Genomic DNA, 144,179 nt, shown 5'->3' with positions numbered 1-144,179 from the left:
CCCTGATGTGCCTAAACAGTGGAAACCCCTCAATTCTAACTTCAACACTAACCCCAACACACCCCTAATCCTAATCCCAACTGTAGCCATAACCCTAACCACAACCCTAACCCCAACACACCCCTAACCACAACCCTAACCGCAACACAACCGTAACCCTAATTCCAACCCTAATCCTAACCCTAATCCCAACCGTAACCCTAATCCCAACCCTAACCACAACTGTAACCCCAACACACCCCTAACCCTATCCGTAACCCTAACCACAAGCCTAATCTTAACCCTATTTCAAACCCTAGCCCTAATTCCAACCCTAACTCTAATTCCAACCCTAACCCTAAGGCTATGTGCCCACGTTGCGGATTCGTGTGAGATTTTTCCGCACGATTTTTGAAAAATCTGCAGGTAAAAGGCACTGCGTTTTGCCTGCGGATTTACAGCAGATTTCCAGTGTTTTTTTGTGCGGATTTCACCTGCGGATTCCTATTGAGGAACAGGTGTAAAACGCTGCGGAATCCGCACAAAGAATTGACATGCTGCGGAAAATACAATGCAGCGTTTCTGCACGGAATTTTCCGCACCATGGGCACAGCGGATTTGGTTTTCCTTAGGTGTACATGGTACTGTAAACCTGATGTAAAACTGCTACGAATTTGCAGCGGCCAATCCGCTGCGGATCCGCGGCCAATCTGCTGCCGATCCGCTGCCAATCCGCGGCCAATCCGCTGCGGATCCGCGGCCAATCCGCTGCGGATCCGCGGCCAATCCGCTGCAGATCCGCGGCCGATCCGCGGCCGATCCGCTGCCGATCCGCTGCGGATCCGCGGCCGATCCGCTGCCGATCCGCGGCCAATCCGCTCTGTGTGCACATGCCATAACCCTAACCCTACCCGTAACCCTAACCCTACCCCTAGTTCTAACCCTAGTTCTAACCCTAGTAGAAAAAGAAAAAAAAATATTTTCTTTATTTTATTATTGTCCCTACCTATGGGGGTGATAAAGGGGGGGGTTTATTTATTATTTTTTTATTTTGATCGCTGTGGTAGAACCTACCACAGCGATCAAAATGTACCTGTAATGAATCAGCCAGCCGGCAGATTCGGCGGGCGCATTGAGCATGCGCCCGCCATCTTGGAAGATGGCGGCGCCCAGGGAGAAGACGGACCGACTTCGGGAGGCTCGGTAAGTATGAGGGGGTGGTGGGGGGGTGGATCGGAGCACAGGGGGGGGATCGGAGGACGGGGGGAGCGGACAGGAGCACGGGGGAGCGAACAGGGGGACGGAGGGGGGTACCGGACAGAACGGAGGACTGGGGAGGAGATCGGGATCGGGGGCGGTGGGGGGGGCCAGAACATGATTTCCAGCCATGGCAGATGCTATTGCAGCATCGGCCATGGCTGGATTGCAATATTTCACCATTTTCATAGGTGAAATATTGCAAATTGCTCTGATTGGCTGTTGCACTTTCAACAGCCAATCAGAGCGATCGTAGCCACGTGGGGGCAAAGCCACCCCCCCTAGGCTGAAGTACAACTCCCCCTCTCCCTGCAGATCGGGTAAAATAGGAATTAACCCTTTCACCCGATCTGCAGGGATGCGATCATTCCATGATGCCACATAGGCGTCATGGGTCGGGAAGGGGTTAATAGAGAACAGTTCTAAAGTGTGAAGGGAAAGTTCACGATATGATATGTAATCACTGGAATGAATTTGGTCAAATTCTTAGCAGTCCCTCTAAAAAAATTTTGTTTAAAGGTATATCTCAATGTGGCCCAGATTTGGATATATGGGGCAGGTTAATGAGTAATCAAGCAAGCAATACATTGTTAGTTGATTTAGCTTTTTAGGGCACTTAAATGAGAAGTATGTTCTTTCAAAATAAATGGGGTTACTGCCACTTTAAGTTCCTGTAGAGGTTCAAGCAGGCAAGTTGTATTGAGCAGTCACTTGTCAAATAGGTATGCAACAGCTTCTAGTGATAAGGAGAATCCAGATTAGACTGCAGTGTATCTAGTGCTGTTATTAGACATGGCATTTTATTTTATTTTTTTTAGTTAGCAGTAAATTTAAGTTTGATATGAGGGAGTTCTAGATATAAAGAATTCCCTCTGTGCTGCTTATGCTTTGTGGGGAAGATATTTATTTGATCTGTCAGAGTTTTATCTCCCTGAGGGTGTCCCCTGTACTCATCGCTTTTAACTGCACTTAGGTAAGCAGCCGAGTTCCACAGGCGGCACTCCCCTCTCCTTACAGCCGTCGCTGCTTTGTGGTGTTGAGTGTCTACAGCGATTGTGTTACCCAGGTGAAGACACGGCAGGGAGCCAGAAGCTGCCGCTCGTTCTCCTCTGGGAATCCCCCAACGCCGTGCGCTGCAGATGGTAAGAATGGGGCTCTTCTCTCCTCTGCTTCTACTTCCTGGTTGACCGACGGCGCAACGGGTCTATCTTCACCGCAGGAATGTTGTCCCCGCTGCGTCCGGAGTCGGTATTTACTCACCCCGGGGCCAGGTATTGCTCAGTTGGTGGCGGTGCTGCTCCTATGCAGATGCACTGCAGGCTGTCTGTCTTCGTCCCTCAGGCAGAGGGAACAGCTGCACAGCTCTCTGCAGCTGCCTCGGCGTTGCTCGCAGACAGGGGTGAGGCCTCTGCTCCTGCACTTGATCTGGTGGCTGGCCTCACGATCTTTGTATAGCGGTGGTGATTTTATTACAGATAGGACCGCGGGTGTGGGCACCACTGCGATCCCCTCTCCCAGAGTCCGATGAGGCTCATGTCTAGGTCGCAGCTCCACTTGCTAGGGCGTCCCTAAGCCTCCATACTGCTGTATCTTGTCACAAAATGGCGGCTTCTTTGTGAGAGGATGACGGTGAGCAGAGTTTAAGTTTTCATAACTCTGGTTCCCCTTTGCATAGGGGTCTGGTTTCGGTCTTAAATTAGTCTTTGGGCTTTAGGTTTTCAAGTAAGACCCAGCCATAAGAAAATGAGAGTCTCAGAAGTCGCTTTTTGTTGCTTTGTTAGGGGTATTTGTGGGAGCTCTAGACTCCTGTGTCCTTACATCTCAAGAGCCAGGCCACACCCCCCGCCAGACGCACGTTGTAACACACGCCGCTCCACCATGGCACGCTCCTCTCCTTCGGCAAACAGATCTGTTGTGGTGTTGACTTTCACAACATATTTCTGGCTGGTAGTTTGAATAAAAGGGGGTCTGGTCGTGGGGTCTACAGTGAAACTCTGAAATTTGATAATAGACATAGAACTCATGGCTTTCCTAGTCAGCCCATATTTGTTTCTCTCTATTTTTTTCTTATAATTGTGGTCTGTGGTACATATTAAGGTGTCTCTAGCCTAGTTCATGTATTAAGTGGGCTTTATTTTGTCGCATGCATTAATGAGGTCTATATTGTTAGGAAGTCAAATCTGATGTCATTGTTTTTAGGGGCGTCTTGTCTGGTATTGATAAGGAGTCTGTATTTATGTAAAGGGAATCTGATAGTTTGAGATAATCCCTGTTTTATCTCCTGCAGTTACAGTGGGGAAAAAAAGTATTTAGTCAGCCACCAATTTTGCAAGTTCTCCCACTTAAAAAGATGAGAGGCCTGTAATTGACATCATAGTTAATCTCATGGTCTTTAATTATATATATATATATATATACGAGTGGTCATTTCGATACTTAGTTCAACATATTTTGCAATGGGAGATACCATGCAAAAGATGAAGTGAAAGGAGATCAAAAAGGTAAAATTCATATCTTTATTGATAACATTAACATGTAAAATTGATTTAAAAAGACAGGGTAGTGAGCCTCCAAATAGGAGGGGGTAATCCTGCAGCAGAAAATTATATTTACATAAATGCACATAAATTCAGATTAGCCTTACAAGGAATAGAACAGCCTGCCAGGGAAATACAAGACCACTTAGTGGGGACCATGAATGTGGTAATTGTTTCACAAATTGTGCAGGGGACAATAAGCGATAGGCATTGATAAATGCTGTTCAAAAAAAAAGGAGGGATGTGTATTTTGACCTGTTAGGGAATTAACCAATGTTGGTGGCACAGAGAGAATCAGTAAGTGCTACAAGGGATCCATCCAAAAGGAAATTTATGAAAGTATATGTTAGGGCTAGCGGAACGCACCAAATTATAAGAGAGATGGTATAAAGTGCGTTCGCAACCCGGGGTCCACCGTGCAGCGATGGAACCTGCTGCTGAGTAATGACGGACTATATGGCGGTACAATGTGGATACACGCACACACGGGTTAACTTCACCCTGTGTGAAGGAAGCAAACCCTGTTGCATCACAGGGCCGCGGTACCGCACCAAGAGCGCAAGCAAGGAGTCTCAGGACTCTATCCCAAGACACAGGATTAGAGTACGTTCAGACCACTTGTGCTCGACACCGCAACTGGGGTGTCAAGAGTAACAGAAAATATAACTATAGTTGTGGCCAAAAGTGTTGACACCCCTGCAATTCTGTCAGATAATACTCAGTTTCTTCCTTAAAATGTTTGCAAACACAAATTCTTTGGTATTATTATCTTCATTTAATTTGTCTTAAATGAAAAAACACAAAAAGAATTGTCCTAAAGCCAAATTGGATATAATTCCACACCAAACATAAAAAAGGGGGTGGACAAAAGTATTGGCACTGTTCGAAAAATCATGTGATGCTTCTCAAATTTGTGTAATTAACAGCACCTGTAACTTTCCTGTGGCACCTAACAGGTGTTGGCAATAACTAAATCACACTTGCAGCCGGTTGACATGGATTGAAGTTGACTCAACCTGTGTCCTTGTGTGTACCACATTGAGCATGGAGAAAAGAAAGAAGACCAAAGAACTGTCTGAGGACTTGAGAAACCAAATTGTGAGGAAGCATGAGCAATCTCAAGGCTACAAGTCCATCTCCAAAGACCTGAATGTTCCTGTGTCTACCGTGCGCAGTGTCATCAAGAAGTTTAAAGCCCATGGCACTGTGGCTAACCTCCCTAGTTGTGGACGGAAAAGAAAAATTGACAAGAGATTTCAACGCAAGATTGTGCGGATGTTGGATAAGGAACCTCGACTAACATCCAAACAAGTTCAAGCTGCCCTGCAGTCCGAGGGTACAACAGTGTCGACCCGTACTATCCGTCGGCGTCTGAATGAAAAGGGACTGTATGGTAGGAGACCCAGGAAGACCCCACTTCTTACCCCGAGACATAAAAAAGCAAGGCTGGAGTTTGCCAAAACTTACCTGAAAAAGCCTAAAACATTTTGGAAGAATGTTCTCTGGTCAGATGAGACAAAAGTAGAGCTTTTTGGGCAAAGGCATCAACATAGAGTTTACAGGAGAAGAAAACAGGCATTCAAAGAAAAGAACATGGTCCCTACAGTCAAACATGGCGGAGGTTCCCTGATGTTTTGGGGTTGCTTTGCTGCCTCTGGCACTGGACTGCTTGACCATGTGCATGGCATTATGAAGTCTGAAGACTACCAACAAATTTTGCAGCATAATGTAGGGCCCAGTGTGAGAAAGCTGGGTCTCCGTCAGAGGTCATGGGTCTTCCAGCAGGACAATGACCCAAAACACACTTCAAAAAGCACTAGAAAATGGTTTGAAAGAAAGCACTGGAGACTTCTAAGGTGGCCAGCAATGAGTCCAGACCTGAATCCCATAGAACACCTGTGCAGAGATCTCAAAATGGCAGTTTGGAGAAGGCACCCTTCAAATATCAGGGACCTGGAGCAGTTTGCCAAAGAAGAATGGTCTAAAATTCCAGCAGAGCATTGTAAGAAACTCATTGATGGTTACCGGAAGCAGTTGGTCGCAGTTATTTTGGCTAAAGGTTGTGCAACCAAGTATTAGGCTGAGGGTGCCAATACTTTTGTCTGGCCCATTTTTGGAGTTTTGTGTGAAATGATCAACGTTTTGCTTCATTCTCTTTTGTGTTTTTTTTTCATTTAAGACAAATTAAATGATAATAATAACAAGGAATTTGTGTTTGCAATCATTTTCAGGAAGAAACTGCGTATTATCTGACAGAATTGCAGGGGTGCCAATACTTTTGGCCACAACTGTAAAATGCACAAGAGTGCGTGCTGTGCAGCTTTGGCGGACGCCACTAACCACCCAGACTTGGGATAGGAAAGCGCTCTAATAGCACACAGCGCCGCACTGGGGGTCACAGCAATTAGACGCTGTTTTGTGTGTTAATTGCTGATACCTCAGCCGGGCGCTAGATAGCAGACATCCACCTTAGGCGAGCAGTCATACACAAGGGAGGGGATGATTAAAGAACGACTTGCACTCATCAACACACACGTTTTCAAATGTATACTAGCACATGGCTGTGCGGCCATGCAAACCTTTTATAGCTGCAGCATGTTTAAGACCTTCCTAGAGGACCAATGAAAACTGCTACTGTAACTGAGCAACTTCAGGACCTTCCTAGAGGACCAATAGGAGCTACTTCAGTACCTGAGCATGTGACCCCAGACCTCCACTGAGAGGTCTTCCTTTGGGCATGCTCAGAAGGGGAAAAGCAGGACTTAGTCCCAGAAAGACCTGCTCGCTGCTGAACATTGCTGGCTACAAGGACAGAGCCTGGAAGGGCAGTAGTAACCAGTCGTCCAGTATCAGCCTGAACTAGACGCTGGGACCGACGTCTCCGCTGAGCAGACTCCACTGTGGCTGCAGAACAATGGGAGACCGCAGCGGAGATGGTTTGAGATTCCCCCTGTGCAGAGCTGGGAACTCGACACCTAACAGTATATGCGTTTATAGTGCATGTTAGTAATAAATCTACCTTGTATTGAATGGATGCTGTTATTGCAGTATAATAAATTAACTGCTGCAGGAATGTTCCCCTCGCCTGACAAGCACCATTTCACTGTATAGCTTCTTCCCGTGGCGTGGAGGTACATAGGTGTAGCATGTCTATGTGTACTAAGGTGCAGGAGACACCATAACAATTCTCCGGTGTGAAGAAATTGCCACCATTGGTCAGTGTTGTGCACGTCAGAAACAGGTCCTTCCTCCTCTAGCCAATGGGACATCCGGAGCTGCGCTCAGTGGAACGCACTGCGGTCACCTGTTGGAGCACTTCCAGATGTCAGAGGGAGAGTTGTAAGGCTAGTCTGAATTTATGTCCATTTATGCAAAAATAATTTTCTGCTGTAGGATTACCCCCTCCTATTTGGAGGCTCACTACCCTGTCTTTTTAAATGAATTTTGCATGTTAATGTTATCAATAAAGATATGATTTTTATTTTACCTTTTTGATCTCCTTTCACTTCATCTTTTGCATGGTATCTACCATTACGAAATATGTTGAACCAATTGACATTATAGGTAGACCAGAACTATGAGAGTCAAAATGAGAAAACAAATCCAGAAAATCACCTTGTCTGATTTGGCAAGATTTATTTAGCAAATTATGGTGGAAAATAAGTATTTGGTCATTAACAAAAGTTCATCTCAATATTTTGTTGGCAATGACAGTGATCAAACGTTTTCTGTAAGTCTTCACAAGGTTGGCACACAATGTTGGTGGCATGTTGGCCCATTCCTCCATGCAGATCTCCCCTAGAGTGTGATGTTTTGGGTCTGTCGCTGGGCAACAGGGACTTTCAAATCCATTGTGAGAAAGCGCTACCTGAGTGTGTTGGGGGGGCACTCGCTTGGCACGGGATTAAAGCACACTGGAGCGGTTTTCTTACATAAATCAGTCTGTTTGGTTTATTCAGGTATCATAAACCACATAACGTAAAGTTCATTTCATTACATCCACAGACATGTCATGACCACCAGTCTGTTCATGTAGCAGATAAACTTCTCTGCCATGTATTACAACCCCCGTTGTCTGGGGTTACCTTCAGGAGATCTGCTCCTCACGCTGACTCCTTGTCAGTCCTGTCTTCGCCAACACAGAAGCTGTCCCAGGCTCTGCAGGTACATGGCCTCTCCGTGCGCTCTTCAGGACGTCCGTCCCCAGCTGGGATCGTCCAACACACAGACCACTCAGTGCCAAAGCCCCACCATGTGCTCTTCAGGGAGATAGCACTCCCAACATATGGGCTTTTCCAGGACCTTGCACACGGACCATACAGATCCAAACACTCTTCACTATGTGATGACACCATGGTCACATGTACCTGTAACCCCTCCCCTGGATGGGAGGTGTGTGTGTGGTTATCCAGACCCGCCCAGCTCTCTGACTAACCCTGCAAACCTCCCTTTTAAATAAACAAACCCAAATACTTGTGGGACTACAGGTCCCAGAACAACCTTACTTCAGGTTTACAATTCAGACTCCCTCTGCGACACATACTGGCCATTTACAATCTTGCCAGTCACTGTTTCACCATTACAGATATGGCTCCATGCGTATCCTGAGTAGCACATACAGTGCCCCTGGCTGTAACATGGGTCACTCCATCACACCTTCCAAAGGTTTTCTATGGGGTTGAGATCTGGAGACTGGCCAGGCCACTGCAGGACCTTCATATGCTTCTTACGAAGCCACTCCTTTGTTGCCCTGGCGGTGTGCTTCGGATCATTATGCTGAAAGACCCATCCACATTTCATCTTCAATGCCCTTGCTGATGGAAGGCTTGCATTCAAAATCCCACAACACATGGCCCCATTCATTCTTTCATGTACACGGATCAGTTGTCCTGGTCCCTTTGCAGAGAAGCAGCCCCAAAGCATGATGTTGCCACCTCCATGCTTCACAGTAGGTATGGTGTTCTTTGGATCCAACTCATCATTCTGTCTCATCCGAACACCACGAGTTTTGTTTCTACCAAACAGTTCTACTTTGGTTTCATCAGACCATATGACATTCTCCCAATACTCTTCTGGATAATCCAAATGCTCTCTAGCAAACTTCAGACGGGCCCGGACATGTACTGGCTTAAGCAGGGGGGCACGCCTGCCTCTGCAAGATCTGAGTCCCTGGTGCCGTAGTGTGCTACTTATAGTAGCCTTTGTTATGGTGGTCTCAGCTCTATGTAGGTCATTCACTAGGTCCCTTCGTGTGGTTCTGGGATTTTTGCTCACCGTTCTTTGTGATCATTTTGACCCCACGGTTGAGATCTTGCGTGGAGCCCCAGATCGAGTGAGATTATTTGTGGTCTTGTATGTCTTCCATTTTCTTATTATTGCTCCCACAGTTGATTTCATCACACCAAGCTGCTTTCCTATTGCAGATTTAGTCTTCCCAGCCTGGTGCAGGGTTACAATTTTGTTTCTGGTGTCCTTCGACAGCTCTTTGGTCTTCCCCATAGTGGAGTTTGGAGTGTGAATGTTTGAGGTTGTGGACAGGTGTCTTTTATACTGATAACAAGTTCAAACAGGTGCCATTAGTACAGGTAATGAGTGGAGGACAGATGAGCCTCTTAAGGAAGAAGTTACAGGTCTGTGAGAGCAAGAAATCTTGCATGTTTTTAGGTGACCAAATACTTATTTTCCACCATAATTTGCAAAATAAATTTTGCCAAATCAGACAAGGTGATTTTCTGGATTTGTTTTCTCATTTTGATTCTCATAGTTGTGGTCTACCTATGATGTCAATTACAGGCCTCTCTCATCTTTTTAAATGTCAAAACTTCCACAATTGGTGGCTGACTAAATACTTTTTTTTCCTCACTGTATACCAGTTCTCTTAATGCTGAGCTCTTTACAACCCTGTTCACACCACTGATTGACAGCTTTCTGTGTACACTGTGCATGGGATGACATTTGACAGTCAATGTTGGGGTGGATTTATACAGAGTTAAAAAATATGGAGGACTACTAGCAGCAGGATTACTAGTCCTCTAGTGAAAATTTCCTGCTGATGAAACAGAGGTTTTATCAAAACTACAGCAAGCAGCCCAGTACCATAAGTGGCACACAGCTGCAATTAGGGTCTCTTTCTCTACAATATGCTATTAACAGGTTAGGCGACAAAAACAGTGACAGATTACATTTTTGTATCCAAGTTGTGTATTTGTTTGTTAGAATAGTTGTTAGTTGTGTGGACAAAGTCCTGGAATATAACCCTCACTGGATTATTATTTGGATGAGGGATGAGAAGGTTTTGGTGCTATTCTGTATTTCATCAATGGATGGTGCCAGAGGCTCTACAATGCTTGTATCAGAATGTTTTTGTTTAACAATGCCCGCTATGCTCACTTTGCAGTATAAAAAATCTCAAATACGCAGAAATTAGTTCAACAATAAAGTTAGTCAGTATAGCAGCAAATCTCTGTAAAATTTGGTGGCTTAGGGTCTGTTGCAGTTTGAGTAGTGGGTTTTTGTCACAGGGGTTTGTTTCCCCTGCAAGTGTTGGTCCCCTCAAGATGGTGGTGGTTCCCTGTGGTGGGAAAGTCCTCAAATGGTGGGTATGGCTGACGGGTGAATTTATGACTGCCAGCCTAGGTCACCTCGGTGTGTCGCGCCCCCCTACTACCAGGACTGAACGTTCACCAGGCTCGGGTGAAGATTCAACCAGCCCGGACCTTCTCTGGGTAATTCTCTGGGTAAGTGTATGGCCTGCAGTCAGTGTTGCTTGGTGGTCGTCAGGGGTCCCGGTCTCCTCCTACCTCCTGTCCGGGATCCTCCGGAGACAAATGGAGTTCTACATCCATGATCTCTTTGGTGCTGCTGCACTCCCCTCCTGGCGCCTTACTCCCAATGTCGCCGGAGTGACCAGAGACCACCCCACCAGGTCCACCTGCACTCTCCCGGGCTGTAACACGGCTTCCGGCAGGCCCAACTTTCAAAACCTGCATCGCCACTCCAGGAGTCTCTTGCTGGAGAGCCGTCCTGTCGTGAGACTTCTTTGGTATGATCCCGGCAGTAAGTGACCTATTGGTATTCACTTATTTTCCTTCAACTTTGAGGAGCACTCTACCATGCGTCCTTCTCCTTCAGTTGCCAGACACCCCCTGGTATAAGAATTTTTAATGGTATGTGAATTTTTAATAAAGGCCCTGGCCAAATAATTTCCAACCAAGTCAACTTGTCCTGTGTATTAATTAAATATTGTATGTTTGTGAATGCTAATATACCTACCGGTAACTGGATTTCCTCACATTCACATGTTGTGCTTTCTTGTTTTGGAGCAAACTAAGAGGTGTGTGTTGGCTGGTGAAGGAGACTGGTTTGTTTTTTCAGTAACACCTCATGCCTATGATAGTTATACTGTAATTGTTATTGAACACAGAGCTATCGTCTGTATATAATACATTTTAAAAACTGATCGGTAAGATGATTTACTCTTGCCCCTGATAAACCTGTCGTAGGTGCAGGAGGGCCAGTGTTAGCGGCAGGCAGACCAGGCAGCTGCCTAGGGCCCCCGCTCCCCCGTGGCCCCCAGCTAGTCGCCTGCCACCAGCACTGACTCCCCCTGCAAGCGCCATCTGCCCCCCCACCGCATTGAACTATACCACCGTCATAGACGCCGATACAGTTCAAAGCAATGATGGATTAGAGCTTCAGCTGACGCTCCCTCTCCCATCATTCCCCTCTGACACTGTGGGTGCACGCTGATGTCACTTCATCACATACCTGCTGTGTGCCGTGCAGACTGCAGCCGCTGAGACCAGAGCCGAGCCTGAAGTAGCGTGGGGCATGAGGAGAGGTGAGGATTGTGTTTTTGTTTTTTTTCTATATATCAGTGAGTGAGTACTGGAATGTTGGGCCATTCTGGGGGGGGCAGCTAGATTATATGCAATGGGGGAGGGCTGTATTAGATTCTATGGAGGGCTGTATTAGATTTTATGGGGGAGAGCTGTATTAGATTCTATGGGGCCTACATTATATTCTTTTGGGGGGGCTGTATTATATTCTGTGGGGAGGTGGGCTGTATTATATTCTCTTAGGGGGCTGTATTATGTTCTATGGGGTGGGCGGCTGTATTATATTCTTTGTGGGGCTACATTATATTCTCTGGTGGCTACATTATATTGTATGGGGGGCTGTATTATATTCTATGAGGGAGGATTGCATCATACTCTTTGATCAAGCTACATTATATTCTATGGGGAGATGGGCTGTATTATACTCTCTGGGGGGCTACATTATATTTTATGGGGGGCTGTATTCTATTCTATGAGGGAGGATTGCATCATACTCTTTTATGGAGCTACATTATATTCTATGGGGAGGTGAGCTGTATTACATTCTATGGGGGGCTACATTATATTCTATGCATTAAATTTAATCTATGTATTAAATTTATTACATTCTATGAGGGGTGATTGCATCATACTCTATGAGGGGGCTACATTGTATTTTATGGGGGCTAGATTATATTGTATAGGGGGCTTCATTATACTCTATGTGGGGGCTACATTATATTCTATGGGGGGCTGCATTATACTATGAGTAGGGCTACATTGTATTCTATGGAGGGACTACATTATATTCTATGGGGGCTGCATTATACTATGAGTAGGGCTACATTGTATTCTATGGAGGGGCTACATTATATTCTATGGGGGGCTGCATTATACTCTGAGGGGGCTACCATATATTCTATGGAAAGGCTGCATTATATTCTATCGGGAGTTACATTATATTCTATGAGGGTTACATTATATTGTATGGTGGGGCTGCATGATACTCAGGGGGCTTCATTATATTCTGTGGGGTGGCTGCATTATACTCTGTGGGGTGGCAGAATTATACTATATATAGGCTGCATTATACTGTATCGAGGACTATGGGGAATACATTATACTATATGAAGAACTATGGGGTGCATTATACTATGGGAAGTGAATTGTACTACATGGATGACTGGCGGTGCATTATACTATATGGAGCACTAGGAGGAGTGTATTATACTGTGGAGGACTGAGGAGTGTATTTTAATATATGGAGGACTGAGGAGTGTATTATACTATATGGAGGACTGAGTGCATTTAATAAATATAGGACTATGAGGAGTGTATTGTACTATATGTAGGACTATGAGGAGTGTATTATACTATATGGAGAACCAAGGAGTGTATTATACTATATGGAGGACTATGAGGAATGTATTATACTATATGGAGGACCAAGGAGTGTATTATATTATATGAAGGACCAAGGAGTGTATTATACTATATAGAGGACTGAGTGTATTTTAATATATGGAGGACTTTGAGGGGTGTATTATACTGTATGGAGGACTGAGGAGTGTATTCTACTATATGGAGGACTATGAGGAGTGTATTATACTGTATGGAGGACTGAGGAGTGTATTATACTATATGGAGGACTATGAGGAGTGTATTATACTGTATGGAGGACTGAGGAGTGTATTATACTATATGGAGGACTATGAGGAGTGTATTATACTGTATGGAGGACTGAGGAGTGTATTATACTATATGGAGGACTATGGATAGTGTATAATACTATATGGAGGACTGAGGAGTGTATTTTAACCCCTTTATCCCCACGGGTGGTTTGCACGTTAATGACCAGGCCAAATTTTACAATTCTGACCACTGTACCTTTATGAGGTTATAACTGTGGAACAGTTCAACGGATCCCAGTGATTCTGACATTCTTTTCTTGTGACATATCGTACTTCATGATAGTGGTAAGATTTATTTGATATGACTTGAGTTTATTTGTGAAAAAATTGGAAATTTGGCAAAAATTTGGAAAATTTCGCAATTTTCCAACTTTGAATTTTCATGCCCTTAAATCAGAGATATGCCACACAAAATACTTAATAAGTAACATTTCCCACATGTCTACTTTACATCAGCACAATTTTGGAACCAAATTTATTTTTGTTAGGGAGTTACAAGGGTTAAAAGTTGCCCAGCATTTCTAATTTTTACAATCCCATTTTTTTTTTAGGGACCACATCACATTTGAAGTTACTTTAAGGGGTCTATATGATAGAAAATAGCAAAAAGTGACACCATTCTAAAAACTGCACCCCTCAAGGTGCTCAAAACCACATTTAAGAAGTTTATTAACCCTTCAGGTGCTTCACAGGAATTTTGTGATTTTTTAAAAAAATGAACATTTAACATATTTTCACAAAAAAATTACTTCAGGTCCAATTTGTTTTATTTTACCAAGGGTAATAGGAGAAATTGGACACCAAAAGTTGTTGTACAATTTGTCCTGAATACGCTCATACCCAATATGTGGGGGTAAACCACTGTTTGGGCGCATGGCAGAGCTCGGAAGGGAAGGAGCGCCGTTTGAATTTTTCAAAGCAGAATTGGCTGGAATTGAGATCAGAGCCACTGATGTGCCTAAACAGTGGAAACCCCACACAAATGACCCATTTTGGAAACTAGACCACCTAAGGAACTTATCTAGATGTGTGGTGAACCCCCAATTGTTTCACTAAAGTTATATATATATATATATATAAATATAGAGCTGTGAAAATAAAAAAAAAAATTTCCCACAAAAATGATCTTTTCACTCCCAATTTTTTATTTTCCCAAGGGTATCCGGAGAAATTGGACCCCAAAAGTTGATGCGCAACTTGTCCTGAGTGCGGTAATACCCCATATGTGGGGGAGAACCACCGTTTGGGTGCATGGCAGAGCTCGGAAGGGAAGGAGATCCATTTTGGAATGCAGATTTTGATGGAATGGTCTGCGGGCATCAATTTGCTTTTCCAGAACCCCTTATGTACCTAAACAGTAGAAACCCCCAACAAGTGACCCCATATTGGAAACGAGACCCCCCAAGGAACTTTTCTAGATGTGTTGTGAGAACTTTGAACCTCCAAGTGTTTCACTAAAGTTTATAACGCAGAGCCGTGAAAATAAACTTTTCTTTTCCAACAAAATTGATTTTTTTAGTCCCCAAATTTTTATTTTCCCAAGGGTAACAGGACAAATTGGACAATAGCTTTTGGGATCCAATTTGTCCTGAGTACACTGATACCCCACATGTGGGGGTAAACCACTGTTTGGGCGCACGTCGGGGGTCAGAATGGAAGTAGTGCATTTTGGAATGCAGACTTTGATGGAATGGTCTGCATTCCAAAACGTCCCCTGATGTGCCTCCTGTCCACAAAGCTGTCACAGATGAGGGCGGAAAAGTTATGTGATAGCTGTATTTTCTTTTATTTCAGTAACAAATACCAAATGCCTGTGATATATATAATTGTTCACAAGTACATTCAAAATTTATCCTGAACGTATAGGAAAGATGGAAAAATGTATCGGTAACAGGATTTCCTCTTGTCTATGACTATGATGTAGCTGTCATAGAGGAGGGGAAAAAGTGGGCTATTAAGGGTGGAGAAAAATGCATCATGACACTTTTCAGCTGTTTTTCACCCATTGAAAGCAATGGATACAGCATACGTACCTTTTCAGAGCGTCCAGAGCATGGAGAACCCGTTCCACCTTGTGGACTGGACCCGAACAAGACGAGGTCCTCGTAACGGTGGAAGTACGATACCACCTTGGCAACAAGGGACAGATATGGCCTGAGGACAACCTTACCTTGACAGAAGGAAGGAAAAGCATCTGAAAGGACAGAGCGGCTAGTTCCGAAAAAACTCGCCAGAATGATATGACTGTCACGAAAAAAGGAGACCTTCCATGACAGTAAAGTCAGCTACATCATGAAACAGATCAAAAAGAAGTCTCCTGTAAGACCCCCAAGACCAGTTAAGGTCCCAAAGATCTAGCCATATGCGATAGGGAAGTACCACATGTGAAACTCCCTGCGTGAAAGTCCTTAGTTGCCGTTTTGTTGCAATAAGACAGATAAGGCCAAGATATGGACTTTTAGTGAGCTGAGCGCCCGGCTTGAACCCAGATTGTTTTGAAATTAAAAAAGGGGAAGGCGTCAGAGATCCCTGCCCCAAGGTAAATGCGTACTGAGGCGGGTTTACAAGCACTAGTCTCTGAAGTTGTGAGAGTCCCACCTGGGTCAGAACCCAGGATTCAATGCCCGAGCTGAGAAACACGGGACCCCTGGGATCTGGTGACAAAACGGTCTCTGGAGAGCAGATCTGGATGATCCAACAAACACCAGAGAAAGACGGCGACAAATAATACTAGCTCCGCAAACAACGCCTGACGTGGTCAGTCCGGATCGCTCGGAAACACAGGGACACTTTCCAATTCTTAAAGACTCTCGGAAATAGCGGAAGAGGGGAACCGGAGCTGGCACCACGGAAGAACCAGAGCATGCACTGCGATGGCTTTTGGATCTCGAGACCGAACTATGAACTCAAGCACTTTGGAATTCAGTCTGAATGCCATCTGATCTACATCTGGAGTTCCCTAGTGAAGGCAGATCTGTTGAAAGACTTCTGGATGAAGTTCCCACTCGCCAAAGGCAAGACCCTGGCAGCTGATGAAATCTGTCACTCAGTTTTCTTGCACCGCCGAGATTACCAAGTGATTGATCTCTGCCCATCGGAGAATGTGAGCGACCTCGGCCATGGCAGCCCGGCTGCGGGTGCCCCTTAGATGATTGATGTACGCCGTGGCCATGGCACTATCCAATTGAATTCGGATGGGGTGACCCGCCAGAAGACAGTGGAACATTGATCGGGAGTTCCAGAGTTGACCGGCGGCTTTGAGCAGTGTAACCTAGTAACATAGTTATTAAGGTTGAAGGAAGACTTTAAGTCCATCTAGTTCAACCCATAGCCTAACCTAACATGTTGATCCAGAGGAAGGCAAAAAAAAACATGTGGCAAAGAGTAAGCTCCACATTGGGGGAAAAAAATTCCTTCCCACCTCCACATACGGCAATCAGACTAATTCCCTGGATCAACACCCTATCAAGGAATCTAGTATATATAACCTGTAACATTATACTTTTCAAGAAAGGCATCCAGTCCCCTCTTAAATTTTAAGTAATGAATCACTCATTACAACATCATACGGCAAAAAGTTCCATAGTCTCACTGCTCTTACAGTAAAGAATCCGCATTTCTTATTATGCTTAAACCTTCTTTCCTCCAGATGTAGAGGATGCCCCCTTGTCCCTGTCTCGGGTCTATGATTAAAAAGATCATCAGGAAGGTCTTTGTACTGTCCCCTCATATATTCATACATTATAATAAGATCACCCCTTAGCCTTCATTTTTCCAAACTAAATAGCCCCAAATGTAATAATCTATCTTGGTATTGCAGACCCCCCAGTCCTCTAATAACCGTGGTCGGTCTTCTCTGCACCGGTTCTAGTTCAGCTATGTCTTTCTTATACACTGGAGACCAGAATTGTACACAGTATTCTAAGTGTGGTCGAACTAGTGACTTGTATAGAGGTAAAATTATGTTCTCCTCATGAGCATCTATGCCTCTTTTAATGCATCCCATTATTTTATTTGCCTTTTGTAGCAGCTGCCTGACACTGGCCACTGAATGTGAGTTTGTCATCCACCCATACTCTCAGGTCTTTTTCATTGACTGTTTTGCACAGAGTTTTAGAATTAAGCACATAGTTATACATCTTATTCCTTCTACCCAAGTGCATGACCTTACATTTATCCCCATTAAAGCTCATTTGCCATTTATCAGCCCAAGCTTCTAGTTTACATAAATCATCCTGTAATATAAAATTGTCCTCCCCTGTATTGATTACCCTGCAGAGTTTAGTGTCATCTGCAAATATTGAAATTTTACTCTGTATGCCCCCTACAAGGTCATTAATAAATGTTAAAAAGAGGGCCCAATACTGACCCCTGTGGTACCCCACTGCTAACCGCGACCCAGTCCGAGTGTGCTCCATTAATAACCACCCTTTGTTTTCTATCCCTGAGCCAGCGCTTAACCCACGTAAACATATTTTCCCCTATCCTCATTATTATCATTTTATGTATCAACCTTTTGTGTGGCACAGTATCAAAAGCTTTTGAAAAGTCCATATACACTACGTCCACTGGGTTCCCTTGGTCCATTCCAGAACTTACCTCTTCATAGAAACTGATCAGATTAGTCTGACAGGAACGGTCCCTAGTAAACCCATGTTGATACTGGGTCATGAATTTATTCCTCTTCAGATACTCCAGTATAGCATCTCTTAGAATGCCCTCCAGAATTTTACCCACAGTAGAGGTTAAGCTTACTGGCCTATAATTTCCGAGTTCAGTTTTTGTCCCCTTTTTGAAAATTGGCACCACATTTGCTAAATGCCAGTCCTGTGGTACAGACCCTGTTATTATGGAGTCTTTAAAGATTAAAAATAACGGTCTATCAATGACTGTACTTAGTTCCTGCAGTACTCGGGGGTGTATCCCATCCGGGCCCGGAGATTTGTCAATTTTAGTTATTTTTAGACTCCGCTGTACTTCCTGCTGGGTTAAGCAGGTGACATTTAATGGGGAATTTTTATCACTAGTCATTTTGTCTGCCATGGGATTTTCTTTTGTAAATACTGATGAAAAAGTCATTTAGCATATTGGCTTTTTCCCCATCCTCATCCACCATTTCACCCAGACTATTTTTAAGGGGGCCAACACTATCATTTTTTAGTTTCTTACTATTTATATAGTTAAAGAATATTTTGGGTTTTTTTTCCTCTCTCTGGCAATGAATCTCTCTGTCTGAATCTTTGCTGCCTTGATTTGCTTTTTACAGAATTTATTTAATTTTCTGTATTTATTTAATGCCTCATCACTACCTTCTTCGTTTAATTCTCTAAATGCTTTCTTTTTGTCACTTATTGCGCCCCTTACAGCTCTATTTAGCCATATTGGTTTCCTCCGGTTTCTAGTATGTTTATTCCTATTCGGTATATACTGTGCACAGGTCCTATCCAGGATGCTAATAAATGTCTCCCATTTGTGTATTTTTATATCTCAGGATATCGTCCCAGTAAATTGCACCTAGATAATCTCTCATCCGTTGGAAATTTGCCCTCCTGAAGTTTAGTGTCCTTGTAACCCCTCTACTACACATCTTATTAAAGGATACATGAAAACTTATTATTTTGTGATCACTATTCCCCAAGTGACCCCCAACCCTTATATTTGATATGCGGTCTGGCCTGTTGGTTAATACTAGGTCTAGCAGTGCCCCCTTCTTGTTGGGTCCTGAACCAGTTGTGAAAGGTAATTGTCTCTCATAGTTGTCAAAAACTGATTACCTTTGCAGGAACTGCAGGTTTCTGTTCCCCAATCTATTTCAGGGTAGTTGAAGTCCCCCATAATAATGACTTCTCCTTGAGTCGCAGCTTCATCTATTTGCTTTACGAGGCTATTCTCCATTGCTTCCATTATTTTTGGTGACTTATAACAAACCCCTATCAGTAATTTATTATTTTTTCCCCCTCCCCTTATCTCCACCCACAGGGACTCTACATTTTCATTAGATTCCCCTATATTATCACGCAGGATGGGTTTTAAGGATGATTTTACATATAGACACACCCCTCCCCCTCCCTTATCCGTTCGATTTCTGAACAGACTATAACCCTGCACGTTAACAGCCCAGTCATGGCTCTCATCCAGCCATGTCTCAGATATCCCCACCATGTCATAATTATGCTCCAACAACATTAATTCTAATGTGTCCATTTTGTTGGCGAGGCTTCTGGCATTAGTATACATACACTTTATGTATCTCTCTGTACCTCTATTCTTTCTTAAATTAAAATCTTCCCCTCCTATAAAATGAATACCCTCCCCCCCAATCCCTAGTTTAAACACTCCTCCAACCTTCCAGCCATTTTCTCCCCCAGCACAGCTGCACCTTCCCCATTGAGGTGCAGCCCGTCCCTAGCTTAGAACCTGTAGCCACCTAAGAAGTCTGCCCAGTTCTGCAGGAACCCAAACTCCTCCTTCCTACACCAATTCTTGAGCCACTTATTAACCTCCCTAATCTCCCATTGCCTCTCTGGCGTGGCACGTGGTACAGGCAATTTCGTAAAATATCACGTTGGAGGTCCTTGCTTTCAGCTTGCAGCCTAATTCCCTGAAATCGTTTTAAGGACCTTCCACCTACCTCTAACTTTGTCATTTGTGCCAATGTGCACCATGACCGCTGGGTCCTCACCAGCCCCTCCCAGTAATCTGTAAACCCAATCAGCGATGTGTCAGACTCGAGCGCCAGGTAGGCAGCACACCGTTCGACGATCCCTGTCTTTGTGACAGATTGCCCTATCTGTTCCCCTAATAATTGAATCCCCACTACCAGCACCTGTCTGGCCTGCCCTGCTCTCCGATTTCCCTCCTTATTGTAGCAGTCACACCTCCGGCTTTCAGAGGACATGCCTGGTTGCAGCAGTGCTACCACTGTACTGGCACCCCCCTCATCTGCCAACTTAGCAAACTTATTGGGGTGTGCCAGATCAGGACTAGCCTCCCTGGCACTCTTCTCTCTACCCGGCCTTCTGTCACCCAGCTTGCTGCTCCAATGTCCTACAGCTCCATCCTACCACCCCCTTTCTATCCCATAGAGCGTCTGCTCAGTGAGCAGAAGACTCCTTTCCATATTGTCAGTGGATCTCAGCGTTGCCAGCTGCACATTTAGATTCAGAATCTGGGCTTCCAAATGCACAACGTGCTCACATCTCGCACAGCAATATGGACCCTCGACCGGCTGATCAAGGATTGCAATCATGTGGCAAGATGTGCACTTGATGGCATTAACAATAGTGGAGCACATTTCCTAATGGGGATTGCACCAGACAGAAAAGTTAAATAAAAAATAAATGCAAAGTATCAATAAAATACAGACAGCAATTCAGTAATTCCTCCCTTGGAAACTCCCTGAATCCAAAGTCACTGAATCTCAAGTCACACACTTACCGCCGTTTGCACTTACGCTCAGGTCACACTCAGCTCGTTCACACTCGCTAAGCTGAAGATTTAAAGAGATTTTTTTTTCCCCTCAGCAGCAATCCACCTTGCTGTTCAATGCACTTACAAAAAGGACTTGAGCCCCAACCAGCTGACCCTTTATAAACCCTTGATTATGAGCCCCCACCCTAAATTAACCCCTTGTAAATATAGCTACTCCCACTTCAGCAACTCACACCAATTCACACAGGTATTTGTTAAAGGTTTTCCAAATAACTCTTCACTGAATCTCAAGTCACACACTTACCGCCGTTCGCACTTACGCTCAGGTCACACTCAAAAAGGATATCTGCTGGTCTGGAAATGGGGAAGACTTGCTAAAGTTTATCAGCCAGCCCAGGTGAGAAAGGGTATCGCAAGTGATAGACGGACTCAGAGCAATCCTGGAAGGTACGGTCCCTTGACTAGAAAGTCGTCCAGATAGGGCAGGACGACTATGCCTCGAGAGTGTGAGATGGACATGACAGCCGCCATGACCACTGAGAACACTCTGGGAACAGTAGCAAGGCCTAAAGGCCAAGTCGTGAACAGATAATGCTGTTCCTGAATGGCGAAACACAGGAATTTTTGTCGAGGGGAAAAATCAGAAAGTGGAGGTAAGCAGTCCGAATGTCGGTGGATGCCAGCAACTCCACCTTTTTACATAAAGGTAATAATCGAACGGAAGGACTCCCTTCGAAAATGGCGGGTCTTGACAAATTTGTTAGAAGTTTGAGATCCAGGATTGGTCTTACTTTTACTGACCTTTTATTTGGAACCTAGATCCCTGAGATCTAGCTTGTCTAGGACAACCCTTCCACTGCTGGTTGGGTCTATAGGAAACTTGCGACCCTTGTTCCTGTGTGGGGAACGCCCTGATTGGGAAGAAGTAGTGGGCCCTTCTGAATTGGTTCCAGCTTCTCACCGAATAACCCACCACTCTGGTAAGAGAGTGATTTCAGACTTTTTTGGACACAGAGTCCGCTTTCCATCCTCTGAGCCATAATGCCCTTCTAAATGTAATGGCATTTGCTGCTGACAGCGCTGCGCAACTAGCCGCGTCCAAAGAGGTGTGGATCACAAAGTCTCAAGAGATTTGATTGGCCAGCTGTACTGCCTCCGGGAGGTTACTGTTCTGAATCAAAGTAGTTAAGGTCCTCAACCAGGAGCCCATTGCTTTAGGTACCAATGCGGCGGCTAAGGAAGGGTAGGGCGCTGACCCGGAGAAACTGCCGGGTAGTAGAATGCGCACCTGTATCCAGCAGGTCAGGATAAACCATCTCTTGCTGTTGCTGTCTTTGGACGGTATAGGGTTAGAGTGATGAACCCTCGATCCACCATCCCCTTAACAGGGACGTGGAGAGGGACCATCCGCCTCCTTGCATCATTCTCTAAACAGTGGTGATGCAGTGGGGGCTGCTCGGGTGCCAAAAGGGGGTGTCTGGAGATAGAATCCTCCCGCTACTGGAGCCCAGTCTGCAGAGCGCGGCCGGAAGCCTGAGAATGGACATCAGGAACAGAGAAAATGCGCTGAGTGGGCGGAGCTTCCTACTTGCGGCCTAGCACAGGCCGAAGCCGGTGAGAAAAGTTGTGTATGCCGGGAGCAGGAAGAGGAGGCGGAGCCGGCTGAGCACGCGCGAACAAGTGGACGGGATGTCCGGCTTGTGGCCTAGTACAGGCCGAAGCTGGGGAGTAAATTTCCAGTGCCGACCGGCGCATGTCCGCTGGGTAGCTGCGGTGCACCAGGAGCACTCCTACCGAACTCGACCCTGTCACTCACGGATCGGATGTCCGGGGAGCCCGCTGTGAGGAGCTGCAGAGCTCGATCACTCTGTTGCAGGTCAGATGCCGTCGATTTTTGGATGGTGCAGGAACCCTCCATCCACCATCCCTTTCATAGGGAGGTGGAGAGGGACCGTCCGCCTCCTTGTACATCCGCTTTAACAGTGGTGGTGCAGTGGAGGCTGCTCGGACGCCATGAGGTGGGCTTCTGTACATCCAAAGGGTTAATCACCTAGGATGGGACAGGGCTGAATGTCCAGCATTAGGCCTGGCTGCAGAAGAGTATACGTGGAGGCGACACTCCATGTGCTCATCCGTTGAAGGGGTGGGGAGATTGGTGCCCTTGAAGGGATCCGTCACCCCTAAGAATCTCTCCGTGCTCGCCTGTTGATGGTTCGGGGAGATTGGAGCCTTGAAAGGATCCGTCGCCCCTTCGTCCGCTGTAAAAATAAAATAAAAAATGTAAAAAATTGTAAAAATAAAATAAAGAGTTTTGCGTCTGAATAGCAGACCCGTCCGTGTGCCTCCTATGGACACTAAGCAAGAACTGGTTCTCTGGGAGCCAGCAGGAGGGTGTATACTGCAGGGGAGGAGCTAACTTTCTTTGTAATAATTAGTGTCAGCCTCCTGGTGGCAGCAGCATACACCCATGGTCTATGTCCCCCAATGAGGCGAAGGAGAAAAGTCAATAATTTGTTTATTACATTTTGGATTTCTGTTTTTGAAGTGTTCAATGTGCAGTAAAAGTTCAAGCATACGTATGAAATTTCTAGTTTTATATGGTTTTTATTATATTTTATTACTTAAAAAATGTATTGCATAACTACCGTATGTAGTGGGAAATGTACATTTCTTTATTAATTTTTTTTACATAAGTGTATCAGTATGAGGGTTTTTAGTCTGTGGCTAGCTGTAGTTTATATTCTTACCATTTTGTGGTATATATGATTTTATGATTGTTTTTTTATGTCATTTTATTGTGTTTTATGTCATTTTAGGCAGAAGCAAGGTGAGTAAAAAATAGAAATTCTGCCATTTGTTGTTTTTTATTTTATACATCGTGTAAATAATATATTTTAATAGATTTCACTTTTGGATGTGGCAATAGCTCTTAGGTTTATTTTTTATTGTGTATATTTTCTATTCAATGATCTATCCAAGAAATGGGAAGGGCAGAGAAGCTCATAGTGTGTGCACACGATCAGTAAACGCTGCGGGTTGGACGCTGCGTACTTCTGAAGCGTCCAGATGTAACCGCATAGTGGATGGGATTTCAAGAAATCGTACTGAGAAAAAAATTGCAGCATGCTGCGATTTGCTGCGAGTCTCGGATGAGACTCGGCAATGCAAGTCAATGGGTGTGAGAAAAAAAATGCACGGAATACGGATCCTCCGTTTTCTGTCCGTTTTTTACAGATACTTTACCATTCTGTGGCATAGAACACTGTAAATGGTCCTGTAAATGATTGTATAAAAATAGTTGCTGAGAAAAAAAAAGCATTGCATACGGATGTAAAACGGATGGTGCGATTAAAAATTGCATTGAACTCGCATGACAATCGCATCGTTTGCATCCAATTTTTTTGGTCCAGATTACGGACCGTTTTTTTTTTTCTCGCAAATGGGTATGAGCCCATAATGAGTGCAGAAACGATGCAGAAAATCTGGGACATGAAAAATTCACTAAAAGCTCATCGTGCAAATTTATTCTAATGGTGCAAATGACGGACACTCAACAGACTGATAACACCCACATTTGAGATATTTTACAGCTGCCTGCCATAAAAGGGACCAGAATAGTGAATGGAAACAAGTGGAGAAGGGGAAAAGGAGAGTCCGCTCACCGTTGATGCAGCCACAATCCTGCTGAGAAGCGCACAGAAAAGCCTGGGATCCGGAATAGCGAATGCTGCCATTATTGTAATACACAGATCTCAGGGGCACTAGCTCATAGGTTACGATTTGTCGGTTTGCGGTTCGTTGCACACATGGGCAGAGAACAGACTGAAAATCTGCGCAGACTGACAGCTACCAAATGCTTATATTACTTAAAATGTTTTACTACATCTAACTTAGCTTTAATAGTAATTAATTGTGTTGCTAAAGTGGGAAAACATGGCGAATCTCAGTTTTCAACCGCTTTTACATTGGAAGCGGTCACCTATCCACAGTGCGATTTTAGTCCGCCATATTTGCAGACATGGTGTAAAAAGAGGAAAGAAGAAATAGCTTTGTAAGTGTAGCACAACTTCAATTTCAAAAAAGTTGGGACGCTGTGTAAAATATAAGAAAACTGTAATACAATATGGGATGGTGAACATTTGACATTATTCCATTTGATTTAAAAAAAAAAAATTAACTCATTTTAGAAATTGATTGGCAGCGACACCTCAAAAAATTTAGGACACGGCCATGTCTATCAATGTGTAGCATCTCTTCTTTTTACAACAGTCTGTAAAAGTGTAGGTAGTTGAGGAGACCAATTACTGGAGTTTTTCGTTACTCCACATTCTGTGTCTTTGGCAGATTTTCTGTTTCATAATGCACCAAATGTTTTCTATTAGTGAAAGGTCCAGACGGCAGGCAGCCGGTTCATCGGCTGAACTCTTTTCCTGCTAGGTCATGCTGTTGTGATGGGTGCAGTATGTGAATTAGCATTGTCTTACTGAAATATGCAAGATCTTCCCTAAAATAGACATTGTCTGGATGGGAGGATGTGTTGTTGTAAAACCTCTATGTAATGATCAGCATTGATAGCGTCTTCCAAGATGTGTAAGTTGCTCATGCCATAGGCACTAGTATAACACCATACCAGGATTTTGATCTGTACACTGATAACAAGCTGGATGGTCCCTCTCCTCTTGAGTCTGCAACGCACAGCATCTGTGGTTTCCATAAAGCATTTCACATTTTGATTCCTCTGACCACAGAACAGTTTTACATTTTGCCTCAGTCTATTTTAATTGAGCTTCTGCTCAGAGAAGATGACTGCATTTTTGGATTGTTTTCTTTAAATTTTACAGTGTCTCAACTTTTTCGAAATTGGGGTTGTAAATCAGACAAACAACCCTGGTTATGAGAAAAGAATAAAGACATGCTCTTACTTTTAGTTGTACAAATCATGGGCACAACTCCATATCCATGTGACTATTTTAGAGCTGCGATTTCGATGTAAGTAAATAACTAAACTGCCGGTCCTACGTGATTTGAAATCCCACATGAATAAATTGAGGCCTATGAGGCTATAAAGTCATATTTGACTTGCATCTAAAAGTTCAACAGGGATTAATTTTTTGCTTTGGTCATATCAAGGGTCGAAACACATCATAATTAACCATCCTCCGAAGCGGTCACAATGTGACATCTCATTCTTCATGTAGCTCTAGCCTTAAAGGGGTTGAACCTTTTAAATTCTTTTCTGCTTATTAGCTTGCTCCCACTGCAGCCAATCACCGGATTCAGCAGACTCATGCTGTCTACCGTGGCTGCAACAGTCACCTGCGCTAGTCATCACAACTCTGCTCTTCATTGTCTGGCTACAGCAGAGGCAGCCGCGGAGTAGCTTTGCTGTACCTGCGGAGGCTAATTTAGCACAAACCTATGGGCTGAAAAAATGTTTAAAACAGAAAAACCCTTTCATCACCAAATAGCAATGCAGTCTCCTGCTGTGGAGCATTTCACGTCTTGCATTAGTATCTTAAAATCGGTGACGTGTTATATCGCCTGCAAACATTATCATGACATCCATAACCTTCCCCGTCATTCAATGCGTACATCCCACACCAACTAAATTACTAAAACATTTACCCTGAAAAAGACTAGAGTTGGCTTTATTTTAGTAAAATTGGTCTATATGGCTGTCATAACTATGTGCTGCGGGGTAAATCTGTGGGAATATAGGGGCCGATTCATCAAACAATTTACTTTAGAATTCTGGAGAATTGTTTTTATTTAAATGTCATTTTTTCGCAAATTTTTATTTTTTTTAAAGTGGGCAGATCGTAGAAGAAAACGGTGTGGCTGAGTACACAATTCATCAAGAGTGCCAGCATTTTGTACTGCAGTCCCTGATCGGAGTAGCATATCTAGTGCAGTGCACAGAGGCGAACGTCACTCAGAAGATGCGCTGAATTCATTACACCTCTTAATGAATTTGGTGCCTTGTACTCCAGTAGCACAAGCGTGGACTACACCAGTCTTCATGAATCAGCCCCAAAATCTTTTCCTTACATGGCAATAATATCTTTCCTTTATACATTGTAAGTAATTAGACCCTAATTGTGGCCATAATTTGTTTTGGCCACCGCATGATCGCACACATATCAAGTGAATGCATCAGTAGACTTGACGTCAGTAGATCACCACTCAAGTGGAGTCGGTATACACTTTAATATTAAACTTGTCATATTTTCTGACCATAGAGTCTAATGACAGTTTTGCAGATCTCAATAAACAAGCTCAATTAGTGGTAACCCTGAGATAAAAGATTTATTAGCGAGAGGTAATCAGGAAACACTTTATAGTACAAAAAATAAAGAAAACAAAATGTAGCTGCAAATTTTTGTCAACACTCACTGTTGGACCTCCCCGGCAGATTAGTATGACCATTTTGTGGATGCTCTACCTACACCAGCATCAAACCTTCCCTTTACACGGCTGAGCCAATTCCATATGCAGCCACTGCCATAAGCTATCTGCTGTAGCTCCCTACCTTGCTATGACACTCTGATAGTAAAGCACTGGAATTCTCAGCCATTATAGCAGCCATAGGACCAGCCCACTATATCAGCTATTAAGCTGTAGGCCATTATACCTCTTATCCGGATCATTTGTGCATTTTAGTTTCGTGTTGCAGCCGTGGACATATACTACTGCTCAACGTCAACAAGACAAAGCTGGAGTAGAGTCCAAAATTTACAAATCTGCTGGACATGTGCCGTGCCATTCGAAGGCATGAGACTAGTCATTTCATGGAGCTGGTTCTGTACGGCAGAGGTGTACTCACATTATCGCTATTATCAATATGCCCTATTTTGCTGTAGAATAAGATCTCCTTTCATTTATCCATAATGGAGAATATTACATGAACCCTTTCTTTTCTTTAATTCTCTGCAGAAACCTCACTCTCACAACAAAACAGAGCTATGAACCCCTCCATTCAAGCATGGTGGCGGAAGTGGAGACCACAGGTTTGGTGGCGAGATGCTGCACATCGACATGTTGCTTTATTCTAAAATTTACAGTCAATAAGAGGCAGCAGCAACTGTTCAGTCATTGCCAGCACTGCACATGTGCACTAGGCCGATGCTGCTGGTGAGAGGTATCTCAGTCTCCACCCTGGTCACTCTTTCTAGGGGTGTCTTTGGGGAACATTGGGTGTGAGGGCATTGTGGGGCCTCCATTAGGAGCAGCTGGGTGTTTGGGATGTTTGGAGACACAGACATCTCTGCCCCTGCATGGTGACCCCTGCATAAAAGGATCTGGCGAGAGGCGTGGGGGGTCTGTACAATATGATACAGGCAGATGAAACATAGCAAAATTTCAAGTGGGCAGTTTGGGCTCCAGCCGAAGAGAAGCTTCATAAAGACCCTCTTCATCCAGCACTCCTGTGGTGTCCAAGAGGTACTGTGTAACCTGTAAAATACCAAACACTTCATGGTTACACATGTGCAGTTACATCTCCGTTACTGAACCCTATAAAATAGTGTCCATTAGGTGATATAGAAGCTCTAACCATACGTGCCCTATGGGCTCAAATATAGTCTTCTCTCCTTCACTCTTGGTACCTTTTAGCCAGACAACTCTAGTTGCAGATTATCTTCCTTCAGTACAAAAGGATCAGTCATATTGAAATCCCACAAAATGGGACCTAATAGGCATAAGGCTCAAAACCTAGGCTTTAGAGTGAGAGACCGTTTTGTAACCACTACAAATTTTGGCTACAATAGTCATAAATCTTCCAATATCTATTTTGAATTCTTACACTGCTATTCGGAAATAAGTTTTTAAAACCAATAAACCCCACTATTTCTATCTTTTTGTCACCGGATAATAGGTCCCTATACATAATAGGTTATAGTTGGCCAAACCTATCAATATCTTAAGCATTGGATGAAAATCTAATGTGCATGGGGTCTCCTGACTCTCTGCCAACAGATGAGATCAAGGGGCAGATAAGAGTGGAGGAGTTTGAATTTGGATGGCCGACCCTTGTTTCTCTGGGAGATAAACCATCATCAAATCCGTCTGGCAGCGACGCTCTACACTTTCCTCATTAAAATCAAGGGAAAGTTCTGTTGAGACAAGCATTAATAGGTATGGCAATGTTTGGAGAAATAGCTGTCAGAGATAGATCTGTATGACTAGCTTATTGCTGGCAGGCTTACTTACCTTAGGCTGGTGCTCTATCTTGTAGGATGTCTGCTGAAATTGTCTTATCTCCCGAATTATATGTGAAATCTGGAGTCAGATACAATTCATTGAATAAATCAGAATTAAGAAAACAGCAAGATAATGGAAGCAAATACTATAATGACGACTATAATGAACAACTATAGAAAAAAAGAAAATCAAAGGAAAATATATTTTGCGCCTGTTCTGGAGATATATGTATAGAAATATCCTGCAGTGTTTAAAATAAAAATGTCCTTAAAGAAGCACTAGGATCAACGTTTTTATCCTCTTACTATATTGCAATGATCATATTTTATGGCACTGTGTACTTACAATTGCTCATTTTGTCTTTTTACCTAGTGTTCTCATAGTGTAGCAACACACTCCAGAAAATAGATAACACTCTAGTGCAGTGTTCCCCAACTCCGGTCCTCAAGAGCCACCAACAGGTCATGTTTTCAGGATTTCCTTAGTATTGCACAGGTGATGCAATTATCACCTGTGCAATACTAAGGAAATCCTGAAAACATGACAGAGCAGGCGCCGGGAAGCCTCACTGTTGTGCATGTCAGATCGCCGATCTGACCCAGTGCACAGCAAAGTGTCAGATCGGCGATCTGTCACTTTACTGTGATGTCCCCCCCCTGGGGCAAAGTAAAAATGTAAAAAAAAAATACATGTGTAAAAAAAAATAAAATAAATAAAATTCCTAAATAAATAATAATAATAAAAAATCTTGTTCCAATAAATACATTCCTTTAGCTAAATAAAAATAAAAAAACAATAAAAGTACACATATTTAGTATCGCCGCGTCCGTAACGACCCAACCTATAAAACTGTCCCACTAGTTAACCCCTTCAGTGAACACCGTAAAAAAAAAAACCGAGGCAAAAAACAACGCTTTATTATCATACCGCCGAACAAAAAGTGGAATAACATGCGATCAAAAAGATGGAAATAAATAACCATGGTACCGCTGAAAACGTCATCTTGTCCCGCAAAAAATGAACCGCCATACAGCATCATTAGCGAAAAAATAAAAAAGTTATAGTCCTCAGAATAAAGCGATTCAAAAATAATTATTTTTTCTATAAAATAGTTTTTATCGTATAAAAGCGCCAAAACATAAAAAAATGATATAAATGAGGTATCGCTGTAATCGTACTGACCCGAAGAATAAAACTGCTTTATCCATTTTACAACACGCAGAACGGTATTAACGCCCCCCCCCAAAAAAAAAAAAAAATTTAAAAAAAATAAGAAATTCATGAATGGTTTTTGGTCATTATGCCTCACAAAAATCGGAATAGAAAGTGATCAAAAATGTCACGTGCTCGAAAATGTTACCAATAAAAACGTCAACTCGTCCCGCAAAAAACAAGACCTCACATGACACTGGACCAAAATATGGAAAAATTATAGCACTCAAAATTTGGTAACGCAAAAAACATTTTTTGCAATAAAAAGAGTCTTTTAGTGTGTGACGGCTGCCAATCATAAAAATCCGCTAGAAAACCCGCTATAAATAGTAAATCAAACCCCCCCTTCATCACCCCCTTAGTTACGAAAAATTAAAAAAATGTATTTCCATTTTCCCATTAGGGTTAGGGCTAGGGTTGGGGCTAGGGTTAGGGCTACAGTTAGGGTTGGGGCTAAAGTTAGGGTTAGGGTTTGGATTACATTTACGGTTGGGAATAGGGATGGGATTAGGGTTAGGGGTGTGTCAGGGTTAGGGGTTTGGTTAGGGTTACAGTTGAGATTAGGGTTAGGGGTGTGTTTGGATTAGGGTTTCAGTTATAATTGGGGGGTTTCCACTGTTTAGGCACATCAGGGGCTCTCCAAATGCGACATTGCGTCCGATCTCAATTCCAGCCAATTCTGCGTTGAAAAAGTAAAACAGTGCTCCTTCCCTTCCGAGCTCTCCTGTGCGCACAAACAGGGGTTTACCCCAACATATGGGGTATCAGCGTCCTGTTACCCTTGGGAAAATACAAAACTGGGGGCTAAAAAATAATTTTTGTGTTTAAAAAAATAAATAAATAAAAAAAAAAAAAAAATATATATATATATATATATATATATATATATATATATATATATATATATATATATATATATATATATATATATATATATATATATATATATTTTCACGGCTCTGCGTTATAAACTGTAGTGAAACACTTGGGGGTTCAAAGTTCTCACATCACATCTAGATAAGTTCCTTGGGGGGTCTAGTTTCCAATATGGGGTCACTTACGGGGGGGTTTCTACTGTTTAGTTACATCAGGGGCTCTGCAAATGCAACGTGACGCCCAGGGCTGTGGAGTCTGAGTCAGTTTTGGTCGGAGTCGGTAGAAATGTACCGACTCCAGCTTTAAAAAAAATTTATTAATATTTCATAATTGAACTCTCATATGAATTTTATAAATGTTACTCAAATATATATGTTCTATCAAACTATGAACAAGAGTGATAAGCAGTTCTGCTGGAGATAGAGACATTTCTTAAGGTACCTTCACACTAAACGATATCGCTAGCGATCCGTGACGTTGCAGCGTCCTGGCTAGCGATATCGTTGAGTTTGACAGGCAGCAGCGATCAGGATCCTGCTGATATCGCTGGTCGTTGGTTAAAGTTCAGAACTTTATTTGGTCGTCAGATCGCCGTGTATTGTTGTGTTTGACAGCAAAAGCAACGATACCAGCGATGTTATACAATGGTAACCAGGGTAAATATCGGGTTACTAAGTGCAGGGCCGCGCTTAGTAACCCGATGTTTACCCTGGTTACCAGTGTAAAATGTAAAAAAAATAAACAGTACATACTCACCTTCGCGTCCCCCGGCGCCCGCTTCCTGCACTGACTGAGCGCCGGCCGTAAAGTGAAAGCACAGCACAGCGGTGACGTCACCGCTCTGCTGTTAGGGCCGGCACTCAGTCCGTGCAGGAAGCGGATGCCGGGTGACGCGAAGGTGAGTATGTACTGTTTGTTTTTTTACATTTTACACTGGTAACCAGGGTAAACATCAGGTTACTAAGCGCGGCCCTGCGCTTAGCAACCCGATGTTTACCCTGGTTACCCGGGGACCTCGGCATCGTTGGTCGCTGGAGAGCTGTCTGTGTGACAAAACAGCGACGCTGCAGCGATCGGCATCGTTGTCTGTATCGCTGCAGCATCGCTTAGTGTGAAGGTACCTTTACTTCTTGTGTGTCACTGTTCTCCACTGCCCTTATCTAATCTTATACTTGGTTAACCTCATGCTGCCCCAACCCCCCTACTTACAATGTATGAAACTGAAAGTGAAAATGTGTTGCACATTCTTAGTAGTAAAGCTCCTCTTCTAGACTAGATGTTTACTAGGTGTGCGTCTTCCAAGCATCTCACAGCTGCTACTCAGAAGAGGAAGACTGTAAGAAGTATTATCCTTTCAACAAACTTTGCATCAGTTAACTGTGAGTACATGATGAATAACAGTATTACTGACCACTATATTAGTTGTACGACCTGGCAATAATTTTGTACAATTGTTTTTAGGAAAAACAATTGTAATTTGGATTGTGAATGCAGAATTAAAAACCTGAGAATGTCAAAGAAGCGTCACATTAAATCAGCTGTATTTGAACATTTCACCATCACTCAAGATAGAAAACATTGTCTGTCAGTGTATGACAAATGATCCAGACGAAAACAAATGCTGTGAAGCCAAGATCAGTGCATATTCAGGCAAAGATAAAAATGCTCCTACCAGAGCTTCTAATCTAAAGAGACATTTACAGCGCTTTCATCCAGAAGTACTGAAAGCAGTGGATGGGAGACTGCATCCAAACCAATGAACCAGTGCCCAGCTCTTACAGCCAAACAAAGGAGCAGAGAACTTTGCAGCCATCAGTTGCAAGATATTTTGTCAGTGACAAAGTTACTGTGACAATGACAGTAGATACATTTAAAAAAAACAGATCATAGAGCTTGTTGTAAAGGATAGTGTGCCTATTTCATTATTTTCACGACCAGCTTTTATGTGTCTGAATGGGGAAATGGCCCGCAAGCGTGGTGTTTCTCTGGAGAGAGAGTATTAGAAAATTAGTAATCGAAGAAGCTTTTAAACAAAAGGAAGAACTTAAAAAAACTCTCAAGGGACGCTTTCTGTTTCTTAAAATTAATGCCTGCACACGTCACAGAGTGAACTATTTTGCCATCAATGTCCAATTTGTTTGTGACAAAAATGAAATAGTTACCAAGACATTGGCAGTAAAAGACACCAAAGCTCATCACACCAGTGCGTTTCTCCAAGTCTTGGTGGAAAAGGTTCTGCAAGACTATGAACTTAAAAAAGAGCAAGTTCTTTCTGTCATAACTGACAATGCTTCAAATATGATAAGTACTATTAAGCTAATGAATGAGAGTAATGATGGTGACCAGCAGCTAGAAGAACATTCTGGGTCCACAGACACAGAAATGTTTGAAATAGAGGAACACAGTATTGTAACTGAGGAGCAAACTGAAGTTGCTTCAGATGAACAGCAACATGATAGTTTAGGTGATCTTGTTGAAACTGTGTCAATACGTTCTTTCATTCATCACATGCGCTGTGTTGTGCATACGTTACAGCTGGCTATAAGAGACAGTCTGCAAGAAGGACATGATGCTGCACTGATTGGCAAGGTGAGAAAATTGGCTACTGTTGCCAGAACCCCTAAAGTTGACTCAATTTTGAAGAGACATGCTGGAAAAGGGGCAATTATTGATCAAGCCACACGATGGGGCAGTACTTACTTAATGATTCAGCGCTTGGTTGAACTGAAAACCTTTCTTGTAGACATGGCTAACCCTCAACTGACGCTAAATGAAAGTCAGTGGAATCAGGTGACTGAGCTGGAAAAATTGCTAGAGCACCCATTTACAGTGACTAAAAAATTACAAGCAGAGGACTTAACTCCAGGTATTTTCTTAAAGGAGTGGAAGGACCTGATGTTTCGCCTGTCCCAAAGAGGAGGGTTAATTGCAAGTGGCATTGCTACATCAATGAAACGGAGAGAGGAGCTACTATTACAAAATAACATTCTATTGGCAGCTGTTTATGTAGACCCAATGCATCGGTTTCTTCTAGATGATCAACAGCTAACTAAAGGAAAAGAAGCTCTGTTTGAAATAGCAGTAAGGATGAAAGGGTTGCAGAACAGTCAGGAGGAACAAGAAGAATTTGGTCCTCCTGCCACATCTTCCTTCACCCTCATCAACTGATGAAGAATTTAATTTTGAAAAATATTTGGATCACAAGGACCGTGCAAAGCGTTCCCGCATAGAAGAAGAGTCATCCCCATCAAAGAACACAGCCAGTACATTTCAGCAGAATTTTTCATGTGCACTAAAAGAAATTGAGAAATTTGACCGTTCATCAAAAATAACAGAGCAACAAGCGATTCCTCTGTATCCTGATATTGTCAGAGATGTTGCCCGAGTGGTTACTGCTTTGCCACTAATCCAAGTTAGTGTAGAGAGGTTGTTCTCTGCTCTCAAAATAATTAGATCCTCCTTCATGGATGCCCTCAAATCTGATCTGACAGAGGCAATACTTTTTCTGAGGACAAATTTATAGATTTCTTCTTATTAACTGCATAACAGTGATAATTGCATATTTACTTACAAGAGTTTAGAAAAATTTACAAAAGTTATTTGCTATATTCTAATTGTATTCTAATAAATATAGTTTTTGCTCTAAGTTGTCTGATTACTTACATGATGGTGAGAAACTGAATAAGCACGTTAATATTTTACAACAGTAAATTTATTGTTACGAATTGGCAATTTATGAAGGAGTCGGAACCTGATAAAATCCTGGAGTCGGAGTCGCAACTGTGGCTTACCGACTCCACAGCCCAGGTGACGCCTGCAGACCAATCCATCTAAGTCTGCATTCCAAATGGCGCTCCTTCCCTTCCAAGCTCTGCCATGCGCCCGAACGGTGGTTGCCCCCCACATATTGGGTATCAGCGTACTCTGTAAATTGAACCCCAAAAGTTGTTGTCCAATTTGTCCTCTGTTTCCCTTGGAAGAATACAAAACTGGGGGCTAAAAAATAATTTTTGTGGAAAAAAAAAAGGATTTTTTATTTTCACGACTCTGAACCCCCAAGTGTTTCACTACAGTTTATAACGCAAAGTCCTCACAACACATCTAGATAAGTTCCTTGCGGGGTCTAGTTTCCAATATGGGGTCACTTGTGGGGGGTTTCTATGGTTTAGGTACATTAGGGGCTCTGCAAATGCAACGTGACGCCTGCAGACCATTCCATCTAAGTCTGCGTTCCAAATGGCGCTCCTTCCCTTCCGAGCTCTCCCATGCGCCCAAACGGTGGTTTCCCCCCACGTATCGGGTATCAGCGCACTCAGGACAAATTGGACAACTTTTGGGGTCCAATTTCTCCTGTTACTCTTGGGAAAATACAAAACTGGGGGCTAAAAAATAATTTTTGTGGGGAAAAACATTAATTTTTATTTTCACGGCTCTGCGTTATAAACTGTAGTGAAACACTTGGGGGTTCAAAGCTCTCACAACACATCTAGATGAGTTCCTTAGGGGGTCTACTTTCCAAAATGGTGTCACTTGTGGGGGGTTTCAATGTTTAGGCACATCAGGGGCTCTCCAAACACAACATGGCGTCCCATCTCAATTCCAGTCAATTTTGCACTGAAAAGTCAAATGGCGCTCCTTCCCTTCCGAGCTCTCCCTTGCGCCCAAGCAGTGGTTTACCCCCACATATGGGGTATCGGCGTACTCAGGACAAATTGTACAACAACTTTTGGGGTCCATTTTCTCCTGTTACCCTTGGTAAAATAGAACAAATTGGAGCTGAAGTAAATTTTTTGTGTAAAAAAGTTAAATGTTCATTTTTATTTAAAAATTCCAAAAATTCCTGTAAAACACCTGAAGGGTTAATAAACTTCTTGAATGTGGTTTTGAGCACCTTGAGGGGTGCAGTTTTTAGAATGGTGTCACACTTGGGTATTTTCTATCATATAGACCCCTCAAAATGACTTTAAATGAGATGTGGTCCCTAAAAAAAAAATGGTGTTGTAAAAATGAGAAATTGCTGGTCAACTTTTAACCCTTATAACTCCCTAACAAAAAAAAATGTTGGTTCCAAAATTGTGCTGATGTAAAGTAGACATGTGGGAAATATTACTTATTAAGTATTTTGCGTGACATATCTCTGTGATTTAATTGTATAAAAATTCAAATTTTCAAAATTTTCGCCAAATTTCCGTTTTTTTCCGAAATAAACGCAGGTAATCAAAGAAATGTTACCACTATAATGAAGTACAATATGTCACGAGAAAACAATGTCAGAATCACCGGGATCCGTTGAAGCGTTCCAGATTTATAACCTCATAAAGGGACAGTGGTCAGAATTGTAAAAATTGGCCCGTCATTAACGTGCAAACAACCCTTGGGGGTAAAGGGGTTAAACTACAGCAGTATGGCTGGACATCCAAATGAGACTATCACCAGCAGGAAATACCAGCAGGGGCACAGTATAAAGAGCCGCATCCCAAAGGGAAAAAGGCAGACAAATGAGTTAATGAAAACACCTGTTACCCTAAAAATACTGAAGCAAGGATAACAGAAACTAAACACCCAGAGTAAAGGTAAATGTGTTTTGTCTCGGCGGACAGAGAAGCTGACCACAAAGCACAGGCTCAAGGGTTCGAACCCAGACGCATGACCATACCCCCTTCAAAGAGGGATCACTGGACCCACAGAGATCCCCAACCGCTGATAGAACTTCCTCACTACGTGATCCACATTAAAATTTTCCACATCAACCAAGGAACTATCCTCCGGACCGAAACCCTTTAATGTAAAGAGATATTGCAGTTGACGTCTGACACGTCTGTAACCCAAAATTCTTTCCACCTCATACTCCTTGTCCTCCTTCAAGTCAACCTCAATGTTGTCCCGAAGACCTGATGTCCCCTGAAACTGTTTAACCCCTTCACCCCCGGAGTTTTTTCTTTTTCGTTTTTCGCTCCCCTCCTTCCCAGAGCCATAACTTTTTTTATTTTTCTGTCAATATGGCCATGTGAGGGCTTAATTTTTGCGGGACGAGATGTACTTTTGAACGATACCATTGGTTTTACCATGCCATGTAACAGAAAACGGGGAAAAAATTCCAAGTGCGATGAAATTTTGTTTGGCTTTTTTACTAGGTTCACTAAATGCTAAAACTGACCTGCTATTATGATTCTCCAGGTCATTATGAGTTCATAGACACCTAACATGACTAGGTTTTCTTTTATCTAAGTGGTAAAAAAAAATTCCAAAATTTGCTAAAAAAAAAAAATTGCGCCATTTTCCGATACCCATAGCGTCTCCAGTTTTCGTGATATAGGGTCGGGTGAGGGCCTATCTTTTGCGTGCCGAGCTGGCGTTTTTAATGATACCATTTTGGTGCAGATACGTTCTTTTGATCGCCCGTTATTGCATTTAATGCAATGTTGCGGTGACCAAAAAAACGTAATTTTGGCGTTTTGATTTTTTTTTTCTCGCTACGCCATTTAGCGAACAGGTTAATCCTTTGTTTTTATTGATAGATCGGGCGATTCTGAACGCGGCGATACAAATATGTGTAGGTTTGATTTTTTTTTTTTTTTTATTGTTTTATTTTGATTGGGGCGAAAGGGGGGGTGATTTGAACTTTTATATATTTTTTATTTTTTTTAATATTTTTAAACACTTTTTTTTAAAAATGTTGGCATGCTTCAATAGTCTCCATAGGAGGCTAGAAGCATGCACTACACGATCGCCTCTGCTACATAGAGGTGAAGCACAGATCACCTCTATGTAGCAGAAATGCAGGGTTGCTTTGAACGCCGACCACAGGGTGGCGCTCAAAGCAATCGGCCATCAACAACCATAGAGGTCTCAAGGAGACCTGGTTGTTATGGCAATGCCCCGATGACCCCCGATCATGTGACGGGTGTCAGCGGTGCGAGCATGTCCGGCCGGGAGCGCTAGTTAAATGCCGCTGTCAGCGTTTGACAGCGGCATTTAACTAGTTAATGGACGCAAGCGGATAGTGATTCCGCTCGCGCTCATTGCACGCACATGTCAGCTGTACAAAACAGCTGACATTTCGCGGCTTTGAGGTGGGCTCACTGCTGGAGCCCACCTCAAAGCGGGGGTTCTGCCAGCTGACGTACTATTCCGTCAGCTGGCAGAAAGGGGTTAAGAGAATAATGGAAGGAATTATTCATCCTCCATGGAACTGGGAGTTGGAGCTTGATCCCCACAGGATTAATTATCCTAATACAAACCAAAAAATTTAGGAGCAAATTACCTTGATGGAAGATGAAGACATTTTGAGGATAGCTCAAAAATTTCTCCCACCTCAAAGACTGCAGTTCAGTTCTCCTGGTCTGATCACAAGTTATCAAAAGACTTTTTTCAAGTTCTCTCCAGACCTTAATCAAACGAACAGAATCTTTTTCCTCTTCTGGGACTGCAGACTGTATACCAGAAAAATGTCCAAAAACTGAATGAAAAACCAAATAACAACAAAAAAAGGCGAGGCAGCGGTAGCAGTAGAGGTGTGATTATTAAGAGCGAATTAAGCCAGAGTAAGAAAACCACCCAGTCCTCTTGATTAGCTAAAACAAAACATCTTAAATACTGTTCTAATTCTTGGTTCATTCTCTCCATCTGACCATTAGTCTCAGGATGATAACCTAAGGAAAAACATAGCTTTTGATCAGATTAGGAATTAAGCTATGCCAAAAGATAGCTATAAACTGAACCCCTGTAATGGAAATAAGGATTTTAGGAACACCATGGAACTTAACAACATGAGATAAATAATGTAGCTAAACTCTTAGCCATATGCAATTTTAGTAGAGGAACCAAGTGAAATATCTTGCTGAAATGCTCCACCACCGGCCATACCACCATAACTAGGCAAATCTGTAACAAAATCCATGGAAAAATAAGTCCAAGTTGAAACTGAACGAATGGCTTTAGACCTGGCGCAAACTCTACACTTACGGATATAATCATCAACGACCTTATGAGCACTATGCCACCAAAGTGACCTGGAAACAGCTCTCCAGGTGGCAGAGGAGCGAAGAAGTCCGGCCAACTCAGAGTCAAGCACTTCGTTAAGAAGATCAGTGCAAAGCGAGGATGGCTTTAGACCTGGCGCAAACTCTACACTTACGGATATAATCATCAACGACCTTATGAGCACTATGCCACCAAAGTGACCTGGAAACAGCTCTCCAGGTGGCAGAGGAGCGAAGAAGTCCGGCCAACTCAGAGTCAAGCACTTCGTTAAGAAGATCAGTGCAAAGCGAGGATGGCTTTAGACCTGGCGCAAACTCTACACTTACGGATATAATCATCAACGACCTTATGAGCACTATGCCACCAAAGTGACCTGGAAACAGCTCTCCAGGTGGCAGAGGAGCGAAGAAGTCCGGCCAACTCAGAGTCAAGCACTTCGTTAAGAAGATCAGTGCAAAGCGAGGATGGCACAAAAAGTGCACCAACCTGAGGTTCCACAATTCTTTGGTTGAGAACAATCTCCAGAGCCCCCACCATCACCCCTTCACTAAGAATTTTGACAGGATTTTCATCCCTCAATTCCAGAACAAAACTTAATCATCAGATCTAACATTCTTTGTACCACGGAGATATGTCCTATGCGGGGAAAGATTGTCACATTTAGTCTCAGAAAAAACTGCCTCAAAATCCTGAATAAAATCTGGAAGAAGAGATCTCTTAGATGTCAGGAATGTAGATAAACAACTAGAAAAATAAAAATTCCAAAAAGACTTAACCTTGCGAGCAGGTCTTCCAAGTTCAATTCCCTCTTTGGACTCTCTGCAAGCCCCAATTGGCATCGGTTCTCATTCGTCAATATGATGAGAGGGAAAAGTCACTGAAACACTCTCAAATATGTTCTTATCCAAAATGTGTTTGTCCAAACGCATTGCCAGTGACATGGCTACTTCTATGGACAACAAGGAGGGATTATAAACCATCATATCTTGTATCTGGCTAGAAAGACCCTGACACAATTGAGTCTTAAGGGCTGGGTCATTCCAGAAGGTCTTCACTGCCCAGCATCTGAACTGAGAGCAGTATTGCTCCACTTTACTATTTTCCTGAACCAACCTGCGGATCATTGATTCATCAACAATTTTATTGGGGTCTTTATGAAAAAAGCGTCAACTGAGGAAAACACTGGAGAATCTTCAGACAAAGAAAATGACCAAGCCTGAGGATCTCCACGGAGCAACAACAGAACAATACACACACTTTGACTCTATCTTCCAGATGGGGCAGGACAGAGACGAAAATACAACTTACATGAAGAAAGATGGAAAACTTACTTCGGTCTCCGTTGCAAGAATCCGGTAAATTTAACTTTGGCTCAGAAGACTGTTTTGAGTGGAGTACAATCTGCATAGCGCTGTAAAACGCATGCTGCTTTTTCCACTTGATGACTGCCACCTCCAAACACAACAACTGCAATTGCTTAGTCAGGGCGTTAACAGCATCCATTATGGCTTCTCAGCACACAAAAAACGAAGTAGGCTTGTGATAATGTTATGGTACTATAGCAACTCACTCGGGAAAAAAGGTAACACTAAAAACTGTAACTGACCCTGCCGGTTCCTGTACAGACTAGACATCCTGACTCCTCAGTTCCTAGCGTTTCCTGCATGAACTGAGATAGCGCTGATCACAGTCTAGACAATGGCAACTCGGATCTATCCTGACTGAAAGGCCGTCGAGCGCTACATGTTCCTCCAGAGAGGAAAACAGATTACAAGTTACCTACAGAAAGGAAAGTATGCTGAAATAGAAAGAGATCCCAGAGTGAGTAAAACAAGCCACAAAATACAAAATAACGGGTTAAGTACGTACTGTTAGAGAATGTACCCCCTACTTCCTAAAATGAGACAGAAGATAGGTGCAGGGTGGAGAACATAAACAGCAGAGTGATCGGGTTTATCTGCTCTTTCACTGACTGGCTTAAACTACAGCAGTATGGCTGGCCATCCAGATGAGACTATCACCAGCAGGAAATACCAGCAGGGGAAAAGTATATAAAGCCACATTCGAAAGGTGATAGGACAGACAAATGAATAAAAGAAAACACCTGGACAAATAATCCAACCACAAAACAAAGGCTCAAAAGTTCGATCCCAGACGCATGACACCCCGTTAATTATTTTGTTTTCTCTGATATATGTAGACACAGGAAGTATTTTGTACCTGTATCATTCCCCTCTTCAACCTTTGACCCAGCTGCTCGGCTTGAACTCCTGCCATAAACTTTTGTAGTGACTTATGGATTGGGCAGAGAAAATTGACCTCATGTTTCTACATAGAGCTTAGACGGATTCAGCTAGTCTGTTTTAATCGCGTGTTGTCCTAGACGTAATGGAAAACAGAAGAATGGATTGGCTAGAAGGGCAATTGTAAGTCTACAGTGCTATATGATATATTAAGAGGATAAAAATTTTGAAAGGGAGTGCTTCTTTAAAAGGAGACTGTCACTCCAAAATCACTATTTAAACATAGTCCATGGTCATACAGGGAACCTAACCCCTATAGAAACCCCTAACTTTGTAATAAACGCTGCTTTTGTTGTACCTAAAAAGCATTTAGCTTGATATGCAAACTGTGGTGGTCGCTCATCTCCCTTAATTAGCATAAGACACCACTTCTCTGTGTCGATTAACAGCCCTGACTTGGCCAGGGTGAGCGTTGCCTGAAAGGAGTTCTCCATCATGGGCACACACAGTGTAACAGCAGGAGCCTGCATATGTGCTCTCAGACCTCTCTTCTCCGTGCTGTGCCGTGCAATCTTCTACCCTCTCCTATCTGCAGACTGTATCAGAAAAGTGAGTGGCCGCAGCAGAAAGGTTTGTGAGAACATGCACTGACTCCTGCTGCTACACTGTGAATGAGCACGCCAGAGGATTCTTTTCATGCAGCTCTTGCTCTGGCCAAGTGAGTGCTGTCAATTAACAGAAGGAAGAAGCGTTCATGCTAAATTCAACCTTACAAGTGATATCATACACGGCTGTGACCATACAGCCAGTGGCTGATACATGCTACCCACGCTTTGGGCAGCATGTATCATGTGTCTGGTTCCCTTTAGGTAGGCTGAAAAGTGCAGCAAATCTCTTGGCCAGACCATGGGTGCAGTAATTTGCATATCAAAGGCAGCATTTACTATTACAAAGGTAGTGGTTTATAGGGGCTAAGTTCCCATGTGACTATGGGCTTGTGTCATAGTAAAAATTAAAGACATCTCTGGAGAGGGGAAATATCACCCTCACATTGATCATATGGTATTAATTATAAGTGGGGAAATGAGAGAGAGCTGCCACTTCAACTTCCATTAAAGTAGGGACCTCCTACAGTGACCATGTAATTACAACAGCAGATGGGAACCACCAAGACTGGAATTCGTTTGCGGAAAAGTACACTTCTAAGGCAAGAGCTCCCTCTGTTCAAAGGGCTTGTCTGAGACTTTGGAACCGGTAGTCAGTGATGAATATTGGGGTGTGCATTGATCCGACGTTTATGGGAGATATATTTTTGGCACTGTAGTGAAGGGACAAACCTAGGTCATTCTAACCCCTCCAACTTAATATCGGCAGATGGATGATATATGGGAGATATATTTTTGGAACCGTAGTGAAGGGACAAACCTAGGTCATTCTAACCCCTCCAACTTAATATAGGCAGATGGGTGATGCTATCCATGCCATTTTTCATCTCTATAGAAAGGTAAAAGTGAAATAGGAAACATGAAAATATCTACCGCCTGGAACCTCCAGGGGTGAAGATATCCTGAAGGTTAGGAATTTCATAAACTTCTAAAAGACCTAGATGATCCCACAACCAGCCACCATATGAGCTCACCAAGGGTAGGCACGTGGGCATAACCTTGATGTGCCATGCCTGCCTGCACTCCCCCTGGCCCCGACAGGAGCCCGCAGCTGGGCTGGGGTCCCTGGTTGCAGGTGCAGTGTGCTGGCCCATGCTGCTGGGAGCTGCAGAGTGCTGCCTGTACGGGCCCTACCTGAGGCGTCTCAACCTAATGCCCCCAGAGGGGGATTAGGGAGGGTGCTGCTGTCACCTTCAGGGTGCTTTATCCTCGCCTCGACCTCAACCCAGAAACCAAAAGGAATTGGGGAAGGAGTGGGGTCTTGACTTCGAACCAGCACCCGAGGGACTGGGGAAGGAGCGACATGGGGAATAGCCATCTCCACGTCAACCGGGCACCCTATAATAGGGGGCCGTGGAAGGAGCCATGCCAGGAGTCTCGCAGGAGACCCACTTTTCTTCATCTGTAATCCCGTCGTGGAAAAAAACGGAGTACGAAATTTTAGGTGTGCCTTCTATGCGACACTAAGCAAAAACTGGAGAAGGCTAACGCCGTCCAGGGGTGTATACTGCAGAGGAGGGGCCATGGTTAATCTTTTTCAGACTATGCATAGTGTCGCCTCCTAGTGGACAGCAGCATAACACCCATGGTCCTGTGTTCCCCAATGAGGCGACAGAGTAAATCAGAGTTTCAGTTTTTGTCATTGTTCATTCTGGGAAACCTGGTTCTCTGTGAGAGTGTTCCACTTTCCTAATCGGAGTGTTTCACTCCATAAAGATAAGTACCATTCCTGCCACATCAGGTTTAGTACTTCTCTTTTGTTATTCATTTTTATTATATGTAATTGTATATACGGGAATGTTTTGATCCCATTTTATATCATCTTTGTATATTTTTTTTATAAACACTGCCTACCTTTCTGGATTAAATATACAAAGTTTAGTAGCTCTGTTCCTCTTCCTCTGTAAACCACACTCCTGAAGCCATACACTACTTGTAACGGGTGTCTGATTGGCCTTTATAAACGATTGGTAGTGGCTGCTAGTACTTCATTTTATTATTGTGGAGTTCGCAGTGACCTTACTGGGGTGTATTAACACACATATACTGTGTGTGTATATATAGATATATATAATGAGCTGGAGTCAAAGGTGTATATAGCATATGCTACCAGTGAGTTCCCTAATAACTGGACTAGTTGTGGAAGCAGCTGAGACTTTGTCCATCATTTGTCAGTCAATTGCATAATTGTCCTGACGATTGATGGCAGCGGGGTTGCATCTTGCTACAAACTGGTGGTAGAGGTGGGATCTGCGTGACCCCCCACTGACTTCCTTGACAAATTAGTGGCAACGGTGGGATCTGCTCAATCTCTTTGCTGTTCTCCTTGACAGTATGGTTTATATAGTGATTTTGGTGTGACAAAACTCCCTTTAATTAGTAAAACAAAAATGAAGGAACATTTCCATCTTATTTCTTTCACGTCATTCATTGATTCATAAAACATTTTCTGCTGTGTTTTTGTATATAGCTTACCATCCTCATCTTTGAGAAATTGACCAGGCCGTCCTCTGTGTAATTCGGGGTTCCCTCCTCTATAAATGCCAAATCTGTAAGGTACATGCCCAGGTATGGCACACAGGGAGGGTCACAGCTGGTGACAGAAGAGAAAGCTTGTGAAATTATGGGGTGACTTTATAAACAGTTCATGTAAAGCAGGTACCTATGCCAATCACTGTTCTACAAAGAATAAATATCGAAACCAGTTAGTTTTGTCTTTGTTTCTATTATTTGAAAATTATAATAAAAAATTAGCTGATAAAAAAAAAATGTTGAAACTGGAAACGTTTGTGCTTAAAATGCAGAATTTTCAGAAAACTTATGACAGGTGACAGAGGCACCACAGACTTTCAATTGAGTCTGAGTACTTCTCCTTCTTTGTTTTAGTGATCAATGAAGATCTCAGCATTTGGATCAATCAAACCTCACGAGTCTCCATTGCATCTCATGCTTTCAGGTACACTTTACTAAAAAGTTATACTATGAAAAACCTCCTGTAATGCATGTAAAACCCAGTTTTGAAACCGATGTATCTGTCAGATGCACATGCAACAATTAAGCAAAAGGAAAAAAGTCTTACTTCTTCAAGGCCTCTCTGAGATTCTTAAATCGCCCTTCTGAAGACACCAACTTCTGAAGTCGGTCAATTAAGGTCTTTGTCTAAAAAAAATAACCATGGTTCAGAATTAAAGTAAATAAATTATTACACTTATCACAAATTCAGTACACTAAGTAAAAATATTCCAGTATCGAATCTAGAAACTTAGCGAGCTGCAATGAATTATGCAAAGCAATCTTGTCTAAGTAAAACTTCCCAAAATCCAAACCCAATGGCCTATAGTTCTTGTTAATCTGGTATTGGGGAAAAAAAAGCCTGGAATGCTGATTGCCTGATACGGCACTGGTTGGGGAGAGATCGGACGTTTACTAAGAAGAGAAATGGCAAGGTGAACCTCAAAGTTTCACTTTCTTCTACCGGGGGATAAGACGATACGTATGTTCACCAACCTAGGCCTATATTTAAATGTCCTGATAATAGTGGCTTGTTCTCTCACTCAATGCCACCTACTACTCAAAGCACGATGCCCCCTAGATGATTTTGCCCCACAGTTTTAGAGTCTAGTGACTAATTTTCAGAATTCCAATTCTGCTGGTTTTGCCTTCAGGCCCTCCACTGAAGATCAGTAGTACATGCAGGAACTATTTTTGATAATCTGACACCTTGCATTACCTGTTTAGACACCTTAATCCAGGTCCTCTTGAGACGGAAAATAGCGCTCCGATTCAGTGAAGAAGTAATCTCCAGAACAGCGTTGTAATTGTGTAGACACCGGCAAATATCGGCCACTGCTACCCACTTCTCAATGGTACACCCTCGTATGGCTGGCTCTTCACTCCGCAGGATCTCAGTGGCAATCAGGTTACTCATCTGACACATTCAAATACCTGGTTACTATGTCATTTAAACTTGGTGTTTCTCATATTAGGTATACACAACAATTTATCATGGAGAATAATTAAGTTCCAGAGAACTAGTCTGATTGCCGTATGTGGAGCCGGGGAGGAATTTTTCCCTAATATGGAGCTATTAGTGTTTGCCCTATGGGGTTTTTGCCTCCCTTTCGATCAACATGTTAGGCTATAGGTTGAACTCGATGGACTTAAGTCTACCTTCAACCCTAAAACTATGAAATTATAAGAATAGGGCTCTACATTGGGATTGCAGCATTAAGTATTCTGTGGTTTTGCCACAATCAGCCACTGAGCCTGTTATGGACCTGGTGGATAGGTGCACCTGGAATGACCTGATGGTTAAACTAGAAGACAGGACGAGCTCTGGGAAGTGGGAACTCTGCTGACCGCAAATCCTAATCCTATAACACACACACTAGAAATAGCTGTGGAGCGTACCTAACTCTCCCTAGACGCCTCTTCACAGCCTAAGAGCTAACTACCCCTAAAGATAGAAAAATAAGCCTTACCTTGCCTCAGAGAAAATTCCCCAAAGGTAAAGGCAGCCCCCCACATATATTAACTGTGAGTTAAGAGGAAAGTCACAAACACAGGGATGAAACAGGTTTCAGCAAACGAGGCCAGACTTACTAGATAGACTGAGGATAGGAAAGGGATCTATGCGGTCAGCACAAAAAACTACAAAAATCCATGCAGAGTGTGCAAAAAGACCCCCGCACCGACTCACGATGCGGAGGTGCCACTCTGCAACCCAGAGCTTCCAGCTAGCAAGGCAATATCATGTTAGCAAGCTGGACTAGAACTTAGCAAGAACTAAGAAATATATTCAGTACAAAATGAACAACAAAATGAACTAGCAGGGACTTAGCTTCGCTGGAGTAGACAGGTCATCAGAAAGATCCGAGAGAGATCTGAACCAGTGCTAATACATTGACAGCTGGCATGGAGTAACGATCTGAGTGGAGTTAAATAGAGAAGCCAGCCTAGCCGCAAACGAGGGCAGCTGAGGGAGCAACCTCAGAACCAGCAGTTCCACTCACAGCCACCAGAGGGAGTCCACGGACAGAACTCGCCGAAGTATCATTCATGACCACAGGAGGGAGTTCAAGAACGGAATTCACAACATGAGCCCCAACCCTTATGACCAATGCAGCCAGGTTACAGGAGTATATGGATGGGTATACTACTTACTCAGTATTATACCTCTACTGACTATATACATAATCTGCTTTTTATGCATATGAAATATATTACATGGTTGAAGTGTTTGCTTGTGCCCATGATATAGGGTGTCCTCTCGTTCTTGTCAGCTTTCATCCAGCCCTGGCCAAAAAATTCCCTGTAGGAAAAACACCAATAAAATGATTAGAAAACCAATACATTTAACTAGTAGAACTGATGACATAAGAATATATAGACACTTGGAACAAAGGATCATGAGTGCTTACCAATGGAATGGAAACTTGTATAACCAGCGATACCTGGAGAGACGTCTCATAGACAACCATGTATAGTGAGACATCTCCCATTCTCCAGATCCATTACTCTGATGGTGTTATTTTGTGAAACAGAAGGATCTTATAATCACAGGATGAGAAATCATCTTAGAACTTCTGAATATTAAAACTCTCCACAAGACTAAGACTACGTTCACATTAGGTTTCAGCAGTTCAAAAATGAGGTTTTATGTAGAAAACACTCTAGGGAACTCCTTTTTTGGGGGGCAGATTTTGGAGGAGTTTTTCTGTTTTCTGAAGCAGTTTTGAAGAGTTTTTGAAGATTTTTTTTGCCAGCGTTTTAATTGGACAGTTCATACTTTGGGGAGGTTTCCTTGGAGATGCTCTTTGAAAAAGTGATAGCAATTTCAGGAAAACTGCATGACCATGAACATTTCTGTGACTTCAAGACTTGCTGTAAGAGCTGTTATATGGCAACTCGCATGCACACAATTTGCTTTACAGGGTCAAACAGTCTTGGATTTTTTTGTGATAGCCACATTGTGGACACCCTAGTTCTTGGGTCACAACTAGTGTTGAGCGATACCGTCCGATACTTGAAAGTATCGGTATCGGAAAGTATCGGCCGATACCGGCAAAATATCGGATCCAATCCGATACCGATACCCGATACCAATACAAGTCAATGGGACTCAGGTATCGGACGGTATTCCTGATGGTTCCCAGGGTCTGAAGGAGAGGAAACTCTCCTTCAGGCCCTGGGAACCATATAAATGTGTAAAAGAAAGAATTAAAATAAAAAATATCGCTATACTCACCTGTCCGACGCAGCCGGGACCTCGGCGATTGTAAGCGGCAGCGTTGTTTCTTTAAAATTCGCGCTTTTACTTGCTTACGTGAATTCCCGGCTTCTGATTGGTCAGGGCGGCCATGTTGCCGGGACTCGGACCAATCACAGCAAGCCGTGACGAAATTACGTCACGGCTTGCTGTGATTGGTCCGCGTCCCGGCAATATGGCGCCGTGACCAATCACAAGCCGTGACGTCACGGGAGGCTGGACACGCGCGCTTTTCAAAATAAGCGCGTGTCCAGCCTCCCGTGACGTCACGGCTTGTGATTGGTTAATGGCGGCCATGTTCCTGGGACGCGGACCAATCACAGCAAGCCGTGACGTAATTTCGTCACGGCTTGCTGTGATTGGTCCGCATCCCGGCAATATGGCGCCGTGACCAATCACAAGCCGTGACGTCACGGGAGGCTGGACACGCGCGCTTTTCAAAATAAGCGCGTGTCCAGCCTCCCGTGACGTCACGGCTTGTGATTGGTTAATGGCGGCCATGTTGCCGGGACGCGGACCAATCACAGCAAGCCGTGACGTAATTTCGTCACGGCTTGCTGTGATTGGTCCGAGTCCCGGCAACATGGCCGCCCTGACCAATCAGAAGCCGGGAATTCACGTAAGCAAGTAAAAGCGCGAATTTTAAAGAAACAACGCTGCCGCTTACAATCGCCGAGGTCCCGGCTGCGTCGGACAGGTGAGTATAGCGATTTTTTTTATTTTAATTCTTTCTTTTACACCTTTTTACATTAATGTTGTTTCGATACCGATATCCGATATTACAAAAATATCGGATCTCGGTATCGGAAATTCCGATACAGCAAGTATCGGCCGATACCCGATACTTGCAGCATCGGAATGCTCAACACTAGTCACAACAATACAACCCCACTGACTATCATCAATACAATGCTACACCACAATCTTCATGTTGATAGAGCTGCCATGTAGCCATAGACTAAACCTTCTCTGCTTCAGATTAAACATTTCTACGGGTAAAAAAATCAATAACTAGTAAATATTTTAAAGGGCAAGCCAAGTATTTTGACTCTTCATCTAGGCTACACAACTACAGGCTGATAAGACCAAACTGTGTTTCCAGCACACTGACAGATGACATCTTGTATATATGGAGTAATCTGGGCCACATTCTGGTATTATAGGTTGGTGTTACTCACTCGTATGGGATCTTCTTGAAAATCAGGTGATCTAATAACGTGACTTGTTCTGCAATCTCCAGAGCAGAGAGAGACTCGAATGGATCCACCGGAGTGTTCAGCACCTGCAAAGTATACGCATACTGTACACTTCATAGTATTAGTGATGATGTGTGACCAGCTATGTCTTTCAAACAGCTACATGCACATTTAAATAGTTTAGGGTGTGAAATTCTGACAGATTCTCTTTAAAAGTTTTCTTTCATCTGGTTAAATAAGAATTGTCATGGGATATGGCCAATGAGAAACTATCTCTATTATCTCACAAAGTGTGAGTAGTATTGGGAAAGTAATAGGCCTTAAAATGGCTTCCAGACCCTTACATTTTGTATCAAAATCAGCAATCACCACTGGAGGCAGCATACAGAGACTGATGGGTGACTCAAGATGCAGCAGCACGTGATCTTTAGGGAATAACTAAAGTGAGTATTACTTAGCTTTTTATTATAAACACCTTAGTAATTATTATCTAAGTCACCTCAAGATACATAGCTGTAGGCAGATTAATGGTAACTAGTGATGAGCGAGTGTGCTCGTTACTCGGGTTTTCCGAGCATGCTCGGGTGTTTTCTGAGTATCTTGGGCGTGCTTGTAGATTATGTTTGTGTCTCCGCAGCTGCATGACTTGCAGCTGCTAGACAACCTGAACACGTGCAGGGATTGCCTGTTTGTTAGGGAATCCCCACATTTGCTCATCACTAATGGTAACTGTTCTTCATTGCTGTGCTGTCACACACTCTATCCATAATGTTTATTCAGTGTTTTATAGCTTTCTCTCCACATCTCTATTAGTCAGCTGTGACGTCCTCTCAAGATACAGATTCACTACAACATGGCTGCTGCACTCCCTGCCTCGGCTTTTATACAGGCTATGATAGTCCCTCCAGATGGGCTGTACTATACCATTTGATTTGATTACTGCAAAGTATTATGTGGAATCTCGCCCGACCGCCAAGTCATGAGAACCTTCTCTGATTGATAAAATCTTCTGCAATGTGTAAAATGGCAGCAGCTATTGTTCAAATTCACAATGTTCAGAGAATTAGTAAAATTTCAACATGAATTTGATTTGTGCATCTCTATTGGTTTGTACTTCTTCTCTTTTTCCCTCTCTCAGTCTATACTTTATTTTATGCCTAAAAACTCTGGGAATAGAGTGTGAAATATATAAATGATATATATCATATTAGAAAGTGAGGGCTGCTTTTTCTTCAAACACATCACCTCTTATACAACACAGCATCTCACACGGGGAGGAGACAAAGCGCAGGCCTATTTTTCTAATCTTATTTAATCTCCTTGCATGATGTAAATCCTTTCCTCATTTTTCTCCTCACTTTCACTGGCTGCTGCAGCTAATCACTGTGTCTGTCACATTAGACATGGAGCCTGATCTGCCGGCAGCAGGTTAGAGAGCAGGAGATGCTGAACAGTTCCTTCTGCTCCCTGACTGGACAGATTCATATCCCTGAAGTTTAAAGGGAACCTGTCACCAGAAATAAAGCTGTTAACCTGCAGCTAGGCGGTTAATCTTCAGGTTAACAGATTTATTATACTATTCTGCGCCTGCACGTAGCCAAATACAGCAGGAAGAAAATTTATTTTATTCCCGCCAGCATTCGGTTTCAGTCATGAAGGAGGGCGAGTATACAGAGCGGCCATTGTAACTGCGCCCCCAAACCTGACACTCGCTTTACAATGGGGCTCAGCTGTCAGTCAGGGCCGGGGGCGCAGTTACTGCGGTGACTGAACCCACGCCGCCCCAGCCTACATGACTGAAATCGAATGCTGGCGGAGAGTATAAAGATCATTTTCCCCCCTCTGCATTCGGTTGCGTGCAGGCGCCAGACAGCATTATAACACAGTTAACCGCCTCTCCTCTGAAGAAGCAGGGTGAAACGCGCGAACCGGGGCTAGGAGGCGGAAGCTTTAAACACCTTCCCTTATTGCAGCTGATTTAGGGTATACCTAGCATTCCATATTCCACTATCTTTGGATATCCTTTGCTAATATTCTGTTTCCTGGGTATAGGCTGTTAGAGACATAAGAATTCAAGCACTGAAACTATAATGTCCACTCGTGTGTGGCCCTTTTACAGGGAAGATTTTTAGGCTTTATTAAAATCTTGGGATTTTATATACCGGTACATCTCATTTTATTTTCTGTCCTAAGCATGTGCACTTTAGAATTTTAGTATGTACAGCCATCTACAGTACTTATTCTCATACAGGGAATCCTCTGAGATCAATTCTAAATAATTTTCATCTCTTTTTACATCAATGTTTGAATGAATTAGCACCTTATAACTTTTTTTGTTAATTTTGGGGGAAATTATTTGATCATGTGTCTGAAATTCATAAATATTTGTAATTAAAATTAGTATGGGATACCTTGCTGCTCCTTATAATAGTTGTTAGTATTCATGCCTTCTCGCCCCCCTGAGGAAGCGATAATAACGCGAAATGCATGTTGGGGAACGTGGCCGTGGTCTTGGCAGGATTTATACTAATCATGGGTAAATACTTTTGTCATTAAATGCACCCTGTCTTTACATGTAATGTATGCAGCATTTAGCCAGTGATATTACATGATAGACAGTGTTTCACTGTCTTTTCATTGGATGGATTTCCCTTTTAAATATATACTGTTCAACCGATGCTACCCATATCAGTTATTGCAATGGACACCTCCGGGGTCCCTCCCAACTTCATGCACCTATTCTGCTGCAAACATATTGTTACCATCTATCTTGACCAATTCTCCGACCCCCTTTTTTCACCTATGGATCAAACCACATTGTACCCAGATAAATTACACATTTTGTATTATTCATACTTTTTTTGCGTTTTTTTTTTTTTTTTTTTTTTTTGTAATATGAATCAAATTTATATACATTTTTAGCACATTTGGACTGTTTTTTTTCTACTTGGAAAGCAGATTTATTTGAGTTGCTAATCATTTGGGTATATTATTATCTTGATACTGGTATTCCTGCTTATACTTATAATAGTTGTTAGTATTCATGCCTTCTCATTCCAGTGTACATTCCTGAATTTTTTTTAAATGTTTTTATTCATCACTAAATAAACATCATGTTTTAATTGACTTTTTAGTCCCTTTTATTTTTATTCTTGATTATTACATCAAGAACCCTGTTTTTCATATATTCTCCAAAGAAGTGCAGCCCATTAATGACGGCCATATTGTAAATTGTGAACATTTGCATTTTTTATGTGCAGAATCCCAGTGTTTATACACTCAAAAACAAGTAAAAAATGTAGCAAAAATGCAGAGCAGATTGTTCATGGGAACATGGTCTTAGGGCAATTCTTGAAGGCATTGTCTGTCTGGCCTTAGGCTACAAGTCTGCGGTTACTCTAGGTTACTCTATGTGACTGCAGACTTGTGAATCCTCACACTGCGCGCACTGCGCACTGTGAGGATTCTTTGGTGTCGGCAGCGGGCGTGTGACAGCAAATATGCGATTTGCATAATTCCGGCCACATTCTGACTAGACTTATCCGGCCTCGCTCAATACACTTGCTCTGAGCAAGGCTGGGCCATCTAGTCGGCACAAGAAAGCAAATATGCAAATACATGGCCTGTGTCACATGACAGCTGCAGGCTGTCTTGACAGATTTGAGCAGGTTTTTCATAGTGGATGACAAGTTCAGGAGAAAGTAGCTGATAATTGGGGAAAGATGATGATTTTTCTGCTTATTAAGTTTCTTATTTTCACCTGTACTATGGATTTCTGCAAAGTTTATTGAAAGTACAGTTCCTTTTTAAGATTCTGCCAAGCATCCCAATATCGATGTCAATATAGAATGTAATATGTAAAAAACATTACATTTGATACAAAAACCTGATTTAAATATTAGGTAATTTTCAGATGACACATACCCTTTAAGAGTGCCTACACAAGACAAAATCCCTCCCCCCAAAAAATCTATTGATTTTTGCATTATTATCATTCATCAGACTTACCATGTGCTCGATCTCTTCGAGTGTGACCTGACTATCTCCAGGATCCTCCTGTGTCAATGTGCTGCCAATAGAACACATTGTTAGTGAAGAGGTTCCAGTGTGTGATTGTTCTGCCATTAATGTCTAGATGAAAATACAGGCAGGTGAACTGCAGCAGAGGAGATCAGCTTTTCGTAAAATGGGATAGGCAGGCTAATTAAAGGGAATTTGTCAGCAGGTTTTTATGATGTAATTGGGGAGCAACATGATTTAGATGCTGAGATCCTGATTCCAGCGACGTATCACTTCCTGTACTGTGGTTTCAATTCAACAGTATGTTATCAGCAGAAGATTATCACTGCCTGACTAGGTCTCACGTGCAGGTCAGTCCAGCTAATGTGTGTAACCCCCACCATTGATTGGCAGCCTGCTGCCAATTAGGGGTGTGGGCGGGGTTATACAGAGCTCATGCTCCTGACCACAACTACATCTACAACAGGGAAAACAAGGATTCTATCAAAACTACACCAAGCAGTCCAGTAAGTGATACATCACTGGAATCAGGCTCCTACATCATGCTGCTTTCAGAATCCATAGTAAAAACCTGCTGACAGATTTCCTTTAAAGTTAATTAAGTGCTACAGTGATGTTTATTGCTAAGATACCATCAGGCCTCATTTAGACATTCGTGTTTTTTTTCATACATAAAAACACAAGTTTCATCAGTGTTTGGTCAGTGTGTCAGTTTAACCATCAGTGAAAAAAAATTAAACTGCAACACTTCTGCTATAGATTGCAATGTTAATTAAGGACACCAAACCGAGAGCACCCCGATGCCATCCGTGTGCTGTCAGTGATTCACAGACCGTATACATGACAGCATACAGTGATACTGGCAGCAGAGGTGCTGCAAGAACGACAGTGAAGCCGCCATGATTCTGTTTCAGAATGGTGCAATACTTGGCCCGCCATGGGTGGCCAGAGCTTTGGCGAAGCTGCCATCACACCGTCTGGGGCTGTTCTGGATGCATTCGAGCTTGTGTTTTGCAATGAAACATGCCAAAAAACACACTCCATTGTTACACCCCATATAATTAAAAACACATCAAAATCCACACTGAAAAAAAATGCAGCAAAAACGGCATGTAAACAGCATAAAAACGCATGATCTTACAAAACTGTACCAATAACCATGAGTATTTTAGAAGCAGTTTTTAGACCTTGAATTTTTCAGCCAGAAAAAGATACCGTCCGGAAAAACCTCAGTGTGAATATTCCCAAATGGTGCTAAAGGCCAACGGTCGCAAGATTACGGTCCATACAGAGTTTTTTATGTGTTGTTTCTACACTGCTGTGCATTTTGTTAATTTTATGGCGTGCTTCTTCAGGTGCATAAAAGACACTGTGCGCACATTAAGAGATTTTTTGAGGCATAATGATCCAATGTGGTCTTCACGAGGCATCTACGCCAGAATCCGTGTGTTTTTATGACAAGGTTCTCAGATATGACGTTACTTCTTTTTTTTCTGTGATGAGGTTCTCATCAATAATATTAACAAATGCCTCCAATTAAAAATGTAGTATTCATTTTCTGATTCGCTTTGTCTTATTCCTCATATGCAGGCATGGAAACACCTTAGGTATCCATGGTTACGACCACTAGCAACCAGCCAACTGTCACTATAACAGTGGTCGTAACCATGGATACCTTAAGTCCTGCAATGCCTGGAAAGGGACATACGATCTTGGAGATGGGAATACCCCTTTAACCTGTGCTTTAATCATTTAAAGGGGTTGTCCAGGTTTGGCACAGAAGTTGGCAGTCAGTGCATTTTGTGAGAATTCACAAGTCTGCAGTCACACAGAGTGACTGTAGACTTTCATGCCAATCTTGGACAACCCATTTAATCCTCTACTCTTTGTGGTATTTTGGTCTTGCGGGCAGTCCTATGACATGGATCCGTCAATGAATTGAGTGAATTTTTGTCAGAAAATCCTGGTGTGACCTACAGCCTCATTCAGATGTCCATTTTTCACGTACATGTTCTATGCGTGGTTTTCACAGATAGAAAACATACCCATCATTGTAATACCACATGCACAGGACTAAAGCACACAAAATAGGCAAGGAGCATAATGTTACCAGAACATAAGGTCCACATGTCATGATCCTGACCGGGTTTTGAGTCCTGTTTTCCCTTTTTCCCGGTCTGGTCATGTCAAGAGTTAACTTTTCCCAGACTCTGTCTGGGCTCAGGTTGGCTATTTATCACCGCTGTTTCCTGCAGGCGATGTCAGTTATAGTTTTTGCCTAGTGCTGCTGTAGCTGACTCTGATTGCTCTGATTTGTCCTGCTGCGTTTGCTGTCTGAACCCCTATCTGTTTTCGCCTATTCACATCTTGTCTCAGTGTTTCCCTTTAGTGTGCTGACTCCCTGGTTTTGACTTGGCTTGTATCCTGACCTGCTTCTGTCTTTTGGCTTATCCGCTCCTGACTGTTACTGATCCCCTGACTTGTCTCTGGCCGTGTGTTTTGCTTATTCCTTTGGTACTGCGCTAGTCTAGGGTTTGACCCGGCCTGTTTGACTATTCTGCTGCCTCTTGTGGTAGCCTCACTGCTGCACTGCAGGCCAGCTCTGTTTAGGTGCAGTCCTGCTTCAGCTCTACTGCCACCTAGTGGAGCCCGCACCTACCTGCATGTATTGCAGCAACATGACACCGCAGTTAACTATTCTTTCAAGTGAAAGTCTTCATTTCAATTTATAGCACTAGTAAACTCGTATATAATATCCAACCAAAAAAATAAAAAATGGAGCACTAAACTCATTATAAAACTAATTTTATTGCAAATATAAAAATAAAGATACAGCAGAAAAATTATACTCCATTTTGAAAAGGCTATTGGGAAACGCACGACGGGGTTCTTCCTCCTGCTCATGTGCAGTACACGGCCACTATGAGTAAGCACTTTATTTAGTTTTAGACCGTTTTACTCAGTCCATTTGTGAGGCATTATATGGGGGGTGACTATATGGTACCAGTGTGGTCTGATGTGTATTTAACCCCCCAGTATTTTAAACTTGTTTGGGTAGCGAATATACCTGCTCCTTGGACCAATTATAATACAGTAACTATTATAGGTTATTTGTAAAGATGAATACTCACCCTATATTAGTTCATATAATGCTCTGCATATGACTTGGGATGTTTTTTATGGTTGTCCTGTTAACCTAGTCCTATTGTACTATTGGTAGATAGTTTTTCTGATGTATGTTTATTTTTGTAATTGCAATAAAATTCGTTTTATATTGAGTTTAGTGCTCTTTTTTTCTTTTTTGGTGGGACATACCCATTATAGTCTTTTGGGCTGTCCACATGGCTGTGGTTTTTGTAGACCATGTGTCCGTGCAAAAATCACAGAGACATGTCTGTGTTTTATCAGCATGAAAAGGATGAAAAGTAGAAATACAAGTCTATGGGTCTGATAAAATCACACAGATGGCATTAATGAGCTGTCCGTGATTAAATGGGTTGTCCACTACTCGTATAACCCCTTTTGAATCCCTGTTTTCCCCCCAGTATAATAACACTTTTACTCACCTCCGGTGCTGGCGCTGTCCCAGCAGTTTTGGCACTGGTTCTCCCAGGGATTGCCAGACATTGTTATGTTACGTGATCACTGTGGCCAATCAGCGCTGACTTCACTCTCCTCTCCTACAGATGTAATTGACATCCGGCTGTTCTCTCACTTCCCACGGATTTCTTGATTTTTCCAAAGGAGGGGAAAGCGAAGCCAGCGCTGATTGGCAGCAGGGATCGCGTGACTTAACAATGTCAAGTGATCCCCAAGAGAGCCAGCGCTAACATCGCCAGAACGGCGCCGGAGGTGTGTAGAGGTGTTATTATTTTACTGGGGGGAAACTCGGATCCAAAACACTGAGGACACTTGGACCATTTTTATGAGCTCGTGAACAATCACGGATGAGGCTTAAGTGTTGGCTGGGCACACATTTTACAATTATATTTGGCTTTCTTTTGTGTGCAGTATCCAGTGTACTGTCTCACCGAATAATATTAGCCGCAGCCTTCCTCTCCTGGGCCAGCAGCTCCGGGTTGTGGATAACTTCCTCCAGGAAGCTAATGACTTTGCTCTTCAATTGCAGGTTTGTCTCAAAATCCTAGAGAAGACAGAAACCACTTAGAAAAGAATGAGCATTAACCAGTTCATGACTTTTAAAGACATTTTTTTTTGTTCAGATATTCAATTAACTATTTACCCTTTTTTTCGCGACACATGGGGCTAATTTTTTAACTTTTTTATACAACCTTATAGGACTGGTAAAAACATTTTAAATTACTTTTCTCCAGTCGGTTAAAATTATTTTTATATATTGGACATATTTTATTTCAATTGGAGAGTGGGGGAAGGAGGGATAGGGCTAGAAACAGCAACTCAGACTGGCAGAGTTTCTTTTTTCATAGCGTTATTTTACTTATGCTTTTGTGTCTATTTTTTTTTTCATTTATTTTGGATACTGTGCCTCCCTTATGGTTTTAACAAACCTTTGGGGTAACATTTGTTTTATTACTGATTTTCCCTTTTACCGAGGCTCTTATATTAGACCCACTTAGAGGGGAATTTCATCTGCCTGCCTGTCTAGCAGAGCCTGCTAGATCTCCTAGGACCCAGAAGCTCCTGCTCCCTCCTTACTCCTGGGTCCAGAGGAGGAAGCACAGTCAGTGATTCTTAATCTATATACACAAGTGCTTGTTCAGTGCTGTGTATACAGAGATTGAGAAGGTAAACATGGTAATAAATAATGTTTTTCTTCTGTCTGGTAAGTCTAGCTGTATGTCACAGACAGCTCCCCACCCACATAGCTGCAGGATATTGTGCAAGCTGCTTAGACCATATTGACATTTTAGAATGTTAAAAGGGTGGTCCTAAGTCAAAATAAATTTTATTCTAAATCCCTATGTATTTAGCTATTTTCTAATATACTTGTATTTCATCAGAGCGAGTGGTATAGGTTGCGGTCACTGCTACAGCCCCCTCCCTGAATCAAACCATCATCAGAGCAGGGGGCAGAGGCAGCAGTCACTGCCACAGCCCCCACTCTGAAACGAACCATCATCAGAGCAGGGGGTAGAGGCAGCAGTCACTGCCACAGCCCCCTCTCTGAAACGAACCATCATCAGAGCAAGGAGCAGAGGCAGTAGTCACTGCCACAGCCCCCTCTCTGAAACGAACCATCATCAGAGCAGGGGGCAGACGTAGCAGTCACTGCCACAGCCCCCTCTCTGAAACAAACCATCATCAGAGCAGGGGGCAGAGGTAGCAGTCACTGCCACAGCCCCCTCTCTGAAACGAACCATCATCAGAGCAGGGGGCAGAGGTAGCAGTCACTGCCACAGCCCCCTCTCTGAAACGAACCATCATCAGAGCAAGGAGCAGAGGCAGCAGTCACTGCCACAGCCCCCTCTCTGAAACGAACCATCATCAGAGCAAGGAGCAGAGGCAGCAGTCACTGCCACAGCCCCCACTCTGAAACGAACCATCATCAGAGCAGGGGGCAGAGACAGCAGTCACTGCCACAGCCCCCTCTCTGAAACGAACCATCATCAGAGCAAGGAGCAGAGGCAGCAGTCATTGCCACAGCCCCCTCTATGAAACGAACCATCATCAGAGCAAGGAGCAGAGGCAGTAGTCACTGCCACAGCCCCCTCTCTGAAACAAACCATCATCAGAGCAAGGAGCAGAGGCAGCAGTCACTGCTACAGCCCCCACTCTGAAACGAACCATCATCAGAGCAGGGGGCAGAGGCAGCAGTCATTGCCACAGTACTCTCACTGAAACGAACCATCATCAGAGCACGGGGCAAAGGCAGCAGTCACTGCCACAGCCCCCTGCCTGAAACGAAGCATGCCGCTCATTTCAGGGGCTGTTCTCGTCCCTGCTGTGTCCCTTCCTGTGAACTGTGCGATCTGCAAAGTGACAGAGTCCACTCTGTCGTCGGCTCAGATCAGTAATAATCAGCCGACAACAGAGTGGTGTCTGAATACCCGGCATGCAGAAGACCAATGCAAACCCCACAAGTGACGTCACTGGTCTCCTGCATGCTAGGTATTCTGTCACCGCCCTGTTGCCAACTGATTATTACTGATTACTGATACATTTCCTAATGTGGCTTTGAAGAGTTCTTGAACAGTTTTTTTTTTTTTAACACATATTTTTTTTGCAATCTCTGAACAGCCAGTGCGTAGTTTAGAGAATTTTCAGGAGCCACTTCAAAGAAATTATATTCACTCTCAACCCCCCCTCAAGGCATGTTTCAATACCCGAATCAGGAAAAATCATCAAAACATTGAAGATATAACAGCGTTGGTTTATAAGTGGTTTTGCAATAGAAATGAAAATGAAGACTCTTTCAAACGTTTATAAAGTGATCTTTTAGGAATTCTTTGGAGTAGACCTGCTCTAAGAAACTCTGTGCGCATACCCTTACAAACTCCCCAAAAGATTGCGCTCACTGCTGGATTTTTAGTTAACTCATTCTATAGCCAGTAGTCTGCAGGGAAACAAAAAGCCTGTAACAGCCAAATGGGGCAAATTTGTTTGAATGAAATCTAATTGCAAACTTGACTTAAAAAAAAAAACCTAAAAAAAAACAAATTGTCCCTGATGGTGTCCAGAGAGGTCCAGGACAAGAGTATATACAAATGTAATATGATTACATTCTCCATACAGTACCCTGACTAGAGACGCTTTGTAATATAGGATCTTGGCACACACCTGGGCATGTTTGGAAACCCAATGTCTCAGGACATTGAGTACACGGTTTGTTGCCGCTCTTCTGATTACAAATTCTTTGTCACCGTTCCTCTGATCTGAAGGAAATCCTGCAACATAAACCACATACACAAAATGTCATATATCCTGCTTCATGTATATCTAATGTGATGCCAATGAAAACAGAGTTCTCGGACTTAAGGCCCCGTCACACATAGCGATTTACCAACGATCACGACCAGCGATACGACCTGGCCGTGATCGTTGGTAAGTCGCTGTGTGGTCGCTGGGGAGCTGTCACACAAACAGCTCTCTCCAGCGACCAACGATCAGGGGAACGACTTCGGCATCGTTGAAACTGTCTTCAACGATGCCGAAGTCCCCCTGCAGCACCCGGGTAACCAGGGTAAACATCGGGTTACTAAGCGCAGGGCCGCGCTTAGTAACCCGATGTTTACCCTGGTTACCAAAAAAAACTAACAGTACATACTCACCATCTGATGTCCGTCAGGTCCCTTGCCGTCTGCTTCCTGCTCTGACTGAGTGCCGCCGTACAGTGAGAGCAGAGCGCAGCGGTGACGTCACCGCTGTGATGTACTTTCACTTTCACTTTGCGGCGCTCAGCCAGTGCGGGAAGCAGACGGCAAGGGACCTGACGGACATCAGATGGTGAGTATGTACTGTTTGTTTTTTTTTACATTTACGCTGGTAACCAGGGTAAACATCGGGTTACTAAGCGTGGCCCTGCGCTTAGTAACCCGGTTTACCCTGGTTACCAGTGAAGACATCGCTGGATCGGTGTCACACACACCGATTCAGCGATGTCAGCGGGACCTCAACGACCAAAAAACGGCCCAGGCCATTCCGACACGACCAGCGATCTCGCAGCAGGGGCCGGGTCGCTGGTACGTGTCACACATAGCGAGATCGCTACTGAGGTCGCTGTTGCGTCACAAAACTTGTGACTCAGCAGCGATCTCGCTATGTGAGACGGGGCCTTTAGAGACATTTCAAAAGTTTACGATCTTTAAAACAACAATCAATGACACACAAAGACCACATTTTATCATTAGATACTGGAACACGATTGTGCAACTATTATGGGATATTTCAAAAAGTCACAAATGATGAATTAGGCTAAAATATTTGGCTAAGGAAATCCATGAATATTATGCCAAATATAAACAACTCCAAACCAAGTAGAGTTAACTTAAAATAAAAGCACAAATTAAATAATAAATGAGGGACAACCATAAAAGTCACTAGAACCGTTTTTACTCCACATAAAAAGCCACACAGGGAATGCTGAATGGAGGCCACGGTGTTCTCACAGTATTTAATGTATCAATTAAGCCCTTTAAAAAGGGGTATCACAAATATGTCCTAAAAGAGTGACGTTAGTGGGTGCCAAAAGCTTGTATTATATAGCTCTTAGAACTAGAGTTTAGTGGAGTCATTTCCTAAATCTGGCAATTTACTTATTTAAGAGAGCATTAAAGGACTTGTCCAAGACTTAAAATGTACTCAAAGGAGGAAATCCTGCAAAATAAAAAAAACCTTATACTGACCCATTAATTCAGTCGATAATATTACAATTGTAGTGATGACATACATAACACACACTTATATACAGTATGTCATGACTACAGGACAGGAGACCATCCGGGGGGAAACACCAGGGCAGCTGCACTGCAATGCTGGCTGAATTAATAGCTGAGCAGAAGTCATTTTTTCATTTCATCAATGTTCCCTGCAATCCATTTTATTTGAAATATATAATGATTACGTACAGGGTTATCTAAGATACATGTATGTGATATTAATATAATCAACACAGCTATTATAATTTGCCAATATGTTATATTATATATATGTCAGCTACTGTATATACCAGTTTTATAAAATTATTTCTCTAGATGAAGTAATACAAGTCTGCCATACAGATATCTCATAACAAAAATCGCCTATAGCTCGGGGAACATCAAGTATTTTACACAGAAATCTCTTTAAAAAGTATCTGTTTCATAGTTATGCATTAAAAAATCCCAATGAAAACGCAACTAACACAAAATATCCAAAATATGGGGGTTAACCCCCGGTATAAATAAAGTGTCACAGTGCAGATTCAAACGTGCCCTATACACTAAAAAGGGGTCAATCCCTCAGAGGCTAGATGTCCCTAGGATATCCTAAAAAACTAACAGCCCCATGCAGGGCTAATTATCTTTTGAGATGCCATCATTATCAGCCTCCTGAGGAAGCTGGTTACAGGGCAACGCATTGAGGCAAACATGAGGCAATGGAAATAGCATCACATAGATAAGTACCTTTCCATGTCTATTTGATCCTGTGTACTCGCCAAGAGCACCTATCTCCTAATCCCTGTGGTTTGCATTATAGCAGCTTTATTAGGGTACACTAGACATTTTTAGGGGCAGTCATTGAGGAGCAGGGCACGCCAATGTCACTTGAATCTGCACTGTGCCACTTTATTTATACTGGGAGTTAACCCCCATATTTTGGTTATTTGTGTTAGCTGTGTTCTCATTGGGATTTTTTAGTGCATAGCTATTAAACATGTACTTTTTAAAGGGATTTCGGCAAAAAATATCCTTAGAATACTCTGTAAGACGACGTTTTGTAGACAAGATATTTTCACAGAAACCTTCTTTTTGACACATAGCGATATCTTTGAAAATTAATAATTGTTTCTATTTTGCTTATACATGGTTTAACTATTACGGACGCGCTTTATTATATTGGTTTGGTTATGCCTAGCATAACAAAGGACATACCCCCCAAAGGGTGCAGTACTCAAACCAATATGCTGGCGCAAGTCACATTGATCCCGCTCTCATATTCCTAGAGACCCCCGTGTATATACTTGCTCTTCGCTACAACAGTTTTTCCACATCAATACACTGCTTAAGTGCTAAAAGTACCGGTGACTTGTCTGGTGCCATCATACCTTCTGCATGGATCCATCTCTACTGGTCAACCCTTAGGTCACCCCTCACTGTATCTGCTCTGTGGCACAGAACCGAGCACTTACCTGCTGTCGCTAAAGACATACGTCTGTACGTTTCCTTGGTGGGAGTACCCTCATTAGCTCCAGCTGTTGCTATAGCAAAAGCAGAGGCTGCGGATAGATTGCTGCGATTGCTGTCATGTTCCCGGCAGGAAGTCATCACAATGCCATTATTATATGAGAAGAGCGTAAAGTCTGTACAGAAAAGTTAGCACGGAAAGTGTGAATGACAGCATGACACGTCATGAATAATACAATCACCCTCTGCAATCTACACCAGGCTCAAATGCCTCATTTTATGACTTTCAGCAATCACTGCAAGCTGAATATTCGCAGACTGCAGTGAAGGACGCTTTAGGGCGGCCATATATGATTCATAAACAGTCATAATAAACGGTTAAAACAAACGTGCATAAACGTCTAAGTTGCAGGACTAAGATATTGGTAATTGAGTACTACAGCGGCACGAAAAAGTTTGGGAACCCCTGGTCAAAATTACTGCTATTGTGAACAGTTAAGCAAGTTGAAGATGAAATCATCTTTAAAAGGCTTAAAGTTAAAGAGGACACATTTCCTTTGTATTTTAGGGGGAAAAAAATATTCATTTTCTACATTTTAAAAATTACAAAAAGGAAAATGGAGCAGATGCAAAAGTTTGGAGATTTGTGTGCTGAGATAACTTTGACCAAGGTTTCAGACCTTAGTTAGCCTGTTAGGGTTATGGTTTGTTCACTATCGTCGTTAGGAAAGACCAGGTGATGCACATTTCCCAGTTTTATAAAAAAAAAAAAGCCTCCTCTAACCTTGTGCCAAAAAAGCAGCCATGGATGGGTTCTTCTAAGCAGCTGCCTAGCACTCTGAAAATGAAAACGGTGGAGACCCACAAAAGCAGGAAAGGCTATAAGAAGATAGCAAAGTGTTTTCAAGTTGCTGTTTCCCCAGTTCGAAATGTACTGTAATTAAAAAATGGCAGTTAACAGGAACAGTGGAGGTCAAAATAAGGCCCGGAAGACCAAGCAACATTTCAGTGAGAGCAGCTCGTAGGATTGCTACAGAGGCAAATCAGAACCCCCACTTTACTGCAAAAGACCTTCAGAAAGATTTATCAGAATCTGGAGTTGTGGTACATTGTTATACTGTTCAGAGACACCTGCACAAATATGGCTTTCATGGAAGAGTCATCAGAAAAAAACATCTTCTGCGTCCTCGCTATAAAATTTAGCATCAGAAGTATGCAAAAGAACATCAAAACAAGCTCGTTGCATTTTGAACTCTTTGGCCATTATGATCAAAGGTATGTGTGAAGAATAAAGAGCAAAGAATTTCAGGAATTATTGGCCTACCGCCTCAACGCATTAACCTAACTATCCCTGTGTGGCCTATTTGAAAAAAAACACGTAATCAGGTTCCTCGCATCATGTTCTCATACACTTTATGCAGTTAATAGCACTCTGTGTCAGTACTGCTACATACTTAGGCAGTTAACTGGTTCATGCAGCTTTACATGAACACCTGAGCCTTACACTATGGCTGGTACAAATAACTAAAGCAATTGTTACCATCCACCTCTCGTGTCTCCCCTTTTCCTCATAGTTTGTAAGCTTGCGAGCAGGGCCCTCATTCCTCCTGGTATCTATTTTGAACTGTGATTTCTGTTATGCTGTAATGTCTATTGTCTGTACAAGTCCCCTCTATAAGTTGTAAAGCGCTGCGGAATATGTTGGCGCTATATAAATAAAAATTATTATTATTATTAGGAAAAGAACATCTCGCCAACCATTAAGCATCATGCTTTGGGGTTGTGTTCAGCCAATGGCCCAGGGAACATTTCACGGGTAGAGGGAAGAATGGATTAAATGAAATTTCAACAAATTCTTGATGCAAACACAACACCATCTGTAAAAAGACTGAAGTTGAAATGATGATGGCTTCTACAAATGGATAATGATCCTAAATACACATCAAAATCCACAATAGACGACCTCAAAAGGCGCAAGCTGAAGGTTTTACAATGGCCCTCACAATCCCCTGATCTGAACATAATTGAAAATCTGTGGCTAGACCTCAAAATAGCAGTGCAAGCAAGACGACCCAGGAACCTTACAGAAATGGAATAATTTTCCAAGGAAGAATTTATGACAATCTCTCAAACAAGAATTGAAAGAATTGGCTGGCTACAAAAGGAGTTTTCAAGCTGTGATACTTTCAAAAGGGAGTGTTATTAGGTATCAACCATGCAGTGTGTCCAAACTTTTGCATTTAAAATGTAAAAGATGAAAAAAGTACACCCGTTTTTGATAAGGGAACACCAGGAAGTAAAAATCTTGGATTTTTGGGAATCTCAAGATCGATAGACATGTTAAGAAAATGATGCTCAGGTTGCTCATGCTCCAGTGAGCAGTCAGCGAAGCCTAAATGTGCTGCATTGGCCTGCAGCGTCTCTGGACTTATCTCCATCAGGAACATATGGGACATCATTGAACAGCAAATACAAAAGTGAGCTGCCAGCAGTGGATCTTGATGAAGTGCATTCAGTGTGGCAGAAGATTCCTCAGACAGCCATTAATAACTTAATTTATAGTAGCCAATCTGTGTAAGTATGTGTCTGTGTGCGGCTCTCATAGTTGATAAAATATGTAAAACATCACAATTTATTTTGTGTTTTCATTTTTTGACCATTTGCATATCATTAACATGTCTATCCAGCTTGTGATTTCCAAATTTCCGCAACTTTTTCTGTGTTGGGAAGTGTATTTACAGGAGAGGTCTTGCAGGAATTGCACCATGGAGAAATCCAAGGAAAGATGCTCCAGAATTGTAATTTATATAGAATCCATGTCTTCAGTATAGAGAATATATCTGTTGCGCGGATAGGCTTTCTTTAAGATTTATTCACCTGCAGAGTTACGGCCACGTTGCAAGACTGGCGTGGTTGGCGAGCGGGTTGGCGATGTATCGGTCTCTCCCTCATCGCTCTGGGTCTGTTCAGTATCTGAGTCTGCTCGACACACTTCCGAGTCTGGATGAGAAAGTGACATGAACAGTATGTTATCATTATAGATCAAACTAAAAGTCAAGACATACTGTCCACAACAACAGATGTACCTCCTAGTAGGACAAATGGCAGAAAAAAAAAAGAGTGTAACATATGTGCGAGTCGCGAGAATTCACCAGAGCCTAAAATAGTGCAGCAAACATTTTCTAGGGGGTTGTGGAACATAAGAAATGATGATCTGTTGAATATACACACCTGACAGCTGTGTCAATTAATGTGGGATGATGTGCTGACCATACGCACCTAACAGCTGTGGCCATTAATGTGGGATGTGCTGACCATACGCACCTGACAGCTGAGGCCATTAATGTGGGATGATGTGCTGACCATACGCACCTGACAGCTGTGTCAATTAATGTGGGATGATGTGCTGACCATACGCACCTGACAGCTGTGGCCATTAATGTGGGATGTGCTGACCATACGCACCTGACAGCTGAGGCCATTAATGTGGGATGATGTGCTGACCATACGCACCTGACAGCTGCGTCCATTAATGTGGGATGATGTACTGACCATACGCACCTGACAGCTGAGGCCATTAATGTGGGATGATGTGCTGACCATACGCACCTGACAGCTGCGTCCATCAATGTGGGATGATGTACTGACCATATGCATCTGACAGCTGAGGCCATTAATGTGGGATGATGTGCTGACCATACGCACCTGACAGCTGCGTCCATCAATGTGGGATGATGGGCTGACCATACGCACCTGACAGCTGCAGCATTAATGAGGGATGATATGCTGACCATACGCATCTTGCAGCTGCGTCAATTAATGTGGGATGATGTGCTGACCATACGCACCTGACAGGTGTGGCCATTAATGAGGGATGATGTGCTGACCATACGCACCTGACAGGTGAGGCCATTAATGTGGGATGATGTGCTGACCATACGCACCTGACAGCTGCGTCCATTAATGTGGGATGATGTACTGACCATACGCATCTGACAGCTGAGGCCATTAATGTGGGATGATGTGCTGACCATACGCACCTGACAGCTGCGTCCATCAATGTGGGATGATGGGCTGACCATACGCATCTGGCAGCTGAGACCATTAATGTGGGATGATGTGCTGACCATACGCACCTGACAGCTGCGTCCATTAATGTGGGATGATGGGCTGACCATACGCACCTGACAGCTGCAGCATTAATGAGGGATGATATGCTGACCATACACACCTGACAGCTGTGGCCATTAATGTGGAATGATGGGCTGACCATACGCACCTGACAGCTGCAGCATTAATGAGGGATGATATGCTGACCATACACACCTGACAGCTGCGTCCATTAATGTGGAATGATGGGCTGACCATACGCACCTGACAGCTGCAGCATTAATGAGGGATGATATGCTGACCATACGCATCTGGCAGCTGCGTCAATTAATGTGAGATGATGTGCTGACCATACGCACCTGACAGCTGCGTCCATTAATGTGGGATGATGGGCTGACCATACGCACCTGACAGCTGCAGCATTAATGAGGGATGATATGCTGACCATACACACCTGACAGCTGTGGCCATTAATGTGAGATGATGGGCTGACCATACGCATCTGACAGGTGTGGCCATTAATGTGGGATGATGGGCTGATCGTACGCACCTTCCAGCTGCGTCCATTATTGTGGAATGATGTGCTGACCATCTGACAGCTGTGACCATTAATGTGGGATGATGTGCTGACCGTGCTCCCATCAGCACTGAAGCCAGTGATCCGCTGCCATTCTTATTGATACTATTGTGTGGTTCATGCTACATTTTAATAGCTTTTTATTGCATTTTGTTTGGGGAAAGTGTGGTGACTTAAAAATGGCAATTCTGACATCTTAATTTTTTTTCTCCCGTTACAGAGTTTACCACACAGGGCAATTAATTTTATATTTTGACAGATCGGACACGATAATACCAAATATGCTTTTTTTTTTACATTTTTTTATTATTGGGAACAGGAGGTGATTTTACATTTTCTTTGTAATATTTTTTAAAAGACTTTTTTTAAAAATTCATGTATACCTTTATATTTTAGTTCCTCCTAAAATCTTGAACTTGATCACGTATTCTATACACTGTAATACCCAGTATCGTGCTACATAGTGAAATTACATCCTCAGATAAAGCCCAAACACAGGCTGAATTTCATCTGAGCACCAAGATGTTGTAACGGGGGCCTTTAGAAGACCACCAATTGCCATGATCACTCAGCTGGCAGGGGATTGATGAGGACTACACAAACCAGCAATTTAAATGCCACTGTCAGAGATTACAATTGGTGTTTTAATGGTTAAACATTAACAAATTTACCTAGCTCTGATCGCAGCTGGCAACTTCCCTGTATGAATCCTGTTTCATAGACCCACACCTGACATGTGATGTACATGTACTGTATGTCAATCATAAAGTTGGGGAGATACAATTTTGGCCACCAATGGAAGGACTTTAGGACCTAACTGTGTACATGTATTTATCGCAATAATAAATCATTATGCAGAAAGTTCCAGAGCTCCCCCTTGGGGTGGCTGATGGTAGCGACAATGTAGCCACAACTCTGGAGGTCTGAATAAAATAAAATAATTTATTTTTATCTATGAGACCCTTCAATGTCTGGGTCCTTTCTTTCAATTTGCAGTAAGCAGAAGAGATTAGCATTCACCAACCTTTATTGTGGCGTGGTGTAACGGGCTCCTCATCTTTCTCAGCGGGTGGCTCCTCTCCTTCTCCCACCTTGCTTGGGAAACTTCCAGATACATAGAGTTTGTTGATGTCCAGGCTCGTCTTGCTGTATGGAGGAGGAGCAGGACAGGCACTTGAATATCCATTGGAAGAGCAGCTCAAGGCGGCCAGGTCCAATGCTTTTCCACCAGTAATTATGGGAATATTAAGAGACAATTTGCGTCTACGACTTGGGGATGATGACTTGGTGATGGAGAGGGGTGGTGGGGATGAGAACTTGCGTGTAGCTCTAGGAGACTTAGGCGGCTCGCCATACAGAAGTTTATTATTCTGATTACTTGCAAACAGTAGCTCTAAAGATCTAAAGATGTGAAAATGCAAACAAAATATGATATAAATAGTGATGCCCTAATCACAATGGAACATGCAAGAAAATGGAAGAAAATTCACAATGGTTTATCTAGAAATAATAAAAAAAATGGTTAATACTGGGAAATTTAGTTGATTCTCGCTGTTCTCTAGTATTTTTTCTGCTTTCCTCCCAAAACAGCACTTCAACAGGTTGTTCAAAGTACTGCAGCTTGTGTACATTCCCTTTAATGGAGCGTGCTTCAATATCAGACACAACCCATGGATAGGTGTGAAGCGGTTTTCGGTAAAAAGGAGCCCAACCTCTTTAAGGCACATATTCCCCAAAAATGTAAAACTTAACATTTGTCAGTCTACACAGTATTTCATTATAGCAGCGGTTTGTGCTTCAGAGCCGTGTTCCTACTGTATTGAGATCCCTAGAAGCCTGATTGGTCGGAGTGGATTAATTTACCATCTCACCTCATATCTACAGTATATCCACAGGCATACAGATACCTAAAACACCTAAGCTGTGACTCCTTCCCATACTTCAGTTTGTGGATTTCTTTGAACTTGGCCTCAATTACAGGTACCCACCTGGCAGGGATGGCGCTGACCGGTTTCCTATAGATAGCTATGAGCTTATCAAGGACAATATCTGCAGTAGTGAAGACCCGGTAAGAGTGCAGAAACGTGTTGAGGAAATCAATACTTAAAAAGCGCAGGTCCGTGAGACGCTCCAGTAAACGCTCAACACTTGCGTAGCGTATCTGAAGAACCTTGCACGAGTTCATGGTTTTACTGAATCGAATGTCGATATCATCACAATACAGGCTGCTGTCTGACCTAAGGGAACATGTTTTCAGAGTGTTACATCAGGAGAAAAGTCTAAATTTATATGATAAAATATGCTAAAAAATTAAAAGGAGATTAAAAATAAAACGTCTCTCAAATTTATATTATAAGGAAAATAAAAACATTCCTTTCTAATTCAGTGATAAAAGCACTGGCCCTTAAAGGGAATCTGTCAGCAGGTTTTTGCTATCTCATCTGAGAGCAGCATAATATAGGCAAAGAGACCCTGAATCCAACGGTGTATCACTTAGTTTACTGAGTGCTGCAGTTCTGATACAATCGGAGATCTTAGATGTAACATGTAGCAGAGCTCAGAGACCTAATCCCACCCCCACCACAGCTTTCTGTGTACATTGTCTATAGACAGTGAGTAGCTAATCAGAGGAGGGGGTGTGGTCAAACTACATCTCACACGCTTCCTGTAGTCAGGGCAGTGATAATATCCTGGTGATTATTGCTTCATTATAAGTAAACAACAGCACACAGACTGATAAGTGACACATCGCTGAATTGAGTGTTTTAACCCCTGTCCTCAGATTGCATAGCAAAATCCTGCTAAAAGATTTCCTTTAAAACAAACAAACAAAACAAGCAGTCTGTAGTTGGCTCTCCACTGTAACTATTTTGACCTCTGTGTGAAACTTCCTGCTTCTGAAAAACTGAGATGGGAGATACCACTTTGAGAGGGAAGACTGCAAATAGAGGTAAATTATGTAATATTAGATTACACCTGCATAGGAGCTACAGGAGAAATGTATGGCTGGCTGCAGATTCTGCCAGTGATCAATGTTGATTATGAGGTTCTGCAGACAGACCAACAGCATCAGTTTGGACAACCCCTTTAATGCATTGAAGTTGCTTAAAGGGGTTGTATCATCGTCTTTATTAAATTAACAAACACCGCTCCTCTGCCTCTCTGCTTTCTGCTTGCTCCTGAAGATTAGAGCAGAGGAGCAGCATGATCACATTGCTGGCCTGAACTGTGCGCCCTCTGATGCCGCAAGTGGCAGCTTTGCCTCTGAAGTATAAGGGGCTCGGAAACTGGCCAGATCTTGACAGCTTCAGGGCAGCACCTGCAAGTTTTAAACCATAGAGCATGCATGTCCATATTTCTTACCTATGAAATTGGCCACCTCTGATAAAATGCAGCAGTGGCCGATAACCTAGGCAATGAGCAGTATACAAAAGAAATACAAATGATTCCTTTCTTCAGAATGGAGATGATTTTAATAAGAGGTAATTTGCAATTTTGCCAGTATATTAAGATGAGACAACCCCTTTAACACACCACTAATAAATATATGCAATGTTACCTGCGTCATTTTTATTCCTACATAGGGCTCGCTCACATTAGTGTATAAAAAATAGCTCTGATGTTCCTGAAAAACTGGACGAGTGGAATCCATATGGCTCAACTTATGTCATGCGAGTGCTATGCGACTGCGATTTTTTCCTTACCTAGCATCCATATGACATCCGTATATGCAATCTGTGTGCAATGCATTTTTAACATCATCTTTTACTACTGTAATTCTCTATGTAATTTAAAGTTAGTTTACAAACCTAATAAAGCAATCTTGCATACAGATATAGATAGAATACCTATAAAGAACAGATAGGCAATAGATGGATATTAGATATATAATAGATAGATAATAAATAGAAAGATGTCATGTAGATATATAATTTCACAAGCCCCCTACATTATTAAACTGTCATGCATTATTGCCTTTCATGTGGCACTAAAGGGTGTTTAGCCAAGTTTGAACCTATTAAATAATTATAAAAAAAAACACATGGGGTCCTCCCTATTTTTGATAACCAGCAAAGGTAAAGCAGACAGCTGTGGGCTTATGTTATCATAAGGGAAGCTCCCTAGTTTTTTGGCCCTTACCAGCTTCAAAATACCAGCCTGCAGCCACATTAGATTTTTGCCTGGCTCTTCCCGATTGACCTGGTGCAGTGGAGAACGGGGTAATGATAGCTGGGGTTGATGACAGCTGTAGTTTGTCATAAATGTTGCCACAAAGCTCTGATGTAGTCCACGTTCCTCGACTCTGGCTCCGGCGACAGTGAATAGTAAAGTTTCTGCTAGTCACAGGCGCCGGGTACTGATGACAATCCTTATCATCATTGCCGGGTCTTGCTGAGCGCAGCGACACCCGGTGGCTCTGATGAGGATTGTAGTCACTATCCAGCACCTGTGAGTAGCGGTCAGATTACTGCTATTCACAGTTGCCGGAGCCAGAGTCGAGGGACGAAGACTACATCGGAGCTTCGTGGCAACATTTTTACAAATAAATTGATGAAAAAGGGATAATGTGGGGGGCTTTATTCAAATAAAGTATTTTTTTCTGTGTGTTTTTATTTTTTATTACCAGGTTAGTAATGGGGGTGTCTGATAGGCACCTATCCATTACTAACCCCAGAGCTTGGTGCCAGCTGTGATTTATGACAAATCACAGCTGTCATCAACTCCCACTACCATTAGCCTGATTGCCACCGCACCAGGGCAATTGAGAAGAGCCGAGCAAAGACCCAGTATTGGCACATCTCATGTGACGCGACAATTTTAAGGTGGCTGCGGGCTGGCATGTTTAGGCTGGGAAGAGCCCAATAACCAGGGACCTTCCCAGCCTAAAGGTACCTTCACATTAAGCGACGCTGCAGCGATAGCGACAACGATGCCGATCGCTGCAGCGTCGCTGTTTGATCGCTGGAGAGCTGTCACACAGACCACTCTCCAGCGACCAACGATGCCGAGGTCCCCGGGTAACCAGGGTAAACATCGGGTTACTAAGCGCAGGGCCGCGCTTAGTAACCCGATCTTTACCCTGGTTACCATCGTAAAATGTAAAAAAAACAAACCGTACATACTTACATTCGCGTCCCCCGGCGTCCGCTTCCTGCACTGACTGAGCGCCGGCCCTAACAGCAGAGCGGTGACGTCACCGCTGTGCTGTACTTTCACTTTCACTTTACGGCACTCAGTCAGTGTGGGAAGCGGACGCCGGGGGACGCGAAGGTGAGTATGTACTGTTTGTTTTTTTTACATTTTACACTGGTAACCAGGGTAAACATCTGGTTACTAAGCGCGGCCCTGCGCTTAGTAACCCGATATTTACCCTGGTTACCAGTGTAAAACATCGCTGGTATCGTTGCTTTTGGTGTCAAACACAACGATACACGCCGGTCTGACGACCAAATAAAGTTCTGAACTTTTGTTCAACGACCAGCGATATCACAGCAGGATCCTGATCGCTGCTGCGTGTCAAACTAAACGATATCGCTATCCAGGACGCTGCAACGTCACGGATCGCTAGCGATATCGTTTAGTGTGAAGGTACCTTAACAATATCAGGTCACAGCTATCTGTTTTACCTTGGACGGTTATCAAACATAAAGGGTACTCCACGTCGTTTACTAAATTATATATTTATTAGGTTAAAACTAGGCTGAACACCCTTTAGTGCCACATGAAAGGCACTAAAGGAAGCAAGTTTAATAATATGTAGGGAGCTTGTGAAATTATATATAATCTCCAGGATATCTATTCTCTCTATGTATTATCTTTATATTTATTCTATCTATTCTGACGGTTCGGGCTGTGAATTTTCTGTACTTGGCTGATGAAATGTCAAGTTTTCTTTATGATGTGTGCGTAAAAATCGGGCGTCATACGCATTGGTCCGTGTGCGGTCCGATTTTTTTCTCGCACCCATTGACTTGCACTGGAGAGTCTAATCCTGATTCTCGCAGACAATCGCAGCATGCTGTGATTTTTTTCCTCAGTCCCGAGCTGAGCAAAAACTCACAGATGAGCGCTGACTCATTGTATAACCTTGGTCAGAGTGCAATGCTATGCGTCTCTCCATATAATACGCCAGTGTGAGCGAGCCCTTATAGTTAAAAGCTTTACAGTAAATTAACTCGAAATAATGTTCTGTAAGTATAGGTTAGTAATTCTTCTATATTCACTCACTTGATCATCTGGGGTACAGAGACCTTGGAATTCTCCTCAAAGGCGTTCATCATCAGTCCATTACAGCGAATGTTATCCACACACTAGAGAGCAGACTCACGGTCAGATGTAGGTAGAGAGCGACTGACACAGAACGGAACATGGAAGGGAATAATGGGGTACAGAAAAGACTGCGGTCATCACAAAGACAAATGGAGAACAACCCAATGCCAGTCTGTCACCAAATATACTCAGCACTGGCGGTTTCTTTCACATAGTACCTACAAACAAGGCATGGGATTTTTTATCTCTATACTATCAAACCAGAAAAGTTTTGAAAAAAAAATGTTCAACTACACAATTAAATAATTCATGGTTAACAAAAGCATATTCACTGTTCAGGACCCTCCACAATCAGCTACAAAGAGAGTCTGTCCTTCTGGAGGACCAACCATGCCTTTATATTTCATGGACAGTTCATTGATTTCAACTGTGCAATGCATCATTTCCCCTGCGGAGGTGCTGCAGGAACAATGAACACTTGCAGCTGGGCTCCGCTACATGTTACAGCCAAGAGAAGCAGCAATACAAAATATAACACCGCCTTCTAACAAAAAGCGATTGCCCCTTTATTCTTGCACTTTCTAATGGTCATGTAATTGAGTTGGAGTTTATAAAAGACACATGCTTCTAGAGAATGCAATACCTTTAGGGCCCGATTTATCAATTTTTTTTACGTTACGTTTCTTTTTTTTGTATTGTGGTATTGAATTTTGTGCCAAATAAGTAAAGCTGCTCTTTATTTTTGCTTTTAACCTTTTTTTGCCGCTTTTAAAGGGCATCGAGTCACTTAAAATAACTCTAGAGTAAACAAGAGTGCATTCGGAAGAGTTTTTCAACTTTTTAAAAAGTTGCAGTTGATGTATCAGCTGAAAATATCTGGAAACTCCAAACCTTGACCCAAATGGCAAGCGTAAAAAAAAAAAAAAAACAACAGGCAAATAACCATAAAATACTTAAAGCACAGATTAAAAGAAGAATAAGCCGTAAATTAATTACAGGCAAAAAAAGCAACAAAAATCCTAGACACAAAAGGAGTAACTGCAATAAAGAATTGGGCCAATGGCCCTAAAACTTTAAAACTTGCCAATGTGACTACATTTGGCCATACACGTTAGATAACTTGGTGAAACGCTCTTCCTGCTGACAGCTCCCTCGTCCAACCTCCATATACACATACACTGGACTCTGCTTGTTAGAAGGAACAGGCAGCTAAAATCCAACTGTCCAATCCTCACCCCCACTTACTGTACAACTGTCCAATCCTCACCCCCACTTACTGTACAACTGTCCAATCCTCACCCCCACTTACTGTACAACTGTCCAATCCTCACCCCCACTTACTGTACAACTGTCCAATCCTCACCCCCACTTACTGTACATCTGACAACTAGGCTGAGGTGGGTTGGATTGTCAGCCAATCTGGGCAGAATCAGTGGGCTCTGCCTATACACTTAGTATATGTATGGGCAGCTGAAGTTTGGGAAGATTTATATGTATTGTATAATGTCAAAACATACCACACCTAGAACCATTCATAGACTGGTCGAGAGAAGAAGAAACACAGAGCCAGGGTCCACAAGACTGGATAAATCGACTAATAGTAATGGGAAGAATAAATGGAAGTGGTGATGATACCATGAAGATATAAAGACATCATGTCACTTATGGTGGCTAGGAGATGACACAGTGATGACAGTGGTGACCTGGCTGATGTCACTGGTCCATGCTGCTTTCTCCTGCCTGGAAGATGCCAGCAGAATGACAACAAATGGTGCAGAATCTTTGGGTTCCACTGAGATCTTAAAGTCCAAGTGATCCCCATCCTGTGTGGGAGGTCTGTCTGCAACAGGAGACAGTGGACAAAATGGTAAGTATGCATGGAGCCTGCATGCAATGCCATAGAGCACAGTAAAAAGATGATTTAGGGGACGGCATCTTTTTGGTTTAATGCTAAGTAAATTAGGTGTCATGGGGATGAATTAGAAAAAATAAAGGTTAACTGGCAATTGGATTTCTGTACTAACTGTCATCGTCATCCTGGTCTTCCAGTAAGGTGCAGTCCATCAGAGAAATCACCCCATTCTAGGAGAGATGCAGAGAAGAATAGTGATCAAAAGACATTTCTGGGGTACAGACACATTCGGTAAATATGTTCTCAACGTGACAACCAGACACAACTCAGATACACAGGGATCCCAACCAGCAACTCCAGCACTGACCAAGCAAACACAACCGGAGAAAATCATAGCGACAGAAATCACACAGGCATTGTGCCACGGAGCTGTGCCAGCTGGCGAGACGCTGACATAACAACTGTAAAGCTTTTAATCGTTTCACTAAAGTAGTGGTGGCATCAGCAAAGTGATTGTTAGGATGTGAAAGGAGCCGTGGGACTGGACGTTCTATGAGCGGAGACCCAGCACTGACTCGGGGACACGGTAATATGTACATTGCTTAACGCAGTCAAAACACGTCCATCATCAGCTCTGACGCTTCTGTCTGAACACATTAATGCAGCCATTGGGACATCAAGCAACGGAAAGATGATGTACCCACCGGCACACCGTGCAATCAATGGGACAACACACAATTATTGGGAGACACCGTAATCAGTGGGACACCATGCAATCACTTCAACACCATGCAGGTTCAGAAGCGAATTCCCTGGATTCTTGGAAATCCATGCAGTCACTTAAGACACTAAGCAATCACTAATTTTCCTTGTAATCACTGGGACATAATGCAATCTCTGGTGCACCGAACAATCATAAATAGATCGTTAATCACCAAAACACCAAGCGATCACTAATTCCATACAATATCCAAAAACCATGCAACTCAAGGCAGCAAGCAATCAATAATATACTATATTATCACCGGCCACTGCTCAATCACTGGGGCACTGCTCAATTGTGCATGAGTGCATTGTGCAATCACCGTAACACTGTGCAATTACCGGGACACTCTGCAATGACGACTGCAATACTGCAATCATCGGGACACTACACAGTCACCAAGACACTGCAATCACCACAATACTGCAATCAACGGGGCACTGCACAATCACCACAGTACTGCACAATCCCAGATGCATTGTGCAATCACTGGAACACTGTGCAATCACAAGGAATACTGCAGAATTACTGCAAAACTGCAATCACAGTAGTGCAGATAGTGTACAATAACCGGGACAGTGCACAATCACCGGGGCACTGCACAATCACCGGGACACTGCACAATCACCGGGACACTGCACAATCACCGGGACACTGCACAATCACCGGGACAGTGCACAATCACCGGGACACTGCACAATCACCGGGACACTGCACAATCAATGGGACACAGCACAATCACCGGGACACTGCACAATCACCGGGACACTGCACAATCAATGGGACACTGCACAATCACCGGGACACTGCACAATCACCGGGACACTGCACAATCACCGGGACATTGTACAATCACTGAGACTCTATGCAGTCAAGGAAACACCATTTATTTCCCAGGTCCCCAAGCAATCCCGCACATGGTAAATAAAGCAAATGTTTCTCATTTCTATGTACTGTAGTATCTTGTTCTAATTGTAAAATGGTGTTGAAAGGTGAATCTATGTTTTAAGCAAACGAAAACCACGTAACTTATAACGCCAAAAGCCAAACATGTGGGGTATAGCTGTGTTGTGTGCTTACCTTCGTGAGGTGCAGCTTCCCCCCCGAGCTCCGTGTACATATTAGAAGATGTTTGGAGAACAGGAAACACTGGCGCTCGCCTTCTTTCCGCAGAGATAAGGATCCAAGCCGCCCTCGTGTCATCCTACCTTTTTCTGACATTGGCACTTGTATCAGGCAACCTACAGTTGTAAGACGACCTATTATTTCCCAATGCCATCTGAAACACTTTGGAAAGTCTGGCCTAACAACTCACATGTTTCTAGTAGAAAAAAAAGTCTCTATAACATTTCTCTTGTGTACCTTTTTCATCTCTATCTGTCCCTTAGTGCATTCAGCTTCACATAGCTGAATGGGTGGCCCTATCCTTACAATTCCCAGCAGCACTTGCTTCTCCTCAGTGCTGCAGAATCCTCCCTCACTCTCCTGCATGCCAATGACTAGCCTCATCACTGAGTTATCATCAACTAATCGAAGTGTGGAATTCACCTCAAGCTCATGCGCACAATCCTGCCTAACAGATTTTATCTTCTGCCATCTATATCAATATAGCTGCAATGTGGTTTTACATCATTATTAGTTGTTTTTTCAATACAGCGCAACTCTCCTCCACATTGCAGACTGAAGTTCAGACTGGCTCTAGAGGTCCCTCACCACTACCAACTTTACTCCAAACTAAGATCTTACTATGAAAAAAGATTTTCATACCTGGTCATGGAAATATCCTATTTAACATCACTGAGCCGTGACATCTCAACGAATCGAAAACCCAATAATCAACATAGCAGTAAGCCATAGGGAACGGCCGGTGACCCATATCTAATACCTTGACGTACAAAGGTCTGACTGGTGTCCAGCAATATTTCACAGCCCTCAACAATCATCCTCTCAATGGCCAAATTCTTCCGGATATTTTCTGTTTCACTGACTTCATCGTGCATTATCCTGGAGAAGAGACGCATACGTATCTGTTGCTTTGATTTTATATGTATGACACATGTCTACAAAGCGGAATTATAGTATTAGGAGACAGGCCGCACCTTGACAGCTCCTCTAGTTTGGACTTGGCGTACTCTAGACTGTTTCGCTCCACATGCTCATGTGGTGTATGAGCCAGCAATTCATGTAATGTGAGGATGTAACGAGGGATCTGCAGAGAAGAAAATAATTAGACAATCAATGCATTTCTATTTAAGCTACGTCTTTAAGCTTTCCACCACTTAAAGGGAAACTTTGATTTAAATGCTGTAATTATTCCTTACAATATGCTTCATCTACTGCTATGAAATGCATATTGGGCATTGTTGTATATATAAATATATTGAAGACCCATTAGTATCCCAACAATGAATGACTAGGCTATCAGTAGGCAATGAGGAACTGTAAAATTATATTTTATTATATAGAAAGTCAGAAAAAAAAATGGACATCAGATATTAAAATTTTACATTGGAAATTGCAAAATAGTGGAGATGGAATAGATGTAATTTTGTTATCTGGCCACCAGATGTCAGTCTCACAATAGCCTTCAACACTGCTCAAAAAAATAAAGGGAACACTTATACAACAGAATATAACTCCAAGTAAATCAAACTGTCCACTTAGGAAGCAACACTGATTGACAATCAATTTCACATGCTGTTGTGCAAATGGAATAGAAAACAGATGGAAATTATTGACAATTATCAAGACACCCTCAATAAAGGAGTGGTTCTGCAGGTGGGACCACAGACCACATCTCAGTACCAATGCTTTCTGGCTGATGTTTTGGTCATTTTTGACTGTTCGTGTTAGGTGTCAAGTTCCCGCCTCTGCACAGGGAGAATCTCGAACCACCTCGGCTACAGTCTCCCATTCTTCTCCAGCCGCAGTGGAGCCTGCTCAGCAGAGACGTCGGTCCCAGAATCTGGCTCAGGCTGATACAGGGCAACTGGTTACTACTGTTCTTCCAGTTTCTGCCTTTGTAGCCAGTACTGGTCAGCGGCGAGCAGACGTCTCTGGAACTAAGTCCTGCTTTTCCCCTTCTGAGCATGCCCAGGTTAAGACCTCTCATTGGAGGTCGGGGGTCACATGCTCAGATACTGCAGCAGTTCCCATTAATCCACTAGGAAGGTCCTGAAGTTGCTCAGGTACTGTAGCAGCTCCCATTGGTCCTCTAGGAAGGTCCTGAAGTTGCTGCAGCTGTAAAAGGTTTGCATGGCTGCACGGCCATGCGCTAGTATCAAACCAATGTCTGAGTTCAGCGCCAGTGTGGTCATGTCTGGATGCGGTTAGGGTTTGACTGAAATGAGCCCTTAGAATACCGGCACCTCTGGTGAGGAGTTTGTATGAGTGTACAGTCCAAAAAAAAGAAAACATATATACCCGCACTGCTGTCCTTTGCGATCACCTATCGGCGTGCTACAATACGCTGCACCAGCTCCTATACCTCCTACTCAATGCATGGGCATAAGGGGTGCTCAACCAAAAAGATATTTATAATTCAAAAACAAAAGAAAAAAAGTGGTCAGCACTCACCAAACCCGATGCTGTAAAATGTCTTTATTTGGACATGGACAGGGAGAACATGGTGTCTAAGGATAACAGCTGTTTCGCGCTACATGCGCTTCCACAGATCCCGGGATCTATATAATACTAGCAAATGGAGGATAAACAGCAATCCTTGCGGTACAACCAGCAGCTGGAGGGTAGGTTGGCGGCTCTCGAGCGCACAACCTCAGCTGTACATGTTACCGCGGTTGCTGTTCAGGCTGCTAGCGTGGCTGCAGCAACCTTGTCCACGGCCACCCCTGTTCCGACTTTATCTCGCCTCCCGCTACCAGAAAAATTTTCTGGTGATAGTAAATCTTGTAGGGGTTTCGTGAGCCAGTGCTCTATACATCTCGAGCTCCTGGCAGCACGTTTCCCCACAGAGCGGGCAAAGGTGGGATTTATTGTGTCTCTCCTGTTGGACAGGGCGTTGGAGTGGGCTACGCCGCTGTGGGAGTGTGGCGATCATGTGGTGCAGAGTGCTCCGCTGTTGAGCACTCTGAAACAGGTCTTTTTAGGGCCTCGAGTCACCCATGATACGGCGCTCTAACTGTTGGCATTGACTCATGGCTCGTCCTTGGTCAGCCATTTTGCCGTCCACTTCCGCACCCTAGCATCTGAGCTGGAGTGGTCGGATAAAGCCCTTATCCCTATATTTTGGAGGGGGCTGGCTGACCACGTGAAGGACGCTCTGGCCACAAGGGAGATTCCCGCCACACTGGAGGAGTTAATAGCTGTGTCTACCTGTATTGACCTCCGTTTTCATGAGCGGAGGTTAGAGCGGGCCCAGTGTAGGCAGAGGTGTCGGCTGGCTCCCACCTTCGCCAAACCTTTGGAATCTCCGGTCCTGGTCCCTGAGTCACATGAGGCCATGGAAGTGTCACGAGCGGGATCTAAGTCCCGGACTGCTCATGCACTCAAGGTCTGCCATGTTTGCCAGCAGTCAGGACATCTTGCCACCAGATGTTCACAGCTTTCGAGGAAACGTCAGCATCTAGTGGTAGTAGGTGGAGGTACACTAGACACTGCGACGTTTTCCTCTAAATTGTCCTTTAAGGGGACAAGTACAATAGGCTCATTCACACACTCGGTAGAGCTCTGCGTGGATTTTGGGGCGGAGGGCAATTTTATGTCTTCTGCCTTCGCCCAACATCACGCAATACCCTTGGTAATGCTAGCTCAACCAGTAACTGTACGAGTGGTAAATGGGTCGACACTGCCCTCACAGATTACACACCAGACCATCCCTTTCACTCTGTCCTTGTCGCCATCTCATCAGGAGATTATATCTCTGCTCGTCATTCCTGAGGGAATTGATGAGGTCCTGTTAGGGATTCCTTGGATACGGTATCACTCTCCTCATATCGAGTGGTCCACAGGCAGAATTTTGGGATGGGGTGAATCTTGTGGGGGTAGATGTCAGAGGGAATGCGTTCAGGTTGCTACAACTGAGGTACCCGCAGATCCATCCTCTCTGCCCAAGCAATATTGGCCCTATGCGGACGTGTTCTCCAAAAGGGATGCGGAGACCCTTCCGCCTCACCGCCCCTATGACTGTCCTATTGACCTCTTGCCTGGTGCTGAGCCTCCCCGGGGTCGAGTCTATCCTTTATCTCTCCCGAAGGCAATGTCTCAGTACATTCAGGAAAATCTGGCAAGAGGATTCCTTAGAAAGTCAGTGTCACCTGCAGGGGCTGGGTTCTTCTTCGTGCAGAAGGAGAACGGGGAACTAGGTCCATGCATAGACTATAGGGGTCTTAACTTTAAGAATAAATATCCTCTGACCCTGATATCTGCGCTTTTTGATAGGCTTCGGGGAGCAAGGGGGTTTACTAAACTAGATCTGCGGGGTGCTTACAACCTGATTCGCATCCGTGAAGGGGACGAATGGAAGACGGCTTTTAACACCAGGGATGGGCACTATGAATATCTAGTGATGCCCTTTGGGCTCTGTAATGCCCCAGCCGTTTTCCAAGACTTTGTAAATGATATCTTCCGGGATATGCTCTCCACCTCGGTCGTAGTCTATCTGGATAATATTCTCATCTACTCTCCAGATATTGACTCCCACCGGAGAGATGTTTGCAGAGTCTTCGACCTCTTACGAACTAACTCCCACTACGCCAAGATGGAGAAATGTGTGTTTGAGCAGGAGTCCTTACCTTTCCTGGGCAATATCATCTCTGCCCAGAGATTGGCTATGGATCCTGCCAAACTACAGGCTGTGATGGACTGGCAAGAACCCCATTCTCTTAAAGCGGTGCAGCGCTTTGAGGTTCATTAACTATTATCACCAGTTCATCCCTCATTTCTCAACTTTGGTAGCTCCCTTGGTAGCCCTCACCAAGAAGGGAGCAAATCCCAAATTGTGGTCTGAGGAGGTCTCCAAGGCCTTCACTTCTATTAAATCTCATTTTGCTAGTGCTCCCATCCTACATCGCCCCAATGTAGATAAGCCATTTATAATGGAGGTGGATGCCTCATCCGTTGGTGCTGGAGCAGTCCTCTTCCAAAAGGATGCTCAAGGTCGGGAGCATCCTTGCTTCTTCTTTTCCAAAACCTTCACACCAGCGGAGAGGAATTATTCCATTGGCGACAGGGAGTTGCTAGCAATGAAGTTGGGCTTCTCAGAGTGGAGACATCTCTTGGAGGGGGCTCGCTTTCCCTTCCAAGTCGTCACAGACCACAAGAATCTGGTTTATTTACAGACCGCCCAGCGGCTAAATTCTCGCCAGGCCAGATGGTCCTTGTTCTTCTCTCGGTTCCATTTCACCCTCCATTTTCTTTCCGGGGAGAAGAACATTCGTGCCAACGCTCTCTCTCGCTCCGTTGTATCATCTGAGGAGGAGGAATAGGAGCCTCGGCTTATTGTCCCTTCCGAGAGCCTGAGAACTGTGGCCCCGGTTTCGCTAGAGTCTGTGCCTCCGGGCAAGACTTTTGTACCATCCAGTTTGCGTCCGGAGGTTCTCTCTTGGGCTCACTCGTCTAGGGTGGGTGGACATTTCGGGACCAAAAGGACATCTGAGCTACTGGTGAGGACATATTGGTGGCCGCATATGGCCCGTGACGTTGCAGACTATGTTCAGGCATGTGTCTCCTGCCCCAAGAACAAGTCTCCTCGTCAACAGCCAGCTGGGTTGCTTCACCCCCTGCCGGTGGCAGACAGGCCCTGGGAGATGGTCGGGATGGATTTTGTGGTGGGCTTACCCAAGTCTCGTAGCTTCACCATTATTTGGGCGATCACCGACCATTTTTCCAAAATGGTGCACTTGGTGCCTCTTCCACGGCTACCTTCTGCACGGGCTCTGGCGGTGTTATCATACACATAATTCGCCTACACGATATGCCGGACAAAATTGTCAGTGACCGGGGTCTCCAGTTTGCATCTCGATTCTGGAGAAAGCTTTGTCGTCTACTCAGCATTGAGTTGAATCTCTCCTCAGCATATCATCCCGAGACGAATGGGTTGGTAGAGAGGGCCAACCAGACCCTGGTCACATATCTGCGACATTTTGTTTCTGCCAGGCAGGATGACTGGGCATCCTTGCTACCGTGGGCGGCGTTTGCGCTTAACAACGCTGTAGCCGACTCCACCGGTCAGACTTCTTTCCTCAATTACTGCCAGCATCCGCGGGTCCCTGTGCCTATGCCCGTGTCTTCTGCCGACTCCAGGGTGGCAGACTGGGCTGTGGAGGCACGGGACATTTGGGACCGCACTCAGGATGCCATCCGGGCCTCCAAGGAGAGTATGAGGTCCTCCGCCGATGCACATCGGCGCCCTGCTCCGACCTTTGCTCCTGGCGACTTAGTGTGGCTCTCCGCCCGTAACATCAGGCTGCGAGTTGAATCCACTAAGTTTTCACCTCGCTACTTGGGTCCCTTCAAGGTCCTCGAACAGGTTAACCCTGTGGTCTACCGTCTGGCCCTTCCTCCACGCCTAGGTATCACCGACACCTTTCATGTGTCCCTCCTGAAGCCCGTGTACATGTCCTGGTTTTCCAAGTCATCTGCCGGGACATCAGGTTCGTCTTCGGATGATTACGAGTTGAACGCTATTTTGGGGTGCAAGGTGGTACGTGGCAAAAAAATGTATTTGGTGGACAGGAAGGGTTATGGCCCAGAGGACAGGTCCTGGGAGCCTGCTGAGCACTTTCGAGCTCCGCAGCTCATTGCTGCCTTTGAGCGTAGCGAGGTCCAAGGAGGGGGGGCCTAGGAGGGGGGTAATGTTAGGTGTTGAGTTCCCGCCTATGCACAGGGGGAATCTCGAACCACCTCCGCTGCGGTCACCCATTCTTCTCCAGCCGCAGTGGAGCCTGCTCAGCAGAGACATCGGTCCCAGCATCTGGCTCAGGCTGATACTGGGCGACTGGTTACTACTGTTCTTCCAGGCTCTGCCTTTGTAGCCAGTACTGGTCAGCGGCGAGCAGACGTCTCTGGGACTAAGTCCTGCTTTTCCCCTTCTGAGCATGCCCAGGGTAAGACCTCTCATTGGAAGTTGGGGGTCACATGCTCAGATATTGCAGCAGCTCCCATTGGTCCTCTAGGAAGGTCCTGAAGCTGCTCAGGTACTGTAGCAGCTCCCATTGGTCCTCTAGGAAGGTCCTAAAGTTGCTGTAGCTATAAAAGGTTCGCATGGCTGCACGGCCATGCGCTAGTATCAAACCAATGTCTATGAGCTCAGCGCCAGTGTGGTCATGTCTGGATACGGTTAGGGTTTGACTGAAATAAGCCCCTAGAATACCGGCACCTCCGGTGAGGAGTTTGTATGAGTGTATTCAGGGCCTTGGCTGAAATAAGCCGCTAGAATACCGGCACCTCTGGTGAGGAGTTGTTTATCTGTTTTCTCTGCATGACCACAGTTTGCTCTGGTTGGTAGCTGTGTACCTCTGTGAGGTTAACAGGGCACAGCATCTTGTTCCTAGCGACTCTGAGGAGTTAACAGAGTTCGCTTATACCGCCATATAGCGCCACCATTTGCCAGCAGCAGGTTCCTCTCCTGCACTGTGGACCCCCGGGTTGAGAACGCACCTTATAATACATATATATATACTCGGTGCGTTCCGCCAACCCTAACAGTTGGTTGTGCTTTCACACTCGTGGTAGCATGAGACGGACTCTACAACCCACACAAGTGGCTCAGGTAGTGCAGCTCATCCTGGATGGCACATCAATGAGAGCTGTGGCAAGAAGGTTTGCAGTGTCTGTCAGCGTAGTGTCCAGAGGCTGGAGGCACTACCAGGAGACAGGCCAGTACACCAGGAGACGTGAAGGGGGCCATAGGAGGGCAACAACCCAGCAGCAGGACCACTACCTCTGCCTTTGTGCAAGGAGGAACAGGAGGAGCACTGCCAGAGCCCTGCAAAATGACCTCCAGCAGGCCACAAATGTGCATGTGTCTGCACAAACGGTTAGAAACCGACTCCATGAGGATGGTCTGAGTGCCCGACATCCAGATGGGGGTTGTGCTCACAGCCCAACACCGTGCAGGACGCTTGGCATTTGCCACAGAACACCAGGATTGGCAAATTCACCACTGGCGCCCTGTGATCTTCACAGATGAAAGCAGATTCACACAGCACATGTGACAGACGTGACACAGTCTGGAGACGCCGTGGAGAGCGATATGCTGCCTGCCACATTCTTCAGCATGACCGGTTTGGCAGTGGGTCAGTAATGGTGTGGGGTGGCATTTCTTTGGAAGGCCGCACAGCCCTCCATGTGTTCGCCAGAGGTAGCCTGACTGCCATTAGGTACCGAGATGAGATCCTCAGACCCCTTGTGAGACCATATGCTGGTGCGGTTGGCCCTGGGTTCCTCCTAATGCAGGACAATGCCAGACCTCATGTGGCTGGAGTGTGTCAGCAGTTCCTGCAAGATGAAGGCATTGAAGCTATGGACTGGCCCGCCCGTTCCCAGACCTGAATCCGTTTGAGCACATCTGTGACATCATGTCTCGCACCATCCACCAACGTCACATTGCACCACAGACTGTCCAGGAGTTGGCGGATACTTTAGTCCAGGTCTGGGAGGAGATCCCTCAGGAGACCATCCGCCACCTCATCATGAGCATGCTGAGGCGTTGTAGGGAGATCATACAGGCACGTGGAGGCCACACATAATACTGAGCATCTTTTCCTTGTCATGAGGCATTTCCACTGAAGTTGGATCAGCCTGTAATTTGACTTTCCACTTTAATTTTGAGTATCATTCCAAATCCAGACCTCAATGTGATATTCATTTTGACTTACACTGATAATTGCATAAAAATGCAATTATTAATAGCATGCTTTGCTGATGGAAATATATGTAAGTTGCTGTAAAGCAGCCACATAATATCTACCAGACCTAGGAGATCAATCACTGACATGGAAACTCACATTCAGCCCATACTCCTGCATATACACCCAACAGTCCAGAGACACTGGAAATAACTGCATTTCCAATATTTGTGCACTAAATGAACTGTTAATACATTTGTGATGTAATATTCATAATCCCACATTACATGTCAGGGAATATAATGCTATTTTTTGTGGCTAACGCTAAAACTCCATATGTGCCAGTAAAACTGTCTACCATACAATTGCATGTATTTTGCAATGCCCCCCATAAGTAGTAAATTGTACCCGCCAGCCCCCACTGCACATTAGGCTCCAGTTAGAGTAAGTTCACACGTACCCCCTGTGGTGCCAGACAAAGTGCAGAAGGCGCAAAATTCACATCCAATGACGTGGTTTTGCAGATGAGTTTTTGTAAAGTTGCAGTGCCAAGAAATCATCGAGTAGCAAACAAATCTGAGAGTTTACTGCACAACATATAGAGGGACAGTGGCGTAACTTGAAACTCATGGGCCCCGATGTGAAAGCTCCAACGGGGTCCCCCAAATATTTTAAATCTTTAATAGCAATAGTCTTTTTCTATAGGCCAAAGGGACTTTTAGGGCCCCCCAGGCTCCACAGCCCGGGTGCGATTGCAACCCCTGCACCTGTTGTAGTTACACCCCTGTAGAGGGATTAAATACTTTTGGCAACCAGAGTCATTGAGGCCAGACCTTTTCTCTTGTGCCGGACAGGTCACTCTCCAGACCCACAGCTCTCACAAGCAATGTCGGTGCCATAGCATTACTAACTAAAGAGACGCTGTCATCAGGTTTTTGCTGTTCAATCTGAGCGCAGCAAAAAGTGGGGACAGAAGCCGAGATTTTATTGCTGGGTCACTTACCTGGCTTCTTCCTGTAGATTTGATAATATGTTGTTTTAGGTTCTGCAGCTCTGCTAGTCCTCCCAATGATGAGTTCCTGCTATGTGTTCCTAGTCATGAGCTCCAGATGTCCCTCACCCCCACCATTAATTGTTGGCTTTTTGGCTATGCAAACTGTGGGCAAAAAACGTCAATCTATGGGGCAGACAGCGTTATAGAGGAGTCCATGATTATGGAGGATGACAGAGCAGGAGCTCATCATTGAGAGGAGTAGCAGAGCTGCAGCAGGTAAATTAATGTTTCATCAAAACTACAGCAAGAAGCTTAAAGGGACAATGTCATCTGAATTTGGAGGGAACAATCTTTAGCCATAGGGGCGGGGTTTTCGTGTGTTTGATTCACCCTTTCCTTACCCGCTGGCTGCATGCTGGCTGCAATATGGGATTGAAGTTCATTCTCTGTCCTCCATAGTACACACCTGTGTAAGGCAATCTTGCCTTGTGCAGGCATGTACTACGGAGGACAGAGAATGAACTTCAATCCCATATTGCAGCCAGCATGCAGCCAGCGGGTAAGGAAAGGGTGAATCAAACACCCGAAAACCCCGCCCCTATGGCTAAAGATTGTTCCCTCCAAATTCAGGTGACAGTGTCCCTTTAATAAGTGACCCAGCGCTGAAATCAGGGTTTCCACTCCATTTTACACTTCCTGCAAATTGGGAAACACAGAGTTGGTGACAGATTTTCTAAAACAAAATTGTGTAACAATTCTTTTTTACTGTTAGTGACCTGGAACATGGGGTAGGTGAGAAAGGTTTCCAGAGTCCGCTCCTCACAGTCCGGTTTGGCCTCATATTGTTTCAGAAGTTTATCAAAGTCTCGGTTCTGCTTGCAGTGAGCCAGGATCTGCAGACTGTACTGATGGTTCCGCACAAATTCTTGGTAAATGTTTAGCATCGGCAAAAGAATGTCGAATAGATCCGCTGAAGAAAGATACCAAACAGAGATTAACAGGGGGCTGAAAGTCCAAGAAATGACAGAGCCAGAAGCAGAAACCAAATCTCACCCAACACCAGTGTGGGCCAGCTGGAGATTCTCGCCTTCAGACCCTGATAGAAGATCTGGTGCAAAAACATGATGGTTTCACTGAAAAAGGGGAAAACATTTGGAAAGTCTTTAATAAAAAGAGAAGTCATAAAGCCAGAGAAAACTTCTAGTTCACCATAAAATGATATCCACCTATTGAGAAAGATGCTGCTGACATCGTCGTGAGTGATGGGAGGCTTCTTCGAGCTGGCCGCCATACGTAGCGGGCGCAGGAAGTTATTGACCAGGATATGCAGTTGCTGCACATACTCTGCCTCGGCCTCCAGCATGCTGAACACCACCTGGTTCCTCTTACGCATGCTGTCTGCATGCGGAGATCTTGAGTAATCCTGGATTATGCTCTTCCACTTCCGCCGGCATAGCCATCCTCGTAAGAAACTCTGCACCTGCAGACAGCACACACGGAGGGAATATAAAAGGCTTCCTATGGCATTCCATTGCTGGAACAGAAGTAGAAAAGGCATCATTTACCTTTTTGATTTTCCTGATGTCCGTGTCCTCGGTTGATGCCGAGCTTGGAGTGGCCTGGATCCGCTCATTGTCTTTAAGTAATGATGCAATCTGGAAGAAGCATTTACATGAAAAAGAACGATTACAAATATAAGAGATGGTCTATTATGATTCATTAGGAATTGATGGTTTATTCATTAGATGGGTTAGAGCCACGCTGCATCTGTGCACGCAGCCTACATTATACATTTGGAGCTTATACTGTGATATTCCAAGATGGAAGCCAAAAGTGTGTTCTTTTGGCCTCCTTGTAGCTGGTTTGTGTCTAGCAAAGCACAGACTTTCCCATACAGATAGTACCTGCAAAGAAACATACAGTCAAGGCTGAAATTGCTCACACCTTTGAAATTGTTCCAGAAAATCAAGCATTTCTCCCAGAAAATTACTGTAATTACACGTTTTGTTATACACATTTATTTCCTTGTTGTGTATTTGAACAACACAAAAAAATCTGAGAAAAAAATAACAAATTGGACATCATCATCATTTCACACAAAACCCCCAAAATGGGCAGGATAACATTGTTGGCACCCTTAACTTAATATTTGGTTGTACACCCTTTGGAATAAATAACTGCAACCAATTGCTTCCTATAACCATCAACAAGCTTCTTACACCTCTGAACTGGAATTTTGGACCACTCTTCTTTTGCAAACTGCTCCAGGTCTCTCATATTTTAAGGCATCTTCTCCCAACAGCAATTTTAAGATCTCTCCACAGGTGTTCAATTGGATTTAGATCTGGACTCGTTGCTGGCCACTTCAGAACTCTCCAGCGCTTTACTTCCATCCGTTTCTGGGGGCTTCTTGAAGTATGTTTGGGGTCATAGTTTGCGCTGACCCCGATGCACCCTTGGCCTGCAGGACAATTTGAATTTCTTTGGAACTTGATTGAGGCTGCTTATCCACCATCCAGACTATCCTGTGTGGCAACCTTTCATCAATTTTTGTCTGTTGTCCACATCCAGGGAGATTAGGTGCCATGGGTTGTAAACTTCTTGATTATGTTGCACACTGTGGACAAAGGAACATCAAGATCTCTGGAAATGGACATGTAACCTTGAGATTGTTGATGTTTTTCAATGCTTAATTCTCAGGTCCTCACACAGTTCTCTTCTCTTTTTGTTCTGCACGCTTAGTGTGGCACACACAGACACGCAATGCAAAGATTTCAGTCAACTTCTCTCCTTTTTATCTGGTTTCAGGTGTGATTTTCATATTACAAATAAAAAAAAAACAGAAAAAAATATTAGATAGATTAAATCAATAAAATAACCACCATTAAAACAGGTATACTCCAAAATACAGCTATATACAAAAAAACACAAGGAGTACAAAAATACCCATATAAAATATATTAATATTTTATTATTTATTTGTAAATAATCAAATTCAAAAAATACTATAAAAATTTAAAAAATGGACAATAGTAATTACAGTGAAGAGCAAAGACAAAAGTCTGAAACTAATACAAATGTACACGGACCGGGAACACAGAGCCCATAATACACTCCATGACACAATATTATACTATAGATGTATCCATATAGCAGCACTATCACAATACTAGGAAAATAAGATAGATATACTATGGGTTTAATTAGGATAAAAAAAAAATATTGCTATCACGGCTGTGACACCATAAACACCCAAAATATATATATGAAAAATATAAATCTAGTGCTGAAAAGACGATCTCACCCAAATCAGTCCTTAGAAGTAGTCAGACCAAGCAGCCCGACGCGCGTTTCACGTGGGCTTTCTCACAGCCCCTTGAGAAAGCCCACGCGAAACGTGCGTTTGGGTGAGATCGTCTCTTCACTGTAATTACTATTGTCCATTTTTTCAATTTTTATAGTATATTTTGAATTTGATTATTTACAAATAAATAAAAAAATATTACTATATTTTATCTGGGTGATTTTCATATTGCCCACACCTGTTACTTGCCACAGGTGAGTTTGAATGAGCATCATGTGCTTGAAACAAAGTTGTTTACCCACAATGTTGGAAACAATTTTGGAAAGGAATAGAAGAGCAGGTGTGTCCAGCGAATGGTGAGGGTAAAAAATAACTTTTAATGAAAATATAATTAAAAATCATCCATAAATATGGTATCCAGCACTAAGTACACATAGGCTCAGAGCTTAGCAACGATCTTCGCGTTTCGACCTGGTGGTCTTAGTCATGATCATGTGTGTAATTAGTGCTGGATACCATACTTATGGATGATTTTTCATTATATGTTCATTAAAAGTTATTTTTTACCCTCACCATTCGCTGGACACACCTGCTCTTCTATTGGATTCATTGTGGTTGCTTCACCCTGGTCCGTGCGAGGTGCTTGGTGATTATACAGGAGGTCAAGATACAAAGACATGGTGAGCTGACTTTAGTTTTGTACTTTTGGTAATTTTGGAAAGGAGCCAACAATTTTGTCCGGGCCATTTAAGGGGTTTTGTGTGAAAGTATTTCCAATTTGCCTTTTTTCTCTTTTTTTGTGTTGTTCCAATACACACAAATGAAATAAACATGTGTATAACAAAAGGTGTAATTGCAATAATTTTCTTAGAGAAATAATACATTTTTTCGAACAATTTCAAGGGTGCCAACACTTTTGGCCATGACTGTATGTACCTGGTACCTGTAGTGGATGGAGGATTCAACATCCATCTTGACTGTGGCTACAGTCGGGCGCAAACGTGCTGAAAGTAACCCAATAGTGGGCACAGATGCCATCTGGACCTAGTCTGAAATTCTTTACAAATACTATTTAAAGGAGAACTGTCACCAGGTTTTCCCAATACAAAACAGAACTACCACTTTTAATTCCTCTTTTACCGCAGTCCAGCAATCTGTATATAAGTCCCTGACTGCGCATTACAGGACTTTGCTTTGCCCTCAGCCGGACAGGAGTAGCGAGATTGGCTGCACTGTGTGAATGACGTAGGACCCACATCACTCAAGACGGGAGGGCCGCGATTACAGAAATAGAAGAGGCAACAAGCAAGACCATCCACTTCCACCAGTCTGGTCCGCACCGTATGCTGCAATTATTAAAGGTATTTTTTTGGTATTTGTAGAGGGTTTTGTGGGTGAACAAGGGCCGGTATAGGTAATGGCTTTAGGTACCGTATTTTTCGGACTATTAGACGCACTTTTTTCCTCCAAAAATGTGGAGGAAAATTGGAGGGTGCGTCTTATAGTCCGGATGCATGGGCTCTGGCTGTGATGGGGAAGTAGGGGAGCGGTATCAGAGAAGCAGCGGGTCACAGAGGCAGGAGCCGGCGGCTCCGACTAACTCCTCTGCCCACTGCTAAAGAGAAATGAATATGCACTGCATTCCTTGCCCATGGGCGTGGAGGGCAATGCATATTTATTTTTCTGGCATCCCTGGTATAATTGGCCCTATCCTGTTCCTGGAATGTTGGTCCCATCCTTTTTCTTTTATAATTGGCCCCATCACGTTCCTAGTATCCATGGCCCCATCAGGAAAGATTAAAAAAACAAACATTACACTCACCTACATGGCGCTCCCTCGCAGCACCCTGCTCCAGTGCCAGCAGCTGCTTAATGCTTGTAAGCAGCGCATGGCAGGGACGTCATGTGCTGCTCACAAGCAGAGCACAGCTGCCAGAATACTCACCGGGACCATTCATCGCAGAGAGAGGTGAGTATCCATTCCTCTTCAGTAGCGCGCAGTGTCAGCCGGAGCCTTCCTGCTGCTGCCGGCTGCCACGTGAGCCGACACTTAAGAGAAATGAATATTCTGAATATTCATTTCTCTTAAGTATCGGCACACGTGACCACCGGCAGCAGCAGGAAGCAGGCGGCTGACAGTGCACGCTACTAAAGAGGAATGGATACTCACCGCTCTCTGCGATGAATGGTCCCGGTGAGTATTCCGGAGCAGGATGCTGCAAGGGAGCGCCATGTAGATGAGTGTAATGTTTGTTTTTTTAATCTTTCCTGATGGGACCAATCAAACCAGGAACAGGATGGGGCCAATCATACCAGGAACGGGATGGGGAAAATTATAAAAGAAAAGGGATGGGGCCAATTGTACCAGGAATGGGATGGGGCCAATGATAAAAGAAAAAGGATGGGGCCAATCATACCAGGACCGGGATGGAGACAATTATACCAGAACTAGATGGTGGCCCGATTCTAACACATCGGGTATTCTAGAATATGCATGCCCACGTAGTATATTGCACAGCCCACGTAGTATATAGCACAGGCCACGGAGTATAGTGCAGAGCCCACACAGTATGTAGCACAGCCCACAGAGTATATTGCCGAGCCACGTAGTATATAGCACAGGCCACGGAGTATATTGCACAGTCCAAGTAGTATATAGCACAGCCCACGGAGTATATTGCACAGCCACGTAGTATATACTCACCTTCCATCCGCAGCTGTCACCGCCGCATGTGCTGCACTGTTTCCTGCTGTCACGGCCGTCATCAATGACCGCGGCCTTCATCACTGACCGCAGCCGCTACTTTAGTCCCCGGCTTTTGGCCGTGGTAGGCCCAACAGCGCCCATGGTCCCGGCCGGCTCCGCCTTCCTCACGGCGACTCCGCCACCTTTGCAGCGCTTCTGGCCGGGCCTTTACGGAGTGGGCGAGGACTCGCTCTGCATACTTCCTGGCCTCCCCTGCCCTTTTGTCTCCGCTCACTGGCTGGCCGCGACCGCTAATTTTGTTCCCCACTTTTGGCCGCGGTAGGCCCAACAGCGCCCATGGTCCCGGCCGGCCCTGCCCTCCTCATGGCGACTCCACCCCCTTTGCGGCGCTTCTGGCCGGGCCTGTACGGAGTGGGCGGGGACTCGCTCTGCATACTTCCTGGCCTCCCCTGCCCTTTTGTTTACGCCCACTGGCTGGCCACGACCAATGAATACCCGGGACAGCTAGAAAGACAGACAGAAGGACGGAAGTGACCCTTAGACAATTATATAGTAGATAGGGATGGGACCAATCAAACAAGGACTGTGATGGGGCCAATCATACCAGGACCGAGATGGTGCCAATCATACCAGAATAAGGATGGGGCCATGCATACCAGGATAGGGGATATTACAGTACAGAATTGACCATTTTTTGCTTCAATTTTTATTTCCTAATTTCCTCCTCTAAAACCTAGGTGCGTCTTATGGTCCGATACGTCTTATAGTCCGAAAAATACGGTAATATTGGTAAACCTGGTGACAGGATACCTTCAATACTATATTTCCCTGATGAGGATTTGGTGAGTTTTTGATGTTGCAGCATTTCCGCACTTATTAGGTAACTTCGGTTACTTTTTTTTCACTGTGTTTTTAGGCTGTGTGCACACATTGCGGTTTTTTCGCTATAAAAACGCATATGGATCCCATCAATTATAATGCATTCTGCAATTTTTGTGAACATGATGCATTTTTTTCCGCAAAAAAACGCATCGCGGTAAAAAATGCATCATGTTCACAAATTTTGCGGATTTTTTGCCTTTTTCTCGCTATTTAATGCATTGGGAAGCTCCGGGAAAAAACGCGCAAAAAACGTGAAAAAAACACATGCAGATTTCTTGCAGAAAATGTCCAGTTTTCCTCAGGAATTTTCTGCAAGAAATCGTGACGTGTGCACATACCCTTAATGTGTTTTTTATTGCATTTTTGACACTGTGGATTTTGTCTCTTTAGTATGTCATGACAGCTCGATTTTACTAGAAACTTGCATATAATTTTAACACTTTTTTAACTCTGTATGGTGCAATCACTCTTCTTTCTGAAGGAAATGTGACATTATATTGACAACCCAGTGTTTTAGGATTCGTGTAATAAATGTTGCTGACAGTAGCCTACAGTGTGGGGCAACCAGTTACTAAAAAGAGGAGAGGTAATGCACAGTTTTAAATGAATTCATCTATTTGCAGGAGGAATAACAGAGGAATGACAATATGCACAGTTCTAAAACAAAGTTGCTCTAGAAATGCAAATATTTCCTATACCAAGCATGTAAGAAAGTTGATCATATTTAAAAGCAAAAAGCATTATATCATTTTAATTCCAATTTTATCCTTTCTAAAACACAAACCCAGTAGGCTCTTAGGTAATCTAAACTATAAGACCCACAGGTTTCTCTACTGCAGATCAAGCAGTTCTCTGAATGCTGAGCCCTGTATAACCTCGCCCACATCACTGATTGGCAGCTATCTGTGTACACTGTGCATAGGCATAAAGCTGTTAATCAGGAATGGGGTCAGAGTTATACAGAGCAGCAAGACTAGATGGCCACTGCTGGCATTTCGTATAAGCCCAGTGCCTTAGGGTATGTGTCCACGTTCAGGATTGCATCAGGATTTGGTCAGGATTTTATGCAGGTAAAATCCTGACCAAATCTGCACCTGAGGTCACTGGCAGGTCACCTGCGTTGTCCTTGCGTTTTTTCTGCCATGGAAGGACATGCTGCGTTTCATGAAATCCCCTCCACTATGCTGTAACATCTGGACGCTGCGTTTTTGACGCAGCGTTTCCTGAACGTGGAAACATACTCTTACACGAAATACCAGCTCATCTCCAATGTATTTCTACTACCACTTGAACCTACAAATTTGAGAAAGACCCGGGCTCGGGTCGAAACGTTAAAGGAATAAAAAATATATTTTTTTGTCATTTATCACTGTGGTGAACTTTTTGTGCATGATAATAAACTTGTATTTGGAAGGAACCCTCAAGAGTGCGGCTGTATACTATAGGCTCTAGGACCTGTAAATCCTCACAGCGTTCGCACTGCACACTGTGAGGATTCTCCTCAGTTCAATGCTTACTGTAAACTGATACAGTTAACTCCCCCTAGTGGTGGCAGAGCTCAGATACACAATGTACAACGTGATAAATCAGCAAAGAATGCCAGACCATAAAATGGAAAGACTTTTAACACATGGACATTAACTCGGGCATACTAAATCTGGCTGATCTTTTATTTCGGCATATTCTGAGTCACAGGATTATGTGAATACAATGCCTTTGCGAAAGTATTCGGCCCCCTGGAACTTTTCAACCTTTTCCCACGTATCATGCTTCAAACATAAAGATACCAAATGTAAATTTTTGGTGAAGAATCAACAACAAGTGGAACACAATTGTGAAGTTGAACGAAATTTATTGGTTATTTTAAATTTTTATGGAAATTCAAAAACTGATAAGTGGGGCGTGCAATATTATTTGGCCCCTTTAACTTAATACTTTGTTGCGCCACCTTTTGCTGCGATTACAGCTGCAAGTCGCTTGGGGTCTGTCTCTATCAGTTTTGTACATCGAGAGACTGAAATTCTTGCCCATTCTTCCTTGGCAAACAGCTCGAGCTCAGTGAGGTTTGATGGAGATCGTTTGTGAACAGCAGTTTTCAGCTCTTTCCACAGATTCTCGATTGGGTTGAGGTCTGGACTTTGACTTGGCTATTCTAACACCTGGATACGTTTATTTGTGAACCATTCCATTGTAGATTTTGCTTTATGTTTGGGATCATTGTCTTGTTGGAAGACAAATCTCCATCCCTGTCTCATGTCTTTTGCAGACTTCAACAGGTTTTCTTCAAGAATGGTCCTGTATTTGGCTCCATCCATCCTCCCATCAAATTTAACCATCTTCCCTGTCCCTGCTGAAGAAAAGCAGGCCCAAACCATGATGCTGCCACCAGCATGTTTGACAGTGAGGATGGTGTGTTCAGGGTGATGAGCTGTGTTGCCTTTACGCCAAACATATCGTTTGGCATTGTTGCCAAAAAGTTTGATTTTGGTTTCATCTGACCAGAGCAGCTTCTTCCACATGTTTGGTGTGTCTCCCAGGTGGCTTGTTGCAAACTTTAGACAACACTTTTTATGGATATCTTTGAGAAATGGCTTTCTTCTTGCCACTCTACCATAAAGGCCAGATTTGTGCAGTGTGCGACTGATTAATGTCCTATGGACAGACTGTCCCACCTCAGCTGTAGATCTCTGCAGTTCATCCAGAGTCATCATGGGCCTCTTGGCTGCATCTCTGATCAGTCTTCTCCTTGTTTGAGATGAAAGTTTAGAGGGACGGCCGGGTCTTGGTAGATTTGCAGTGGTATGATACTCCTTCTATTTCAATATGATCGCTTGCACAGTGCTTCTTGGGATGTTTAAAGTTTTGGAAATCATTTTGTATCCAAATCCAGCTTTAAACTTCTCCACAACAGTATCACGGACCTGCCTGTTGTGTTCCTTGGTCTTCATGATGCTCTCTGTGCTTCAAACAGAGGCCTGAGACTATCACAGAGCAGGTGCATTTATACGGAGACTTGATTACACACAGGTGGATTATATTTATCATCATTAGGCATTTAGGACAACATTGGATCATTCAGAGATCCACAATGAACTTCTGGAGTGAGTTTGCTGCACTGAAAGTAAAGGGGCCGAATAATATTGCACGCCCCACTTTTCAGTTTTTGAATTTCCATAAAAATTTTAAATAACCAATAAATTTCGTTCAACTTCACAACTGTGTTCCACTTGTTGATTCTTCACCAAAAATGTACCTTTGGTATCTTTATGTTTGAAGCATGATATGTGGGAAAAGGTTGAAAAGTTCCGGGGAGCCGAATACTTTCGCAAGGCACTGTATATGTATTCTTTATGCTGCAACACAAAAGTTTTCATTGGCTATTTAAATAATACTAATTGATCAATGATTGCATGGATTTCTGATTTTCTTAAATTGATATGTACAGCACTGATCACAGATCTGCATTTTCATTGGATTTTTTTTCCTTTGTTAGTACTGCATTTAGGCTAAGTTCACACGAGCGTCTATCGGGTCCGTGTGATGTCCATCTACATAAATAATCACACGCGGACAGCATATACACTACATATGAGATCTTTAGCACATGGACCTCAGGTCCACATGGAATAAAATTGCAGCAGTCTGTCCATTTGTTACGGACCAGACTAGAACATATAAATAGTAGATAGCGCCTGCACCCAGCTCACGGACCCAGTTATGTCCAGTTAGGGCAGCACGGTGGCGCAGTGGTTAACACTGCAGCCTTGCAGCGCTGAAGTCCTGGGTTCAAATCCCACCAAGGACAACATCTGCAAAGAGTTTGTATGTTCTCTCTGTGCTTGCGTGGGTTTCCTCCGGGTACTCCGGTTTCCTCCCACATTCCGAAGACATACTGATAGGGAATTTAGATTGTGAGCCCCATTGGGGACAGCGATGATAATGTGTGCAAAACTGTAAAGCGCTGCGGAATATGTTAGCGCTATATAAAAATAAAGATTATTATTATGTCCAGATTTTGCTTGTCCGCATTAGTTTCGCACTCATCTGAACTTAGTCTTGGGGGTTTGATTCAGGATTTGGTTGATTAAAACCCATTGCGTACTGCTCCAGTATCTCACAGGTTAATGATAGCAATTGTTTATGAAAAGCACAAAATCTCGACATAAATATTCACATTTTTTGCTTGTAATATCAAATAATTCTCATTAACACATCAAAGTGTCAGCAGCTGTGACACCGACATCACATCCCAATGACACCATGTCCTCCTCCTATTTATCTCAACACAAAGGGAGCACTACATGAAAAGTACACAGCGCTCAGCGCACTAACACTGCACACAATAGAGCATTACAGGGAATGTGTCATCAGGAAATGACCTGTTTTAAACAATATATTTTTTTTTACATTGTTTTTTTTCTCATATCACAATCTGTTCAAATTATAAAAAGGAATCTTGCAATTTTCATGACGGACAATGGGGATTTTTTTGGGACAAACTTTCTGATGTTTTTCAGGAAATCCACATGCACATTCACCACAATAAACAGATTCCAGACCCATCTTTGGAATTGAAGCATCTAGTGAGCATGTGCAAAGGTCACTGTGAAGGTTAGGGCGCAAGGGCAGCTGTGAAATCGCCTATTGTGATTGGTGGATCCTTTATGTAAAGAAATATTAATTATCATTGTAATCCTGACTCTGATGATAATGAGCCTGCTGAAAATTCTCCCTGAAAAGACAGGATATAAGAGCCAAAAAGTCCCAGAGACCAATGAGAAAACTGCAAGATAACTAAATTTGTTACGCAAAAAAGATCATGATGTAAAAATATGACCAATAGTTTTACAAAATACATGTAACACAAAAATCTGATTTAAACAATAGGACATCAATTCCCTATAACCACACACTGACTGGGCACAGAACTACTGGGCAAACTGCACATGCCCAGGATCTGTAAGCATAGAAGTCAGCAGCATTGAGACGGAGGAACCTGGGAATGAAAGTGAATTGCGCCATAAACATAGGCTGGTTTCACATATCCGACCTCCGCAGCCTAAATATGGACCGCGATGTCTAGAGCGGCTGCAGATCTCCTGATTCTAATTCAATCACTCCTTATGTGCTTACGAGGATGTTGAGTTTGGGTCAGGAGACCCAGGGCCAGTTAAGACATCACTGTCTTTTCTTGGACTGCGATAGTTGGATGTGTTAAATCAGCCTTAGTTGCAGCAGAACATTAAAGTGTTCACCTAAGAGCATACAGCAGGTGAAATACGTATTTAACACATCACCGATTTTCTAAGTAAATATATTTCTAAAGATGCTATTAACATGAAATTCTCATCAGGAGCCGGTAACAACCCATCCAAGCCACACAGGCAAATAAATCAAACCACAGATGTCTGTAAATTAAGTTATCTCTAAGAAAGAGAAATGACACAGGGAACAAGTATTGTACACGCTGAAAAACAGCCCCACACCATGATGATCCTACCTCCGAACTTCACAGTTGGTGGCATGGAGTTATTGAGGTGATATGCAGTGCTTTTTGGCCTCCAAACATTGTGTGTATTATGGCATCCATATAGTTCACTTTTAGTTTCATCTGACCACACTGTATTCTCACAGCATTTCACAGGCTTGTCTAAATGTGGTTGAGCATACTTTAAACACGCTTGAACATGCGTTTTATTCAGCAATGAAGTCTTGTATGGTGAACGTGCATACAGGCCATTGAGGTTGAGTGCATTACACTGCGTGCAAAATTATTAGGCAAGTTGTATTTTGATCACATGATAATTTTTATACATGTTGTCCTACTCCAAGCTGTTCAGGCTTGAGAGCCAACTACCAATTAAGTAAATCAGGTGATTTGCATCTCTGTAATGAGGAGGGGCGTTGTCTAATGACATCAAAACCCTATATACGGTGTGCTTAATTATTAGGCAACTTCCTTTCCTTTGGCAAAATGGGTCAGAAGAGAGATTTGACGGGCTCTGAAAAGTCCAAAATTGTGAGATGTCTTGCAGAGGGATGCAGCAGTCTTGAAATTGCCAAACTTTTGAAGCGTGATCACCAAACAATCAAGCTTTTCATGGCAAATAGCCAACAGGGTCGCAAGAAGCGTGTTGGGCAAAAAAGGCGCAAAATAACTGCCCACGAATTGAGGAAAATCAAGCGTGAAGCTGCCAAGATGCCATTTGCCACCAGTTTTGCCATATTTCAGAGCTGCAACGTTATTGCAGTAACAAAAGGCACAAGGTGTGCGATACTCAGGGACCCCATATGGCCAAGGTAAGGAAGGCTGAAAAACGACCACCTTTGAACAAGAAACATAAGATAAAACGTCAAGACCGGGCCAAGAAATATCTTAAGACTGACTTTTCAAAGGTTTTATGGACTGATGAAATGAGAGTGACTCTTGATGGGCCAGAGGCTGGATCAGTAAAGGGCAGAGAGCTCCACTCCGACTCAGACGCCAGCAAGGTGGAGGTGGGGTACTGGTATCGGCTGGTATCATCAAAGATGAACTTGTGGGACCTTTTCGGGTTGAGGATGGAGTGAAGCTCAACTCCCAGACCTACTGCCAGTTTCTGAAAGACTTCTTCAAGCAGTAGTACAGGAAGAAGTCGCTATTATTCAAGAAAAACATGATTTTCATGCAGGACAATGCTCCATCAGATGCCTCCAACTACTCCACAGTGTGGCTGGCCAGTAAAGGTTTCAAAGAAGAAAAAATAATGGCATGGCCCCCTTGTTTACCTGATCTGTACCCCCATAGAGAACCTGTGGTCCCTCAAAAAATGTGAGATCTACAGGGAGGGAAAACAGTCCACCTCTCGGAACAGGGTCTGGGAGGCTGTGGTGGCTGCTGCACGCAATGTTGGTCGTAAACAGATCAAGCAACTGACAGAATCTATGGATGGAAGGCTGCTGAGTGTCATCATAAAGAAAGGTGGCTATATTGGTCACTAATTTTGGGGGGGTTTGTTTTTGCTTGTGAGAAATGTTTATTTCTAAATTTTGTGCAGTTATATTGGTTTACCTGGTGAAAATAAACAAGTGAGATGGGATTATATTTGGTTTTTATTAAGTTGCCTAATAATTCTGCACAGTAATAGTTACCTGCACAAACAGATGTCCTCCTAAGATAGCCAAATCTAAAAATAACCCACTCCAACTTCCAAAAATATTAAGCTTTGATATTTACGAGTCTTTTGGGTTGATTGAGAACATAGTTGTTGATCAATAATAAAAATAATCCTCTGAAATACTTGCCTAATAATTCTGCACGCAGTGTACTTGTAGTTTTCCTTGAAAAAAATTGTACCTGCTGATTCCAGGTGTTTCTGTAGCCCTCCACAGGTGGCCCTTGGACAACTCTTCTGCTAACTCTTTTCACTCCTCTGTATGAAATCTTGTGGGAAGCACTTCTTTGTGGCTGGTATATGGTAAAATTATGTTCTTTCCACTTCTTTCCACCTTCAGTGGTTTACAAATTCTTCTGTAACCAATGTCATCAGTATGTTTTGCAACAATAAGGTTGCAAGGGTCTTGAGACAGCTCACTGGTTTTACCCATCATGAGATGTTTCTTGAATGCCACCTTGATAATGAGAGACCTTTTTATAGGCCATCAGTTGAACCAGCTGATAATATTTTTCATTAAGTGGAAGGATTGCTTTCTAATAGATTTCAGATGGTGTCATGACTTTCCAGGCTTTTTGCACCTCTTTCTTCATGTGTTCAATACTTATTCCCTGTGTCATTTCTCATTATTACATATATTTATGGACATCTATGGTCTGATTTCTTTGCCTGCGTGGAATGGATGGGTGGTTACCGGAATCTGGTAAGAATTTCATGCAAATAGCACTTTTAGAAATATATTTACTTACAAAATTGGTAACGTGTTCGGTACTTATTTCACCCACTGTATATCAGGGAAATACCATTTTGGTAGTTTCCTAATAAAGTACAATTATGCTGTGTTCTCCCTTTAGGTGTTACTGTCTATATCTGGTTTTTAGAAGCCATCAGCATAATAAATTCTGTATTCTCACCATACACGGCCCATAGTTTGCCATCAGCCCATACTACACCTCTGATTTATAAGCATGCCATATTATGTACCCAGGGTTGGGACAAGCTCTTATGGTGCACTCAGTTGGGGTTTTACAAAAGTTTCCTCTTACCACCAAAGATCACTTATTGTTGGAAGGACAATCCTTCTGCCATTAAGTTATTATTATTATTTATTTATATAGCACCATTAATTCCATGGTGCTGTACATGAGAAAGGGGTTACGTACAAAGTTATAGATATCGTTTACAGTAAATACATTTATAATGACAGACTGGTACAGAGGGGAGAGGACCCTGTCCTTGCGGACTTACATTCTATTAGTAGACCATAACTAAGGTCCCTTAGTTATAAGAAACATTGGTTACCGCGGCAGGAGGGGGATCAAATACTCAAAAACTGGAAATGCAATATATAACTGCCTCTCTCTATAAAAAAAAGACCCCACCTCAGATTTGAGGCGCTCAACCTCCACCTCTCCATCTTCTATCTGTTGTCTCAACTGTTTGGCAACCTTCTTCTCGGTTTCGACAATCTGCAGTAAATGTAGGTATTTTTGCATCAACGCCTCATGCTCGGTGACCAGGGTCTTGTAGCTGAAGGAGGTTTAGAAAAGACAGAGACAATTAATGCATGAGAGAATACAGCATTCTGCGTTACAAAATCTAATATGGCTGTTCTAGAGAACAGATGGCATAAACAGAGGATACATTGCTCAAAAGTGGACAGATAAGATAAATTCATCACGTTTACATGCCTGAATTTTTACAAAAGAAAGTTTATGATACTAGTGCATGAATAACAATTCCCTACTATAAACCACTTTTTAAAATTGATCCCATTAAAAGTAAGAGCAATCTGCTGATATAGGAATGGGAGGTGGGAGGAAAGGGCCACAATTAACTCCCTTCCACTTCTTCCTAAAATTGTTAGAATCCGAATAAAAAAAAAAAATTAAGATTACTGACAAGCCTTCACCATTTTCTTATATGCCTAAATTATTATTTAATTTTGACCTCTCCAGGGAATTAATCTCGCTTTTAACCTGCTGGAAACATCATTAAAATAATCATTTTAGGTAATATTACCAGGGAAAACAGGAGCAATAAGGGTGTGAAGGGCGTGAGGGTTTTAAACAAATCTCTATGTTTGGGATAACTAACCCCCCACCCCCCTTCATTAGTACAAAATTAAAAATCAATGGAGCAAATATCTGACGTAGTGACATATAATGTAAAATGCATCATGCGGACTATACCATTAAAATATTTCATTATATTAAATGGTTTCTCAGGACTTGAAGAGTAACTATGAGAAATAACCGTAGGCACTACTATTGAGGGTGGTGCGCAAGTAGGTGCCCAAACCATATAATCTTGTAAAGTAACTTGGCACACACGTGATCAGATGCTAGTGTGGTTTAATAATAGAGAGTACATACAGACGTTTCGGTCACAGACCTTCTTCAATGTACTAAAATAATAAATAATGACAAAATAAATAAAGTATATACAGTAGATGCATACAATAAATGGTCCAATATAGGTTCAAATGGCTAATAAATTGCAACTGCTCAAAAAACTACTTCGTACTGAATAAACCAGTCTCCTGTGAAATGCAGTATATTGAAGAAACGTACTAACAGTCATGCACTCGTGGTGTAAAGAGGCTAATTCATGGTGACCGTTGGAGTGAAAAATAAAGTGCATCTTGCATATAGGGGGGAGGGAAAATGAAAACCTACCCTCTCTCCGAGAAAATGTCTGGTAGGCGGATTTTATGGGGAAGAGTAGACCTGTAAGTATGTATGTAATGTCTCAGATTTATAGGAAATGTGGTAACGCACAACTCAGGTAGTAATGAAAAACAAACATACCCCTTGTGATATCTGTTAGTAGAAATTACACGTTAAGCGTCAATAAGGCACTGTAGGGAGAAATGACATGGCTATGAAAACCCCGTGGTAACCGTCTGAGGAAGTGCTCGGTAAGCGATGATGTGCCTAGCTTACCTAAGATGTTCCTGTCCGGACGCGGTATCCACCGCTTGTCCTCGGTGTGGGGAAGCTGCCGTGCTCGTGCCGTATAAGTGCGCGCTTAGAAACGCGCTACCGGAAGTGCTTAACCGGAAGTGCCCTGGCGGTGGGTTTGGCTAAGTTGCGTTCCACTACTGCTGAAGTGGGTGGGGCTGTGCGTTCCACTGCGGGCATGCGTAGTGAGGAAGTGCCCTGAAGATCTGAGATGAATGATCCGCTCTTCCAGAGTGGTGAAGAGTCGCTCTGGCTGCTAAGTGGTGACAAGTGATCGTTCTTGGTGACCATTAGCAGTGAATTTAGGTGATATACAGTCAAGACAATATTAATAAAGCCGATTCTGTGAAGAGAGATAACAGTATTAGTATGGAAGTCACAGATTCATATCAGCATATTATATACTAATACTTTACGGCATTGTAAGGGTCACGTTAGAGACACTCGATTAACATAATCCATTCAGTTCATCATATATTACGAGAGGAAGGACTGGATATCGTAGTCTCTGTTCAAGCCCATTGGGGCTAAAGTCTGTAGTTCATGTATCCAGTAAGCCTCCCTCTTTTTTAGGAGGCCTATCCTGTCACCCCCTCTACGTGGTGGTGTCACCTGTTCAATCACTTGAAATCTTAACTGGGCAATGGTGTGGCCCTGAGTGATGAAGTGGTAGGGAATGGGTAATAGAGTATTTTTGCATCTTATCGTGGATTTATGCTTCGAGATCCTCTGTTTGATGGGTTGAGTTGTTTCCCCCACATAGTAAAGTCCGCAAGGGCACTTGATTATGTAAATTACATATGCCGAATCGCACGTAAAGAAGCCTTTAATGGGGTATTCCTTACCATTGTGTGGATGATATACAGTCGTGCCTCTTTGTATATTGTTGCACTGTATGCACTGTAGGCATGGAAATGTGCCTGTCCTTGGATTGGTAAGGAAACGTTGTCTGGGTATGGATTGTGAACTCCCTATACCTGCTCTCACCAACTTGTCTCGTATATTGCGCGGTCTACGGAAGCAGGGGAGGAAAGGTTCAACGAATTCTTTGACCCCTGGGTGTGCTGTTCCTAGAATGTGCCAATGACGTCTAATCGACTTATGAAGTAGGTAAACCAGGGGATGATAGTTATGGATGAAGGGGATGCGGTGTTTTGTATCTCTCTTCCTACTAGGGGAAGGATTCGTAGTAGTGACATCCAGAGTGTGCGGGGGATGTCCCCTCTCTAGAAACTTTGTCCGCATCTCTTCTAGCCGTTTGACTTCTAAGTCTTTGTCAGAGACTATTCTATGTACCCTCTGAAACTGGGATTTTGGGATAGAATCTTTCATTTTTCTGGGGTGGAAGCTGTCATAGTGTAATAGACTATTACGATCTGTTGGTTTGATGTGTAAGTCTGTGGAGAGTTCGCCTTCTTTATTTTTGAGAATTGTAGTATCTAGAAAGTGTACTTTGTCCTGATCGTACGTGATTGTGAAATCCAGGCCTGGCCAGGAAGTCTTGAGGAATCCAAAGAAGGATGCCAGTGATGTTTTGGGGCCATTCCAGATAAAAAATATGTCGTCAATGTACCTTTTCCACACTATAGCATGTGTGCGGAAAAGGTCATTCACGTAAATGGTGCTGTTTTCGTAATCTGCCATGTAGGCATTTGCGTATGGTGGCGCAGCGTTACTACCCATCGCGGTGCCTCTCCTCTGTAAGTAGAACTTGTCCTCAAATAGGAAGTAATTCTTTGTGAGTACCAGAGACAGTAACTCACAGCAGAGGTTGACCTGGTCGGGGTCTAGGTCCGAGGTCCTTAGTAACCTTCTCACTGATCTGATGCCTTCCACATGTGGTATGGACGTGTATAAGTCCTTTACGTCAAATGTGACAAGATAAGCCTCTGCTGGGATAGTTTTAAGCTCATCTATAAGTTTCAAGAAGGCTCCCATGTCCAGTAGGAAGGAGGGAGTTCGTTTGATCATGGGTATTAGAATTTTCTCTAGATATTTGGATATGGGTGAGAGAATTGAATCTGTTGAAGCCACTATGGGTCTTCCTGGTGGATTGGCTAAACTTTTGTGAATTTTTGGTAGTACATAAAAAACTGGCGTGATGGGATTTTGTTTGGATAGAAATTCACATGTTTTTTGGTCCAGTATTTTTAATTCTCTGTATTTGGTAAGTGTATTTTGTATTTGTTCTCTGATGTTGTTGGTTGGGTCCCTCTCTAGGGGTATGTAGATGGAGCTATCGTTTAATTGGCGGTAGACCTCTTGTCTATATGTGGACTTGTCAAGTACGACTATAGCTCCCCCCTTGTCCGCTGGTTTGACTATTATGTCCTTGTCTGCCTGTAGGGAGTTCAGCGCTTGTTGATCCAGGGCAGTAAGATTGGATGGAGCATGTAGTCTGCCTCTATCAAAGTCATCTCTTAATTTGTGAAAGGAGTCGTTCACAAATGAGATGAATGCTTCTAGTGCTGGGGAACCTGTAGGAGGTCTATAGTTGCTCTTGTTCCTTAGGCCTAGGCTCCTTGACGTAAGGAGTCGATCCTCTGTGATACTAGAGGGTCGATCACTAGTGTTCGAGTCGGCAAAGTGTAACTTGAGTCAAAGAGATCTGTAGAATCTCTGTAGATCCATTTCTAAGTTAAAAGTGCTTAGCCTATAACTTGGACAGAAGGATAGCCCTTTTTGTAGCACCTGGTGTTCTGCAATGCTTAATGATTTGGAGGAAATATTAATTACCAGGGGGTTCGTACCTGAGAGCGGGTTATGCGTGTGAAGTCCGTATTTCTTTGACCGTCTCTTTCCTCTACGGGTCCCCTTCTTCTCGTTTGTCTCCTTCCTCGTCCTAAAAAACGACCTGCTGCTGGTCTCTCGCATCGCTCCTGGTCCGATCCTGACGTCGAGATGTCTGTCGTAGATCTGTAATTGGAGCGTGTGGAGAAGGTCCCGGAGTTCGAGTTGTCTCGCCATTTATAGACTTTGTTCTGTTCGTAATCCTCTGCGTCCCTGATGAATTTTGACCTTTTCCTTGCTTCCGTGTCCCGTCTATGTTGCTCGATAGTAGTGTTGATGCGGGTTTTGAGATCCTGGAGTTCTTCTGGAGTGGAAGATGATGTCAACTGTTGTTCGATGTTCGTGGTACGTTCTTTACTCTGGGCGATCCCTTGGTGTAGATGTTCCAGCGTCAGCGTCATGAGATCAAAAGAACATTTGTTTAGAATTCTTTCAAAACGAGAACAAAAGTCGGGGGAGTCACTAAAGAGGGTAGGGCGGAGGGGGACCCATAGTCCCCTCGGAATCCTCTGAACTTTGAGGTACTCCGTAAGGGTTGCACAGTGCAATTCCAAATTTGTACTCCGTCTTAGTTCCCTCTTTAGATCTCGTCCCCTTGTTTCTTTAGGAGGAACTCGGTGGATGTTGTGGACTGTGCAATGATATTAGTAGTTTCTTCTGCGTTGTATGAAAACGTGAGTGATGACATGACCAGAATAGTGTGCTCATACGTAAGGGTTGTAGACTATGAGAAATAACCGTAGGCACTACTATTGAGGGTGGTGCGCAAGTAGGTGCCCAAACCATATAATCTTGTAAAGTAACTTGGCACACACGTGATCAGATGCTAGTGTGGTTTAATAATAGAGAGTACATACAGACGTTTTGGTCACAGACCTTCTTCAATGTACTAAAATAATAAATAATGACAAAATAAATAAAGTATATACAGTAGATGCATACAATAAATGGTCCAATATAGGTTCAAATGGCTAATAAATTTCAACTGCTCAAAAAACTACTTCGTACTGAATAAACCAGTCTCCTGTGAAATGCAGTATATTGAAGAAACGTACTAATAGTCATGCACTCGTGGTGTAAAGAGGCTAATTCATGGTGACCGTTGGAGTGAAAAATAAAGTGCATCTTGCATATAGGGGGGAGGGAAAATGAAAACCTACCCTCTCTCCGAGAAAATGTCTGGTAGGCGGATTTTATGGGGAAGAGTAGACCTGTAAGTATGTATGTAATATCTCAGATTTATAGGAAATGTGGTAACGCACAACTCAGGTAGTAATGAAAAACAAACATACCCCTTGTGATATCTGTTAGTAGAAATTACACGTTAAGCGTCAATAAGGCACTGTAGGGAGAAATGACATGGCTATGAAAACCCCGTGGTAACCGTCTGAGGAAGTGCTCAGTAAGCGATGATGTGCCTAGCTTACCTAAGATGTTCCTGTCCGGACGCGGTATCCACCGCTTGTCCTCGGTGTGGGGAAGCTGCCGTACCCGTGCCGTATAAGTGCGCGCTTAGAAACGCGCTACCGGAAGTGCTTAACCGGAAGTGCCCTGGCGGTGTGGGTTTGGCTAAGTTGCGTTCCACTACTGCTGAAGTGGGTGGGGCTGTGCGTTCCACTGCGGGCATGCATAGTGAGGAACTGCCCTGAAGATCTGAGATGAATGATCCGCTCTTCCAGAGTGGTGAAGAGTCGCTTCACCACTCTGGAAGAGCGGATCATTCATCTCAGATCTTCAGGGCACTTCCTCACTACGCATGCCCGCAGTGGAACGCACAGCCCCACCCACTTCAGCAGTAGTGGAACGCAACTTAGCCAAACCCACACCACCAGGGCACTTCCGGTTAAGCACTTCCGGTAGCGCGTTTCTAAGCGTGCACTTATACGGCACGAGCACGGCAGCTCCCCACACCGAGGACAAGCGGTGGATACCGCGTCCGGACAGGAACATCTTAGGTAAGCTAGGCACATCATCACTTACCGAGCACTTCCTCAGACGGTTACCACGGGGTTTTCATAGCCATGTCATTTTTCCCTACAGTGCCTTATTGACGCTTGACGTGTAATTTCTACTAACAAATATCACAAGGGGTATGTTTGTTTTTCATTACTACCTGAGTTGTGCGTTACCACATTTCCTATAAATCTGAGATATTACATACATACTTACAGGTCTACTCTTCCCCATAAAATCCGCCTACCAGACATTTTCTCGGAGAGAGGGTAGGTTTTCATTTTCCCTCCCCCCTATATGCAAGATGCACTTTATTTTTCACTCCAACGGTCACCATGAATTAGCCTCTTTACACCACGAGTGCATGACTATTAGTACGTTTCTTCAATATACTGCATTTCACAGGAGACTGGTTTATTCAGTACGAAGTAGTTTTTTGAGCAGTTGAAATTTATTAGCCATTTGAACCTATATTGGACCATTTATTGTATGCATCTACTGTATATACTTTATTTATTTTGTCATTATTTATTATTTTAGTACATTGAAGAAGGTCTGTGACCAAAACGTCTGTATGTACTCTCTATTATTAAACCACACTAGCATCTGATCACGTTTGTGCCAAGTTACTTTACAAGATTATATGGTTTGGGCACCTACTTGCGCACCACCCTCAATAGTAGTGCCTACGAATATTTCTCATAGTCTACAACCCTTACGTATGAGCACACTATTCTGGTCATGTCATCACTCACGTTTTCATACAACGCAGAAGAAACGACTAATATCATTGCACAGTCCACAACATCCACCGAGTTCCTTAGAGTTCCTCCTAAAGAAACAAGGGGACGAGATCTAGAGAGGGAACTAAGACGGAGTACAAATTTGGAATTTCACTGTGCAACCCTTACGGAGTACCTCAAAGTTCAGAGGATTCCGAGGGGACTACGGGTCCCCCTCCACCCTACCCTCTTTAGTGACTCCCCCGACTTTTGTTCTCGTTTTGAAAGAATTCGAAACAAATTTTCTTTTGATCTCATGACGCTGACGCTGGAACATCTACACCAAGGGATCGCCCAGAGTAAAGAACGTACCACGAACATCGAACAACAGTTGACATCATCTTCCACTCCAGAAGAACTCCAGGATCTCAAAACCCGCATCAACACTACTATCGAGCAACATAGAAGGGACACGGAAGCAAGGAAAAGGTCAAAATTCATCAGGGACGCAGAGGATTACGAACAGAACAAAGTCTATAAATGGCGAGACAACTCGAACTCCGGGACCTTCTCCACACGCTCCAATTACAGATCTACGACAGACATCTCGACGTCAGGATCGGACCAGGAGCGATGCGAGAGACCAGCAGCAGGTCGTTTTTTAGGACGAGGAAGGAGACAAACGAGAAGAAGGGGACCCGTAGAGGAAAGAGACGGTCAAAGAAATACGGACTTCACACGCATAACCCGCTCTCAGGTACGAACCCCCTGGTAATTAATATTTCCTCCAAATCATTAAGCATTGCAGAACACCAGGTGCTACAAAAAGAGCTATCCTTCTGTCCAAGTTATAGGCTAAGCACTTTTAACTTAGAAATGGATCTACAGAGATTCTACAGATCTCTTAGACTCAAGTTACACTTTGCCGACTCGAACACTAGTGATCCACCCTCTAGTATCACAGAGGATCGACTCCTTACGTCAAGGAGCCTAGGCCTAAGGAACAAGAGCAACTATAGACCTCCTACAGGTTCCCCAGCACTAGAAGCATTCATCTCATTTGTGAACGACTCCTTTCACAAATTAAGAGATGACTTTGATAGAGGCAGACTACATGCTCCATCCAATCTTACTGCCCTGGATCAACAAGCGCTGAACTCCCTACAGGCAGACAAGGACATAATAGTCAAACCAGCGGACAAGGGGGGAGCTATAGTCGTACTTGACAAGTCCACATATAGACAAGAGGTCTACCGCCAATTAAACAATAGCTCCATCTACATACCCCTAGAGAGGGACCCAACCAACAACATCAGAGAACAAATACAAAATACACTTACCAAATACAGAGAATTAAAAATACTGGACCAAAAAACATGTGAATTTCTATCCAAACAAAATCCCATCACGCCAGTTTTTTATGTACTACCAAAAATTCACAAAAGTTTAGCCAATCCACCAGGAAGACCCATAGTGGCTTCAACAGATTCAATTCTCTCACCCATATCCAAATATCTAGAGAAAATCCTAACACCCATGATCAAACGAACTCCCTCCTTCCTACTGGACACGGGAGCCTTCTTGAAACTTATAGATGAGCTTAAAACTATCCCAGCAGAGGCTTATCTTGTCACATTTGACGTAAAGGACTTATACACGTCCATACCACATGTGGAAGGCATCAGATCAGTGAGAAGGTTACTAAGGACCTCGGACCTAGACCCCGACCAGGTCAACCTCTGCTGTGAGTTACTGTCTCTGGTACTCACAAAGAATTACTTCCTATTTGAGGACAAGTTCTACTTACAGAGGAGAGGCACCGCGATGGGTAGTAACGCTGCGCCACCATACGCAAATGCCTACATGGCAGATTACGAAAACAGCACCATTTACCTGAATGACCTTTTCCGCACACATGCTATAGTGTGGAAAAGGTACATTGACGACATATTTTGTATCTGGAATGGCCCCGAAACATCACTGGCATCCTTCTTTGGATTCCTCAAGACTTCCTGGCCTGGCCTGGATTTCACAATCACGTACGATCAGGACAAAGTACACTTTCTAGATACTACAATTCTCAAAAATAAAGAAGGCGAACTCTCCACAGACTTACACATCAAACCAACAGATCGTAATAGTCTATTACACTATGACAGCTTCCACCCCAGAAAAATGAAAGATTCTATCCCAAAATCCCAGTTTCAGAGGGTACATAGTAATAGTCTCTGACAAAGACTTAGAAGTCAAACGGCTAGAAGAGATGCGGACAAAGTTTCTAGAGAGGGGACATCCCCCGCACACTCTGGATGTCACTACTACGAATCCTTCCCCTAGTAGGAAGAGAGATACAAAACACCGCATCCCCTTCATCCATAACTATCATCCCCTGGTTTACCTACTTCATAAGTCGATTAGACGTCATTGGCACATTCTAGGAACAGCACACCCAGGGGTCAAAGAATTCGTTGAACCTTTCCTCCCCTGCTTCCGTAGACCGCGCAATATATGAGACAAGTTGGTGAGAGCAGATATAGGGAGTTCACAATCCATACCCAGACAACGTTTCCTTACCAATCCAAGGACAGGCACATTTCCATGCCTACAGTGCAACAATATACAAAGAGGCACGACTGTATATCATCCACACAATGGTAAGGAATACCCCATTAAAGGCTTCTTTACGTGCGATTCGGCATATGTAATTTACATAATCAAGTGCCCTTGCGGACTTTACTATGTGGGGGAAACAACTCAACCCATCAAACAGAGGATCTCGAAGCATAAATCCATGATAAGATGCAAAAATACTCTATTATCCATTCCCTACCACTTCATCACTCAGGGCCACACCATTGCCCAGTTAAGATTTCAAGTGATTGAACAGGTGACACCACCACGTAGAGGGGGTGACAGGATAGGCCTCCTAAAAAAGAGGGAGGCTTACTGGATACATGAACTACAGACTTTAGCCCCAAGGGGCTTGAACAGAGACTACGATATCCAGTCCTTTCTCTCGTAATATATGATGAACTGAGTGGATTATGTTAATCGAGTGTCTCTAACGTGACCCTTACAATGCCGTAAAGTATTAGTATATAATATGCTGATATGAATCTGTGACTTCCATACTAATACTGTTATTTCTCTTCACAGAATCGGCTTTATTAATATTGTCTTGACTGTATATCACCTAAATTCACTGCTAATGGTCACCAAGAACGATCACTTGTCACCACTTATCAGCCAGAGCGACTCTTCACCACTCTGGAAGAGCGGATCATTCATCTCAGATCTTCAGGGCACTTCCTCACTACGCATGCCCGCAGTGGAACGCACAGCCCCACCCACTTCAGCAGTAGTGGAACGCAACTTAGCCAAACCCACCGCCAGGGCACTTCCGGTTAAGCACTTCCGGTAGCGCGTTTCTAAGCGCGCACTTATACGGCACGAGCACAGCAGCTTCCCCACACCGAGGACAAGCGGTGGATACCGCGTCCGGACAGGAACATCTTAGGTAAGCTAGGCACATCATCGCTTACCGAGCACTTCCTCAGACGGTTACCACGGGGTTTTCATAGCCATGTCATTTCTCCCTACAGTGCCTTATTGACGCTTAACGTGTAATTTCTACTAACAGATATCACAAGGGGTATGTTTGTTTTTCATTACTACCTGAGTTGTGCGTTACCACATTTCCTATAAATCTGAGACATTACATACATACTTACAGGTCTACTCTTCCCCATAAAATCCGCCTACCAGACATTTTCTCGGAGAGAGGGTAGGTTTTCATTTTCCCTCCCCCCTATATGCAAGATGCACTTTATTTTTCACTCCAACGGTCACCATGAATTAGCCTCTTTACACCACGAGTGCATGACTGTTAGTACGTTTCTTCAATATACTGCATTTCACAGGAGACTGGTTTATTCAGTACGAAGTAGTTTTTTGAGCAGTTGCAATTTATTAGCCATTTGAACCTATATTGGACCATTTATTGTATGCATCTACTGTATATACTTTATTTATTTTGTCATTATTTATTATTTTAGTACATTGAAGAAGGTCTGTGACCGAAACGTCTGTATGTACTCTCTATTATTAAACCACACTAGCATTTAAAGAGTAACTAAACATTTTTTAATTTACCGAAATTATTATCCAGGCATTGTGAAGCTACAAATCTTCATTATATACTTCATTATCTTATTTCACTTTCTTAAAGCACTCTGCTACTGTGCTGTTTCAATACCCAGTTCATGCTCCTTTAGAAGCTGCTTTCAACTGCTGCTCAGCAAGAATCTGTACTCTATTTACAAACAGTCTATGTATAGGAGGAATTACCTTGTCTAGCCCCTACTCCTACAGCTGTTCTAAGGCAGATGAAGTCCCATACTAAGAATGCATGCTCATAGAACAAGGATTCTTTCTGAGCAGCAGTTGAAAGCAGCTTCTAAAGGAGCATTAACTGGGCAATGAAACAGCACTGCATAAGAGCGTTTGTGAGAGAACTAAGCAAAATAGGTTAATAAAGTACAGTATATTACAAAAATTCCTCAAGGATAATGAAAACATTTTTTTAGCTATACTATAAACATTTCTGACCTATCCTCAGTTTTCCAGTAAACAGGACCAGTAAACAGGACCAAGCACAGCCACACACATATGTATGGTGCAGTGCCTGTGTAAGCAATGAAGAGAATTAAGTCCTCCAGGCTGCTTGTTGTGCCGACTGGCAGAATCCCAGGGTTTGGACCTTGCTGGCTGGCAAAACATTAATAGCCTATCATAAGGATAGGCCATAAATGTTTAAAGAAGAAGACCCAAGAAAAATTTTATTTCATAAACTAACCTAATTACCTTTCTACTTAAGTGTACTAATATGCTTACTGATCACAGTTTTCTCCAGTTTCCAGCGCAGCTCTGATGCTCTTCTTGCCCACAAGAAATGCAAACAGACTAAGCAGCTCACAAAGAAATTCTGTGAGACGGAAGTCATTTTCTCTGTGTAAGTCTTTGGAGGCTTCATCTAAGATGTCGTAGGCTTACATTGAGGGGGGCAGCTTCGCCCACCCAATGCAAGTCGGCAAAGAAGGGGAGCGCACATGTGGGACTGGAAAGGTGCTGGAAACCGGGAAAGATGGTGATCGGTAACCATATTAATACACTTACACATCACTATATAAGTAATTAAGACAGTTTATGAAATTAAAATATTGTCGGCAGGGCTGTGGAGTTGGAGTTGTGGAGTCTGAGCCCATTTTGGTGGAGTCGGAGTTGGAGTCGGTATAAAATGGACCGACTCCTAAAATATATGATAAATTAATATAGTATAATAAATACAGTAGTTCAATGCAGTTTGTGGGGAATATTTTTTTCATAAGAATTTGGGAAAGTTATGAAACGTCCTATAAATGCCTGTGCTATTCCTGACCTAACGTCTACACTTTTAGCTGAGATGAATCTGTGCTGCAGTTTATGTTCATGATTAGTGAGGCTCCTCTACAGATAAGGGGAAAAAATAACAAACACACATGGAAGGAAAGCCTTCATTCATCTCAGAACTTCTGCAGTGAACAGGAAAGCAGGATTAAAGAAGGTAAGTACTTCCTAAAGCATATCTAAACTTTCAATAAACTGTGCATAAATCAATAGTCCAGTATATGTTGTCTCTGTATGCTTGATATTTTAGTTTGTTTTTCCTCTTAGCTCATGTTTGGAGAAACTAGCTGCCCTGATGACTTATATACACTATACATAGAATATAAGGAAGAAATATGATGTGAAGCATTTAGTGAGCTGTACCCTGAGACAAACCTGACATTGAAAGTTCAGCATAAAGCTATCTAACATATTTTACAAACTTTATACTTATCATGTGTTCTATTGATTTATGCAAAGATTGTTTTATTTATATCCTAAATTATACAGTGCATGATTCCCTATTCTTGAAAGAATTACAATATACATTATTTTTTTACAGGACAAAAATATTTTGAGAATATTTTGAGATGATTACAAAATGTCTAAGAAGCATCTTATGAAGTCAGCTGTATTTGAGCATTTTACAGTGACTCAAGATGAAAAACATTTTGTGTGTCAGTGTATAAGTGACCCAGATGAAAACAAATGCTATGATGCCAAAATCAGTGCATACTCAGGCAGTGATAAAAATGCTCCTTCAAGTGCTTCCAATCTAAGAAGACATTTACAACGCTGCCACCCATAAATTTACAAAGCTGTGATTGAAAAAGATCACAGCAGCACAAAGAAACCAGAGACCGGAACTTCCTGCCAGGCAAAGGAGGAGGAAAGAGCGTCTCAAACATCAGTTACAAGATATTTTGTAAGTGACAAAGTTACTGCAAAAATGACAGAAGATGTGTTTGAAAGACAGCTCATCAAGCCTGTTGTGAAGGACTGTGTACCATTATCATTATTTGCATGACCAGCTTTTACAGCTCTTAACCCCTTTACCCCCAAGGGTGGTTTGCACGTTAATGACCAGGCCAATTTTTAGAATTCTGACCAATGTCCCTTTATGAGGTTATAACTCTGGAACGCTTCAATGGATCCTGGAGATTCTGACAAGGTTTTCTCAGGACATATTGTACTTCATGATAGAGGTAAAATTTCTTTGATATTACCTGCGTTTATTTGTGAAAAAAACTGAAATTTGGCGAAAATTTTGAAAATTTCGCAATTTTCCAACTTTGAATTTTTATGCAATTAAATCAGAGATATGTCACACAAAATACTTAATAAGTAACATTTCCCACATATTTACTTTACATCAGCACAATTTTGGAACCAAATTTTTTTTTTTGTTAGGGAGTTATAAGGGTTAAAAGTTGACCAGCAATTTCTCATTTTTACAACACCATTTTTTTTTTTAGGGACCACATCTCATTTGAAGTCATTTTGAAGGGTCTATATGATAGAAAATAACCAAGTGTGACACCATTCTAAAAACTGCACCCCTCAAGGTGCTCAAAACCACATTCAAGAAGTTTATTAACCCTTCAGGTGTTTCACAGGAATTTTTGGAATGTTTAAATAAAAATTAACATTTAACTTTTATTCACAAAAAATTTACTTCAGCTCCAATTTGTTTTATTTTACCAAGGGTAACAGGAGAAAATGGACCCCAAAAGTTGTTGTACAATTTGTCCTGAGTACTATGATACCCCATATGTGGGGGTAAACCACTGTTTGGGCGCATGGGAGAGCTCGGAAGGGAAGGAGCGCCGTTTGACTTTTCAATGCAAAATTAACAGGAATTGAGATGGGACGCCATGTTGCGTTTGGAGAGCCACTGATGTGCCTATACATTGAAACCCCCACAAGTGACACCATTTTGGAAAGTAGACCACCTAAGGAATTTATCTAGATGTGTGGTGAGCACTTTGACCCACCAAGTGCTTCACAGAAGAAGTTTATAATGCAGAGCCATAAAAATAAAAAATCATATTTCTTCACAAAAATGATCTTTTCGCCCCCAATTTTTTATTTTCCCAAGGGTGAGAGAAGAAATTGTACACCAAAAGTTGTTGTACAATTTGTCCTGAGTACGCTGATACCCCATATGTGGAGGTAAACCACTGTTTGGGCACATGGCAGACGCAGGCGCTGGTAAGCCACCTCCCTGCAGGACCCGGATGCAGCCCCGCGGCCATTTTGGATCCAGGGCCTGCAGGGAGGAGACTGTTGTGAATTTGGATTCTGGGCTCCCCCGGTGGCTACTGGTGGTATTGAACTGGTGTTTTCATCTTCTCTGTTCACCTGTTCCCATCAAGATGTGGGAGTCGCTATATATACCTTGCTGCTCTGTTAGTTGCTTGCCGGTCAACAATGTTATCAGAAGCCTCTCTGTGCTTGTTCCTGCTCCTAGACAACTACTAGATAAGTTGGACTCTTGTCCATGTTTGTTTTTGCATTTTTGTTCCAGTTCACAGCTGTAGTTTCGTTACTGTGTCTGGAAAGCTCTTGTGAACAGGAATTGCCACTCTGGTGTTATGAGTTAATGCCAGAGTTTTAAAGTAATTTCTGGATGGTGTTTTGATAGGGTTTTCAGCTGACCATGAAAGTGTCCTTTCTGTCTTCTGCTATGTAGTAAGTGGACCTCAAATTTGCTAAACCTATTTTCATACTACGTTTGTTATTTCATCTTAATTCACCGCCAATACATGTGGGGGGCCTCTGTCTCCTTTCGGGGTATTTCTCTAGAGGTGAGCTAGGACTGATATTTTCCTCTGCTAGTATTATTTAGTCCTCCGGCTGGTGCTGGGCATCTAGAATCAACGTAGGCATGCTACCCGGCCACTGCTAGTTGTGCGTTAGGTTTAGTTCATGGTCAGCTCAGTTCCCATCTTCCAAGAGCTAGTTCCTATATATGCTTATGCTATGTTCTCTTGCCATTGAGATCATGACAGTTTGACCGGACCACTAAAGGGTTAAAATCCTTGGCTGAGAAAGGAGAGAAATAAGTAGTCTGCTGAAATTTTTTTTTTTTTTTTTTTTTCTCTCCTTCTAATCTTTGAATGGCTCTGTGTCCACCTGTTTGTAATGGATCTTCAGAGTGTAACTGCAGGTTTGAATAATCTCGCCACGAAGGTACAATATTTGCAAGATTTTGTTTGTCATGCACCTGTATCTGAGCCGAGAATTCCTTTGCTGGAATTTTTCTCGGGGAATAGATCTGGGTTTCAGAATTTTCGAAATAATTGCAAATTATTTTTGTCCCTGAAATCTCGCTCTGCCGGAGACCCTGCACAGCAGGTCAGGATTGTGATTTCCTTGCTCCGGGGCGACCCTCAAGACTGGGCTTTTTCATTGACACCAGGGGATCCTGCGTTGCTCAATGTGGATGCGTTTTTTCTGGCCTTGGGGTTGCTTTATGACGAACCTCATTTGGAGCTTCAGGCAGAAAAAACTTTGATGTCCCTATCTCAGGGGCAAGATGAAGCGGAAATTTACTGCCAAAGATTCCGTAAATGGTCTGTGCTTACTCAGTGGAATGAGTGCGCCCTGGCGGCGACTTTCAGAGAGGGTCTCTCTGATGCCATTAAGGATGTTATGGTGGGGTTCCCTGTGCCTGCGGGTCTGAATGAGTCCATGACAATGGCTATTCAGATCGATAGGCGTTTGCGGGAGCGCAAACCAGTGCACCATCTGGCGGTGTCCACTGAGAAGTCGCCAGAGAGTATGCAGTGTGATAGAATTCTGTCCCGAAGCGAGCGGCAGAATTTTAGACGGAAAAATGGGTTGTGTTTCTATTGTGGTGATTCTACTCATGTTATATCAGCATGCTCTAAGCGCACTAAAAAGCTTGATAAATCTGTTTCCATTTGCACCTTACCATCTAAGTTTATTCTATCTGTGACCCTGATTTGCTCTTTGTCATCTATTACCACGGACGCCTATGTCGACTCTGGCGCCGCTTTGAGTCTTATGGATTGGTCCTTTGCCAAACGCTGTGGGTATGATTTAGAGCCTTTGGAGACTCTTATTCCTCTGAAGGGGATTGACTCCACCCCATTGGCTAATAATAAACCACAATACTGGACACAAGTAACTATGCGTATTAATCCGGATCACCAGGAGATTATTCGCTTTCTGGTGCTGTATAATCTACATCATGCTTTGGTGCTAGGATTGCCTTGGCTGCAGTCTCACAACCCAGTCCTCGACTGGAGAGCTATGTCTGTGTTGAGCTGGGGATGTAAGGGGGCTCATGGGGATGTACCTGTGGTTTCCATTTCATCATCTATTCCCTCTGAAATTCCTGAGTTCCTGTCTGACTATCGTGACGTCTTTGAAGAATCCAAGCTTGGTTCATTACCTCCGCACCGAGAGTGCGATTGTGCCATAGATTTAATCCCGGGTAGTAAATACCCAAAGGGTCGTTTATTTAATCTGTCTGTGCCTGAACATGCTGCTATGCGAGAATATATAAAGGAGTCCTTGGAAAAGGGACATATTCGTCCATCGTCATCTCCCTTAGGAGCCGGTTTTTTCTTTGTGTCAAAAAAAGACGGCTCTTTGAGACCATGTATCGATTATCGGCTTTTGAATAAAATCACTGTAAAATATCAATACCCATTGCCGTTGCTGACTGATTTGTTTGCTCGCATAAAGGGGGCCAAGTGGTTCTCTAAGATTGACCTTCGTGGGGTGTATAATTTGGTGCGAATCAGGCAGGGGGATGAGTGGAAAACCGCATTTAATACGCCCGAGGGCCACTTTGAGTATTTAGTGATGCCTTTTGGTCTTTCAAATGCTCCGTCAGTTTTCCAGTCCTTTATGCATGATATTTTTCGCGATTATTTGGATAAATTTATGATTGTGTATCTGGATGATATTCTGATTTTTTCGGATGACTGGGACTCTCATGTCCAGCAAGTCAGGAGGGTTTTCCAGGTTTTGCGGTCTAATTCTTTGTGTGTGAAGGGTTCTAAGTGTGTTTTTGGGGTACAGAGGATTTCCTTTTTGGGATATATTTTTTCTCCCTCTTCCATTGAAATGGATCCTGTCAAGGTTCAAGCTATTTGTGATTGGACGCAGCCCTCTTCTCTTAAGAGTCTTCAGAAATTTTTGGGCTTTGCTAACTTTTATCGTCGATTTATTGCTGGTTTTTCGGATATTGCTAAGCCATTGACCGATTTGACTAAGAAGGGTGCTGATGTTGCTGATTGGTCCCCTGACGCTGTGGAGGCCTTTCGGGAGCTTAAGCGCCGTTTTTCCTCTGCCCCTGTGTTGCGTCAGCCTGATGTTGTTCTACCTTTTCAGGTTGAGGTCGACGCTTCTGAGATCGGAGCTGGGGCAGTGTTGTCGCAGAAAAGTTCTGACTGCTCCGTGATGAGGCCTTGTGCCTTCTTTTCCCGTAAATTTTCACCCGCTGAGCGGAATTATGATGTTGGGAATAGGGAGCTTTTGGCCATGAAGTGGGCTTTTGAGGAGTGGCGCCATTGGCTTGAGGGGGCCAGACATCAGGTGGTGGTATTGACTGACCACAAAAACTTGATTTATCTTGAGACCGCCAGGCGCCTGAATCCTAGACAGGCGCGCTGGTCATTATTTTTCTCTCGGTTTAATTTTGTGGTGTCATACCTACCGGGTTCTAAGAATGTTAAGGCGGATGCCCTTTCTAGGAGTTTTGAGCCTGACTCGCCTGGTAACTCTGAGCCCACAGGTATCCTTAAGGATGGAGTGGTATTGTCAGCCGTTTCTCCAGACCTGCGGCGGGCCTTGCAGGAGTTTCAAGCAGATAGACCGGATCGTTGCCCACCTGATAAACTGTTTGTTCCTGATGATTGGACCAGTAGAGTCATCTCTGAGGTTCATTCTTCTGCGTTGGCAGGTCATCCTGGCATTTTTGGTACCAGGGATTTGGTGGCAAGGTCCTTCTGGTGGCCTTCCCTGTCACGAGATGTGCGAGGCTTTGTGCAGTCTTGTGACGTTTGTGCTCGGGCCAAGCCTTGTTGCTCTCGGGCTAGTGGATTATTGTTGCCCTTGCCTATTCCTAAGAGGCCTTGGACGCACATCTCGATGGATTTTATTTCAGATCTGCCTGTTTCTCAGAAGATGTCTGTCATCTGGGTGGTGTGTGACCGTTTCTCTAAGATGGTCCATTTGGTTCCTCTGCCCAAGTTGCCTTCTTCTTCCGAGTTGGTTCCTCTGTTTTTTCAAAATGTTGTTCGTTTGCATGGTATTCCTGAGAATATCATTTCTGACAGAGGGACCCAATTCGTGTCTAGATTTTGGCGGGCATTCTGTGCTAGGATGGGCATAGATTTATCTTTTTCGTCCGCTTTCCATCCTCAGACGAATGGCCAGACCGAGCGGACTAATCAGACCCTGGAGACATATCTGAGGTGTTTTGTGTCTGCTGACCAGGATGATTGGGTTGCTTTTTTGCCATTGGCAGAGTTCGCTCTCAATAATCGGGCCAGCTCTGCCACTTTGGTGTCCCCGTTTTTCTGTAATTCGAGGTTTCATCCTCGATTTTCCTCTGGTCAGGTGGAATCTTCGGATTGTCCTGGAGTGGATGCTGTGGTGGAGAGATTGCATCAGATCTGGGGGCAGGTGGTGGACAATTTGAGGTTGTCCCAGGAGAAGACTCAGCTTTTTGCCAACCGCCACCGTCGTGTTGGTCCTCGGCTTTGTGTTGGGGATTTGGTGTGGTTGTCTTCTCGTTTTGTCCCTATGAGGGTCTCTTCTCCTAAGTTTAAGCCTCGGTTCATCGGCCCGTATAAGATTTTGGAGATTCTTAACCCTGTTTCCTTCCGTTTGGACCTCCCTGCATCCTTTTCTATTCATAACGTTTTTCATCGGTCATTATTGCGCAGGTATGAGGTACCGGTTGTGCCTTCCGTTGAGCCTCCTGCTCCGGTGTTGGTTGAGGGTGAGTTGGAGTACGTTGTGGAGAAAATCTTAGACTCTCGTGTTTCCAGACGGAGACTCCAGTATCTGGTCAAGTGGAAGGGATACGGCCAGGAGGATAATTCTTGGGTGAATGCATCTGATGTTCATGCCTCTGATCTGGTTCGTGCCTTTCATAGGGCCCATCCTGATCGCCCTGGTGGTTCTGGTGAGGGTTCGGTGCCCCCTCCTTGAGGGGGGGGTACTGTTGTGAATTTGGATTCTGGGCTCCCCCGGTGGCTACTGGTGGTATTGAACTGGTGTTTTCATCTTCTCTGTTCACCTGTTCCCATCAAGATGTGGGAGTCGCTATATATACCTTGCTGCTCTGTTAGTTGCTTGCCGGTCAACAATGTTATCAGAAGCCTCTCTGTGCTTGTTCCTGCTCCTAGACAACTACTAGATAAGTTGGACTCTTGTCCATGTTTGTTTTTGCATTTTTGTTCCAGTTCACAGCTGTAGTTTCGTTACTGTGTCTGGAAAGCTCTTGTGAACAGGAATTGCCACTCTGGTGTTATGAGTTAATGCCAGAGTTTTAAAGTAATTTCTGGATGGTGTTTTGATAGGGTTTTCAGCTGACCATGAAAGTGTCCTTTCTGTCTTCTGCTATGTAGTAAGTGGACCTCAAATTTGCTAAACCTATTTTCATACTACGTTTGTTATTTCATCTTAATTCACCGCCAATACATGTGGGGGGCCTCTGTCTCCTTTCGGGGTATTTCTCTAGAGGTGAGCTAGGACTGATATTTTCCTCTGCTAGTATTATTTAGTCCTCCGGCTGGTGCTGGGCATCTAGAATCAACGTAGGCATGCTACCCGGCCACTGCTAGTTGTGCGTTAGGTTTAGTTCATGGTCAGCTCAGTTCCCATCTTCCAAGAGCTAGTTCCTATATATGCTTATGCTATGTTCTCTTGCCATTGAGATCATGACAGGAGACGCTCGGTACAATGTGAGCACATCGCCTTGTACCGATCGTCTCAGGGAAGCACGCAGGGAGCCCCCTCCCTGCGCGATGCTTCCCTATACCACCGGAACACTGCGATCATGTTTGATCGCAGTGTGCCAGGGGTTAATGTGCCGGGGGCGGTCCGTGACCGCTCCTGGCACATAGTGCCAGATGTCAGCTGCGATAGTCAGCTGACACCCGGCCACGATCGGCCGCGCTCCCCCCCGTGAGCGCGGCCGATCGCATATGACGTACTATCCCGTCGGTGGTCATACGGGCCCACCCCACCTCGACGGGATAGTACGTCCAATGTCAGAAAGGGGTTAACGGAGAAATGGTCCACAAACTTGGTGTTTCTCTTGAAAGAGAAAGTATTAGAAAATTAGTGATTGTAGAAGCCCTTAACCAAAAGGAAGATCTTAAAGGGCCACTGTCACCCCCCTCCAGCCGTTATAAACTAAAAGAGCCACCTTGTGCAGCATTAATGCTGCATTCTAACAAGGTGGCTCTTTTAGTTTTAGGTTCAAGTACACCCCAAATAAAGCGTTTTTATACTTAGCCACAATTCCTGTCTCTAGCCAGGGAGGCGGGTCCTCACTCCCCAGCTCGAACAGCTCCTCTGCCGTCACTCCAATCTTCCTGCGCTTTCGGCGCCGCCCCCTCAGCGCTGTTATCGTTTCAAAACCGGCGCCTGCGCAGTGTAATGCTGTGCTGCGCAGACGCAGTAAGCTCTGGACGTCTGACGTCCCAGCCAGGCTTGCAGACTGCGCCTGCACGGGCATTGCGGCCAGCCACCTTTGGAATCCCCGCCCCGCACTGTGTTATGCATTAAGCACAGTGCGGGGCTGGGATTCACAAGCTGGGTGGCCGCACAGGCGCAGTCTGCAAGACTGCATGTGAGGTCAGACGGCCAGAGCTTACTGCGCCTGCCCCAGCCAGTACTAAACAGCGCAGGCGCCGGATTTGAGTGGAAAAAAGCGCGGAGGGGGCGGCGCCCGGCGCCGAAGATTTGAGTGACTGAAGTGTGGCGGTTGCAGCAGAGGGGTTAAGACCTGCCTCCAGGGCTAAAGAGCGGTATTTTGGCGAAATTATAAAACGCTTTATTTTGGCTATAACTGCACCACAAACTAAAAGAGCCACCTTGTTAGAATGCAGCATTACTGCTGTACAAGGTGGCTCTTTTAGTTTATAACGGCTGGAGGGGGTGACAGAGTCCCTTTAAAAAGACTCTCAAGAGACGCTTTGTATCTCTTAAAATGGATGCATGCACACGTCAGTGAACTATTTTGCTATCAATGTTCGATATGTTAGTGACAACAAAAAAATTGTTACTAAAACGCTGGCAGTAAAAGATTCTAAAGCTCATCACACCAGCCAGGTTCTCCAGGCCTTAGTGAAAAAGTTCTGCAAGATTATGAACTAAAAAAAACAGGTTCTTGCTAGTGTAACTGATAATGCTGCAAACATGATAAGTACAATTAAACTGATGGATTAAAATAATGAAGGTGAACAGCAGCTAGAAGAACATTTCACATTCAGTATGTTGGCGATGGAAGGCCACAGTCCTGTTCCCATAATGGAGGAACAAACAGAAATTACTACAGAAGAACAGCAAAATGATTCTTTGCAATTAGATGATCTTGTTGAAGCTGCTTCACACCTCTTTCCTATTCATCACATGCGCTGTGCTGTGCACACGCTGCAGCTAGCAATAAGAGATAGTGAGGAAATTGGCTATTGCTGCCAGAACTCCTAAAATTAATTCCATCTTGAAGAGACGTGCTGGAAAAGGTGCAATTGTGGATCAAACCACTCGGTGGGGCAGCACCTATTTAATGATTGATTGCTTGAGCTGAAACCCTTCCTTGTAGACATGGCCAACCCTCAGGTAACACTACATGAAGGTCAATGGACACAGGTGGCTGAATTGAAGGAATTGCTTCATCACCCATTTACAGTGACTAAAAAGTTACAAGCTGAGGATTTAACTCCTGGCATTTTTATAAAGGAGTGGAAGAACTTGTTGTTTTGCCTGTCCCAAAGAGGAGGTTTAATCGCAGATGGCATTGCTGCTTCAATGAAACAGAGAGAGACACTGCTATTAGAAAATAAAACTCTTCTAGCAGCTGTTTATGTGGACCAGAGTCATCGTATATTGCTGGATGATCAACAGCTTACTAAAGGAAAAGAAGCTTTGATTGAGGTAGCAGTTAGGATGAGTGGGCTACAGGATGGCCAAAAGCAAGAGGACTCAGGTCCTGCCAGTGCTGCTGCTGCCGCCATTCCTTCATCCTCATCAGATGAGGATTTTTGACAAGTATTTGAACGACATGGAGCAGGCAAAGCGTTGCTGCAGGGAAAAAGATTCCACTCCCATAGAAAACAGATTGACCATATTTCAGCAACGTTTTTTCACTTGCTCTCAAAGAAGTAGAAGAGTTCAATAGTTCATCAAAACTGACTGTGCACGAGGCAATTCCTTTATACCCTGAAATTGTTAGAGATGTCGCCCATGTGGTTACTGCTTTACCACCAACCCAAGTTAGTGTAGAGAGGTTGTTCTCTAGCCTTAAAATAATTAGGATAGATGTGAGGTAATCTATAAAGGAGAATCTGATGGAGGCGATACTATTTCTTCATAGACTACAGAAGGGCTTTTTTGCAGTATGTTCATGTACTCATTATGTAAACTAGGGGGCAGGTCAGTGAGGGATCAGTGACCTGTCAGCAGTCAGCATTACGAATACCTAATCAGAACACCACATGAAGACCCCCACAGGCCGCCCGAGGGCACAGGCATATCATTAACTCAGAACTGAAACAACAACCACAAGATGGATTTCATCACCCAGGTATCATTGTAATCAGTATAACGGCACCAACCTAACACTGTCTGCACAATCCTGCTGACAGGTTCCCTTTAAGTTCTGGAAACCTCCTTTTGCTAAATAGTTCATATTAATATAGTATTCATATAGTATAGGCATATTATTACCATAGAGGCCCAGAACCTTTGAGCTGCGGATGTGACATAAATACCAGGGAATTCATCAGGAGAGGAATCTTTTAAATTTAGTTTTGCACGAGTCTGTGCTGCTCTAATTTAGGGAAAAATTATTAAAGTGCTGCAGGACAATTGCTAAATTTGGCACATTTTACACCAGAAAAAAAGGCACAAATGCTGCGATAATTTCCCTCCTTCACTGGGCCGAGTACTGACCCCACTGGGCTGGGTACTGACCCCACTGGGCCGGATACTAACCCCACTGGGCCGGATACTGACCCCACTGGGCCATGTACTGACACCACTGGGCCGAGTACTGACCCCACTGGGCCAGGTACTGACCCTACGGGGCCAAGTACTGACCCCACTGGGCCAGGTTTTGACCCCACTGAGCCGGGTGCTGACCCCACTGGGCCATGTACTGACCCCACTGGGACGAGTACTGACCCCACTGGGCCAGGTACTGACCCCACTGGGCCGGGTGCTGACCCCACTGGGCCGGGTGCTGACCCCACTGGGCCATGTACTGACCCCACTGGGACGAGTACTGACCCCACTGGGCCAGGTACTGACCCCACTGAGCTGGGTGCTGACCCCACTGGGCCGTGTACTGACCCCACTTGGCCCGGTTCTGACCCCACTTGGCCCGGTACTGACCTCACTTGGCCCGGTACTGACCCCACTTGGCCCGGTACTGAACCCACTGGGTCCGGTACTGCTGGTCTCTGTAATATATCGATACATACACGTCTATGGCACAGAGGTAGACGTGTAGTCAGTAGCTATATACCTTGGATTGTTTACAGTACCAAGATTTTTTAACTATTTAATTAACAATTTTTTGGGGGGCATTTAGTACCAGACACTATTTATAGATATTTGGTTGCCACTTTTTTGGCGTTATGCTACATTTCCATGAATTGGATGGTTTATGCTGAAACTCAGTGGAAATTCTGTAGTGTGAATTTCTAGCAAAATGTGACTTTTTGTTGGAACTCTGCAAAAATCTGTACACATGGTATTAAAGGGGATGTCCAGTTAAAATGTCACCTATTCACAGGAAAAGTGATGACTTACAGTATTTATTGGTGTAAGTCCGACTACTGGGACCCTCACTGATTAGCAGATCGGGGCAGTTGTTAGAGTGCAGCGGGAGCGTATGCCGACTTGCCATGCCATTCATTCTCTATGAGGCTGCCAGAAATTGCCAAGCACAACGCTGCACTCTCTAACCCCAATGAATGGAGCACCGGCTCCTCTCCATTGTAATAAGGATAACAGTGCTTTGTTCTACCAATTGGTACTGATCCTACCGATTGGTCCCTAAGTTATCTGTTATGATCCGGTGACCTTGGAGCCGCATGAGACTTTCTCAGGAGTAGGTGGAACCTATACTGACCGCAATCCCTAAACTGACACCGCAACTAGAAGTAGCCGTGGGATGTACCTAACAATCCTAGACACCTTGACACAGCCGGAGGACTAAATACCCCTATAGATGGAAATGGGAATCCTATCTTGCCTCAGAGCAGAACCCCAAAGGATAGACAGCCCCCACAAATATTGACTGTGAGTATTAGAGGAAAGACACACGCAGGCAGAAAACAGGGTTTAGCAAAAGAGGCCACTCTAGCTAAACAGGAAAGGATAGGACAGAATGCTAAGCGGTCAGTAACAAAACCCTGAAAATATCCACAGCAGATAATTCAAAAATTCCACCATCTAACTAAAGACATGGAACGTATATCTGCATCTCCTGAGAATCCAACTTGACTGGAAAAATCCTGGCACAGTCTAAGCTGGACAAGAAAAAACAATGAATAGCACTGATCTGTAAAGCACACAGAATGTGTGCTGCAGAAACAAAAACCAGACACTTATCTTTGCTGAACTGGCAGCAGGGCAGGAGGAACCAGACTGAGATCCAAACCTTCCAAGAACAATGGACAACTGGCAAGGACTAATGAATCCTGCAACCTTAAATACCCCAGCCAGCACTGCAATCAGCAGGGACACCTGCCCAGGATTGCAACCCAGGGACAACTGTATTACCACCAACAACCACCGGAGGGAACCCAAGAGCAGAATTCACAACAGTTATCACCCATCCTGTGGATACGTGATAAGGTGATAATTCATTATCACTAAACAACTTAAGAGTAGGGGCAGAACCAGTGGTAAAGACTGGTAGGACATGTGCCCGGGAGATGGATGCCAGTGGTGTGCCAGTAATACACTCTGTTCTCCTCAGTTAGATACAAGCAGAAGCCTAACAATAGTTGGTACAGGGTTTGCCGCCACACACGGCCTCTATGGCCCACTTTTGCAGACTAATCCTGATAAAACCCCAAGGTATTTGGGGGCCCTGATGACAATTTTTCATCGAAGTCGAAAAGCTTCAAGTTACAACATTGGCTACAAGGCTAGCTCGTGACTGTGTGAAGGGTTTTTTACACATCGACTAGGGAGACTTGATCACTTCTGGATCGCCCAGATGTTTATCGTTCAAAACGTCACTACGTAGTGTATAGCACAGCCAGACTCCCAGTAGAGAAGGCAGACATGGCTTGTTACCATCTCTGCCTTCCAGATCAATATATACAAATTGCTGAACAAGCGCTATGTAAACAGCACTTCCGCATCCTGACCAGCAGTAATGTGATCACTGGCTACAAAAGAATTGTTACTGAAAGGGGAACACATTTTTAAATGTATTTTAGTGGTCTTTTGTGGTCATAAAAAATAAGAGAAAAACAAGACAGGCATTTCCTTACATTTTTTTATTAACACTGCTATTGCCCCCAAAGATTAAATTAAAGTATTAAAATAACATAAAAATTAGGAACCACAGATCACAAAAAAATGCAAAAATTATTTAAATATAGAAACTGCATGTATGAAAAAAGAAACCAAAAATGTATCTAGGCAAGAAGGAGGGGTAAATTGCCTGGTCCTGAACTGGTTAATATTGATTAGGTATTTTCATATTATTTATTAATTTTGTGCATTTTTGTTCATTTGTACTATTGGTTTTATACATTGAGTGAGTGACAAAAGACCAGGAGAGACTGACTCGCTAAATCAAGGAGACACTACCCAAGCACCAGACTGATGTGGACACTCCATGTTGCTTGAGTTTGCATTTCCGATGCTTAAAATGTGTTAAAATGTAATAATGTAATTAATTGAAATTAATTATGCTTCCATGCACTTTTTCCCTAGCAGCATCCTGTACCCAAACCATGCAGTACTGTAGACAGTACTTTACCTTGCTCGTGAAATAGCGTTGACCCACTCATCGCAGTCACTGGAATCCTCCGTACGCAGCTCCAAGGGCTTCTGATTCTCGTGATTAAAGTTGATGATGAAACAATACTGTCAAAAAAAAGACACAGTCAGCAAAATACCCCAAGAGCACCGAAAATATCCAGAGGCCGTGCACAGAGAATACCTAAGTAACAGAACGGGTAGAAAACACACACTGCTAAATGGATAGGATTCTGATAAAAAACTGCAATTCCTCTACCATTTATTATCCCGTCCCTGTAATATCCTTATATTATGCAATTCTTAGTTTTTTCTACTTACAATTTCTTAACATTATTATAAAGTAGCTGCGCAGAAGATATAAATAAAAAATGAAAATTTTATGTATACGGTAATTAAAAGTCATAAAAAAAGGAAATGATCCAAAAAAACCTTAAGGTTATGTTCACAGACTTTTTTATGTGTATTTTCAAGGGGATTCTACTAAAAATTTACAAAAAAAACTGAATCAAATACTCTCTGATTATCAGAAATTTGTTGGGGAAAAAAACTTGCTGTATAAACAGCAACATGGATTTTCGATAGGAAGCTTACTGATAGAGTGACTGAAGCGGTTTTGATATGATTTTAGAATGGATCTATTTCAAAATCCACAAAACAAAAGCTGTGTGTGAACATACACTTAAAATAGGTCAGTGCCAGTTTATAAAAATCATTGGATTAGCAGTTTATTATGAATAAACCCTTCCATAAAGTGGCTTAGCCATACAGAAAATGTATTGTTCTTTGTGGTTTCAGTGTTCCTTGGTGGTCCGTTATAAGACCACTGACTATTTTAGGCATCTTGGCACTTGGTGGTCTCAGGATGCTACACAGAGTGAGATTTACTTTCACCGCAGCCCCTTACAATTGCTATAAATCGTGGCATCATCAACCATCAGGGCAGACTGACGGTCATCTGGGCAAAGGGCACTGAAGGTCATGGGCCGATTACCATTGTCCACTATAGACTTCATACACTTGATTTCTATTGTTTTTGATGAAGTTATTACATGAATTTATTGCTGATTATTCAAGTCCTCGAGTCATGTTTCAGACAAAATGGCAGTGTTCTCTTTTTGCCCATCGACCTCGGACTCTGGCTTGAAATCCACCCCTACTATGCTTTTTTATTCCTTGAACCTACTTATGGCCTTCAATTTGCCTCTATTTTACTGTCAGACGCAGCTCTGTACCCACACGTGGATAAGTCACTGCCCCCAGTGCACGTCAGATCTCACGTTCACTCCGTCAGCACCATTATGGTCTATGGCCTTGTCGGCACATACGCCCGAATCCCATTTTTCACGGGGGTCCGGATGTAAGCCCCAATGTGACCAATTAACCAATTAAGAGACAAAACACAATGTGAAAGCACCCCAACTCTGATCTGTCTTGCTTAAAGGTACCTTCACACTGACCAACTTTCCAACGATAACGATCCGTGACGTTGCAGCGTCCTGGATAGCGATCTCGTTGTGTTTGACACGCAGCAGCGATCTGGATCCTGCTGTGATATCGCTGGTCGGAGCTAGAAGGCCAGAACTTTATTTGGTCGTCAGATCAGCGTGTATCATTGTGTTTGACAGCAAAAGCAACGATGCCAGCAATGTTTTACAATGGTAACCAGGGTAAATATCGGGTTACTAAGCACAGGGCCACGCTTAGTAACCCGATATTTACCCTGGTTACCATTGTAAAAGTAAAAAAAAAAACACTACATACTCACCCTCTGATGTGTGTCACGTCCCCCGGCGTCCGCGCTGCTGCTCAGAGCTTCCTGCACTGAATGTGTCAGTGCCGGCCGGAAAGCAAAGCACAGCGGTGACGTCACCGCTCTGCTTTAGGGCCGGCGCTTACACAGTGCAGGGAAGCAGACGCCGGGGGACCCGACAGACACCGGAATGTAAGTATGTAGTGTTTGGTTTTTTTTACATTTACACTGGTAACCAGGGTAAACATCGGGTTACTAAGCCCGGCCCTGTGCTTAGTAACCCGATGTTTACCCTGGTTACCCGGGGACTTCGGCATCGTTGGTCGCTGGAGACCTGTCTGTGTGACAGCTCTCCAGCGACCACACAACGACGAAACAGCGACGCTGCAGCGATCGGCATCGTTGTCTATATCGCTGCAGCGTCGCTTAATGTGACGGTACCTTAAGAAAAGACAGAGTGCCAGTTCACTGAGGTATCAGATTACAGGTCCTTAGTCAAGTTAATGGCATGTGCAAGGGGAGAAGCAGAGTGAAAAAGAGAGTAAAGTTACGTTCCCGCAATGAAATGGGATTTATGGAAATCTCCTGAACTCTGCGGTTTTTTTTTTAACTCAGCGTAAACTGAACCGCGGTGCGTGTTTTAAATCTGCAGCATGTCAATTTCTCTTGCGGATATGCGAAGTTTTATGTGTGTTTTTTTTCCCATAGAATCACTTAAGATGCAGAAAATCCGCAGGTAAAAAATTGTTTTCCAGTTTTAGTGTATTCCCACTGCGGAAATGCACTAAAAACGCCTTCAGTCAACACTTGACTGCATTAATAAAGTTTTGTCAGCCAAATACCAGAAAGTATAAAAAAACAAAGCAGCTTTATTTAAAACATGACACGCCAACAGGAGACAAAAACTGCAACATCACGAGATAAAAACGCAAGTAAAAAAAACAAACTCACAAGCGTAATGGGAAAAAAATGCAAGTAACTTACAAGGGGTTGTCCACTACTCAGAAACCCCTTCTCAATCAGCATGTTTGCCCCCGAGTAACATAAGAACACTTATACTCAAATCCGGTGCTGGTGCCGTTTCAGGAGTCGCTCTCCAGGGGAAGACATCTGATACGTCCAAAGGTGGGTAAGTGAAGCCAGAACTGATTGGGCACATGGATCACATGACATAACAAAGTGACCCGATCCGCGGGAGAGCAAGTGCCAATCCGTTGGAACAGCGTTGGCACTGGAGGTGAGTATAAGCGTTATTATTGTACTGGGAGCATATATGCTGATTGAGACTAGATTGTTCAAATAGTGGACAATCCCTTTAATTTAACTAAAAGGTGCAGAAAGTCTGCAACATCAAAACCTCACCAAATACTCATCGTGTGCACATAGCATAACAGACAAAACCAGACTGTGCTACTGCTTTCTAGTGTTTATCTCTCCCAAAGCTGGATTAACAACTACACTGCTCAGTACTGTACACTGCTCATTACTTAGTACAGTAGTGTTTAGCTCTCCCAAAGCTGGATTAACAACTACACTGCTCAGTACTGTACACTGTTCAGTACTCAGTACAGTAGTGTTTATCTCACCCAAAGCTGGATTAACAACTACACTGCTCAGTACTGTACACTACTCAGTACTCTAGTGTTTAACTCACCCAAAGCTGGATTAACAACTACACTGCTCAGTACTGTACACCGCTCAGTGCTCAGTACAGTAGTGTTTATCTCACCAAAAGCTGGATTAACAACTACACTGCTCAGTACTCCTGTATGATGTTCTCCATCCACAAGCTCTGAGACAACTGAAAATCAGAGATTGGAGCCTGCAGAAGGAAAAATAGTTAAAATGCAGGATCTAAGTCATATAATGTTCAGCATTAGCATTATTCCTCAAGTACACACACAGGACAACTTATTCTGAAAGATACCTGAAACAACGGGCACACCTTATGGATTTAGTTGGGAGACAACCACACAACCTGCACATTTCCTTCTAAGAATAATAGATGATTTTTAGGACCTGCTATTCATAGTGCTGCAATCATAAAACTTCCTATTCTGCATCAGGCCCAGATAATATCTGAGCAGGTAAACTTTGGATGAGAATGTCACGGGCTGTCCTTACATATTACAGTGATATCTGCCAGGAAACAAGATTTCTCTTCAAATTACTGAATTGTGTATAGGCAGCTTTATCCTGACCCACTTTTAACAGGGTCTACATGGAGTAACAAAAGACGAAGGAAGATATTAATTAAGGGGCTATGACATCAGACTAATGGGCCTTTAAAATGCGGTGAAATTTCCATCCGTCAATAAAGAAAAAGTAGAGATCAGCAAAAATAGGACCTCTGTCTGACAAAGCTATCAAATCAATGATTTCCAAACACTGCATGCATATAAATCACCTCTACTTGTTGTCTAGATGCCTGGAACCGCATTGTTTGCCTTTTTACACTGTATGCAGATTTCACCTTTGTAATCTATTTTTGTAAAAAAGGGCAAAATAATGTCTTGATAAAGAAATAATGGATGGATTTTACTCAATTGTTATCAGAATAATGTAGGAAATATTAGATTAAAATAATCTATGAAATCTTTCACAAGGTCTTTGCTACTTAATCTGAGAGCAGCATAATGTAGGGACAGAGACCCTGATACTAGCAATGTGTCTCTTATTAGGCTCTGTGTTGTAGTTACAATACAATCAGTGCTTTATCAGCAGGAGATTATCACTGCCTAACTAGGCCTCAAATGCATGGCAGTCCAGCTAATCTGTGTAACCCCCACCCCCACCACTGACTGGCAGACTGGTGACAATGCACAGTGTGTGCAGTAAGCTGCCAATCAGGGGTGTGGTGGGTTATATACAGCTCAGCATTCTGAGCACTGCTAAATCTACAGCTGAGAAAACAGGGATTCTATAAGAAAATAAAGAAGCAGCCCAGTAAGGGACATATCGCTAGAATCAGGATTTCGGCCCTTACATCATGCTGGTATCAGATTACATAGCAAAAAAACTGCTCACAAAATACCTTTAAAAATAATTTTGCATTTATAAACAGAATAAGAGAACTGAGTAAATATTTTGAATTACTTATCTTTATTTACAGCCTGCATTATAGTGCACAGCTGCAGTCACAACCTTCAGAGCTGAAATCTCATATACTGCACAGAGATAACTCTTCTGATTTAGATTGTGTCATTTTGTTTGCAGTTCAAATTAATGAGATGTATCCTACTCCAGTTATAAAGAAATGGGATCTGTTGAGTTGTGAATACAGCTCTGGATTATAAAGCAGATAAAAAATTCACAGTTTTGGGGCACAACATATTTGCATAATTATTTGCCTTTTTTTACTCTTTGAATGTTCTAAAAAGGGAAGGGGTTATCTCCTGCAAACGGGGAAATTGACTATAAAGTATTCCAGAAACTCGTGTAGATTGTAGGGCAAACCCACATTGGTATACAGCCGTTTAGATATTTTGCGCTTTTTTTCCTCTCCCTGAACATTTGTTTTCTTCAATTTTTTTTGTACTTTTTCTTTTTTTTTTTTTTTTTCACACTGATGTTTAGATACTTTTTTGCCTCCCTCAAGGACCTATCACTTGATAAAAAAAACTTTGCAAAAATCCCTGTGTTCGGATTCATCAGCTATTATCCTTTTTTTTTTGCTGCGTCACTCCATTCCAGGGATATTCACCAGTTGCTTTTGGAGTGCACTATAGGAAGTTTCTGCTTACAGACCAACTAAGTCTTTCTTCAGTCTTTTCTAGGATTGTGCGCCTTCTCTTTGCCCTCCCAGATGCTGTCAATCACAGCTTGGCAACATCTGAGACTGCTAGATCAGCTGCCAAGCTGTAATTTGCAGTGTCTGGAAAGGACTGGTGAAAGCAGAGGAGACTCTGTGAAATCTCTGCTTGCATATCAACTGGACGTTCATTCAAGCTGCGCTCCAAAAGTAACAAATTTGATTATTTCTACAATGGAGTGACGCAGCACAAAATGGAAAAAAAAAGTCAGAATCAGAGGAGCTGAGGGATTTTTTTTTACTAAGAATTAAACTTAATGTTTTGAGTAAATGACAAGTCCTCTTTAAAAGAGATTAGTTCAGCAGCATAGGACACCACAAAGTCCTCAGCTTCAGCGACATGCCAGTTTCTGGGGAAGATGTGTGTTCTTATGAATTTCCCACAGATACTCCATTTCTCCCATGAAAATTACCTTCATTTATGTGTTCTTGATGTAGGGAAATTACACTGAGGACAGGGTCTGATGTGATATCAATCAGTGTACAGCGCCGTGGAATATGTGTGCGTTACACAAGCAAGGAATAGCTAGCGCCACAGGCAGCCATCAGTAGATATTATACTGCAGATAACGAGATAAAGCATTATGTCTCCGCACCGTCAGTCTCCCGGCTATATTACAATAATTGCTAGTCCATCCCACCAGGGCTATGCTGGAAGTGCATTACCTGTGCACAGGATACATCGCTTCCTATGTAAGTTCCTTTTTCTGAACCTGCTGCAGACGTGGCCACTACGACATAATAATCGTCCAATATTCCATGTATTCCCACCATATCATGCTGAATATATAACTCACCCTCCATCTCCTCCTATACTGTCTCCATTTCCATATTTCAGTCACATCTGTTCACTCACAAAGATTAAGTAATGAGCTGCCCACACGAGTTTTGGCTCCAGCAGAATGTTCCTGCCATGTTTACCAGTACTTCATGTACAATAATACATTTCTCTCACCTGACATTGTTCTACCTATTAATGGTAACCCTGTCACTAAATTTGGGGCTACTAAAAAAAAATCAGCAGGTCGTTACGCAGCTGTGGTTTAGCGTTCCAAACATGAACAAGTCAAAAATGTCCATTCAGGAAATAGGTATCAAAAAATGTATACATTGAAGAGGATCTGTCACTTTCTCAAATAAAAAAAAAGTTAAATACCTTATAAACGTCCCTGAGTTCCCACGATTCTTCAGCTCTTTTCCGTTTTTTGCTGCGTCACTCCATTGCAGAGATATTCACGAGTTGCTTTTGGAGCGCAGTATGGGAAGTCTCTGCTTACACAACAACTAAGTCGTTCTTGAACTTCTCTAGGGTTGTTCGCCTTCACCTCGCCCTCCCAGACACTACCAATCACAGCTTGGCAACATCTGACACTGCTAGACCAGCTGCCAAGCTGTGATTGGCTGTGAATGGAAAGGAAGGATGAAAGCAGAGAAGATTCTGAATGTACGCCCAGTTTGTCTGCAAGTATAGATTTCACAAATTGCGCTCCAAAAGCAACACGTGAATATTTCTGCAATGGAGTGAGGCAGCACGAAACGGAAAAGAGCAGCAAAATTGGGAGAGTTCAGGGATTTTTTTTACTAAGTAATAAACCTACGGTAACTTTTTTCATTACGTGACAGGTCCTGTTTAAGAGAGATTAGTTGAACAGCAGAATACACCACAAAGTCCTTGGCTTCATTTACAAATAAATGCGTTAAAAAAGGTTATTGCTAAAGCCAAAATCTTGTGTACATGGCAATGAAATAAATACCATTTTTCAACTTATAGATATTGGACTTTGGCCATTTTTTATTACTTGATATGCAGTCCTCCAGTGGTCGGACTCTAAGACTTGCACCTGCACTTTATTTGATTGGTGACACTTTATCTTTTTTGGAATTTTATCTTTTTTTTATTTCTCTTCTGTTTTCAACTTCATTTACTGTCCCATCAGTCCTAAGTATGGGATACCATATGAAACTAAAGTTGTTTGCTGTCAAACTCCAGTCAATGTCAGGCAACTGTGCCCCCAATCTAGGACTAATGACCCTACACTGGGTGAGAAAAATTGGAGCCGAGTCCCAGGGTTTATCTGGGGACCCTGCCGTCTTTATGTGACAAGTAGAGGGGTCTGTGGCCTAAATTGGCTGTAAGACTCTTCTCGAAATCTCATCCAACCCTACTAGTAAACTTGTAGATGTGCGCGGCTCAGGAACTGCCAGTTATTGGCTTGATGTGGAGTGGTGCAGTCATTAGTCCACTCTATATAGAACAAGACCATATGCCCACATCACTCAGTTTACTCCTGTCACTATCGTATTGATTCTTTTCTTGCTTTCTTTTACTATATGCATATCCAGCCATCTATTCTAAATTTGTCAATCACCAGTTGTGATCAGGCACAAGGTGGTAAAGCCAAACATGCCGGCTGTGCGCTGGGTGCTCAGGGTTGGGATACGGCTACTCTGCATTATCCAGGGAACAGGGCCGGGCAGCCGCAGCTCTGAGGTGTGTAATACTGCCTGTGTGACCTTCTCACTTGCACGACCCTCTCAGGTGTATGTATAAACTATGGATGAGTCTGGGCTGTTACCTTCATATGTCATTATGTACTGGAAAACTTCTAGGAAGTCCTTTCTGTCAGTGGTAATTGGCCCTACAGCTTTCCTATGATCTACACTCACCGGCCACTTTATTAGGTACACCATGCTAGTAAGGGGTTGGACCCCCTTTTGCCTTCAGAACTGCCTCAATTCTTCGTGGCATAGATTCAACAAGGTGCTGGAAGCATTCCTCAGAGATTTTGGTCCATATTGACATGATGGCATCACACAGTTGCCGCAGATTTGTCGGCTGCACATCCCAAAGATGCTCCATACAAGGCAGGATGGATCCATGCTTTCATGTTGTTTACGCCAAATTCTGACCCTACCATCCGAATGTCGCAGCAGAAATCGAGACTCATCAGACCAAGCAACGTTTTTCCAATCTTCTACTGTCCAATTTCGATGAGCTTGTACAAATTGTAGCCTCAGTTTCCTGTTCTTAGCTGAAAGGAGTGGTACCCGGTGTGGTCTTCTGCTGCTGTAGCCCATCTGCCTCAAAGTTCGACGCACTGTGCATTCAGAGATGCTCTTAGGCCTACCTTGGTTGTAACAGGTGGCGATTTGAGTCACTGTTGCCTTTCTATCAGCTCGAACCAGTCTGCCCATCCTCCTCTGACCTCTGGCATCAACAAGGCATTTCCGCCCACAGAACTGCCGCTCACTGGATTTTTTTTCTTTTTCGGACCATTCTCTGTAAACCCTAGAGATGGTTGTGCGTGAAAATCCCAGTAGATCAGCAGTTTCTGAAATACTCAGACCAGCCCTTCTGGCACCAACAACCATGCCACGTTCAAAGGCACTCAAATCACCTTTCTTCCCCATACTGATGCTCGGTTTGAACTGCAGGAGATTGTCTTGACCATGTCTACATGCCTAAATGCACTGAGTTGCCGCCATGTGATTGGCTGATTAGAAATTAAGTGTTAACAAGAAGTTGGACAGGTGTACCTAATAAAGTGGCCGGTGAGTGTACAGTGAATACTTCACCTCTTCTCAAAGCTTTGCACAGTTTTCCACAGATCCTACTTTCCTATTGATATTTTCAGTTTACACAAAAACTAGTTTTGCCCCAATTTCACATCAGTATGGTTCTGGGACACCACAGATCTACCGCTTCTATCTGTCTCCTAAAGGTCTTTGTATCTCCCCACTCTACCAATGTTATGAGATATCATAGATCCATGTCCCGCTGCCCACCTGACGATGCAGCCCACCATGATCACCTTCTCCACTAAGCAATCATTACTCATTCTACTTGTCTACACATGCGACAACATAAACCATCTAAGCTGCGGGCCTCATGTCTGATAGGAAGCATGACGTATAGGCTATACCCCCATATATTCTCCGTGCCCACCACCCCACTTGCAATTCAAGTTGAGTCCATGAACCGCCTGTGCACCCCACAAATTCCATTAACCAATCATTTCATCACAATCACAACTCATGAACACCAGGATGTCACCAATGAGCTCTGCACCTAAATGTACACCCACCATTTACATACATCTACTGCCAATGAGTTACTTGCGCCCATTTCCACCCTCCCCATTGTCACTCTTCTGCACCAGTCACAAACTCATTTTCTGGACAATATTGATGAGTTTCCCTATTGTACATCACTGTGTACCTACCCTGTGCCCACCTGATACCACTCACAGAGGACCACCCAAGCCCACTTGCGGCCATTTCACACCTTTTATCTATAAAAAGTACCAGGCCTCTGATAAAATCTTGATGAGATTAAGAACATTTAATACCTGACTATAACTGCACAGACATTGTACATATATATCGTATATACACACACTAACACACATATATACACAGAAATATGCACGTGCACATAAATATACATATATATATAGACACACACACAATTACACACATATATACACTGACACATATATGTACACACACACACTGACACACACATATATGTACACACAATTACACACAAATATATATATACACTGACACACACACACACACATATACACACTGACACACACACACATATATATACACATACACACTGACACACATATATATACACTGACACACATATACACACACACGCTGTATATATAGTTCATGTTCAGCCCCTGCACTCTTTATTCACACCCCATGGTGGCCGTCAGTACCCGCTGGTGCAGACCCACATCCCAGCCCCCCTGGGCTAATACCACCAGCTGGGCTATCCATCCCTTACACCTCTCCCAAGAGGACCACCTTGCCTACTTCACCTACCGTCTGGGTGCCCCCCACACCCGACACTTCTGCCCCTGCACTATAAGGTATGGGGGTCACTATGGGCCATGCTAGTCTTATGCATGGTGGTCGTGTACGCTGCCAATGTAAACAGCTGCCCAAAACCCACCTGTGCCCCCATCCTGCTGCATTCTGCACACCAGTTCCGCCCCCTCCTGTCTCCGGGACCCCATGGACCTGCCTCTGTCATCACTTACCTGTGCACTGCATTAACCCCTCCATGCCCACCTGCTCTGCCCCCACTTGTGCACCTGTCTGTGGGCAGCACGTCCCTGCTCTGCCCCCCGCCACCTGCATGCACAGCGGTACATGGCAGCCCCCGGTTCCTGCCCGCACACCGGGCAGCTGTACCCGCCTCCCACCATGCAGGGTGCCGGTACCTGTCGCTCCGGGCCCCCCTTGGCGCCCCGCTCGCAGCTGCAGCCCTCCAGCAGGTACAGGGCACACGGGCGGCCGCTGGATTCGCTCTCGAAGCAGAAGAGCAGGTTGTGCAGCAGCGAGAAGCTCCGGCTGTGCCAGCGGCTGTTGTCCGAGCTGCGCTTGCTGAGGGTCCCCCTCCGCGTCCCGTCCTTCCTCGCCAGCTGCCCCAGGTACACGGCATGAGCCTCGTTCAACCGGAGCCGCTGCATCTTGTGGCCCCCGCCCACGTTCCCCCCCGGGTGCCCCCTCCTCCTCACACGCTGCCCTGCTCTCCGGTACTCCCCGTACAGCCCCCGTTGTACGATCGCCGCACTCCTCCTCCTCCCAGTGCTGCACACTGGCTCCTCCCCCCCGCCCCTCACTGTCCCGGTGATCTCCGGCGGTCCCGAGTCTCCGGAGTCACGTGATGCTGCCCGATTCAGCACCGCGGACAGAGCCCAACCCAAAGCACGAGAGGCGGGGGTCTGCGGTGTACGGGGAGTCCGGGGCCCTGATAGAAGGGGCGGGGGACAGGTGAGGAGAAGGCGACAGGGGCTAGGAGCCACCGCAGCACAGGTACTGGGGGGCTGGGAGATGGCAGCAGCACAGGGAGATGCTGGGCACAGGTGAGGGGGCACAGCAGGCAGGGCTGGAACTTCTGGCACACTGGCACAGAAATGCCCTTGTTACCGACCCTGTGCTCAACCTGCTATACTGCCATCATTCTGTCAACCATCAAAGAAGGTCCAGAGAATGACCACTACTGTACGTCAGACATCTGCCCCATGCCGGACCCCAATGGGTACTGACCACCCTACTGCACCATGACCACACGTACCACAGCCGAATATATGAGAGGTGAACATCCTTCTGCACCCTGACCACACATGATATAACCGAATATATGAGAGGTGACCACCCTACTGCACCAAGACCACACTTGCCACAGCCAAATATAAGAGGTGACCACCCTACTGCACCATGACCACACGTGCCACAGCCGAATATGCGAGGTGACCTCCCTACTGCACCAAGACCACACTTGCCACAGCCAAATATGAGAGGCAACCACCCTACTGCACCATGACCACACGTGGCACAGCCGAATATATGAGAGGTGACCACCCTACTGCACCAAGACCACACTTGCCACAGCCAAATATGAGAGGTGACCACCCTACTGCACCATGACCACACGTGCCACAGCCGAATATATAAGAAGTGACCACCCTACTGCACCCTGACCACACATGCCATAGCCGAATATATGAGGTGACCGACCTACTGTACCATGACGACACGTGCCACAGCCAAGTATATGAGAGGTGACCACCCTACTGCACCATGACCACACGTGCCACAGCCAAATATATAAGAGGTGACTACCCTACTGCACCAATACTACACGTGCCACAGCCAGATATGAGAGGTGACCACCCTACTGCACCATGACCACAAGTGGCACAGCCAAATATGAAAGGTGACCAACCTACTGCACCATGACCACACGTGCCACAGCCGAATATATAAGAGGTGACCACCCTACTGCACCATGACCACTCATGCCACAGCCAAATATATGAGAGGTGACCACCCTTCTGCACCATGAGCACACACCCCACAGCCGAATATATAAGAGGTGACCACCCTACTGCACCATGACCACAAGTGGCACAGCCAAATATGAGAGGTGACCACCCTACTGCACCATGACCACACATGCCACAGCCGAATATATGAGAGGTGACCACCCTACTGCACCCTGACCACACATGGCATAGCCGAATATATGAGAGGTGACCTCCCTACTGCACCCTGACCTAACATGCCATAGCCGAATATGAGAGGTGACCACCCTACTGCACTATGACCACACGTGCCACAGCCGAATATATAAGAGGTGACCACCCTACTGCACCCTAACCACACATGCCATAGCCGAATATATGAGAGGTGACCTCCCTACTGCACCATGACCACACGTGCCACAGCCAAGTATATAAGAGGTGACCAACCTACTGCACCATGACAACACGCGCCACAGCCGAATATATGAGAGGTGACCACCCTACTGCACCATGACCACATGTGCCACAGCCGAATATATAAGAGGTGACTACCCTACTGCACCAAGACCACACGTGCCACAGCCAATATATGAGAGGTGACCACCCTACTGCACCATGACCACGTGCCACAGCCGAATATATGAGAGGTGACCACCCTACTGCACCCTGACCACACATGGCATAGCCGAATGTATGAGGTGACCACCCTACTGCACCAAGACCACACACGCCACAGCCGAATATGAGAGGTGACCACCCTACTGCACCATGACCACATGACCACACTTGCCACAGCCGAATATATAAGAGGTGACCACCCTACTGCACCCTAACCACACATGCCATAGCCGAATATATGAGAGGTGACCTCCCTACTGCACCATGACCACACGCGCCACAGCCAAGTATATGAGAGGTGACCACCCTACTGCACCATGACCACACGAGCCACAGCCGAATATATAAGAGGTGACTACCCTACTGCACCAAGACCACACGTGCCACAGTCAATATATGAGAGGTGACCACTCTACTGCACCTTGACCACACGTTTCACAGACAGCCAAAAATAAAAGAAGAGGTAACAACCTTACTGCATCATGACCACACGTGCCACAGCCGAATATATAAGAGGTGACCACCCTACTGCACCCTAACCACACATGCCATAGCCGAATATATGAGAGGTGACCTCCCTACCGCACCATGACCACACGCGCCACAGCCAAGTATATGAGAGGTAACCACCCTACTGCACCATGACCACACGAGCCACAGCCGAATATATAAGAGGTGACTACCCTACTGCACCAAGACCACACGTGCCACAGTCAATATATGAGAGGTGACCACTCTACTGCACCTTGACCACACGTTTCACAGACAGACAAAAATAAAAGAAGAGGTAACAACCTTACTGCATCATGACCACACATGCTACAGCCGAATATATATGAGAAGTGACCACCCTATTGAGCCATGACCACATGTGGCACAGCCCAATACATAAGAGGTGACCACCCTACTGCACCTTGACCTTAAGTGGCACAGCCCAATATATGAGAGGTGACCACCCTACTGCACTATGACCATACGTGCTACAGAGAAATATATGAGAAGTGACCACCCTACTACAAATTGACCACACATGTCACAGACAGCCAACAATAAAAAAGTGAAACCCCTACTACACCATGACCACAAGTGCCACATCCAAATATATGAGAGGCAACTACCCCACTACACTATGACCACAAGTGGCACAGCCACAAATATGAGAGGCGACTACTCTACTACATTATGACCACAAGTGCCACAGCTGAAAATAAAATAAGATATAACCCTACTGCACCCTGACCACACATGTTACAGACAGCTGAATATAGAAGAGGTGACCTCCCTACTGCACCATGACCATAAGTGTCACAGCTGAATATATGAGAGGTGATTAACCTACAGGCCATGACCACAAGTTCCACAGACGAATATAAGATAGGAGACAAATGTACAGTTCCGTGACCACAAATTCCACAGTTGAACATAAGAGAAAAGATGACCACCCTACTTTACCATGACCTCAAGTGTCACAGTTGCGGATTAGAGAGGAGACCACTCTCCTGCTT

The 144,179-nt window shown here is 43.7% G+C and overlaps 1 protein-coding gene across 5 annotated transcripts; it reads right to left on the bottom strand.

Annotated features, from left to right (window-relative positions):
* Positions 1 to 26,999: 26,999 nt before the first annotated feature.
* RASGRF1 (Ras protein specific guanine nucleotide releasing factor 1) lies at positions 27,000 to 140,863 on the bottom strand. 5 transcript variants are annotated; one of them, XR_013215610.1, is made up of 27 exons: positions 140,470 to 140,863; positions 129,667 to 129,773; positions 102,979 to 103,126; positions 89,115 to 89,204; positions 88,776 to 89,029; positions 88,603 to 88,682; positions 88,326 to 88,519; positions 78,849 to 78,958; positions 78,635 to 78,753; positions 77,830 to 77,990; positions 76,159 to 76,216; positions 75,838 to 75,974; positions 74,093 to 74,175; positions 69,853 to 70,101; positions 68,889 to 69,265; positions 66,055 to 66,177; positions 63,183 to 63,353; positions 60,134 to 60,240; positions 57,406 to 57,518; positions 53,363 to 53,423; positions 49,337 to 49,440; positions 46,993 to 47,201; positions 45,621 to 46,156; positions 44,970 to 45,049; positions 44,366 to 44,483; positions 28,921 to 28,989; positions 27,000 to 28,164 (listed from the first exon to the last, which is right to left on the bottom strand). XR_013215610.1 is itself a non-coding variant. In XM_077263185.1 (27 exons), exons 1-27 carry the CDS (start codon positions 140,716 to 140,718, stop codon positions 28,072 to 28,074), a joined length of 3,738 nt encoding a protein of 1,245 aa, XP_077119300.1. In that variant the 5' UTR covers positions 140,719 to 140,863; the 3' UTR covers positions 27,000 to 28,071. The 5 variants fall into 5 exon arrangements, 3 of the variants coding, with proteins under 3 accessions (XP_077119300.1, XP_077119301.1, XP_077119302.1); XM_077263185.1 differs by having other exon boundaries at positions 45,621 to 45,818; positions 47,117 to 47,201; XM_077263186.1 differs by having other exon boundaries at positions 45,621 to 45,818; positions 47,117 to 47,201; positions 68,889 to 69,010; positions 140,470 to 140,839.
* Positions 140,864 to 144,179: the final 3,316 nt, after the last annotated feature.

This window comes from Ranitomeya variabilis, chromosome 5, assembly GCF_051348905.1.
Source record: "Ranitomeya variabilis isolate aRanVar5 chromosome 5, aRanVar5.hap1, whole genome shotgun sequence".
NCBI lineage: Eukaryota > Metazoa > Chordata > Amphibia > Anura > Dendrobatidae > Ranitomeya > Ranitomeya variabilis.
The sequence above is the reverse complement of the archived record's forward strand: the minus strand, read 5'-3'. Positions and strand labels throughout refer to the sequence as shown.

Coding starts and splice junctions, on each gene's coding strand:
- RASGRF1 (XM_077263185.1), bottom strand. CDS start 140,718: ATGCAGCGGCTCCGGTTGAACGAGGCTCATGCCGTGTACCTGGGGCAG. Junction 88,683..88,775: donor AGCAGCATCTTTCTCAATAG/GTGGATATCATT, acceptor CCCCTTTTTCAG/TGAAACCATCATGTTTTTGC. Junction 28,990..44,365: donor ATTTCTCAAAGATGAGGATG/GTAAGCTATATA, acceptor ATCTGACTCCAG/ATTTCACATATAATTCGGGA.